This window comes from Diabrotica virgifera, chromosome 6 (assembly GCF_917563875.1).
Source record: "Diabrotica virgifera virgifera chromosome 6, PGI_DIABVI_V3a".
Classification (NCBI taxonomy): domain Eukaryota; kingdom Metazoa; phylum Arthropoda; class Insecta; order Coleoptera; family Chrysomelidae; genus Diabrotica; species Diabrotica virgifera.
In genome coordinates this window covers 201,034,206-201,178,384 of record NC_065448.1, presented here as the reverse complement: position 1 = coordinate 201,178,384, position 144,179 = coordinate 201,034,206, and the positions used below count along the sequence as shown (strand labels likewise).

Here is a 144,179-nt window from a genome sequence, read left to right as displayed (position 1 = left end):
TTAGTTTATTAGTTTTTTATAGTTAGGCATATGACTACTTAATTATGTAATAGCAAATACCCTCTTAGTTTTCTTATAATAAATATATACATAGTTTAACTCCATTTTATATAATAGATTTCATAGTTAAATCCTTCTTTGTTACACCACTGGCTGTTCATAAATATTTTCTTATTGAAAGAGAAAACGCACTCACTTTGACAAGTTTGCTTGGCACATGTATCAGGCTAGAAAGTGTTTCAAGGAACCCTATGTGTCGGCCTTTTATGACTTCCAAGTTTTCTTTACCCCGAAAGGGCGGTACCTGAACCTTGCCAAGGAAAAGGAAGACAAAACTCAACTCAGTACGAAATTCTACGTCGAACGAGACACATTTGCCTAGTTCACCACTAATCACCACCCGGGTGACCGCCCGGGTCCCGTCATGGAGATGCTGCCCACTCCTGGAGATACCGGCCAATTACACCCATTTTAAAGGTAGGTGCGATATTTTCTCTAACATTGATACAATTTATGAACATATAACCAGGTCACCTTCTTCACATTTGCGTACAAACACACACATTTATTCATTTTTGCTATACTGAACGCACATACATATTTTATCTCTACAATTCTAAACAGTCCATTGTCTCTACTACCTAACTAATTAAACCCAGCGACCATTACTCATCAATCAGAAGACATTAGACGCTTCAATAATAATCAAAAAAATTTAGAATATTTAGGTGTAAAATGTGAAGTAGCGTTAAACAAAACTGCCAAGAACATAGAAAAAAGCATCATTTCAAAATCTGTTACACGATGTATGTAGTGAAACTAATAATTCCTGTTACAAAGAAAACCAAATAGCCGTTTTAATTAAAAATAAATGAATAAAACATGACATAACATCTACAAAAGCAGACAAAGGTAACACTACTATTGCTATCGATAAAAGAGACTATAATAACAAAACAAATGAATTTTTAAATAACCAAAATAGTATAACACTAAACAAAGACCCCACAGAAAAATAGCGAAAACAAATTAAACTAGCCATTGAAAATTCAAAATCAATACTAAATCCAACAGAACAGAAATACCTTAATATTATGAACCCACAACCTCCTAAATGATACTCTTTTATTAAACTACACAAACCTGAACACCCAATAAGGCTTGTAGTTTCTTTTTATACAGCTCCGTCATATAAACTTTCAAAAAAACTGTCAGATATTATTACAGAATACACTAAATTTTCGCCTAAATTCACCGTAAAAAATACACTAGAACTAGTAAATAAAACACAACATTTTCAATTGCCCAACAACTCCAGACTAATTTCATTTGACGTAAGTAATCTTTTTCCTAGTGTTCCTCCTACAGAAACTTTTGTTTTAGTTAAAAATCTTTTAGACCATAAAAATACAAATCCGATCATTGCATCTGAAATTTTACACCTTCTTGAAATTTGCATAAATCAAGACTATTTTGAATTCAATAATCAAATATACACAAACAACAGTGCAAGACTTATTATGGGTAATCCTCTAAGCCCATTGCTATCAGATATATTTATGAACCAACTTGAAACAACAATTTCTAAACATCCCGTATTTAAACAGTTCTTATATTGGTGGATGATATACTAGTATGCTTTACAGGAACTAACAGACAACTTGACCAATTTCTATCATACATTAATTCACTTTATAGTAATATTGAGTTTACAATAGAAACAGAACAGAATATTTCCATAAACTTTCTAGATGTAACGATTACCAGACTACACAACAAACATGAGTTCTCCGTATATCATAAACCTACCCATACTGACATAACTATACACAATTCATCATCTCACCCTACACAACACAAATTAGCAGCCTACCATAGCATGATACATAGACTGACAGAAATTCCCATGACAAAAAACAACTTCGAGATAGAACTAAACATCATTAAACAAATAGCAGTAAACAATGTCTACAACGAACAAACAGTTAACAAAATTTTAAACCAAGAACTCCATAAGAAAGCCCTGAAATTAGTATATTCACCAGCACAGAAAGAACCCAGTACCTTCTGCTCTCTCACATATACTGGCAAGATGACAACAAAAACAGCCAGATACATAAAAAAGAAAGGAATAACACCAGCTTTCAGAACTAACAACAACTTAAGCAAATATATTAAGAACAATAAAAGCCGAAATAGAAAGCAACTACAGAGTGGTGAATACAAACTAACTTGTGGTGACTGTCCTAAAAGTTACATCGGTCAAACTGGTAGAACCTTTGAAAAACGGATAGCAGAACACAAAAGGGCTTTCAACAATAGAAAAACAGACACTTCTACTTACGCACTTCACCTTCTAGATCATAATCATTCTTTAAATGAAGAGTTTCAAATTCTGCATATTCAAAATAAAGACCTTAAGCTATCTTTTTTAGAATCTATGGAAATTAATAAATTGAAAAATGCAGATATAATTCTGAATGACCAACTCGAGACAAACAGCTCCCCTCTTCAGTTAAAGACTTAAAAAGGCAAACACATTGTAAACTATATCACTTGAGAAAGGCACTCTGCCGAAACAGCTGTAGTCACATAGTTGTAATAAATTTTGTGGAAGTATAGAAAACAAACGTTTTCAGTGTTTTATTGTTAGATAAAATGAACTTCTATCAAGTAACGGTCGAATCCATCAAGTATTTAAACTTTAAAATCACACTCAATTTTCTCCTTTTTTCACCCCTGTAACTTATTAAAATAAACATCGAAGATTTCAGGGACTTTCGGCCCTCGGTAGTAACGTAATCTTTCATTCTGCTGTAAAATTTTTCAAAAATACTTATTAGTTTTCTGAGGCTTCGAAAGAAAACGAATTCATTTAAATAGCATTGAAGCCGAAAGTTTGCGCCTATCCCCTTAAACAATGTTTGATTGTTTAAATATAAATTTTATTTATTGTTAATAAAAATATAAATTTCTTGTGCAACTATATTTCTGTTAAATAATTAATTCATTTAAAAAAGTTATTACTATTAATAAATCATATTTAGGGGCCCGAAAATTGTGCAGTGCCTCGGGCCTAATTTGAAGTAAATCAGGCTCTAGTTGTAAACAGGTTTTATAAAAAAAAACGTTTTTCTCTTTTCCTGAAAATTTGTGTTTGGCTGACATATTTGTTTTTGCTTGTGCGCTTAGCCATCGCCAATCCAATGGACAAATAAGAAGACTATCAAAGATAACAGATGTAATCCAAAGTTTTCCATGTTAATATGGAACTCAGCAGGACACATAAGAAGAATGAAGACAAACGTTGGAAGCCTTTAGAATAGAATAAAAATAAAATAAAAAGGATAAAAATTAACAAGTTGATTTCAGATTTATTTAAAATTTTATTCTTTTTATTACAGAAAAGTGTCAATATATCTTGGTGACAGTATATCATGAAAAACACCGTTTTTGTGTTTTGTATAATAATAATACACCGTATAATGACATAAACCGAACGGTGTATCAATAAATTGATAATGCTTATTGATATCACAACCTTATACATTATAAATGATGAACAGAAACTAACCATTATACTAATCTGATTTCCAGGTCAGAGACGTTCTGCTACTATTATAGAGTCTCGATGACAATTCCAATCATTACCCTATAAAGGGGTGAATAACATTAGGACTAAATTCTTGAGAAATTAAAATATAGGTCTTATTAATCATTTAAAGAAGTAATAAATGGACTCATTTAATACGATACGAGGGAAATTATAAAAACAATAATTTAATTTTTTCATTTTCTCTTAGTTTTACTCCTATTATCAGTATATGAGGATGTGGGATGAAATCCTAGATTCCCCCTATTCTGCTTGTTGGTTGCAACAATCGAAGTTTGAGATTTTGGGATCTAAGACTTCTTATAATATATTGTGTTAAATAGATGTCCCTACAGTGTCTACAAGCAAATTATTTACTATAATTTTTCTTACTAAGACACTTGGTTTTCGTTTTGATTCAGAGAAGGCCACAGGCCTCTCTGAAGATCGTAATAGGGTGAAACGTAGGTAAGAGGATGGTGGTTCCTCTGAAACAGAATGAATTATTAACTGTTTTTCATTTTTTTCACTGTTTACTGTTTACAAGTATTTAACATATTAACCCAAGAAATTAAAGTCTAAAACTATGGAAAATTATCTCGTAATCTAGCTTTTTTATAGGTGTGTTGATACAGGAACTCTATATAAAATTTCATCTCTCAATTAATATCTGAAAAAATGTACAAACATAAGTAAAAAATAGTATTTTTAAAAATCAATTATTTCTTCTATGTATAGTATTACCTCTTCATGTTGTAGCATGTTTGCTAAGCTCCATAATTTTTAAAAATGTACATAATATGTATAATAAATATTTTTTAACTATTTTTCTCTGTGTATGTACACATCATTGCCAACTGTACAGAATTTTTTCATAAAAAGATATAAATCCTGAAATATAGAGTTAGTTCTCATTAAAATTAGTAGATATTTATTTTTTGTAATATTTATCTCGCTTTTCGTATACTACGCCATATTGTAGCTTAATGGGCATACGAGTTTTGAGATCACTGCTGAAATTTATTAGATAATTTCATTCATAGGAGATTCTGACCAATAGAAAACTACAGAAATCTGAATTAAATCGATAATTTTTGATAATCTCCCGTTGTTAAGTATATTACGTCAGGTGCCCTTCGTTGCTACGAAAAAATACATTCAGTGACATTAATGACAATTAATGTTTTAAAAATTATAAAAGTGATGACTTTCAATCGTCAAATATTTATAAAAATTGTGTGTTTAATGGTACTTACATAAATAAATTACAATAAAATTTTGGTTTTGAACAGTTTTATTCATGAAATAATCGCAACAAATTGCACTCGACCTCTAAAATTAATATGGAATTTTTGCTCTCGTGACACTTTGACATAATTTCACTCGGGAAAAATTCAATAATTTCAGAGCTCTTGTGCAATTACTACTGTTTATTTCATTCATGGGAGATTCTGATCAATAGAAAGCTACAGAAATCTGAATTAAATCGATAATTTTTGATAATCCCCCGTCGTTAAGTATATTACGTCAGATGCCCAAATATTTATAAAAACTGTGTGTTTAATGGTACTTACATAAATAAATTACAATAAAATTTTGGTTTTGAACAGTTTTATTCATGAAATAATCGCAACAAATTGCACTCGACCTCTAAAATTAATATGGAATTTGTGCTCTCGTGACACTTTGATATAATTTCACTCGCCTTCGGCTCGTGAAATTAAAACTGTCAAAAGTGTCACTCGGAAAAAATTCAAAAATTTCAGAGCTCTTGTGCAATTACTACTGATTATTTCATTCATAGGAGATTCTGACCAATAGAAAGCTACAGAAATAAAAATTAAAGTGATTATTTTTTAATGATTTTAACTTCCAATCGTATAGTAAGATATTTGATCACGTGTTTAATTCTGTCCAATCAGATTAAAATTATACTGAGAATTATCTACTGTAGACAATTACCGATAGAATTTTTTTTAAGTAGATTCTTTCTATTTAATGGCAACCAGTTTCCTAGTTTTGACAACTGTCACATTTAAGACAATATCCATAACATACGTATTAAAAAATAATCTTACCAATATCACACGACAGTAAGAAATAATAAGAAAATAATGCTTAATTTTTACTCAAATTTGTTGTCATTGGGCAATAGCCACTCGAGCCCTGCGGGCTCTCGTGTCTATTGCCAGACAACAAATTTTCGAAAAACTGTCGCATTATTTTCAATTTATTCTCACTCTCTTGTGATATTATACCCGATAATTTTTGATAATATCCCGTCGTCAAGCATTACGTCAGATGCCCTTCGTTACTACGCAAAAATAAACATTCAGTGACATTCATGACAATTAATGTTTTACAACTTGTCACCGAAAACACCAAGAAACAGGTTTAGCAGATATTCAGGTGAAGATATCAATAAAATAGTTAAAATTATTTAAAGACAGTTTTATTCATGAAAAAATCTCAGCAAATTACCCACGATCTCTAAAATTATAACCAACTTGTTGCCCTCGTTACACTTTGACATAAAACAAATCGATAATTCTTATCTAACAATAAAACGTTTGTTTTCTATACTTCCACAAAATTTATTATAACTATGTGACTACAGCTCTTTCGGCAGAGTGCCTTTCTCAAATGATTTGATTTATTATGTATTTGCATTTTAAAGTCTTTAACTGAAGAGGTTTGAGGAGTGGGGAGCTGTTTGTCTCGAGTTGGTCATGCAGAATTATATCTGTATTTTTCAAGTTATTAATTTCCATAGATTCTAATAAAGATAGCTTAAGGCCCTTATTTTGAATATGAAGAATTTGAAACTGTTCATTAAAAATAAAAAAATGATTATGGTCTAGAAGGTGAAGTACGTATATAGAATCTGTTTTTCTATTGTTGAAAGCCCTTTTGTGTTCTGCTATCTGTTTGTCAAAGGTTCTACCAGTTTGACCGATGTAAGTTTTCGGACAGTCACCACAAGTTAGTTTGTAAACACCACTCTGTAGTTGCTTTCTCTTTCGGCTCTTATTGTTCTTAATATATTTGCTTAAGTTGTTATTAGTTCTGAAAGCTGGTGTTATTTCTTTCTTTTTTATGTATCTGGCTATTTTTGTTGTTATCTTGCCTGTATATGTGATAGAGCAGAAGTACAGGTTTCTTCCTGTGGTGGTGGATAGACTAATTTAAGGGCTTTCTTATGGAGTTTTTGGTATAAAATTTTGTTTACTGCTATTTGCTGATGTTCAGTTCTATCTCGAAATAAGTTTTTATCACGGGAATTTCTGTAAGTCTATGGCTAACAAATTGCTGCTATGGTAGGCTGCTACACATATGTGCAACTTTTTCGCGTTGCTGCAGATAAAGTGAAGATTGTCATGATGATCGCCAACATTCGTCACGGATAGGCACATCAAGAAGAAGACAAAGTTTCACAAAAAAACGAATATTTCGCGAAATGAACGTCAAATCGAAAAACTAAAAACTACGTGTTCAATATTTTTCAAAAATCTATCGAATGATACCAAACATGACCCCCCACGGAGGTGTGGTGGGGAATTTTTATTGCAGATTTGAATTACTTACGTAAAAATAAGCAACTTTTATTCGAGACATTTTTGGAATTATGGATAGATGGCGCTACAATCGGAAAAAGCCATTTTTGGAAATGGAAAATTAAATTAAAAAATGGAAAGTCCCTCACTTTATGAAAAACTTAACTTATTTTTTTTTTTTGGTTTTAGGACCTACTCTTCACAACCTAGTAGGTCCCCATAACGCTCGAGTAACTGCAAATTTAGCATACTTTCGTCCCTTACTATTGCAAGAATATTGAGAAACATATTAAATTGATATCCGGAAAGAATTCTACATGAATACCCGGCCGGGATAGAATGGACGGATCTACTATAGATCCAATCTTATTCTTAAAGGAGATACAGACAACCACGGGCGCCCATATAAAAAATTTCAGAGGGGGAGGCAGATGTGAAGATGTTGCACATTACAGGGTGTAACAAAAATACAGGTCATAAATTTAATCGCGTATTCTGGGACCAAAATAGTTCGATTGAACCTAACTTACCTTAGTACAAATGTGCACGGAAAAAAAGTTACAGCCCTTTGAATTTACAAAATGAAAATCGATTTTTTCCAATATATCGAAAACTATTAGAGATTTTTTATTAAAAATGGACATGTGGTATTGTTATGGCAGTACTATTTTAAGAAAAAATTATAATGAAATTTGGACACCCCATAAAAATTTTATGGGGGTTTGTTTCCTTTAAACCCCCCGAAACTTTTGTGTACGTTTCAATATAATTATTATTGTAGCGCCATTAGTTAAACACAAGTTTTTAAAAACGTTTTTGTCTCTTAGTACTTTTTCCAAGAGTCAGTTTTTATCGAGATATTTGAATATTTGTCAAATCCACCACATATTTGTACATATATGGTAAAGTACGATTATGGAGACTTGGTAATACATAATATGAAAATTTATTTATGATTTACATTTTTAGGTATATTTTGAACCATATTAAAAAAGAAGCCACATCTCGATAAAAGATGCTTTATCAAAAAAATAAAAAGAGGCAAAAAAGTTTTAAAAACACTGTGTTTAACTAATGGTACCACAGTAATAGTTTAATTGGAACGTATACAAACATTTGGGGGGTTTAAAAGAACAAAACCCTCATAAAATTTTTATGTAAACATAAATAAAATAAAATAACTCTGCCTGTAAAATTGCTTGGCACGGTCACATTTCGGATCACTTTATTTATTAAACACAACAGACCTTTTAGGCCTAGGGCTAAAATGTTTACATGTCTGATTACATAAATAATATAACAAATAACTTAATATAACTTACATAACTTATAAAACACAAATTTTATTTAATTACACTTCAGTCTTTTTATACACTCCTTCACCACCTCCCTCCATTTCCTTCTGTCCAATGCTAGTTCTTTCCATCTCTCAATAATACTTTTCTTCAAGTCTTGATACACACTGTCCTCCCATCTTTTCCTTGGCCTGCCTTTCCTCCTCTTTTGTATTGGTCTTCGTGAGAGTACCATTTTTGGCATTCGTTTACTTCCCATTCTCTCGATGTGCTTCAAGTATCGTATTCTCTGTACTTTGATCGTCGTAGTGATCGTTGACTCTTGATATAGTTCTTCCAATTCTTTATTGCATCTTCTTCTCCACTGACCTTCTATTTTCATACCTCCATATATTGCTCTTTGCATTTTTCTCTCCCATCTTTCTAAAAGGTCTGTTTCTGACTTTCTGAGCACCCATGTTTCGCATGCGTATGTTACGGTAGGTCTGATAACAGTCTTATAAATTCTTATTTTTCTTTTTCTTGATACGTATTTTGATTTCAATAATGTGCACAATGCTCCATATTTTTTATTTCCTTTAGCTATTCTTGCCTTTATCTCCCCTTCTTCATGATCATTTTCATATATATTGGTTCCCAGGTAAATAATTTCTTTGGCTCTTTTGAACGAGTATGTTTTTTCTCCATCTATTTGTACTATGATGTTATTCTCTTTTTCTTTTTGGATCTCTCCCATTATCATATACCTTGTCTATTCTTCATTTATTTTAAGTCCGAATTTTTTGGCTTCTGTTATTATGTTTTTCATTCACTTTTGTAGTTCTTTTTTGCTTATTGCTAATAGCGTCCGATAATCTGCAAATGCTATGGATTGGTGGTCGTTTTTAAATATCGTTTCCTGCATGTTTATTCTGCTTTTCCTGATTATTCCTTCCAATGTTAGATTGAATGTCGTTGTTGATAGTGGGTCTCCTTATCGTAGTCCTTCCTTGGTTTCAAACTTTTTGGATGTATACCCTTTCCAAGCTATTTCGTTTGTTGTGTTTTCCATCGTCATCTTTACCATCCTGACAATTTTACTTGGTATACCCAATTCTTTCATCAGTTCGTACATCTGCTGTCTTTTACTGTGTCGTAAGTCTGCTTAAAGTCTATGAACAAGCATATAGTACTGTTTTATGTTCGTAACAGGTAGTATGTATTTCTTTTAAGGCAAATATTTGGTCAGTCGTTAATCTGCTGTTTCTAAAACCTGCCTGGTATTCTCCCAGTATTTTTTCCGAATATTGACTTAGCCTTTTTTTATACTTTGTACCAAGATTTTGTAAACTCTTTCTAATAGTGCGATGCCTCTGTAGTTTTCGCATAGCATTCTATCTATCTTTCTGTTGCAAAGCCTATTATTCTTTGGCCATTATCGTTCGACACCTCATGCTTACTATATTTCCCTATTATGTGCTCGTATATATTCTCTCTTCCGACTTTGGCGTTGCAGTCTCCCATTATTATTTTGATGTCAAACCCTGGTAATTTATCATATTCTCTTTCCAATTGCTCGTAGAATTCATCTTTTTCTTCTTCTGTGGCATCTTCAATCGGTGCATATACATTTATTATATTTATGTTTCGTTTGTCCTCTTTTAATCTTATTGTGCATAATCTTTCTGATATTGGTAGGAATGCCATTACGCTTTCCTTCCATTTTCGCTGTACTTATAATAAAACCTGTTCCTAACCTTCTGGTTTCTCCCCCGCTTTTAAAAAATACCACGTCTTCTATTTCTACTATTTCTGTCTCCAATTGTTTTGCCTCTGGTAAAGCTATTATTTCTACATTATATCTTTTAATTTCTCTAATTAATTCTTTGAGTTTTCCTGTTTCGTATGTGCCTGTTACATTTCATGTACCCAAGTTGACTTTAGTTTTCTTTTTGATATTTTTGAAGTTATATTTCTTTAGGCGCGATAGAGAGTGAATTTTTATTATTCTGCGCGCATGCGCACAGAGACAGTATGTTGTTCGTTACTAAATCTTTTAAGTTATATGTATCAGTCCAAAAAAGGTGTGGAAAAAATATATTAGTGTTTTTAGTAAATATCTTCTTCTTCTTCTTCTTCAGCCTGTGTTCGTCCACTGCTGGACATAGGCCTCTTCCATTTGCTTCCATCGATTTCTACTCTTGGCAATTCTCATCCACTGTTTGCCCGCGACTTGTTTGATATCATCTTCCCACCAATTAATAGTAAATATATTTATTATAATTTTTGTGTCTTTGGATTTGTCTTCCTCCGGATTAAGGTAATGCGTATTATTAAAACATTTTTATTTAATACTTCACTTCGTCAATTTGTTACCGTGGTTTGTCATAATGTCCGAGAAACCGTCAAAACAATGCCTTCGTAGCCTCGTTGGTACAGCATTCGACTACGAATCGAGAGGCCCCGGGTTCAAATGCGGACAATTGCTGTCTTTTTTTTTTAATTTTTGGATTTTTGGAAAGTGGTAAGTAACTATTAAACTCAGTTTAATATTTAATAAAATAAAAATAAACTGTTAAAAATATTTTATTTCGCTGAAATCATATACCTAATAGAAGTATACCTTCTTACGTGCGTACAAGGTACTCACACATTATTTTTTTTTCTTTTTTATTGCTGTCTTGATTTGTTTTATTTTCATAGTTCGTAATCCTCTTCTTTGCATTTTTCATCGTCCTTTGTTTCCTTTCATTGCTGTTGCTTAGATTTTTGCTTTGGTCTCTACCACCAACGTTTGGTTCTTTCGGCATATATTTTCTTATACCCTACTTCACTTTTCGGATCACTTTACGGTTGCAACAGGCTTGAGACAGAGAGATCCTTTATCTGCTATATACATTATTCAACTTAAGTGTTAGAAACTGTAATCAGAAAATACAGCATGAAGGTGAAATAAACACCATGAATAATGAGCACCTGGCTTGGCATTTGCTGATGATCTAATGATCCTAGTAAGAACCACGAAAGAATTAAGAAGAGTGGTGAAGACAATTATTATTGAGAAAGCACAGAAATTCGGATTAGAGCTAAATGAAACCAAAACCCAATGGGATAGGAGGGAAAGAAGAAAAAAGAAGAACAAGACTTTAGTGTGAGGTCTGTAAGTGGTAAAAGCTATGTTTTTAAAAGGGTGGACAATGTTGAATAAACTGTGGATAATATAGGATGAATATGGAGAAGAGAAGGGGGAGCTCGGTACCAAAGTAGCAAAAAGGAATAAAAAATAGGCAGTTTAAGAGCTCTAATGAATTCAAATTACGTTTCTAGACAAGAAAATCCTTAATATACAGGGTGTCCCGAAAATATTGGTAATAAATTATACCACATATTCTGGGGTCAAAAATAGGTTGATTGAACCTCACTTACCTATATACAATAGTGCACACAAAAAAAGTTACAGCCCTTTGAAGTTACAAAATGAAAATCGATTTTTTTCATATATCGAAAACTCTCAGAGATTTTTTATTGAAAATGGACATGTGGCACTTTTATGGCAGCAACATCTTAAAAAAAAAATTGAAGTATAATTTGTGCAACCCATAAAAATTTTATGGGGGTTTTGTTCCCTTAAACCCCCCAAACTTTTGTGTACGTTCCAATTAAATTATTATTGTGACACTATTAGTTAAACACATTGTTTCTAAAACTTTTTTGCCTCTTAGTACTTTTTCGATAAGCCAGTGTTTATCGAGATATTTTGAATATTTGTCGAATCCACCACATATTTGTATATGGTTAAGTACGATTATAGAGACCTGTTAATAATCTGAAAGTTTATTTATAATTTACATTTTTAGGTATATTTTGAAAAAGAAGCTACATCTCGATAAAAGGTGACTTATGAAAAAAAGACTAAGAGGCAAAAGCTTTAAAAACACTGTGTTTAACTAACGGTACCACAATAATAGTTTAATTGGAACGTACACAAACATTTGGGGGGTTTAAAGGAACAAAACCCCCATAAAATTTTTACGTAAATATATTGAAAAAGAAGCCGCATCTCAATAAAAACTGGCTTATCGAAAAAATACTAAGAGGCAAAAAAAGTTTTAAAAATGTTGTATTTAACTAATGGTACCACAATAATGAATTAATTGGAACGTACACAAAAGTTTGGGGCGGGTTTAAGGGAACAAAATCCCCATAAATTTTTTATGGGGTGGACAAATTTCACTATAATCTGGTATTAAGATGTTCCTGCCATAAGAATGATACATGTCCAGTTTCAATAAAAATCTCTAATAGTTTTCGATATATTGAAAAAAATCGATTTTCATTTTGTAATTTCAAAGAGCTGTAACTTTTTTTATGAGCACATTTGTACTAAGGTAAGTTAGGTTCAATCGAACTATTTTTGACCCCAGAATGTGTGGTATAATTTATGACCAATATTTTCGGGACACCCTGTATAAAACAGTACTTGGACCCACGTTAACAAATGCCTGCGAGGCATGGTCATTAAATAAGCAGGAAGAAGATATTCTGGAAAGATGGGAAAGGAAAATATTGAGACGCGTATTCTGAGAAAAGAAGACAGAAGACAGGTAGAAGAAAAGAACCAACAACGAATGAATGGCTTTATACAAAGGACTTATCAATCATCATCACCAGATTCGTCATGCCACAAAGAATCAGATGGTTGGGACATGCAAAAAGAATGGCAGCGAACAAAATGCCTAAAACAGTTATGACCAGAAGTCTAATCGGTCCTAAAACAAGAGATATACCCAGAACAAAAGTGGATAATTAAAGTGGGGGAAGACTTTATACACGTTAAGGTAAGAAACTGGAAAAGAAAAGCTCAAAGTAGAAGTGGATGGAGAAATATTGCTCATCAAGTCCTTCAGTGTGGTTAAAAAATTTGTGTATCTACATCGATTTGAGTTTTGTTTAAAATAATAATTGTTACTGGTTGATCTTATGACTACATATGTATAAAAATGCCCTAGGTCTTAACGGTCTGTTGTGCGTAAAACTAATATAAATATTAGTAATAACAATTAAAAAAACAAACTTTGGCAGCAATTTTTAAACTAACCTTATAGACCGAGAGATATTAAATAGAAGTTCAGCCACGATTTTATGAGTCCCCTTTGCAATACTGGACGGTTAGAGTAGGTAGAATTTATCTAAAAATCCACAGGTTTCCTGTGACATTTTCCTGTGAAAATTAGATTTTCCATGAAAAAAAATGAGGTGTCAGAATGAATTTCTGAGTCCTGCTATATCCATAGAATGACAGGATACTATCAATTTTATGAAGAAAATTTTTTGGGAAGGACGGTTGCATACGGGCTAAGGGAATACATAGGTATATAATGTACGGGGGGCCAAAGAAAAGCGTCCACCTCGATATTTGGCAGTAGTTATTAGATTTTAAGTAAATGCCGAAACAGGTCGATTTTTGTTCTAAGGGGGACACATTTTTACGATACATACATCTGTCATTTGTCAACCCCCTCCCTTCCATGTCCCCAACACCTTATTTTTAAATAGGAAATAGGGAGTCGTGTGGTAGCTCATTTGAAAAGGTATTCAATTATCTATTCAGTAATATAAACATTATCTTACTTATTTATACAGGGTGTCCAAAACAATTTTTTTAATTAAATTAATTGACAAAAAAAAAGTATGTAATTTATTTTATTTAAAATACATTTTACTGTTGTCGGAAAACATAAATAAATGTTTATTTCACAAATTAACATTGCTTTTAGCTTAAATTAAATGTTCAAACTTCCAAGAGGCAGGTGGATGGCGGGAGCTGGCTTGAACATTGAATTTAAGCGAAAAGCAATGTTTATTTGTGAATAAATAATTAAGATACTGTTTATATTACTGAATAGAGAATTGAATACACTTTCAAATTAGCTGCCACACGACCCCTATTCTCTATTTAAAAATAAGGTGTGGGGACGTGGAAGGAAGGGGGTTGACAAATGACAGCTGTATGTATCGTAAAGATGTGTACCCCTTCGAACAAAAATCGACATGTTTCGGGATTTCTTTAAAATCTAATATTTATTTATTAAGCGCAACAGGCCTTGTAAACCTAGCGCTAAAATGTTTACATTTCTGATTACATAAATAATATAATAAATAACTTAATATAACTTACATAACTTATAAAACTTATAAATTTTATTTAATTACACTTCAGTTTTTTTATACACTCCTTCACCACCTCTCTCCATCTCCTTCTGTCCAATGCTAGTTCTTTCCATCTCTCAATGTTCTTCCCATTCTCTCGATGTGCCCCAAGTATCGTATTCTCTGTGCTTTGATCGTCGTCGTGATCGTTGGCTCTTGATATAGTTCTTCCTATTCTTTATTGGTTCTTCTTCTACACTGACCTTCCATTTTCACACCTCCATATATTGCTCTTTGCATTTTTCTCTCCCATCTTTCTAAAAGGTGTGTTTCTGACTTTTTGAGCACCCATGTTTCGCATGCGTATGTTACTGCAGGTCTGATAACAGTCTTATAAATTCTTATTTTTGTTTTTCTTGATACTTATTTGGATTTCAATAATGTGCATAATTTTCTATATCTTTTATTTCCTTTAGCTATTCTTGCCTTTATCTCCCCTTCTTCATGACCATTTTAATCTATTTTGGCTCCCAGGTAAAGAATTTCTTTGGCTCTTTTGAACGAGTATGTTTTTTCTCCATCTATTTATATTATGATGTTATTCTCTTTTTCTTTTTGGATCTCTCCCATTATCATATACTTTGTCTTTTCTTCATTTATTTTAAGTCCGAATTTTTTGGCTTCTGTTATTATGTTTTTCATTAACTTTTGTAGTTCTTTTTTGCTTGTTGCTAATAGCGTCATATAATCTACAAATGCTATGGATTGGTGGCCGTTTTTAAATATCGTTTCTTGCATGTTTATTCTGCTTTTCCTGATTATTTCTTCCAATGTTAAATTGAATGCCGTTGTTGATATTGGATCTCCTTTTCGTAATTCTTCCTTGGTTTCAAACTTTTTGGATGTATACCCTTTCCAAGCTATGTATTTCGTTTGTTGTGTTTTCCATCGTCATCTTTACCATCCTGACAATTTTACTTGGTATCCCAATTCTTTTATCAGTTCGTATATCTGCTGTCTGTTTACTGTGTCGTAAGCCTGCTTAAAGTCTATGAACAAAGCATATAGTACTGTTTTATGTTCGTAACAAGTAGTCTGTATTTCTTTTAAGGCAAATATTTGGTCAGTCGTTGATCTGTTGTTTCTAAAACCTGCCTGGTATTCTCCCAGTATTTTTTCCGAATACTGACTTAGCCTTTTTCTTATACTTTGTGCCAAGATTTTGTATACTATTTCTAATAGTACGATGCCTCTGTAGTTTTCGCATAGCATTCTATAACCTTTTTTATGTATAGGGCATATCCTTGCTATGGTCCACTCTTCTGGCATTTTTTCTACTTGTTATATTCTTTTTATCGGGTCATATATCTCTTTCTGTAGTCTTTTCCCTCCTGATTTTATCATTCCGGCCAATATTTCTGTTGTTCCTGGGCTTTTGTTATTTTTCAAGCTCTTTATTTCGTTCTTTATTTCTTGTTCTGTGGGTATTTCTATTGCTATCTTATCATCTTCCATTTCATTGTTTGTTTCCTTTTGTACTTCGCTCTTATTTAGCAGTTCTGTGAAATAGTTTTGTCAGTTTCCCATTATTTTTTCCGGCTCATTTAGCAACATCCCTTTATGATCGCTCATATATGGGTTGTTTTTTTGATATCCTCTTTCCATTTTTTTGCTTCCTGGTAGAATGATCTTATTTCTTTTTTTTGAAATTTTTTTTCTATTTCTTTCAGTTTGTTCTCGTTGTATTTTCTCTTTTTGCTTCTACATTTTCTTTTCATGATTTTTCTCAATTATCTGTATTCTTCCTAGTGCTTTCTTCGTCATTTGTGAGATTTTTGAGTCTTAACTTTCTTATTGCTTCTGCTACTTCTTGACATTCTTCATCATACCAATCTTTTGTTTTGTGTTTTTTTTTGGTTTTCGCTAGGATTGCTTTACTTGTGTTCAAGATTGCTTCTTTTATATTTTCCCATTGTTTGTCTGGGTTTGACGTTTCTTTTTCCCTGATTAGTCTGTTGGTTATTCCCTGTTCATACTTCTTCTGTATGTTGTTATCTTTTAGTAGTCATATGTTGAATTGTTTTCCAATTTTTTCTTTTGTTTGATTGTTTTTTCTTGTTCTTTATGTTATGTTCGATTTTATATTCTGCTCTCACCAAGTTTTGGTCCGAGTTACAATCCGCTCCTCTCATGCTCTTTACATTTATTACATTGTTTGCATGTTTTTTCTCTATTAAAATATGGTCTATCTGATTTACTGTCTTTTTATCAGGGGAAATCCACGTTCCTTTATATATATATCTTTCGGCGTAATTGTGTGCTTCTTATCACCACTTGCCTTTCTGTTGCAAAGCCTATTATTCTTTGGCCATTATCGTTCGACAGCTAATGCTTACTATATCTCCTTATTACGTGCTCGTATATATTCTCGCTTCCGACTTTGGCGTTGCAGTCTAACATTATTATTTTGATGTCAAACCCTGGTAATTTATCATATTCTATTTCCAATTGCTCGTAGAATTCATCTTTTTCTTCTTCTGTGGCATCTTCAATCGGTGCGTGTACATTTATCATTTATTATACTTATGTTTCGTTTGTCCCCTTTTAATCTTATTGTGCATAATCTATCTGATATTGGTTGGAATGCCATTACTCTTTGCTTCCATTTTCGCTGTATTATAAACCTGTTCCTAACCTTCTGGTTTCTCCCCCGCTTTTAAAAAATACCACGTCTTCTATTTTTACTATTTCTGTCTCCAATTGTTTTGTCCCTTGTAAAGCTATTATTTCTACATTATATCTTTTAATTTCTCTAATTAATTCTTTGAGTTTTCTTGTTTCGTATGTGCCTCTTACATTCCATGTATCCAAGTTGACTTTAGTTTTCTTTTTGTTATTTTTACTTATTGCCTGCGTCGTTTCCGTCTCATTTATCTCTGTTTCAAACTGTATCTTGTCATTTTTCGTCGTCATTTGTTTCCTTTCATTGCTGTTGCTTAGTTTTTTGCCTTGGTCTCTACCACCAACGTTTGGTTCTTTCCATCCCATCGCCATATTTCATGATCGGCATATATTTTCTTATACCCTACTTTCACTTTTCTCCCTTCCTTTCTTAGTTCTTGCGCTTTTTGTCTGACACGTTTCTGTACAATTCTGTCGTTCTTTGATAGGTCATCGTTGATATAAACTATACCTTCTTCTCGATTTCTCAATTTGGTTTTGTTTCGCATGATTTTTCTTTTATCTTCTTCCTTTTCCAGCTCAACCAAACAAACTTTTTCTTCTAACTTCAGAGCCTTCTCTATTTGTACATCTACTTTTAATTCTGTCTTCATAAAATTTTTAATTGCATGCTTTAGCATATCTGGGCCATTTGTATCTATGTTCAAACCCTGTATAATTATATTTTTTCGCCTTTTTTGATTTTCTAAACTTTCAAGCCATTCTTCTATTTGATAAACTGCCTGTTTTAGTTTCGTGTTTTCTTCTCTTAATGTTATATTCTCCTGTCGTAGCTCTCTTATTTCATCTCTATATTCTTTCTGCCCTCTACGCATCTCGCTAAGTTCTCTTGATTGTTCCTCTGCCAAAATATCCTCTAAAATCTAATAACTACTGCCAAATATCGAGGTGGACTCTTTTCTTTGGCCCACCCTGTATACAGACACGTAATGAAAATAATGAAATTTTCAAATTTTCTACCAACTAAATAAATTAAACATATCTATTTCAAAATTATCAAAGAAAATGTTGGCATGACCTCTCCTAATGTTGAAGTGTACTTGTCCCTTGGAAAATTCCGCGGAAAATTTTCACCCTGATTCCATGATTTTTCATTGACACCACCAGTTCTTTCTGGTATTGTAAATTTTTTACTCACTCAATCTCCTGTTAATTAAATGGAATAACCAATACCACACCTCTAGGTGAGGTGTGCCTGTTCGGTCGGCAGAAGTTATGTTTTTTTATATGTGATAATATTGACCAACCGAAAATACATTTGATACTCAATTAACAGTGATTAGTTTCTGTGTAAAGATCGATGAATGTCAAGAAGTTCGAAATTCTATTCACACGAAAAAACGGACGAACATTAATTCGTCGAATGTTCTCATTTTTGAGGAAAAACAAACCTATACTTAATCAAAACCATCTAAAAAAGCTATTTAAGTAGGCCATGAAATACATTTTAAGTTGTTAGTTTAGTCACTTCCATACATTAACTAAATATATCTCTGCTTCTTCTCGTTCAACCTGTTTGCATTCACTCCTGGAAAAAGGCATCCCCATGAGTTCTCAACTTTTTTCTGTTTTGTGCCATTTGGTGCCAGTTTCCTTCAGAGAAGAGTTCTCCACTCTTCTCTGTGTTGTGCCATTCGGTGCCAGTTTCTCCGCACTTTCGCTTTGATAAAATCTAGTTATCGGTATTGTGGTCTTCCTTTACTATGATTCTGCTCGCATGGTCTGAAATGTACAATGTTTCTCGTCTTTCGCTGTTTTGTCTTGCCACATTTCCTACCCAGTTTCATTTCATTTGCGCAATTCTTCTAATTATATCTTCCACCTTCGTCAGAGAAACTTCTAACATTGTTCGGTCCGCTGTGCAGTTCTTAATCTGTTGGCTGATAACTCTGCAAGTGTCACGGTCTCCACCTCAGATGTTATAACTGGTAGAATACAACTGTTGGATAACCTTTTCTTTAGATTTATGGGTATCTTTTTGTTTTTCGTTGATCATGTGACGTACATAGGTATATTATACGCTTCAACACTTTCGATCTCACTTCCATCTAAGTATATTGTGATATTTTGATTTCTCATCCCTTTCCTTTTATTTTAATTCATTTTAAACCGATTGTATATAGACAATATAATTTATTCTTATCTTAAAGGTATGACATTTTCATCTAAAATCTATGCTCCTTCCACACTATGACTATTTTCTACCAAGAAAAGTGAAAAACCTAGGTACCCATTTTTTCAGTATAGGATGAACACAAATTCGTAACCTCTATCTATCTGGGCATACAGAAATTTATCTGTCATGTGGACCACATATTAGTTCACGAAAGTTATTCAAAAACACGGTTGCCCGGCCGTAGCTCAGTGGCATGATACCTGGCTTTATAAGCCAGAGCGCACGGGTTCGAGCCTCGGCAACAACAATCCATTTTCATTTCTAAAAATGATACCAGCCGTCCACCGTGTCTCGGAGAGTACGTTAAAGCCGTGCGTCGGTCACCCTGGGCTAGTGTACATCGACATTTCTTCTTTTTCTTCTTAAGGTGCCTATCCGTTCCGGATGTTGGCGATGAGCATGGCTATCCTAACTTTGCTTGCTGCTATTCTGAATAGTCCGGTTGTCGATGTATTAAACCACTTTCTCAGGTTTTGAAGCCAAGATATTCTTCTTCTCCCTGGTCCTCTCTTTCCAAATACCTTACCTTGAAGAATGAGTTGCAACAAGCCATATCTCTGTTCATTCCTCATAACATGGCCAAGATATTCTAGTTTGCGCTCTTTGATTGTGTTAATAATCTCGCATTCCTTGCCTATTCTACGTAGAACCTCAACCTACGGCATAGGGTAAACGTCTTGTTTACTAACCACAGTAATTTTGTCTTTGATGTATTCATGCCAAGTCCGTTATTGGAGCATTATGTAGTGACTCGATCTATAAGGAATTGAATATCTTCGATCCTTTCAGCCTTGATCTCTTTGCCATCTGCATATCTGATGTTGTTAATAGTTTTCCCCCCATTTGAATATTAGTTCCGAGTACACGTTAAACAACGTTGGGGACACCACACAACCTTGCCTGACACCTCTTTATCGTCAAGTTTGTACTCTCTTCGGAATTTCCGCTATATAAACAATACCCCAGTTTTCATATGACCATATAGACCTGGATCCCGCGTACTAAAAGTTTATAAATAGCAAGCTGAAAATTTGTTATTATTAACGGTGTCTAGTCGGACAAACTTTGATGTATGGAAATACTGGAACGTGGGGAAATATTAATTGTGGAACGTGATTATAATAAAATTGTGGAACGTGTCGTCTTGACAAGTTTATGATTGTGAAAACTAGCAGGTTGTTTTTAAGTTTATTCAATAGCAAACTTTATATAATATACGAAAAAATATTTGTCCGACAAATATGTTGGGCATTTTAATAAATCGGACACGTAGAACATGTCAAATGACAGAAATTTTGTTGGTGGTAAACAGCAGTCTGATTTTTGCATGATAGTTTAATGAAAGGGTATCAAATCAATGGGAAGTTGTGTCCGACAAAATACATGGGACGTTTTCGTAGTCTGACGTTCGAAACCTGTAACCTGTTCCACAATTAAAACTTCCTCTGTTCCAGTGTTCCCGTACATCAAAGTTTGTCCGACTAGATATCATTAAGCTATTAACAAATTTTCAGCTTGCTATTAACCCTCGCAGGACCAACCTTTTATTAGAAACAGCGAGGACCAAGGAGGGTCAATAAATGTCAACACATAAATTAATCAAAAACGTGCTTCTTTATTTAAATTAATTTAAAAATAACATTTTTATATTATTCCTAGACGTTAATGGAACAGTTAAAAGATACGAATTTATAATTTACCCGGAGTCTTCGGCTTCAGTGGAATCGGCATCATCGTAGGGTACAGAAATATTTTTGACTTCTTGCTGTGTTTACCGCATACATACTTTCATTTTGAACAATCTATGGTTGTCTTTGCCCACTTATTGGCCTTTTTTCTTTTAGATTTTGCTAATTTGACACATGAATGATATCGTCTCTTTCCATTTTGGGATGGTGTTGAAGGTATTCAAGGGGATTTTTTATAGTCCACTGAGAAGTTTTTATAAAAGTATGAGGAAATGAATTAAATTATAGAAATGCTAATTATGTCATCTAATAGGGCAGTTAGTCATGTCGCCAGGGGGGGTACAACGGCCTTCTTAATTCAGATGGGCTTACCCAAGTTTTTTTATGTATTTTGGCCCGTAGAACACGAATTTTTTGGGTAACAGTTAATCCGGATGTCGATAAGATTGTTATAAACAAAGAAGTTGAGGAATTACATAACAACGATTTCTCGCACAACAAAATATTTTTTTGTATTTTTTGGGTCATTCTGACCAAAAAATGTTCCTACAAGTTTTTTCGTAGGATGCATAGTTTTCGAGATAAACGCGGTTGAACTTTCAAAAAATCGAAAAATTGCAATTTTTGAACCCGAATAACCTTTGAATAAAAAATAAAATAGCAATTCTGCTGACCGCCTTTAAAATTTTGAGTCAAATTGTATCTGTTTTGAATATTTGCATTGCTAAAAATTTATTTTTTTATTGTTAAAAAAAGCTATAAACACATAGTGTTTCCCGTGCCTAATATATGCGTTTTAATGCATGCTACGTAGAAATAGCCCCGCTTGCACTTTTACCTCTTCTACCTACTCGTTCGATTTTAAATCATTGAAAACATCACTCAAGCACCAGGTGTTTATAGCTTTTTTTAACAATAAAATAATAAATTTTTAGCAATACAAATAATTAAAACCGATATAATTTGACTTGAACTTTCAAATGCGGTAAGCAGAATTGCTATTTTATTTTTTAATCAAAAGTTATTCGGATTCAAAAATTGCAATTTTTCGATTTTTTGAAAGTTAAACCGCGTTTATCTCGAAAACTATGCAACCTACGACAAAATTTGTAGGAACATTTTTTGGTTAGAATGGCCCAAAAAATACAAAAAAAATGTTTTGTTTTGCGAAAAATCGCTGCTATGTGATTCCTCAACTTCTTGGTTTATAACAATCTTATCGACATCCGGATCAACTGTTACCCAAAAAATTCGTATTCTACAGGTCAAACTACATAAAAAAAACTTGGGTAAGTCCATCTGAATACAGGAGGCCGTTGTACCCCCCCTGGCGACAGGACTAAGTAGTACGCCGACAACTAGGCACGGATCTAGAAATTCATAATAGGGGGTCCAGACTTACTTACTGATCGTTTGAAAATAAGAGTTGGCAGAAAAAAATAATAAATAATAGAAAAATGCTTATAGACTAAATACAATAGGGGGGTCCATAGCCCCGTTGACCCCCCTCTGCATCCGCGCCTGCCGACAACTACTAATTATTTGAGATTTTTAGGAACAAAGGTATTTAGAAAATCGGATGTAATGCAATGTGGTGGACAGAGCTGGGCAATACCCGGATACAAGTACCCGAATTTTGTACTCGAGTACATTTTGGGTACTTAGTACCCGGTACCCGAGTACATTTTCAATAAAGTACTCGGTATTCGTACCCGTAGAAAATGGGTAAAATACCCGGTACCCGCGTTTATTATACGAGTACATTTTCCGTATACTTCTTGCAAGTCTAAACTTGTCGCTGTATGTGGGAGAGCAAATTAATAGCAACACGCAAAAACGCCGTTTTCAGTATCAGTCCATTCGTCAAAAGTTATCCAGTTGTAACAAGATGGAACTCCTATGATGACTCGGTTTCGCAAATTTTAAGTGAAAAAGAAACGCTACCGCCTCTTTTTTAAAGGCTTGATATAAAAAACTTTAAAGAAACCGAGTTGCTGTACTAGAGGAGTACTGAAAGGTCTTGAAACCTCTCGCTACAACCTTCGATGTTCTGCAAGGAGAAGACTGTGTTTATTGTGGATAGCAAAGAAAGAATAATAAATCTTTCAGGGACAATTGAAAAACAAATAAAGATAAATTTAGTGACGTTTTAAACAGAAATAAAGGTTTTTTTATTGCGATCAATAAATAACATAATCAATGGAAGTGTTGACGAAGTTCTTAATATGGATCCTTCGCTATTGTGAAACTTTAGATTTGCGCCGATTACATCCTGTGATGTTGAAAGATCGTTTTCCTCATATAAACACTTATTAACTGGCAGAAGGCATAGCATTAGTCTGAAAAATATTGAACATTTTATGATTATTTATTGTAACAGCAGAAATGAGGACATTTTCTTGTGAATTTTCATTTATATTTTATTATTAAATGTAGTAATAAATAAAAACTCTCAGTTAAAGCTATGCAATAATTTTATTTCTTGCCAAATCTCAAGCATTGGAAATTGCAAAATATTTTTTCTAAAGTGCATAATATAAATGCATATATTGCATATAATAAAAGTATATTTGGTTACTTTTTAAGTGCATATTGCATGCATATTTTAACCATTTTTTAGTGCATATAATCCAGGCTCTAGATGTAATACATGCTTGCCTTCTGCGCCTACAGAACGCCTATTCTCTTATGCTACAATAATTAATAGTTAACTAGTTTTGATGGGAAATAAGCCACAATTTTGGACAAAAATTATTAATATTTTTGTATTTTGACAACGGCATCCGATTTGGACGTCGAAACGTTAATGAAATCATTTTTTTAGTGAAATTGTGGCTTGTGTCCCATCAAAACTAGTTAATTACAAAAATGCCACAAGAAAATAGCTTCAGAACAACAATAATTAAGAGCCCTCGAAGAAATGCTCAACTGATAAAAACTTTGAAGAATGAGTTATCTTAAAAGCCAATAAAATTAATCAGTGAATGTGAGTGGTGTTATACTGATTACTAATCGATGATTAAACTTTAAAATTTTTTATTTTTTATTTCAGTTGTAATTGTACGTTATTTTATGTTTTCATGACTCATAAATATGTTTAGAGATGCAGAGATAATTATTACCTTCTTACCCTTTTTCGGGTTTTATATTCGAATATACTCGAAATAAGTACCCGAGAAAGTCGGGTAATTGTACTTTGAGTATTGTACTCTGAGCACTTTTCTGGAGCAACGTACTCGGTACTCTGTACTCGTTCCTCTAATATGAAAAGTACCCGGTACTCTGTACCCGAGCACAATTTATCAGTTCCCGGCCAGCTCTGGTTGTGGATACTTTTTAACCCTCCTTGGTCCTTCTTCTTCTTCTTCTTTAAGTTCCATCTTCTATCGAAGGTTGGAAATCATCATGGGAATGCGGACCCTGTTGACTGCCGCTCTAAACAGCTCTGTACTACTGCATTCGAACCATTCCCGTAAGTTCTTAACCCTTAAACGCCCAACCTTTTTTAGGTTCCATGTACGCCCAAGGGTGGGTAAAAAATGTCCACCTCGAAAATAGCTAATATATTTATTGAGAGTTGTTGGAAATGGATGAAACCTAAGATTCTTATGCTTAATAAACAGAGCATCTTCTAAAATATTAATATAAACAATTTACAAACCTTACAACAAAATTACAATGTACATCAAAATTAACATATTGTCCTTTTCATGATCATTTTTCAGTGCGTCACAAATGATAGCAAAAAGGGTAAGTCCGTGATAATACACATTTATGACATTTATTCTAACATGACAATTTAGTTAAATCTGACAGTTGTCATATTTTATTTTCAATTTAGAATAAAAACAAATCAAATGTGTTTCTTGCATTTATAAAATGGTATTTTCTTTGATTTGTATAGTCTTATAAATTATACAGATTATATTTGTAATATTATTATCTAATTAAAAAAAATTATTTTTTTTAATTATGGCGCCATATATCGACAACTAGAATAATCACAGAACTAGAAGTAATCACCGACGTGCCTTTTTTTCTGTCACATACAATTTAATGCTTTAGAAAGAAATCGAAAAACTGTGACGCACTGAAAGATGATCATGAGAAAAAGAATACCAGTAAAAGCCAGAAATTCAGATTTGTCGATGTTCTCCACATTCTTCCTTTCAACCTCCTCATTGGCGGATAATTATGTAGATTATGTAATTATACGTCGATAATTATATGGATTATCTTCCTACCAACGAGAAATCATATACAAACCTTTAGTAACAAATTTTACCAAGGGTGTACTTTTAATGCCCACCCATATTTAACTCAAGATGCTACTTCTATTTTCAAAAATATCGGTAGATCCAAATTAACATTCGATAAAGGACTGTCTTTTTAACAATAAATAATTTTTTAAAAATTTTTAAACACGTAATAAATATGTTACAAGGGAATACGCATTAGGTGGACATTTTTTACCCACCCTTGGGCGTTTAAGGGTTAAGCCAGGATGTTCTTCGTCTTCCCACATTTCGCTTTCCTCGGATTTTGCCTTGCACATTAAGTTGTAATAATGAGTATTTTTGCCCTCTCATCACATGTCCTAAGTACTCAAGTTTTCGTCTTTTGATAGTATTATTTCCGGTTGATTTCCTATCCTTCTAGCTACTTCCACGTTCGACATTCTTTGAATCCATGATATTCGCAGGATTCCTCTGTAACACCAAAATTCAAAGGCGGCCAACTTATTCAAATGGACTTGTTTCAATGTCCACGCTTCCAAGCCATAAAGAAAAGTAGAGAACACGTAACATCGAAGCATCCTTAGGCGTAGTTCTAACCTTATATCCCGACAACAAAGAAACTTTTTAAGTTTAATGAATGATGCACGTGTTATTTCAATACGTGTCTTAATTTCTTTGGTTTGGTCTACATTTGATGTTATCCATGTTCCTACGTATTTGTAGTTATTCACACTCTCAATTACAGTATCTTCAATAGTTAGTTGGATATTTGCGTGTGCTGATTTAGCTATGATCATGCATTTAGTTTTCTTTAAATTCATCTTCAGTCCGTACTCATGACAGCGTTCATTAAGGCGTTGCATTACGTTCTGTAAATCATTGTTGTTATCCGTTATTATTACTGTATCGTCTGCAAAACGTAAGTTGTTCAAAACTTCTCCATTGATAGATATACCTTCTATTGCAACTGAGAGCGCTTCTTGAAATACCGCTTCACTGTAGACATTGAAAAGTAGTGGAGACAGCACGCAACCCTGACGGACTCCTCTTTGTATTTTGATATCTTGGGTGTCCTGGTTGTCAACTCTTACCTTGACAGTTTGATTCCAATATAGGTATATTGGACATCTGGTATATCACAACTGTCAATATTTTTGTTTTTTAATATATCTACAAGCTTTTTATGTTGAACTTTATCAAATGCCTTTTCAAAGTCCACAAAATATAAGTACATATTTCTTAATGTTGTTCTGAAGCTATTTTCTTCTGGCATTTTTTACAATTTTAACTATTTATAATGGGAAATAAGCCACAATATTATTAAAAAATGATTTTTATTAATATTTGGGCGTCGAAACGTTAATAAAAATCATTTTTTAATAATATTGTGGCTTATTTCCCATTATAAATAGTTAAAATAAGTACATATCTTGATTCATGTCCATGCATCTCTGGGCCAGCACATTCAAGCCGAACAAATCATATTGTGTGCTAATACCACTTCTAAAGCCAAATTGTGTGTCACTGATTTCATATTCGAGAGTTTTAACAATTCCGCTGCGTATTATTTTCAAAAATGTTTTAAGTGTGCGACTCATTAAAGATATTGTTCTATAATCCGAGCAGGTTGTTGGACTTGGCTTTTTTTTTTAATTGCTACAAAGGTCGATTGCAGCCATTGTCTGGGGATTGTGGCAGTCTGATATATTACATTAAAGAGTTCAACCATTACATCAATACCATATTCATCAATAAGTTTTACTAATTCGATGGGCACATCTTCTGGTCCAGTAGCTTTACCCTCTTTCGTATTTTTAATGGCATAGATGACTTCTTCTCTTAATATTGGTGGTCCGGTATCCTCTGTGATTTCTAATGACAGTTCTCCTCTTTCATCATTAAACAGTAGTTGGATGTAATTGCTTAAGTGACACAATCTCTCCTTCACGTCAGTAATAATATTCTCTTTATCATTTTTAAGGGTATTCGTTCTTGTGCTTTTTCTAGAACCTGTAATTTCTTTGATTTTTTTGTGTAAATTAAAGCTGTCATACTTTTTATCCAGGTCTTCTATTTCTCTGCATCTGTCGGAGAGCCACCTCTCTTTTGCCTCTCGAATTTTCTTTCTGATGTTTCTCTGAATTTCTTTGTCTTTATTCGGGTCTTTTGTTTTATGTTTTCTTCGTTCTTCCATAAGTTCAAGAATTTCTACTGTCATCAATTGGTCCTTCTAGGGTTAATAAACTTTTTTTTTGGTACGCGGGATCCAGGCCTAATATGACATATCGAAGTTCACAACTCTGCATTTATTAACTAAGAGCACCAAATTTAAATTAGACCATAATATAAGATATAAAACAAGAATTCCAACGTTAAAACATATTATCACATACCTCCGCATCATCACTATCTGTGTCGTATAAATTAAGCCTATAATTTATTCAACATCAAGAACTAGTACAAAGCGCTATCATCAACGCATTCATCAAAAGTGTTCATTCATATTTAATTTGCCCAATTTACTCTCGTTCCTTCCCCCATACGGAATTCCTATGACGAGTTAATGCGATCCCACTCCCCGAGCGCTGCTCTGTACCCAACCGGACAACATTCAAGCAAGCAAAGCAGCACATCCATTCTTTTACGGTTAAGTTAAACATCGCGTTTCTCTACAAATATTCCAAAAGTCCCGATATGAGAGTTTAAAATACAGCCAAGTGTGTTAAAGTGCGTGTTGAATGCATTAAAATCATAGTTTGCACGATATACCTGTTGTTTTCGCCGTTTTTGAATCGATACATCCAACAAGTTTGGATAGAAACGCAGTAGCCTTGACGACGATGCACCGAGGTTTTGTTGTTGTTCGCTTCTCTTTTTAATGAGGATGGCGCCCGTTTCCTCACACGTATCGCAGTTGTACAAGGGGTGAGATCTGACAGAGACGGAAATATCTAATGTGAGTATTCATTGTTGGTTTTATTATGAGAGGTGCATGTAGTAAATATGTTCTTTAATCACTTTCACTACCTGCTTTGAAAATCGGTGACAATGTAGGGCATCCGTCACGGTGGTTTGTTTTTGTATTGTGTCGTGAAGACAATAATGCCTTAAGGCAAAATAATAGATAATAATTATTATTTCAGAATATGGTTCTGGTATAATGAAATTTTGAATTTGATTTGCTCAATTGAGAAAGTTAAACAACCAATTATTATAGATTAGTTGTTGTTTTGTGTGTAACGGTTTTGTGTGTTTTGTTGTGTGTGTAAAAATGTCTAGTTGAAAAATACTGTTATGAAAATAATATAAAATTTATTAGTTTATTAAAATAATATAACATATCCCAGTGGCGGATATAGAGAGGGGGAATAGGGAAATTCCCCCACCCACCACCAACAAAGACAAAAATTTAAGAAAAAAATATTTTTGAAACATAAACTTTACTTTAATTTAATTACTTATAGTAGCTGAGATCAAATTTATTTACCATAGACAAACAAATTCAGAGTAGCTGATCCAAGGGGGGTCATGACCCCACCCAGACGAAAATAAAAAATATCATTTCAATAAAATCCTAAGAAAAGAAAAACAGAGCCGTCAAACAAAAAAAAATTAGGCCCATCCAAAAAATAATTGAACACCCACTTATCCTAGGGGTGGTAAGACTAAAGTTGTGCTCACTACGGAGAGCATTGGATTGTATCCTCGCTCCTACCCTTGCTCCCTGGTATTTATATTCGTTATATCCGTGAATTCTCGCATTTAAAATAATGTATTTATTTTACATAGCGATCGATAATATAGTTTCGATCGCTATGTAAAATAAATACATTATTTTAAATGCGAGAATTCACGAATATAAATACCAGGGAGCAAGGGTCGGAGCGAGGATACAATCCATTGCTCTCCGTAGTGAGCACACCCTTAGTGACCTTGTATCAGGGAAAAGTAATTAAATCACCCTCAAGATCCATGACCCCCAAAAAAAAATTTCAGGATCCGCCACTGCAAATTCAACCCAGTAAACCCGTTAGTTAGGAAAATTAAGCCAATAAACCCGCTAGTTAGGAAAATTAAGCGAACTTAATGTACATAAGTTAATTTATGTATTTTTTAAGTCTTTTGGTTGGTGTTTCATTGGAAGTCCCCCCCCCCAAGCAAATGTCTAGGTCCGCCACTGTGATATGCATTGTATAGTATAGGTATGTACGCATAGGTGACGAATTCCGTTCCTCTGAGTGCTCTAACTTGACAACTATCTTAACTATAATAACTATTATATCTATAATATCTATATTTATAGACCTCATGAATTTTCACTAGAGCTATGACCTTGTAAATAACACGTAAACTTGTGTTCTGTTTCGGCATGACTTATAGCTCTTTTCAAAATCCATAACCTTTATAACTTCTACAAAATTATGAGTTTTTTCTTTCAGCAATTCTCATGACCATTATCTTTTCTTGAACAACTACTTTTTACAGTAAGACATTTAAAGAGTTGATCTTACAACAAATGCTCTTCTTACTTTTCTTTTTTTATGACTTCCTGCACTTTTGACAGCAGCCTGTCGAATTTTTCTTCAGTCATAAATTGTTGAGCAATGAAAAACCTTGAACAATATTTCTAATTAGTGTTGCCCAAAATCGGTCTTGGTCTTGCAGTCTTATTCTTGTTCTTGCGTTTTCGCAAGACCAAGACCAAGACTTACCGTGCAAGACTTGAGCAAGAACAAGACTAAGCCTGCGAGACTCTTGCGTCTTGCAATTAGAACTGAGGGTCGTTTTAGGGAGTATATAAGTTCGGCTATATTCTTAGATACCCTATGAGAAACAAAAAAATTGTAAAAATTTTTTTGAAAATTGGATTCATGCGCATTACGAACAATACCATAAACATACATACCGAACCAAAATATCCATTAAAAAAACACTTGACACATTTGACATGTATTCAGAGGTCATTATTATAATGTAAAAATAAAATATTTTGTACATCCTTTCCCAGCAGCCGACTTCTTCGCTCTGAAATTAATTGTCCGGGTTTTGAGAATAGTCGTCTTCTAATAACATAACATTCCTGCGTAGCGACGCCTACAGTAATATCGAATATCGTATACAAACTTTTTAACAATGTGTCATCTTAGCTAGTAGAAAATAATACTTAATAAAAATATAAGTAATTAATTTTTTTCATTATTACTTTTCTAGGAATCCAAACACCAGAAATCTTATCGGTATACATAAAGTAAGACTATTATGTATTGTTTATGCTGACTGTGTTATGAAGTCACTCGGCTAAACAAAATTTGCCGAAACAGCTCGGCTATTATTTAAAAGTATCATAAGATAATGATACGAGACAAAAGTACAGATAATGCCGGATATTGTGTAAACAAAATACCGAAATATTATTTTAACGATATACACTTCTCCAAGAAATTAACGCACTACCTTAAAAACGGGTCATTTTTAATGTCTCAATTTTCCTAAACCTGTTGTCCGATTTAAGTAATTTTTTATAATATGTTGTCTTATTCTTTATAAATATTGCTGTAATAATATTGTTGCTAGACAGGTCAATTATTGTCATTGTATACCGGGTGTACCAATCAAACTGTGTTTTTCCTCACTCTGTGGAATATTCTAGCATTATTCAAGCATGCAATAGCATACTGAAATTAAAACCCAACTATATCCTCATATTTTCCTAGCATTATGATTTTTTATTCATTCACTTATATTGGATAGTAAAAACTTAGGTACTTTTTTAACTAGCCATGTTTTTCATCAATACAGGATGTTTTTAAATAAGTATGGCAAACTTTAATGGGTAATTCTGCACGAAAAAGTAATGACAGTTTGCTTCATAAACGTTTACTTTATAAATGCTTAGTTATAGTTTCCCAAATAGGGGATGTTTTTTTCTGACAAACTGACGATTTATTTATTGCTCTAAAACCGGTTGAGATATGCATATGAAATTTTGTGGGTTTTAAGAGGTAGTTTTAACTTTAGTTAGTTAGAACATAGGCAGGGATCGCTTAGATCGTGGGTTCAAACCCCACCCGGTGTCAGTTGTTTAGATATTTATTAATTCGGCTAGTCTTTACTATGGCTATGATATTCAAGCTTAAAATGTACCTCTCTGTTACGTTGTTCTAAGATATGCAATAGGCTAATGGGCAACTGCGAGACTTGCAAGACCAAGACCTGGAGCGCAGTACCAAGACCAGGTGTACTGGCGCAAGACCAAGATCAAGACTGTCTAAGTCTCGTCTTGGTCTTGCATTTGGGCAACACTCTTTCTAATGCTTCAATATTTTTCTTCTTAAAATCCACTGTTTTTTATCCACACGAAAACATCGTTTTGTATGACTTTTGTTCATATTATTAACAATTCTTGACAGTTCTTAAAAAAACCTAACAATTTGTGGACAATACTTAATTATTAATTCAATTTGCTTAAATTACCTAGGTAATTAAACTTTTCTTGATGAACTAGATACAGTTATTGGACATATGGATCAACTATATCAACTAGAGCCAAGAACTAATAATACCAAGGTATTTGTAGCCAATCAGAGGACTTACAAGTTCTTATGAACAAAATCACGTATTACAATCAATAATATGGACTCAATATATACACAAAGAAGGCATCAAAGCTCATGATAATTAGTCAGTAAAAGATAACAGAAGACCAACTCTACGCCAATCAAACCAGTAGAAAATGTGACGCACTACCATTATCTCGGCATCATAATAAATGAAGAATGAACCAATAACCAGAAGACAAGAACGCGCATCGGAAACCTAGAATCACCTTCAACCTTTGAACAGGCCTTCTTCAACCTTTCTTGGTATTATAGTAAGAATGCTGCGATGCAAAGTCTTATCGGTTCTTTTTTATGTTGAATCTTAAACATTGAACGAAGATATGTGCAGAAGATTGGAAGCATTTGAGATGTGGCTATATCGGAGTATATTAATACGTAAGATCCCGTGGATGAACCGAGCCACAAATGAGGAGATCCTCAGACGAATGAGAAGAACCACTAAGTACATGCATTCATTAGGAGAGCATGAAACATAATTTTTACCTTAAGCATACACTCAACGAAAAAGGTACGTAATATCAATAAAAATGTTAATTCAGACAACAAACGCAATACTTAAAATTTGTCCAATTCTTGGTTTTATTGGAACAACAAAGCGATGTTCATAAATTCATTATGTTCGTTAGTTGAGCCTATGTATTACGTTTATTGAATGGATGAAGATTCATTATGTAGGTATCACTTTATTGATATTACGAACTCTGTTCATTGAGTCAACGAACACTATTAATTGAAACAACAACGTCGTTAATTGACCGACGAAGACTATTCGTTGTGTCAATAACAGTGTTATTTCTCCTAACGTATTTCGTTTATTTCTACAATTATTTCCGTTTATTCTTACAATTAATTCCGTTCATTCCCACAATAAATACGGATATTCTTACAAGCAATTCTATTCATTCTTACAATCAGTTTCGTTCATTCCTACTATGAACGTATTTTATATTAATAATTACTGAATGCATTAGCCCAATCTATAATATTAATTAATAATAATTTTTTAAATCCCCTTTTTTGTCCTAAACCTAATAGACTTTACACTGTGTGATTTCTCATAATATGAGAACTCATGTGATGATTTCACTTATACAGTGCGCTGGAATAAGTGTTACACCCCCCCCCCTCCCCTTATTAACTTATTTATTTTTAGCACATAAGCAAGACAGGTCGATTTTTAAAATAATCAAAGTATATTATAACATCAATGTTTCGAACTTTACACGATCCCTCTTCAGGTGACATGCATAACTTTGATTTTTTTAAATGGGAAAGTACAACATGTGACAGCTCATTTAAAAGCGTTGAAATAGTGATTCCAAAAATGTATATCACTTTAATCCTTTTTGAGAGCGCAGGTGCAAAATTTCGACCGAATTCTTTTTAAACGCATTCATTTTTTTTGGAATTCTGAGAAAACTAATAAGTATTTTTGAAAAATTTAAACGCAGAATAAAAAATTACATTATTCCGAGGGCTGAAAGTCCCTTAGAATAAACAAAAAGTTTCTTTTGAATGGTATATTTGAAATTAAAAATCATACTAAATTTTCTCTTTTTCACCCCTGTGACTTATTAAAATAATCATTATAGCTGTTCTCAGGGACTTCAGATCCTCGATAATACTGTAATATTTTATTCTGCGTTTAAATTTTCAAAAATACTAATTAGTTTTCTCAGGATTCGAAAAAAATTTAAAAAGAATTCGACCGAAATTTCACGATAATAGACACACGAAAACTTCCTTCTACTACGGACTACACTTGGAAACGAAATGAAATTATTATTCGGCACTTTGGCAGAGGTAACAGCATTGTTTAACAAAGAATTCTTTTTTAAACAATGGTAACACAGAGAAACTAGGGGTATCTCGATAAGGAAAAGCCGTTACATTTCAAATGGTCAAGCAAAACATTTATTGTCTCAACAACTACGTTTATTGTCACCATGAACGCATTTATTTTGGTTATTAAACGCAGTAGTAGATTGATTAATGCATTCGTTGTCACAACAATCAGTTTACATCTATACAATAATCATATTATATTAACAACATTTGTACAATGTTTTAATGAAATCTGTACGTTGTTACGATAAACCAAGGTAATTGCTTGTCATCTACGAAATAAAGAAAGTGAGTTGCTGCCAGAATTAACATTATTTATTAAATATACGAAACTAAGTTATTGTCTGAATAAATTGAGTGTTATTGATTAATGTACTCTAGTTATTTTCACAATTATTATTCAATCATTGTGACAATAACCAAATACATTCGTCAATGTCTAAAAGTTTGTTGAAATAAAAAATTAAATTGTTGTTACAAGGAAATACTATTCAATAATCACTGTTAATCAATATTACGAACTAAAGTTTTTTGAGTGTAGCATTACAAAATACACGTTTAAAAAACGAAACAGAAAATATCCCGTAATACAGTTCTATTTTTCGTGAGTTAGGTATACAGTTAATAAGTTCTAAGTATTCTTTTATAATAATTTATAAAAACTTTTCGATCTTTATGACCTTAATGACCCATTCTATATTGGAATTATCCGATCAGAAAATAGGAAAAGTTTCCTTCATTACCCACTGTTCATTAAATTGCCATTACCATTTAGGTATAACTTATTTTTACTTTGGAGAGATTTTTTATCCAAAATAAAGTTTATTGGTTTTCATAAATGTCAAAAAAGCTTTAATAAATAAAATGTTAATCGTTCTTGGCCTATTCCACTAACGATGAGTTGGAAAACTTTTTTTGAATTTCTTATTCGTCTTGTTCCATTTAAATTTGTTTGTCTGATAAAGTAGAATAAAGTGTAACTGAACCAGTTTAAGAGGCCAAGAACAAGGAATTATTTCCTTCTTCGGGTATAGATTTTTATATTCAGAAATAAGTAGCTGTAGCAATAAATTGTCAATAATTCTTCCGTGATTTTCTCGTGTTTATTAGTGTTCATCAGTCAACCCTTAGCAGTGTTCAAATTTACTAATAAAAAAATATGAAAAAAAATTTTTTAAGAAACGCTTTTCTTTAGTTACGAGTGACTAAAATTAAAAATATTATAAAAAAATCAACTAAAAAGCAAAAGATAAAAAAAAAATTAAAAATATAACACATCCGTCAAAGAAAAGCATGGCGCGTGTTCATCGAATAAACGGTTTTCGCCCCACGCTTTTCTTTAACGAATGTGTTAGATTTTTTCAATTTTTTTTCTTTTGCTTTTTAGTTGATTTTTTTATAATATTTTTAATTTTAGTCACTCGTAACTAAAGAAAAGCGTTTCTTAAAAATTTTTTTTCATATTTTTTTTTTTACTTTTTAGTCTTACACTTTTCAAACATTAAAATATATCGTCATGTTTATTAAAAAATGTATAAAACATATTATGATGTACTAACATGAAAAGTAGTCGGAATCGGCAAAAAATTTGAAACTTTATTGTTAATTTATGAAGCATAACGTAAACAATTAACGTAAAAAGTGAAATTATGTATTGTTCATATCATTAGCTATACAATCCGTAAAAGTTTCAAGTTTTTACATTGTAAAAAACAAGAGAATTTAAACGTTTTCCATTAAAATCGTTTTTTTTTTATTTAAACAATTAATAAACATGAAAAAAATTTTTTATTGACTATTCGTGTATTGTTCCCGCGAATGCATATATCTGCAAATTTTCATTCATTTGCATTGAAGAAAAGGCAGTCAAATTAACGTTTAAAGATTTGACGCAAACTATTGAACTAAATAAAAGCGTTTAAAAAACAAGGCCATTTTATTTAATATATTTTGTTTATAAAAAACCTATTTGTTTCAATAATAAGCAATTGATCAGAAATCAGAAATTTTACTGTACAGAAGACATTTTGTAATAGCCTCGAGAGACATTTAAGTATGACTATTGTAATAATTACATCACTATCTTGAGACATCGTATGGACCATACAAACTATGTCCAATCCGAGAGGCAGGATGTGGGACGGTCTACGAGGTTATTCACCTCACCTGCTATCCAATGAACCAGAGGAAACGAAGTACAAACGGTAACAAAAGGGCTTTTGCGCGAAAAGAAGTGCACAGGCAAAGAAAGGACACGTATTTATCTCGATTTAGAAGCTAGGAATGCTACCACTCTTGTCGGAATCGGAATACACCACATCTCAGACAATTAAGTAAGCTACTGCCTCTCAATAGATGTCAACATGCTTAATCAATACAAAATAACTGTATTATTATTGAGGGGAACATTAACACACACAATGTTAAACCGTACATACTAACATATACTGTGATAAATACATACAAATACTGTACAAGCGACAGAAATCTTTTCTAGTAAGTCTCAATATTTGCACATTTCGTGTAGTATAAGGGCAGAAAACGATAATTAATAAATTGTCTTCATTCATAGCCAACGAAGTACATGGCTCCTTTGTATGCTTACCACTTGATTGGAAAACGTCATGAGACGTTTGTTGGCCGTTGGGTTTGAGTTTGTATTCAGTCAGCTGTCAGTACCTTATGAGATCTAATGAGATCGAAATTCATAGTGTGGTTCTGTTGTTGCTAGTATAATCCAAGTTATAAACATATATATGGAGAAACCTATTAGTCTATATATGGAGAAACCTATTAGTATTATCTTTTAGCCAGATTAAGGGAACCGGATATCTTAAAGGCCATTAAACTTCATCTTGCTTATTTACACGACCAACCTGCATCAGTATTTTATGATGGGTATACCAACACAAGTGTTAAATTGTTTCTGGCTTCCGAAGGACTTCCTACAAAGAGTGAAGATCTACGAAAAATTCTTCTAGATTTTAATGATGCTTATGGAATTGGTGCAGATGAGGTAGACGCTGACCTTGCTGCTTTTAAGTCTTTTCTAACTTCGGAAAGAATTATTCATCTGCAAAAATCAAGGGGATGGCACCGAAACTACTATTCCGCTGCCTCTCCAAGACGAAATTTTTAAACATCACGACGTGTTCTGAGGGACTAGAATCCTCAAATTATTTTAGTGATAACAACTTTAGCATGGTTCTGATTAATATTCGTTCTATAAGATATAAAACTGATGAATTATTTCTGTTTCTAGAGGAATTAGGGTTTCCAACGATAGTTGCGGTTACTGAGCACTGGCTTGAAGTCAACGAGCCTTTTTTTGTAGAAAAATATTCCACTATTGCTAGGTATGACCGTCCAAGTTCAGCTCATGGAGGCACCCTAATTCTTTCTACAAATAATGATTCTTCTCTGGTAACAAAATATGACTTTCTATTAAGTGAAGCATTCTTTGAGTTTTCCTTAGTTTACAGTAACAACCTTAATCTTTATATTATTTGCATTTATAGATCACCTGACTCTTCCGTGGAACTATTTTTTCAGAACCTGCTTAATTTGTTAGATGACCTGCCCCATAAAAGCAGAAAAATTTTATGCGGGGACTTCAACATTAATTATGCTGCTGCTTGTGCTACACAAATATCCCTGGTCAACATATTTGAATCATATGGTCTATCAATGCACATTGATTCTCCTACAAGGATTAAAAAAACTTCATGTACCATAATTGATTATATTGTCTCAGATTTCTCACCCCTTGATGTCTGCGCTACAACTGTTAATGCGGGACTATCTGATCATGAAGCGGTTTATACGAAGTTTAACATCTTTAGCAAGTCCTCCTCGAAAACTCGACGTTTAGGCAGGATTTTTTCCGGTCGGAACTTTCGTAAATTCCAAAATTTATGCTTAACCTCTGAGTGGCACTTTCCTTCCATGGATGTCGATTATAATTTCAGTGATTTTTTGAATAAGCTGGTCTGTATCTTCAATAAAGCATTTCCTTTAATCACAATTAAGCAAAAACATCGCAAACCCTGGACTACCAAAGGTGTCCGCATATCAGCCAAAAACATGCGTTCACTACTGTATATCAAGAAATTTACTACCAACGTCTCTGTTACTGAATATATCACCAAGTACAGGGCAATCTATTTAAAATTTATAAAATCGGCTAAAAAATTGTATTATCAAAATCGTCTCAGAAGCTCCAAAAGTGTTGCAAAAGAAACTTGGTCCATAATAAACGATCTTCGAAATAAAACTCACACAGCTCAAACATTTTCCCTTCCAGACCCAGAAAATCTAAATGAATATTTTGTTAATGTGAGTAAAAATATAACATCAACTATTGTGTCACAACAAGATCCCATTTCCTATCTCCCTAATTCAGGAAAGGTTTCGAATTCATTCTTTATAAGACCGGTTGGTAAATCTGAATTGATCCAAACAATCAATAGTATCAAAAGCAAATCTTCCTGTAGTACCGATGGACTATCCATAAAAATTTTCTCAAATCTCCCAGACAATGTGTTGGGAGTCCTCATCTCTCTAATAAATGATTCTTTTGAGAAAGGTAAATTTCCAGAGTGCCTAAAGACGGCCATCATTATTCCTCTTCATAAGGGTGGTGAAAAATCTATTGCCTGCAATTATAGACCTATTGCATTACTACCGGTACTCTCCAAAATTATTGAAAGACTCCTAAAAGCCCGACTTATGTCCTTTCTCGTTGATAACAAGATTTTATCACAAAATCAGTTTGGATTTTTAAATAATAAATGTACCACCGATGCCATGTTTTCTGTACTGCATGAGGTTTATCAAGCATTAAACAATAATCTCCACACTGCCATTGTTTTTTGTGATTATGCCAAAGCTTTTGATTGTGTAAATCACGACATTTTGATAAAAAAACTAGATTTCTATGGAATTCGAGATATTTCTTTGAACTGGTTTCAATCTTACTTGGAAAATAGGAAACAACTGGTTAGAGCAAATGATACAGACTCTAGTCTCAAAAATGTTGTATGTGGGGTACCGCAAGGTTCAGTATTGGGTCCTTTACTTTTCCTTATCTTTATTAATGACATCACTAGTTTAAAAATCGATGGAAAAGTTTTTCTTTTTGCTGACGATACCAGTATCACTTGGAGCAACTCAAATATCACAACTCTTCATGCTACTATAACTTCTGATCTACTCACAATAAAATCCTGGTCAGATTCTAATTTACTCTCTTTTAACGTAGATAAAACAGTAGCATTACCCTATAAAGGAACTCTTCAACCCTTACCTCTTCATAACAGCCAGATAAGTATCGTTGATTCTGTAAAGTTTCTTGGTATTTTTTTAGATAGCAACCTTAAATGGTCCCTTCATATCGATGTGTTAAGCAAGAAACTATCCTCAGCTTGCTTTGCAATAAGATTTGTCTCTAAGGAAATGGATTTAGCCTCCTCCAAAATAACATACTTTTCATTGTTCGAGTCCCATCTTCGATATGGTCTGCCTTTTTGGGGTTTTGGTACAGCTTCCCAATCCGATGTTATTTGTAAATTGCAAAAAAGAGCAATCAGATATCTGTTTGGCCTCAGAAGAACAACACATTGCAGAAGCTACTTCAAAGATCACAGAATTCTAACATTACCTTCTTTATATATTTTAGAAACTGTTTGCTTAATTCGTAAACATCTACATGTTTTTCCAGAAAGACCTAGACATGACTATTCCACCAGAAATTCTACTTTTGACATCTATTTACCGATCCCGTCCAGTGAGTTAGTAAAGAAATCTATATTATATTCTGCAAAAAAACTATACAACCATCTCCCTCTACAACTTAAATCTGCAACATCTTTCCCCAAGTTCCGTAAAATGGCTAAAGCCTATTTATCTGAAAGACCATATTATTCAATAGCAGAGTTTCTTAACCAATAACTAAGAAATTACAGTATTGTTATGTATAAGTAGAATCTTAATCTATATTTGAGTGTCATATGCAGCAGCATAACTTATTAAATTACTTATTAAATTTCTTAAGGTAGATTACGCAATTTGCAATTTTTTTTTAATTTTGCAATAGATTGTTACTGATGTTTATTTGACTTTATTATGTTTTATTTATATTGACGATTTGTATAATTTTAGTAAATTGTATTTGTTATTGTTTTTATTTATGATTCTTGTAAGCTTTGTCTATAAAATTGTTAAATTTTTCATGACAATAAAGCATATTTATATTCTATTCTATTCTATTTAGAAAGTCCTTCTTCACATAGAGCTAATGTCACACAGAATGATGATGTTTGTTATTTTGTGAGAGCTTGTGAAAATTTATGAAATTATATGTTCGCCTTCCTACATGTGTTAGATTAGTATAAAATAATACAGATCGAAGGACCAGCGGCTATGGTTGCAAAAATATATGTTAATCTCGATGTAGGGGACTAGTTTCTAATAGGATAAGTAAGTGATGACTTCCAGTAGCAATATGATTTACATATCAAAGAACAGTATGGGAACAACCAACCACCTTTTTAAATGATCTTAAATTAAACAATACTAATCAATAATTTAACTCCACTTACAACGTTCAAAGCAAGAAAAAACCCATGGTATGATACAATTGATCCACAAGATGGCATAACCCAGACATCCAAAGTGAAAGTTATCCTTCAACACCAAATTGTTCTATATGGTGCACATTTCACATAATGTTCAGAAAAAAGTCACACCATTTCGAGCGTCGAGTTTTGGGGGAGGGGAGAGGGGGGAGAAATCGGTAAATTCGTAGTTTTTTACGTTTTCGTCAATATTTCTAAAACTATGCGGTTTAGCATGAAACCCATTTTATACAAAAATGTTCTACATTAAATTTGATATAAAAAACGTCCTATGCATAGTCCTTCTAAAATGAAAAGTTACGGAGGTAGTATAGTATAATTGGTCCAAAAAAAGGCCTAACCCAGACACCCAAAGTAAAAGTTTTCCCCTCCAACACCAAATTGTTCTATATGGTCCACATATTGTTCAGTAAAAAGTTGTTGCACCATTTTGAGCGCCCGGTTTGGGGGGGGGGGGGTGAGATGGGGGAGAAGTCGGTAAATTAGTAGTCTTTTTACGTTTTTCGTCAATATTTCTAAAACTATTAGTGGAGTCACTGAAGGTGGATGTGAGCTATTACCTCCGATTTCGTTGAACCTCCATCGATTTGCATGAAAATTGGTGAGTGGTTAGAGGATATCTCAAGGAACAAAGGTGACATGGTGCCAACTTGCGCTTATACCCTGGGGGTGGATGCCACCCCTTCTCGGGGGTGAAAATTATTTTATTAAAAATGACCCCATAATTCGATAGAGGGATAAATTTCAAGCAAAATTTGTTATATAAAGTTATTAAAATAAATCAAAACTTTTTAAGTTATTAAAGATCAAAGATTTTAATTTTTCTTGAGAAAAATGCATGTTTTTAACCAATTTTTCATCAATAAGTCAAAAAGTGTAAGTTTTTACAAAAAAGTTATAATTATCAAAATTGAAGCTAATAAAAAATGAAATAAACTTCTTACTAGAAAAATCTTTTAATGTTAACTAAAAGTGAGTTATAGGTAATTGAATGTATTATAGCGTTAAAATTTATGCTAAAAATTTTTTTCAAAATTTAGCTTTTAAAAATTTTTCTAAAAAATGCTAATGTTTTTTTTTAATAACTCCGTTCGTGTTTACGATATCAGGTTCATCTAAATACTCTTTGAAAGTTAGTTCCAAGTGCTATTTAAGCACGTTGAACCTAATCTTTTAAACCCCTTACTTTTTTAAAAATAAAAGGTTAAATGGCCCCGGTTGCATGGTTCCCACAGCAAAATTTAAGATTTAAACGTTTCTCGGTTATTTTTTACCCTATAGAAATAGTAAAACAGGTAAAATATTTGGCACAGAAAAAACTAAAATTTGGTTATATATAATTTTTTACGTATATTGAGTATTTTTGAAGTATTATCAACAGAATATGAGAAATTACAATAATTTTAAAAATTATGATTTTTTAAAATTATATATTTTTTTCAAAAATATGCATTCAAAACCGGTCAAAATTATCAAAAACATTACTTATGCTAATATAAAGAAGTTCTTGTAAGGATTACTATAAATTTTAATTTTTGTGGAAATGGCGTACCTGTGTTTTATTTTTCACTTTTTCCTAAAAAATTCGAAAAGTTTCTTTTATTTTCATTATAACTTACTTAATTTTGTCGCTATTACCTTGTTCTGAAGCTCATTTGATAGGTATTCAGAAGTACTTTGACAAATGTTTAGCAGGAATATTTCATACGTTGCATCGTTTTCCCGTTATTTAAGCTTGAATACTTAGATTTAAGTACTCGTCGAAAAAAATACACATTCAATTGCCAATAACTTACTTTGAACTAACATTAGTTTAGTTCTTTATGTGACGAATGTATTAAATTTTTTATTATCTTCAATTTCAGTAATAACAACTTTTTTGTAAAAGCTTATAGTTTTTGATTTATACGTGAAAAACCGATTTAAAACATGCATTTTTTTACGATAAAAATAAAATCTTTGGTCTTTAATAACTCAAAAAGTGTTGATTTATTTTAATAACTTTATATAACAAATTTTGCTTATAATTTGTCCCTCTATCGACTTATGGTATTATTTTTAATAAAATAATTTTCACCCCCGAGAAGGGGTGGCATCCACCCCCAGGGTAAAAGCGCAAGTTGGCATCATGTTACCTTTGTTCCTTGAGGTATCCTCTAATTACTCACCAATTTTCATGAAAATCGATGGAAAAACGGAAATCGATGGAAATCGGAGGTGAAAACCTTTAGTGACTGCACTATATGGTTTAACGTAAATAACGTTCTATATAAAAATGTTCTCTATAAAATTTAAAACAAAAAAGGTCCTATGCATAATTGATATAAAATCAACCGTTCCAGAGTTACGGAGGGTGAAAGGTGGAGGTTTTCGATACTTTTTATATTTTTTGGGCAATTGATGATGATTTTGGATGGTGAGGTTGACGTTTCTTCAAGGACTTACCACTAACATACCATAGGCCACTCAAATATCAAATTTTATTTACAAAACACAATCCTGTTAAAGAAAATTTCTTTCATCAGCAGTTATAATATTATAAATTGCCCAAAAAATATAAAAAGTATCGAAAACCTCTACTTTTCACCCTCCATAACTCTGGAACCGTTGATTTTATACCGATTATGTATAGGACCTTTTTTGTTTTAAATTTTATGTAGAACATTTTTGTATAGAACATTGTTTACGCTAAAGCATAGTTTTAGAAATATTGACGAAAAACGTAAAGAACTACTTACCGATTTCTCCCCCATCTCCCCCCAAAGGTTCCAAAGTTACCTCCGTATCTTTGTAACCGTTTATTTTAGAAGGATTATGCACAGGACCTTTTTATTTCAAATTTAATGTAGAACAATTTTGTATAGAAGGTTATTCATGCTAAACCGCATAGTTTAAGAAATAATGACGAAAAACGTAAAAAACTACGAATTTACCGATTTCTCCCCCCTCCCAAACCCGACGCTCAAAATGGTGTGACTTTTTTCTGAACATTATGTGGACCATATAGAACAATTTGGTGTTGGTGGAGAACTTTCACTTTGGATGTCTGGGTTTGAGTCTAGTAATAATAATAATATCGTATGGCATTTTTGCCGGGGAGATCCTTTCGGATAGTTCCAGCGCCAATTACATCTTTCCCCCTGTTTCAAGTAACTAGTGTCGATGTACACTAGCCCAGGGGGACCGACGGCTTAACGTACTCTCCGAGGCACGGTGAGACGGCTCGTGTCATTATTGGAAATGAAAATGGTTTGTCTTTGGCAGGGATCGAACCCACGTCTACTGGCGTATGAGGCCAGCGTTTATGCCGTTACCCACGGCCGCTCAAAAAGTGAGTCTAGTTATACCATACTACCAGTAGAACAACAAATTTTAGTCGTAGAACCAGCTACCCTGCAATTTGAGGGAGCTGTTATTTGACATTCAGAAGCACAAAAACTTATCGTAGTTTTCTTTCTCATTAAAATATAACATTTGGGCATTTATAGATACAACTTCTTATTGTTTTCACTCATTTTACAACATTAAAATGTGAAAACCTTGAATTATGTCTGTCTGTCTGTCCGTAAACACAACGGCTCCATTATTGAAACAAAATGACAAATGAGATGTCGAATGAGAGCTTATTAACCAAAATGATATTAAAGGTGAGAAAGTCATTGGACTTCCGGTTACAGAGTTGCAACCGGAAGCACTGTTTTAAAGTCGCCGAAATAGTACAACCGATATATTATTCGACGCGTCTTGTAAGTCGAGAACAAATATTTACTTCCGGTTAAAAAATGTAACCGGAAGTGCGATATTATTGTCGCAGAAATTGTATATGCAATACACAAAATCGAGCTCGAATATTTAGTTCCGGTTTTTATGTCATTTCCTGTAGTTACGACTGGAAGTTTGACAAAAATACATAAAATTAGTGAAATCGTATATCAATTGACGCAAAGTTACACGAAGAGTTCAAATATCGACTTCCCATTCTACTTCCGCTCACGTTCGGTGAAAACCTGCGAAGTCCAGTTGCTTCTATCCAATACATCAATCAACGCGTCTACACCGAGAGAACAATTTTTTTTCTCCTAAAACACCGATTTCTTTGAGCAACATTTCTTAAAAATTAACATATCCTATTAACTTAAACATACCGGTTCACATATAAAGAAACGAGTTTTTTAAACACAACTCAATAATTTCTTACAGATAATTTCTTCAATACTAAGAAATGCATTAATGGTTACATTTAATTTTCTTATCCTAAAGTTTTTATTTCTTAAATTGAAAACTACAATTATTTTGCAGTATAAGAAATATAATGTTAAGTTAATTCATATTTATATTTGTAAACAAGAAATTTTCTTGCACTCAAATAAATATTTTAAACCGCAAGAAATAATTCTTCAGAAATACCCTCTGTAGTAACTGTGGTTATAAAATAAAAACTTTGTCATTAATGCCGAAATATTACTTGCAAAGAGATTTGCTTCCACAAAAGAATTGCGCATATTAACTATTTATGATTTAGTCGTCAGTGTTTGTCAAGATGGCGTGATATGTTAATATTCATATAGATGGATTTTGGATTTATTGGTATGTTCTTTAAAAATTAACGGATATTTTGAAGGTACGTACATATATAGGTATTAAATAAAAGTAAATTGAGTAATTTAAGATGTAATAATAATATTGTTGCGTATCCGAATGGTTATAAAAGAAACATAATAGTATCTTTATATGCTTTTTAGGTATAATGATGGAAAACTCTTAAATAAAGAAGCTTATTATTCTAACTGGGAAATAAGCCACAATTTAAAGCTGGGACAGAATGATATAATATATATCTTCAGAACAATAATAAGAAAGGAGTTATTAACCAACTGCGGGGCCTTCCAGAAATGGTAGAACTTCATACATGTAAGTACCTTTTTAAAAATATGTATACTTTTGTATCAACTATAATAGGTTTCTTGAATGTATCGTCTTCTATAAAAATATACAATACAACGCTATATCAAACATGGCGGATGCAACGCTGAGGATGTTTTCTGTTAATTTATTTGAGATAAAGAAATCAGTTAGTCTAAATGAAATATATGTTTATGGTTAAGAAATGTTATTGCCGAAAACCGTGAATTAGTTAATATGTATTAAATTGCTTAAGATGTAAACTAATAATATTTTCCCGTAATAAAATTTCTTAATGATTAGTATGCTGTCCTGTCTCTTTTAGATTATAACAATAAAGAAAATTACATAATATGTCTGCTTCAATGTTTTATATTGGTTGTATTTTCCCTCTTGTTTTAGCTAAACAATGTTTATTGTGTGACTTAATATTATACAGATAAATAATTAATATTTCATTAACAAAAAGAAAAAAAATAAACAAAGATGTGTAGGTTCAATAATGCCAAGTTTGAACTAAATATGATTGAATATTATTAGTATTAATAGTTCTGTGGGGCCGTGTATTTGTTTTTTTTTGTATTTCCTAAATTTGTCAAAATAAATATCTATATCTTTATAAGAAAATTTTATTAAAGTAAGTTTACTCTTTCTACATACCGATTTTGTTTTAGTGAATTGCTGATATACAAAGTGCTAGTAACAAAAGAAAGAAAATTTGAGGAAGTTGGATTCTCTCCATCCTTTTATTTTTGTGTAGAAGCCAGTGGTTTAAGAGTGGAGAAAATATTTGTATGTAATAATAACATTTTATATATTCTTTTTATTAATAAATAATGATTTTACCTTAACAGAATAATTTATTTCGCCGTATTTAATATCACTTTATTTTCAAGAAATATTAACTTAACTCTAAATACACGTTTATCTCTGCGAAATATATTTCTTAACATTAAATACATTAATTATTAATAGTAAGATAATAATATTCCTTACTAAGAAATATTATTGCTCAAAAAGAATAGTTTTGTAATGTGTAGAAAATATATATTTATGACTAATAAAATTAATTAACATCAAGTGTAATTTCTTTCTGATAAATGGGTTTGAAGTTTGCCAGAAAGTGATAGTTCAATCATGTTTAAGATATATTTCTTTGGCTATAGTAGAATTTATTTGAAATATTTTAGAAAATTATATCTTACATACAAAGATATATTTCTTAGGCAATATGCCAAGTCGATCTTTCTTAAATATTAATAAAGTTTCTTTATGTCAAGAATTTTTTTCTCTCGGTGTATAGAGAGAAAGAGGTTCATTAGATTCGAATGCAAACTGACCGGCGCAGGCGATACAAATTAGCAAGAAGACAGCATCTCCTGCTGACTGTATCAGTCTTCAACTCAATCAGATGGGAAATTCAAATGTTATAATTATCTAGGATTGTTGAAATTGATATCAAAATCCTGAAACTGAGAAACGAGAGGGAACTATGCACATATGAAAATGATTGAAGAACATTTTAACGAAAGCCAAGTCATACAATAACAAACAATCCTTGACAATACAGAAGAAAAATGTGGAATGAGACGCCTTGATGATGATAAATAGTGACTGTAGATACTACAAATTTCTACAGTCACTATAATATATCTACATAAGTATATGTATTTTGAAAATCACATATTTATAAAATTTAACAAAAATTTATGTACAATTTTGTATATAACATCGTAGAGAGCGGAATATATGTAACACAACATTACCAAAATATGCGCATATATATGCATTACTGTTACTACAAATATGCGGGTATTTTTTCTAAATTTGTCTAAATATGCAAATGCATATTAAAAATACTCAAAAATAAAACAATATATTAAATATAAACATTTATGTTTAAAAAATTCAACCTACATTTATGTTTAATACATATTTATTTTTCACATAAAAACAAATGAAATGACACACAAAAACTGATATTATAATTAAATTAAGAATCTAAATTATAGTATGCATTTATAATCAAATATTTTTCAAAATTTTTAACTAGCAACTTTTGCCTTCTATCACTAAAAACGTGTTTGGACACAGAAAAAGTTCGTTCTACATCTACTGATGTTATAGGACAATATTTTAATTTAGGCAGTAAACTAATTTGCCAAGTCGTAAGATCTTCAGAAAAGTTGCCTTCAAAAATACGTACAACTTTCCTCGAAACAATCGAAGCCCTCATTTTTTTCTAAAACATTTTTTAATTTATTTCTAATTGTAATCCCTGTATTTCCGGGAATTTTTTGACAATGAGAAAAAGTGTTAACAAGATTAACCGAATCACTTAATTGTAAATTCCTTTGTTCTAATGACTTTATTAGATCTGGTAAAAAACTAAAATTAACTTTTATGAACATAAGTTCTTTAGCAATTTGTACGTCACTTAAAAGTTCTTGACTTTCAGTTACACACTGCGAGTCATTTTGAATATCTAACACGTCTTTTATGGCATCAAAATGATTTGCGTAGAAAATTGCTGCTTTAATCCATGTTTCCCATCTTGTAATTACGGGCTCTGGAGGCAAGTTTACACCTGGTAATTTTTCTTTATACATTTGCACACGTAAAGGTGCTTTCAAAAATACTTTTTTAACGTTTGAAATTAATTTATTGACTAAATCAAATTCACCTCTAAGAACTTCTGCTACTCTGTTTATGCCATGTAGAAGACAAGTGACGTGTACCATATTTGAGTAAAATATTTTCAAATTTTGTCCTATCTTTACCAAAACAAAAGCGGAATTGTCTACAATTTGATGGATTTTTGTATTTTGATGCTTCTCTCTATGTCCGTCTTTATAGAAGTAAAAGCGAATTTGTCTAATAAAAACACTCTTTCCAGAAAAACTTCTTTTGTGGGACATGATGCTTTTGTTTGTCAGTTCCTCATTTAAAAAATGAAATGTGAAAATAAATGTAACATACGATTTTGGAACAGGCCTTGCAAAATACTTTGTCTCCACTTAGCTTTAACTCGGGAAAACACTTTATCCAAGCACTTTTTTGAATGGTAGACATATTTAAATTTAATATATACCAATCACTTCAAAAACACTAAATACGATACAACGTTTACTTTAAACAAATGTTGGCCGGAAACTGACAAAATAAATATTAGACCCTTAAAAGCAGGTAGGTACCTACGACTTGCTACGCTAATAAAATAATATTTTTCTGGGAACACCCATAATTGTTAAATTCAGGTAGTAATGGGAAAGTCCAGATAGATAATAATGAGCGATAGATAGATAAATAACGAGCTCGTTCATATCGAAGTTATAAAATTCCAACTAAGAGAGGAAAATTTTAAACTTTTATATAATTTATTTTTAAAATATGCAAAATAAATCGTGTTTAGCTTAAATATGCAATGTTGTGTTTGTTGTCTAAAAATATGCAATATATGCATCTACATGCACTTTGCATATATTCCGCTCTCTAAGCATCAGGTATGTCGAATTTACAACATGAAACTTTTTGAATGAGATACTGAACAAACTAAATTAATAATATAAAGTGAGCAGATTAATTGTGATTAAAAGTGAGGTTTTCCATTAGTATTTCATGCATAGCAAAGTTACTTTATTATAAATGTTTTTTAAGCTAAAACCAGTCGATATTTTGTATGCACCATTCAAAGATAAAACATTGTGTAAACCTAATCTTAAACACAGACCTGGTAAGTATATTCGAGAAAATAGTAAAGCTGTCAAGTACAGTTACTCGTACATTGCACGGACAAAAGAAATTGTTATATCAGAATCAGAACTACATCGAATTTCTCCGAACAAGTTGTAATTTCTTTTTTAGGAAATGGGCCCTATTAGGTGATAAATTATATAATATTAATAACTCCCTAAATGGAACTGATGGCTGTTAACATTGTATACAGTTGAGTCCACGAGTCTTTACCCGTGCGTCATTAATACTTTGGCGAGGTAAAACACATATTTGATAACTCAAATTTTAATATGTAATAGAAGCAGTAGGCAGTAGCTACTTACTGTCACTTGCTGTTGCGTTTAGTAAATTTGAATTTCTGACTTATCATCGACTTATTTCGTATGCTTTAAATGATGATGCAGGGGTAAAGACTCGTGGACTCAACTATACGTTGAGGTATAACGAGCATTTACTTAAATGAATTCGTTTTTTAAACTAAACTCAAAAATACGTCGTTAAAATCGATGTTTTGTATATTACGTATTACAAAATTAATAAAAATTGATATTAAGGTGTCTTTTGAAATACTATAAACAAGAATTTTTGTGCATGTTGTGCCTTTACTATTATTTTCTCTACATCTGGTCTACTACCGTCTACCACCTTTTTTCCACGATTGAAGTCAGATATGTAAAGTTATCTACTTCTTTTAATTGTCTTTCATTCCATGTGATTCCAACATCAAGGTAATTTATGACACAAAGTTTTAACACAAAATTTATCGCTGCAAACAGAACTAAGAAACACTCGACAAAAAAGACTCAATACAAACAATTAAAACCTAACGTCTCAATACATTCTGTATCAAAAAAATTGTGAAACGGTTAAGTAGTCTTTTCCCCCATGGCCATTTAGCAGCTAGGAAAGTTTCCCGATGATTGCTTGCTCTTCATATTCATGCCATTACCAAAGAAAAGATCTCTAAAAAAATGCGAAAGCTACAGAACTTTAAGTATGAATTATCTTAAAGATATACATTTATTTCATAAAATGTAATAATTATATTGTAAATGTTCAACATCCGCTAATAACCTTCCATGGTTGATGCGGCTTTATGTAAATAAAAAAAAGTTTGACGAGCCATAATATTGTTCCTTTGTTCCTTTCTATACATTACGAGTATACGCGAATATTACGAGTGTATACAATCTTCAAATAGTAGCTGGACCAATTTCAGTTTGGATTTAGAAATAAACTTGGAACTAGGGAAGCACTATTCAGTGTCCAAGTGTTAATTTAAAGAGCTAATTTAAGGACGTAAGGCATCATATATTTGTCTGCGATCTAGATTACGAAAAAACTTTCGACAGTGTAAACCACAGTAAGCTTATCGATATTCCTAGAAAAGCAGGTGTACAAGATAATAATCTAAGGATCATACAAAGAATTATATATCTAGACAACAACAAGACATTATTAAAGCTGACAATAATTATTCCGTCCCAAACATTTAATATCCAGAGAGCAGTTCGACACGGTTAGGTTATGTCACCTTTATTGTTAATATTTACTCTGAATACTTAATTAAAAAGGCGGTGGCAAATACTGAAGACGAATTCTAAATTTCTTAAGGTAAATTTCTTAAGGTAGATTACGCAATTTGCAATTTTTTTTAATTTTGCAATATATTGTTAATGATTTTTATTTCACTTTATTGTTTTATTTATATTGACGATTTATATAATTTTAGTAAATTGTGTTTAAAACTTAAAAGGGGTAAACCCTGTAAATTGTGTTTGTTATTGTTCTTATTTATGTTTCTTGTAAGCTTTGTCTATAAAATTGTTAAATTTTTCATGACAATAAAGCATATTTCTAATTCTAATTCCTGGTAAATGGGATGTCTATGATACTTTTCGGTTTGCTGACGATACCATTCTTCTTGCTGATAGTTCAGAAGACATTTAAAGGCTAATTATCCGAATCGAAATGACTAGCAGAAATGTCTAAATGAGTCTTAACACCGATAAAACGAAAACGATGATAATCAGCAAAAACCCTAATGTAAACTCCCATTTCTTTATAAAGGATAAACCACTAGGAGTCCAAAACTTCACATATCTTGGGTGTTTACAGGAGGATTGGGATCACTCTAGATAAATTCTTGTTAGAATTGAGAAAGTAAGAAGAATGTTTTATATAATGGAAAGCTGTTCTTTGCAGTCTGGGCCTTAATTTAATGTTTAGAATTTGAGTACCTAACTGTTATGTATTCTCTTTTGTATAGAGTAAAGGAATGGATCTTTATAGAAATAAGCGGTAAGAAAATAACAGCATTCAACATATTTTTCAACATTTTTTTACCATGATGCGTATCTCGTGGACGCATTGAGTTACCATCGAAAATATTTTACAGATAATAGGTCAAGGCCAAAAGCTGATCTGCACAGTAAAACATTGAAATCTCATACTTTAGTAATGTGGTGCGAAACGATAAATACCACATTCGTCAAAGTTATCATATGGGGTAAAGTAAAAGGAAACAGAAGGTCATCTCGGCGACGACGCTGAAAAATTTGTAACAGTGGACGGGTAAAATATCCTTAAAACTGTTTAGAACCGCTGTCAACAAACTCATGTGTGCCAGAATGATCACCAATGTCTAATGAGGATATGGCACGGAAAGAAGAACATGCCACATGCCAATCAGATTTGGGTGACAACAAAGTCTGATCTTATATATGCTGAACCAGCAGTAGAAATTGCTTCACTTAACAATTGGTGGTTGTCGACCTTGGTGTCAGATGCGATTCGTAACATACCGTGAAGAATTGTTTGTTTGGTGTAATACTCTTGACTCCAACCATTAAATCTTTCGGAGATTTATAGTGTTGGCTGAACTCCAGATTTACGCCCCATATAGCCTTATTAGGTTTAAAATACATCTGTTAATAATAAATTTGTTCTCTAGGTTAAGTTGGTGTACAACTGATATACTATACTCGTATGTCTATAGATTAGCGTTTTTCAAAATCTGGATGAACCATTTTAAGTGAATACTGTGGTATTTAAATACATCATTAGCTGGTAATGATAAAGTGTTAAATAGTATCTGTTTAGCTGCCTTCGAAAGTTTAAGTAGATGGTTTTGTAGTTTCCAGGATGCCTAAGTTCCTTAATGTTTGAAGCCATTTATCATCGGGTATTTAATAATAATTCTTTTCTTTGTGGTTAGATCTGCTGAATATTAGGCAGAGACAGTGAGTTCTAACATGCTTCCCTGCGGATTCCCAGAAAAGACTAGAAACATTTTTCCGCTAGCTTTACCTCTTTTCATGTATAGAAAATATACATCCCTGTAAAAAATCCTCGTTTTCAAGCGACTTTATGATAGTATTGACCCCCCTGTGAATACGGCATCATGCTTTTTCTCGAGCTCAAACTGATAATGTGGCAAAAAATTGTTGTCGTGTAAAATTGTGTCAGAAAATGTCGTTCGAATACCTTGTATGTAATGAGAAAAAGCTAATTGAGCGAAACGGTCACACTTCCGGGTGATATTTATTAATAAGTCTTGAAATGAGAATAATTTGGACAAGTTTCTATTACAGGACGAGAAAACTAACCGGTTTTTATTATTAAATTAAATACATAAGTACCTAATTAATTACTCATAAGCCTTCGTTGGATAAATGTTGTAGGATATGTCAATATAAATAAGTAAATTCTATCAGAATGTGGAAAAATTAGAAAAATTAATTGACCTGTTTGAGTGTCTTTCATGAAAGCTAAATAGGTACATATAGTCCTGTCGCCAGGGGGGGTACAACGGCCTCCTTAATTTAGATGGACTTACCCAAGTTGTTTTTATATATTTTGACCCGCAGAATACGAATTTTTTGGGTCACAGTTGATCCGGATGTCGATAAGATTGTTATAGACAAAGAACTTGAGGAATTACATAACAGCGATTTCTCGCAAAACAAAACATCTCTTTGTATTTTTTGGGTCATTTTAAGCAAAAAATATTCCTACAAGTTTTTTCGTAGAATGCATAGTTTTCGAGATAACCGCGGTTGAACTTTCAAAAAATCGAAAAATTGTTATTTTTGAACCCGAATAACTTTTGATTAAAAAATAAAGTAGCAATTCTGCTTACCGCATTTGAAAGTTTAAGTCAAATTATATCGGTTTTGATTATTTTCATTGCTAGAAATTTATTATTTTATTGTTAAACAAAGCTATAAACACCTAGTATGTGAGTGATGTTTTCAATGATTTCTCATTTAAAATCGAACGAGTAGGTAGAGTAGCTACGAGTGCAAGCGAGGCAATTTCTACGTAGCATGCGTTAAAACGCATGTATTAGGCAAGGGAAACACTATGTGTTTATAGATTAGTTTAACAATAAAAAAATTAATTTTTAGCAATGAAAATAATCAAAACCGATATAATTTGACTTAAACTTTCAAATGCGGTAAGCAGAATTGCTACTTTATTTTTTAATCAAAAGTTATTCGGGTTCAAAAATTGCAATTTTTCGATTTTTTGAAAGTTCAACCGCGGTTATCTCGAAAACTATGCATTCTACGAAAAAACTTGTAGGAATATTTTTTGCTTAATTTGACCCAAAAAATACAAAAAGGTGTTATGTTTTGCGAGAAATCGCTGTTATGTAATTCCTCAAGTTCTTTATCTCTAACAATCTTATCGACATCCGGATCAACTGTTACCCAAAAAATTCGTATTATACGGGTCAAAATATATAAATAAAACTTGGGTAAGTCCATCTGAATTAAGGAGGCCGTTGTACCCCCCTGGCGACAGGACTAATACTACCAAATGATTAGGGGTAGTAATATTTTTTGCTATTGACATTATCTTTGACAGACACTATCGCAATTGAATAATAATCCATCGCCATTTTGAAACTTTGCAACAAAATATTACAACAAACTAAGAATCTATTGAATGACAAAACGTGTTACAAAATATACCTATATATTATACAAGGTGTCCCAAAAGTAGTGGAACGGTCGAATATTTCGCGAACTAAACATCGGATCGAAAAACTGAAAAATACGTGTTCAATCATTTTCAAAAATCTATCCAATGACACCAAACACCAACCCCCACTACACCCCCTGGTGGTGGGGTGGGGGGTAACTTTAAAATCTCAAATGGAAACCCCCAGTTTTTCTTGCATATTTTAATTCGTTACGTAGAAGTAAGCAACTATCATTCAAGACATTTTTTCGAACTGTGGATAGATGGCGCTATAATTGGGAAAAACCATTTATCCTGATACCATAGGTAAGTTATAGAAACGGTCTAATATCTCGAGAAATACACTTCCAAATGAGAAACCAAAATAAAAAGTTTTTAATACTTTTCGAAAACCAATCGAATAACACCAAACGTGACCCTCCAACCCACCCCCCAGAGGTGGGGTGGGGGGTAACTTTAAAATCTTAAATATCAACCCCTACCTTTTATTGGAGATTCGGATTCGTCATGAAAAATTAAGCAACATTTATTCGAAACATTTTTTAGAATTGTTGATAGATGGCGCTTTAATTGGAAAAATACGATTTATTAGCGCCATCTATCAGCAATTTTAAAAAATGTTTTGAATAAATGTTGCATAATTTTTCATGACGAATTCGAATTTGCAATAAAAGTGGGGGTTGCTATTTAAGATTTTAAAGTTGCCCCCCACCCCACCTCCAGGGGGTGGGTTGGAGGGTTATGTTTGGTGTTTATCGATAGGTTTTCGAAAAATATTAAAAGCCTGACTTTTGGTTTCTCATTTGGAAGTGTATTTCTCGAGATATTAGACCGTTTCTATAATTTACGTATGGCATCAGAATAAATCGTTTTTCCCAATTATAGCGCCATCTATCCACAGTTTGAAAAAATGTCTTGAATAAAAGTTGCTTACTTTTACGTAACGAATCCAAATCTGCAAGAAAAACTGGGGTTTCCATTTGAGATTTTAAAGTTACCCCTCACCCCACCTCCAGGGGGTGTAGTGGGGGTTGGTGTTTATTGTCATTGGATATAGATTTTTGAAAATTATTGAACACGTATTTTTCAGTTTTTCGATCCGATGTTTAGTTCGGGAAATACTCGACCGTTCCACTACTTTTGGGACACCCTATATATCATTTAATACTTTCGTAGGTACTGTTACGACTTACACATCCTAAGATATATTTGCAAAGTAGGTACTGCATGTTTATAAATTCATTTAAAACGCTTTGGGATGTGTGTTGTATGTATAATCAGTTTTTTCGTGAGTTTACTATTTATTTTTGTCTAGAAGTCTAGAGCAGTACTCAGACTCACGTGTACGTAATAAACTCCACATCGAATTTTATTTTTTTTTATTTAAAAAGACAAAGTCGCATCCACCCGAAGGTTATTAGCGACATTTCTGTAACATTTGTAACAATATTAAATTAAAAATTGGTAAAAACTAATTACAATTTGTAAACGATTCAACCTTTGGAGCAATAATTGGATTCCACGCACTAACACTTGAAACACTATTTTTGAAATGAACTTTCAGATCGCCAGCGACACTCCGACACTCTCCGTTAGGCTACGGCTCCACGGGCGAGAAATTGACGCTAGCAGTAGCAGTAAAATGAACTTAAGGTTCCGCGGAACGGAACAGGAGTAGCCGAACTGTACCGACTACAAGACTTGTGCGTAGTCGGTTCAGTTCGGCTATTCCCATTCCGTTCCGCGGAACCTTAAGTTCATTTTACTGCTACTGCTAGCGTCAATTTCTCGCCCGTGGAGCCGTAGCCTTACGCGCACTAGTATCTGCCTGTTCATATTTCCTTCTATGCCTATGTGGGATGGTATCCACAGGAAGTGGATTCTTCTGAAACTTGCTTGAGCTTCCATTAGTTCGGCCTTGATTCATTTCTCAATGGGGTGTTTATGGTATATATTTTGCACATCTATGACTATGCTAAGAGAGTCAAAAAGGACTAGACAACAAGGGAGGTTTTTAATAATTACACGTGTGATGGCTTTAAACAAACCAAAGAACTGTGCAGTATAGATGCTGGTATTTAGAGAAAGATGTTGGAGCATAGCAAGGCGATGGAAAAATCCATCAATGTTCTTTTGAAGTAGAAACTTGAATCTTAATGTTGACTCAATTGAGATGTGTCACTTTCCCAGTCCGATGCCTCACTACCAAGGTGTTTATAAAGGTTCCTTAAGGACGTGAATTTGCGTTTTATAGATCTTTCCGTTAAATGGGTATAAACTTCAGTGAGCATATCGGTCAAGGCTGGTAGGTCTGTGGTATATTCTTGAATCGTGGCTAGAGGATCTGTTGATCCTGTGATATTCGTTAGGAGCATGTTAAGTTGATCAAAGTTTAGAAGGAAAGGTAGAGGGTGATTTTCTATGAAGTTTTTGGCAGGGTCAAGTAAGAGAGAAAATGAGCGTTCAGAAATGCTTGCTGAACTAATTTTAGCTTTTTTAGATTTTGCTTGGACTTTAGGTGGTGGAAAAATGTTACGTTCTTTTGAAGATGGATCTGCTTCAGGTGAAATAATTTCATCAAAGTTACGTTTTGGTTGATTAATTATATGACTGTCCTTATTTGATGCATCTACTTTGTTCGGTATCTCCGGGACATTAGAAATAGACATTTGTTCACACTGAGAAGGGTTTGTATCATTGGGTTGTTGCAAAGATATATTTGTTGCACTGAATACCCATGCTTCATTGTTTTGGTTGTGGATTTGTTAAGCAAGTGGTTCGGAGCACTGTGATGCAATGTGACCTGGCTTCTTGCAGCTAAAGCAAACTGGACTGTCTTGAGAAATGAATATTCTATATAGCGTGTTGTCAAAAACAAGAGTAAATGACTCTGGTAGTGTTACACTGTAATGACTGATATAGATTTGTCTTCGAAAACTAAGGATGTGATTGTACGCAGGCATAGAATCACTAATTTTGAGGAATGTCATGGAGAAGACAGGAACTATGCCGATTTTTTTAACTCATTTATTAGCAAGTCATGTGGTATTGAAAGACATACGCTGGAGAGCACAAGTCGTTCCGCTGGTGTAACTAACCTTCTTGCTCTGACAATTTCACCTTGTATTTCTATTTGACCATGATTATTCATAAAATCATCCACTATTTGTTTATTAGATAAATACATACATATGCGATTATTAGATAATCTAGAAGAGAAGATTATATTTTTCGGTTGAATTATATTTCCAAGTGAGAGAATGTAGTCTTGAAGTTTGGTGTTTTCTAAGGCACTAAAGATTAAAGGTAATTCCTTGCTGCTTTAATTGAAATTGAATTTTTGACGCTGCCAAAGAATATGACTGTGATGCGTTTATTTGACTTTGATGGTCTTGAATTGTAGAACTGTTGTGTGATTCCATGTTTGAATTAATTTCGATAAACGTTAAGTGAAAAATAAGTCCGACACTGTACACCTGCTAAAACAGGTTCGAATTTTATTGCTAATTTATTACAATAATAATAGATAATTAAAACAACGTAATGTTGTACCTACAGATTTATTTGTCCTTAGGCAGGTTGACACGATTCAAGTGTACTTGGTTAAAGTCTCCTTGGACGCTGCACGCGCAACACTTAAGACGCTACTTTGATCGTATTCGTGTAAGTACACTTGTATCAACAGGTTCTATCCAAGTTAAGTAGGACGCTGGCTAACTTTCTTGGATCCAAGTATGTAGTGTCGAATTATAAATTAAAATGGAGTCGGTGTTGAAAAATCGAAACCGAGAAGTAAACACAAAAAGAAAATGGTCTGAAAGTGAGAGCGTTAGATTCATAGAGTTATACGAAGGACAGGAAGCATTATGATCGAGTAATTAGGGCTCATGTATCAACGTATCATCATCCACTAGAACGCCTTCCACAATCGCTTCCATCTAGTTATCTGACGACTTTTTGCATTGGATTCAGGATGTTGTCAGCAAAAACACTACTACAGAAAAGTGGATGGAGATGCATAATTGCATTTTAAAGTGCATAAAATGCATCCAAAAGTGCCTAAACATGTTAAAATAAACATAATAAGGGGCATATTTTCTTACTCGGGAATTTTTAGAGTCACTGCTACGCCACAAGAACCGACCTCCGGAGCACCTGGTACCGAGGCGAGGGTCACTGCTAAGACACATCATATTTGGGAGTTTGTATGATTTTTGGCATTCATTTGATACAAATAGATTACTCGGGCAATTTTTGAGATAAATGAAAACGTATCCGCAATCAGAACAGATACCCGGAGCACCTGGTGTCTAGGGTCACGTCATCTTCTGGAGTTCCGAAGGTTTTCGACCTCGAATAAATGCAAATAGATTACTAGGCGATTTTTGGGGTTGCTGAATACGAATACGCAATCAGAACGGCCTCCAGACCACCTGGTGCCCAAGGTCACTGCTAAGGCATGTTATTTTCTGGAGTTTGGATGGTTTTTGGGCACCAGGTGCACCGGGGGTCGGTTCTGAGGGGAGCCTATTCTTGTTCAGCGACCCCCAAGAACTCCAAGTAATCTGTTTGCATCAATTTAGTTCCGAAAACCCTCGAAACTTCAGATGACGTGCTTTAGCAGTGAACCTGGACACCAGGGGCATCGGAGGTCGGTTACGATGGCGTATTCGTCTTCAGCGAAACCATCGAGTTACACAATCTAGCCCTTAATACACTTATTTTGACATGTTTAGTTTATGCACTTTTTGTTTGTGCAATGATCCACCCATCAGGGTTGCAAAAAAACATGTTTTTTTAATTTTGAACAAAACAAACGTTTTTTTTTGTACGGTTTTTTTGTTTTAAACATGTTTTTTTTTGTTTTTAAATTGTATGTTTTAAACAATAAAGCTTGTTTAAAACACATGTTTTTTTGTTTTAAACGTTTTTTTTTGCTTTAAAAATGTTTTTGTTTTTAAATTTTATATTTTAAACAAATAAAACTTAGAAGAAAACATTGTTTAAATCATATTTTCCTAAACATAATATTAATTGAAAGTGTTTGATCTATTATTATTATTATTCTACTAAATAATAGATAAGAAAACCAATTGCAAAATTAGGAGCTATTGCCTGGGGAACCCCAGACTATTTACTATTTATAAATCCGCATTACACGTTGGCTATTGCAATAACGTCTATTGTCAGTTATTTTGTGCTGTTTCTGGTGGTGCTTAGTGTTTTTTTTAAACATGCAAATGATTTGGTGGCCCCAGCTCATTTTTTGGCAAATTTGCTTGATCATCGCTTTATTGAAAATAAACTTATCCTCCATCCATTATAAATTATCATTCAGAAGCATTTTAGATTATTATTATTACCAGGCAAAGTGTGTACCCTTTACACCATATGTTTTCCTAACACCTATATTGAGAATGTAAAACCATTGGCATGGTGGCGTTCTAAGAAAAATATAAATAGGTATACTACAGCATTGAAACTTGCTCAACAGCTTCACACAGCTGTTGCATTGTCAGCCAACATAAAAAGACTCTTCTCATCATAAGGTTTACCATTCCAAACTACGTAATCGGCTAGGGAATGTCAAAGCTGCTAAGTTGGTTTCAATTTTTAACGAGCTTAATTCCATCAGTGATGACGTGACTGATTTAAATTACAAGATTACTATGAGTCTGAAACAGTTTTGAGAAATTGATTAACTCTTCTTTGCAAAATATTTTCAGTTTTCCAGTTTTTTTTTGTGTTCAGATTATTAATAAATAAATAATATATATGTTAAAAAGTTTATATAATGTATTTGAGAATTTTTTTGATGTTATATTAATAAAGAAAATGAAAAAAAAGCACTTGTTTAATGTAAGTGTTTTAAACAAAAACTGTTTTAAACATAAGCAAACGTTTAAAACATGTTTAAAACAGTTGATTAAAACAAAATGTTTAAAACAAAACAACCCTGCCACCCATTTTTCTATGGTAGACTTTTTTCCCGACACCATCCTGAACACAACGCAGAAAGTTGCAAGTCCCTAGGTCCTGTATCCTCGGTAGGTCCTCGCAATCTTAAGTTTGTATTTTATTAGTTGTTACATAATCAAGGGGCAACCGGTTTCGAGTCTTACAATTTATGACTCATCTTCAGGCCCAGTACAAAAAGTCTTCACAATACAAACTACAAGCTAAAATCACAAAAAGAGACAAACATGTACAATGTACATATACAATATACATATATAAAAAACATAAAAAACATAATTTTTTTATATATAGGTATGTAGGTATATGTACATCATGCTTGTCTCTTTTTGTGATTTTAGCTTGTAGTTTGTATTGTGTAGACTTTTTGTACTGGGCCTGAAGATGAGTCATAAATTGTAAGACTCAAAACCAGTTGCCCCTTGATTATGTAACAACTAATAAAATACAAACTTGATTGCGAGTATTGACTCAATTCCTATATCCAATTGTATAATGGACTCGCATTGGCAACCTTTTCATCATTTGAATAATAATTGACTTATGCTCCTTCTCAAATATGCCCGGAACATTAATAAAAAAATTAAAGTATTTAAAAATTTCGAAAAACATCGATTTTTTTCTAATTTCTTTGCTTATAACTTTAAAACCATTCATTTTGGTACAAAGTCGTAGGGAACTAAAATAAAGATAATTGAATTTTGTATGATAAACGCCTGGTTAAAAATGTCTTAAATTATTATCCTTTTTGCAAAATAGCAGTAAATACAAAATAAGGGGGCAAAATAAGCCTGTTTTTATTCAATGTTTTTCAACCACTTTGGTTGCACTTAGAACTTTTCTAATTCGATTAATTCTTACAACATATGTACTTAAATCGTTCACCAAATTTCATTAAAATCGACTTGATAGATTTTGCAGAATAATTTTGCAATCTAATTTTTTTTAAGTTCAAATTTTTTAAAAACTTTCTGAAGAAAAAGTAGACCATTTAGAAGTTTGCTAATTTTTTTTTATATATAAAGAAGTTCTCTACCTATCTACTCGTAATACACTTTACGCAATTAAAATCGTATTATTTAAGCGGCCTCAGCACTGTTTTAAAGTTATAAACAATTTTTTGGCTTCTAAACAAATACAGTGAGAACGTTTGAGTTGGCATAAATTCATTTTCTCGAAAATAGGTGTCTCTGGAGATAAATCCCGAAACAGGTCGATTTTTATTTTTAAATTCTAATTTTTTGGTATACATATCATACTACTGACGTCATCCATCTGGGCGTGATGACGTAATCGATGATTTTTTTAAATGAGAATAGGTGCCGTGTGATAGCTCAATCGAAAGGCTATTCAATTTTGTATTCACTAATATAAACATTAACATAACTATTTATACAGGGTTTGAATTAAAATTTTTTTTTGAATTAAATTAGTTCCAGTATTTAGATTACGTCATCACACCCAGATGGACGACGTCACTAGTATGATATTTATGCCAAAAAATTATATTTTAAAAATAAAAATCGATCCATTTCGGGATTTATCTCCAGAGTCTCCCATTCTTAAGAAAATGAATTTATTCCAACTCAAACGTCCTCACTGTATTTGTTTATAAGCCAAAATATTGTTTATAAGACGAAGCAAGTTTTCAATCCTAATAGTAAATTAATAATATTGAAAAATATTAAAAATCACTAAAAGATTTTTAAATTGAAAACTTATTGGTACATTTTCATGGTAACACCTCCAAGACTTCTATAATTTGCAAGTCATATGGATGCTGCAGTGAAGACGAAAGGGAAAGAATTCTACTCCTTGCAATTCACATCCCCCGTCTGCAGCCGGCAAAGTTCCAACTGAAAAATGCACCTGGTTACTCTACGGAGTAATACGAAAAATAAAATAAAAAATGTGTACCATTTTTATTCGGTTGCAATGCGAAGGCAAACCAATCTTACTTTTTAATTAGAATACGGAGTGCAGTCCAGTTCCTTTAACCGCGACTGCTCTAGAGCAGAAAATCGCGGTTAAAGGAACTGGACTGCACTCCGTATTCTAACTAAAAAGTAAGATTGGTTTGCCTTCGCATTGCAACCGAATAAAAATGGTACACATTTTTATTTTATTGTTTATAACTTTAAAATAGTGCTGAGGCCGCTTAATAATCCGATTTTAATTCTGTAAAGTGTATTAGATAGGTAGAGAACCTCTTTATATGTAAAAAATTAGCAAACTTCGAAATGGTCTACTTTATGTTCAGAAAGTTTTTAAAACATTTCAACTTTTTTAAAAAAATTTAGATTGCAAAATTATTATATCTATTAGGTCGATTTTAATGAAATTTGGTGGATGGTTTAAGTATGCTGTAAGAAATTTTTAGATATTTAAATCTTTTTATTAATGTTCCGGGCATATTTAAGAAGGAGCATAAGTCAATTATAATTATTGAAGTTGTCACCTAACTTTATCTGCAAAAATCCGAATGCCACCTCTCACATCCACCTCAAAACAGATCCGTCCTGGTCTACTGGTCTAATAATTGAGATATCCTGAGTTCCAGAAATATGAATATGTACGTAAAACTGCGACGTTGATAATTTTATTATTAGAGCTATTTGTCAAGTTCTGAGTAAAATGTTTCTTACCACTAAAATATAAATATTTTGATATCGTAGTTTAGATCATCAGCCAAAATGAAATTTTACTGAAAAATAAGAATGATAGTTAATAACTGACAATAATATATTGCCAAGATATTTATATCACATTCTTAACCATCTGTACTAGAGAATAGTGAAATATCTTAAGTTCATTTTAATTACTGGGTCTATTACAAACAATTCAATGTTAATGTCACGTATTAACCAGGTAGTAAAAGTGTTTTAATGACTGTTACACATTCCCAAACGTACTTGACTAACACAGTTAGGTACTAATTATTTCTTTTTCTCATAAATTCAGTTTTAATTCTTTAAGTTCGTTCCATTGTTCTTATTTAAACTATTCAAAGTACGTACTATAGTTTCCTAGCTACTTGTTTTAGATATTTAACCAGCAGAGTAGAAAGTTTTCATACAATTAAATCAAATACCAATTTCATTATTATCTCTAGAACGCGGTTCTTCTTCTAACAGCGCTGCTTTATGAGTCTTGGCCTGCTTAACAATGTTCTTCCATTCTGCCCTGTCGGGTATTTTCCTGCGCCACTGCCTGATGTTCATGATTTTAAGATCTTGCTTTTTTGTCGGTTTGTTAAGACCCAAGATTCGCTGCCGAAGGTTAGTACTGGTCTATAAATTATTGATTTGAACACTTTTATTTTTGTTTCTCTTGAAATTTCTTTTCTACGGATAAATTTTTTATTCATTGCATGGTACAGCTTTATTGTTTTGTCTATTCTATTGTTTACTTTAGCATCTTGAGTGCCTGCCTGGTCAATTATTACACCTAGATAAGAGAAAGTTTTCACTTGTTCAATTTGTGTTCCTTCAATTTCTATTCTTAGCTCCTGTCTCTCTTCACCGATCTGTAGTACTTTGGTCTTGGTTTTGTTTATTACCATTCCATTTTCGATGAATACTCTGTTCCATATTTCAATGTTGTGTTGTAAATATTTTTCACTTCTTGCAATTAACACCAAGTCGTCTGCAAACACTCCTTCTGATATTTCTACTCTACGTAGATATCTGTGTCCAACATTTAATTTTCTGCTTTCTATTGTGCATCTTTTAATTATTTGGTCCATAAACAATATAAACAGCGTTGGGCTAAGAGCTCCGCCTTGTCTTAGTCCTCTTGTTACTGTAAAAGTGTTTGATCTATTGTTGTTAATAATCACCGAGTTCACATTCTGACTATATATTTTCTGGATGATTCGTATCATTGTATGTCCTACACCTTTCTCTCTTAGCACTTTCCACACTCTCTGTCTGGGTACTTTGTCGAAGGCCTTTTCTAGGTCTAAGAAGGTTAAGTATATGTTCTTTTTCTCTTGAAGCGCTTTTTCGCTTATTTGTTTTAGCGTGAATATATGATCTTGTAGGCTCCTTCCGCTTCTTAAACCACTTTGTGACTCGTCTAGTGTATCTTCCGCGATTATTCTTATTCGTTTATCTATGATTTTCTCTAATATTTTCATTGATACAATGTCAATCCTCTGTAGTTATTACATTCTCTTTTGTCACCTTTCTTATGTATGGGAACTATCAATGCGGTTTTCCAGTCCTCTGGTAATATTTCATCTTTCCATACTTTATTCATTATTTCTAGTAGTATTTCAGTAGCTTGTTGTCCCATGTTTTTTATTATTTCCACCGTTACTTTGTCAATTCCTGGAGCTTTTCCATATTTTAGATGTTTTATGGCTTCTTGTAGTTCTTCTGATGTTATTGGTTCTTCTACATTTTGTTCAGCTGTTTCTTCTGGTTCAGTATTGGTTTCTGTATGGTTGTCATGGCTCAATAGTTCTTCAAAGTGTTCTTGCCATCTATTCATTATTTGAGTTGGTTCTGCTAATAAATTTCCATTTTTACTCTTAATACTGTGTACTTTTTGTTTGTTATCTGTTCTTAATGTTTTTAGTGTTCCATAGAAGAACTTTTGATTACTTTTACTGTCTTGTTCCATTTTATCACCAAATTTTGTCCATGTTTCCTTTTTAGCTGCCGTTACTAGTAGCTTTACTTTTCTTCTTTCATTTTTGTAAGTGTTGTAGTATTTGTTTGTTTTGTTTTGCAGATATTGTTTCCATGCTTTTTTCTTAGCTTTTACTTGTGTTTTTATTTGTTCCGTCCACCAAGCTGTCTGTTTTTTCGTGGGATTTGTTTTACTTATTCCGCATACTTCTTTAGCTGAGTCTAGTAATAGGTGTTTAAACCAATTCCACGCTTGGTTTATATTCTCTTCGTTCGTTTCTATTGTATTATTGAGTTTTTCGTTTACTTTCTTCTCATATTCTCTTGCTGTTTCTTTATTTTTGAGTTTATAAGTATTATTACCATTTTTTGATTATCTGGGCCTCATCATCCCCTATCTTATCATTCCCTATTTCTGGGCCTCTATGTACTTTAGTATTCATAACTTTTTTCTGTCGTTGCTTTCAAATAGTACATAGTCAATTATGGATTTTTCGTTACGGCTTTTTACTTCTATTGTGTACATATGGATATCTTTGTGCTTAAAGAATGTGTTAGTTATGATCAAGTTATGGATAGTGCAAAATTCAAGCATTCTTCTCCCATTATTATTTCTAGTCTGCTCTCCATACTGTCCTATGCATCTTGTGTATAACTCATCTCTTGTTCCAACTCTACTATTGAAGTCGCCTATTATGTATATCTCTCCTTTAGCGCTTTCTGTTATCAGTGTCAACTCATGCCAAAATTCATCTTTGTTGTATGCTGTGTCGTCTTCGTTTGGGCCATAAACTACGAGTACAGTTCTTATGCGATTATTCTCTCTATTATTAATTTCGATACTCAATATTCTTTCGGACCATGCTTTCCAATCACCTATTTGTTTCTCCATACTTTTATGTACTATACATCCTACTCCTGCAGCTGCTCTTTGATCTTCTCGGACTCCACTATATATCATTGTGTGTTCATTCTCTAATTTTATTTCACCTTTACCTTTTGTCTTAGTCTCAGTTATTGCTAGTATGTCTAATTCTGTTGTTTCAAATTCTTCTTTTAGTTCTATTTCTTTCCGTTATACTTTTAATGTTCCATGTTCCAATTTTCCAATATTTACCTTCATTTCTTCTTTGCTTTTGACCTTCATTTATATATAGACCAAATGTAGCAGCTTCCCGTTTCAGCTTTATAGCTTTTTCGCTTAATACCCTTTTGTTGCGACTTATTATGGCATCATCACCCGCATATGCGCATATTTGCATAGATCTTGTATTAACACAGCCGCTCATATCCAATTTTGTAAAAACAGCTTCCAAAGTTAAATTAAAAAGTGTTGTTGATAAGGCATCACCTTGCTTCCATTATCAAATGCCTCTGCCATATCTTCATTATTCTCACCATGGCTTTGAAACCCTCCAAAGTCATTCGTATAAGTTTAACTAAGTTATTGGGTATCTCTAACATAGATAGTTGCTTTAACATGTTTTGTCTGTCTACCATATCAAACGCCTGCGCCTGAAATCGATATACAAGTTGGAAATTGGTATGTTATATTCAACACATTTTCCATGTATACCTCTTAACATATATTACGTATTTGGTCTATAGTTGACCTCTTGAGTCTGAAACCGCATTGGTATTCACCAATTATTTCTTCCGAAAACGATTCCAGGCGGCTATAGATAATTCCTGATAATATCTTGTAGAAGACATTTAAAACTGTTATGCCTCTGTAATTTTCGCAAAGTCGTTTGTCCCTCCCCTTATACATAGGAAGTATGATTCCTACTTTCCAATCTTTTGGTATGACTTCTAGTGTCCATCTGGGGTAAATTAGTTTATGGATACTCTTCTATAGCACATGCCCACCAGTTTTTATTAGTTCTGAAGTTATTCCATCTGTACCAGGTGCTTTGTTATTTTTTAGATATTTTATGACATTTATAGTTTCTACCAATGTTCGTTGCTCAATAGGTGTTCTGCTGTGTATTGAATTATTTCTTCATCTTGGTTCTGTTTATTTTTCTGGGTTTAAGAGCTCTTGAGTATGCTCCTTCCACCCTTTCATTAGTTCCTATTTGTCGCTGATAATTGCCCCATTTTTGCCCTTGCAAACTTTTGTATTTGTCATGTATGATTGTGTGTATGGCTTGGTATCCTTGTGAAATTGTCTAGTCTCTCGTCCATTTTTATAACCTGTAATTTGTTGTATTTTTCTATTCAACATTTCTCTCTTTTCAACGAAAACTTTTCGTTTATAAATTCGCAAAGTCTGTGTGTTATTGCGTCGCCGCTCCTGTAATACCTAGAGCCGATTTACCGATGGACCCTTATGTAGTTTTGTCTTCTGAATTCAAATCTGAAAACGTCATTTCGAATCTCTAACCATCTTCTAGATAACCGACCTTAAAGTCTAAAATGTGACGTCACAATCCTTTTATTTTCTTCCGACACACTAAACGTCATCTGAAATCGTTGCTATTAGTAAGTAGGCTAGTTTTAATCTGAATTTGTTAAGCAAAGCATAGGATATTTGGTATTTACATTTAAGTTTGACATTTCGTTTTAAGTTTGACATTTCGTGATTAATAAAATATAAATGACATTTTATAGTGAATTCAATTATTATATAAAATAAATAAGATATTTAAAAATACAATCTAAGTATATTTTGAAAGCAATAATGTATTAACAACAAAGGTTTGTACGAGTATACGGCCTCCCCTTTAATGATAAATAGACTGTTCCATTTTTAGGCGAGCGGTAGCAACTCCTAAAATTACTAGGTTTGTTCTAGCATCAGTTTCAAACGGTTTGAAACCATCAGCGAATAGTGGACTAGCGCGAGTAGAGGGGATAGCACTGGTGACTGTATTATGTTTTCTCACTGACCAACTGTTGGCTGACGGTTTTTGACTAGTTTGACTGTTTGCTAGAACAAACCTTATATACCGACCACGAAAATCAACTTTAAGATAAATGACCAATTTTGGTGATTCTTCATATTTTCGATACCGCTGAATCTGAATATGAAGTTTATTTTTATCTAGACTGGGTGGTACATATGTTAAAAAATAAAATTTTATGCAAAAATGCGAAAAATCAATTTTAATGATTTTTCGACTTTACCTCGCTATATCTTTGGTCGCTGTAAATATTTCCTTTTGAAAATTTTACTGTGTCATCTTTGAAGTATTTAAATAACAATATGCTTTATTCAAACTGTACAAATTAAAAGAGGAGTTGGAGTTGTTAATTTTTAAACATTTTGTCAAAGTCAACATCAACAAAAAGTTGAGCGACAAACTTTTTGGTTTATAATTTTCACCAACACAGGAATAAAATATAATTCATGAAGAAGTTTTTTGGAAAATTTCAAGTCAAAGTATGCAATAAGAAAAAAGTTATGTGACTTTATAGACGAGTGGCACTCTTAAAATAACGCTTATTTCTCAAGATACTGACCACGGTGTGGTGAATGGCTAATTTTCATGTTTCATTTATAACTCTTGCATTTTTAATTTGACGAAGAAAAGTTATTCTTCATAAAAAGCTCGTCATGGTCTAAGATATCTGATGCAACCATCACATATAAAATTTTATTAAGTTTATACGAGGTATATAAAAAATATGAATTTTGAGTAAAGTATCTTTATAGTTCACAACATTTAAATTAGAATGATATAATTGCAAATTGAAACATAATTTTTAATTCTAAACAACTTTTCGTAATAGTAATTTTCCATATTATGAATTTAAATACGTATATAAACAAAGTTTTCGTTATGATAATGCTCGCATTTTCAGCTTGTTCCTTCTACATATTCTCTGCATCTTTCCTTAGTTCTTCATATGCCCTTCTATTCAATCGGGAATTCCTTTTTATTCATTTCTGTCTAGCTATGTTTTTGCTATTTATTAGGTACTTGTTGGCAATCTTGGTCAAATTCCTCGCTTCTTTTGCTTGAGGTTTCTCCTAACGTTACCTTTGCTGTATTCGTAATTGTCGTTTGGATAACATTCCAATGTAGTTTTGTTTTCCTCTTTCATTTAAGATTACCTTTATTTTCTGCTGGTACTCATGATTCTTTTTATGATTATTAATAATATATGTGTTTAATTTTCTTTGTGCCTTTGTCTCTTTAAGTTCGGTCCATTGTTCTTGTTAAACTATTCAAAGTACATTTATTTCCTAGCTACTTGTTTTAGATATTTAACCCGCAGAGTAGAAAGTTTCTATATAATTAAATCAAATACCAATATCATTATTATCTGTAGAATGCGGTTCGCGTGATTAAAAATTAAGAAAATATTTTTATTATACCAATTTCATGAATGTTTACACGATTGTAAACGTGCCGTTCATTAGATATTTTAAGAGATACAAACGAAAGAACACATGTTGTAATACCGCCACACATGGGAGTCTTCACGCCAAGAAAAGAAAACAGAGTGAGGCAATATCCAGTTAATTTAAGTATATTAAGGAGCGAGTTCGGCTAACGAGGAAAATATAATAGCCTAATAAAATAAAAAAAGTCAAAATGTAAATTCGTACAGGTTAAAACAAATTTTATATCAAAGTTTAGGTGGGTACAAAAGATATTTTCAAGAAAGTATCCAAATCGTACAAGGGGATCATTGTTTAAATAATTAAAAAGGGGTCATTTTTGCACAAAAATACTTTTTTAACTGCTGAGGTAATCCACTTATCGATGAAGGTCTATGTGAATTTTTTCTGCAAAGTTGAAGAGAAAATATTTCACATGAGACTTACTAAATTAAATTTGACCCCCTATTTATTTAAATAATTGTATATAAAACTTTAAAAACAAATTTGCAAATAAATATTTTTAGCGTTTTAAATAAGCACTATAAAATATATTTTTTTTACAGACTAAGTTGTGCTATGTTACCAGTATTAAGCAAAAAAAAATTGGTCAAAAAATATTGACTATTTGTTGAGATATTGAATTTGTTTATTAAATGTTACTATATTTTCAATTGCAAAAACGCGGTTCTTGCTAAAGAAATATTCACCTGCTTAAGATCTCATTATTTTTATTTTTATGTAAATTTCAATTAAATTCCCCCCTAAAATGGCATTTGAAAATTATTCAAATTTGTTTATAATTTGTTTTTTTAATAACGTCGCGGGGATTAAGTATTTTGAAATGCCGTTTCGATAATTGGGTTCCTGGGAATTTTTTACTAATTAACAAAATTTTTTTGTCGTTTTTTCTTCTTCTTTTTTTTTCTTGTAGTTATATTACTACGGGCCCTTTTAGGGTTAAATTTTATTAAGAATGTCGAATCTCTGAGTTGTAGATTATAGACCTAAAAATATTAAGATTTAACTAAAATCTCTTAAATAAAATGTGGCTACTTACTGAGTTACAGGGTGTTTTATTTAAAAATTTAAAAATTATTTTTACCAAGTACTTTAAAACCATTTGACGTATCCTTATCATACTTGCCAGAAAGTGTACCTATTATACACCCTACTAAATTGTGATTAATAAACGTTTCTAGCTAGTGCCAGAGGCGTACGACAGGGGATAGTGAATGATTGACCCTTCCCAAATTCTACGCCACTGGGTGAATTACTATTTTAGCGAAATTTTTCGATTCTCCAATACTTTGTATGTAAATAACTTTATTGGTATCGATAAAGTGATCAGTTTAAGAGGTATTGGAAGTTTAAAATTAATGAATGAATGAATCAAAATAACTATGCCGTTTCATTTTTAACGTCCAATATCTCGAAAACTAATGACTTAATCGTTACCAGTAAAGAGTATATTATTTACATAGAAAGTATTAGAGAATCGAAAAATTTCGCTAAAATAGTAATTCCCTCAGTGGCGTAAAATTTGGAAAGGGTCAATCATTAACTATCCCCTGTCGTACGCCTCTGGTAGTAGCTAGAAACTTTTGTTTATCACAATTTAGTAGACTGTACAGTACCCACACTTTCTGCCAAGTATGATAAGGATACGTCAAATAGTTTGAAAGAACTTGGTAAAAATAATTTTTAAATTTTTAAATAAAACACCCTGTAACTCAGTAAGTAGCCACATTTTATTTAAGTGATTTTAGACCAATCTTAATATTTTTAGGTCTAGAATCTACAACTTAGAGATTCGACATTCTTAATGAAACTTAACCCTAAAAGGGCCCGTAGTAATATAACTCCAAGAAAAAACAAGAACAGGAAAAAAAGACAAAAAAATTTGTTAATTAGTGAAAAATTCCCAAGAATCCAATTATCGAAACGGTATTTCAAAATGTTTAATCCCCGCGACGTTATTAAAAAAACGAATTATAAACAAATTTGAATAATTTTCAAATGCCATTTTAGGGGGAAGTTTATTTGAAATTTGAATTTATCAATACATTTATCGAAAACATACAAAAAAATAAAAATAACAAGATTTAACACAGGTGAATACTTCTTTGGCAACAACCGCGTTTTTGCAATTGAAAATAGAGTAACATTTAATAATCAAATTCAATATCTCAAAAAATATTAAATATTTTTGTACCAATTTTTTTTTTGGTTAATACTGATAACATAGCGCAACTTCTCCTGTAAAATAAGATATTTTATAGTGCTTATTTAAAATGCTAAAAATAATTTTTTGCAAATTTGTTTTTAAAGTTTTATGTATAATTATTTAAATAAATAGGGGGTCAAATTTAATTTTGTAAGTCTTATGTGAAAAATTTACCCTTCAAGTTTGTAGAAAACAATCCTATACACCTTCATTAGTAATTGAATGACCTCAGCAGTTAAAAAAGTAAGTTTTTTGCAAAAATGACCCCTTTTTAATTATTTAAACAATGATCCCCTTGTATGATTTGGATACTTTCTTGAAAATATCTTTTGTACCCACCTAAACTTTGATATAAAATTTGTTTCAACCTGTACTAATTTACATTTTGATTTACATGTAGTGTAATTTTATTTTACTAGACTATAAGGGTAGTTTATTCATTTTGTGGCTAATAAATTGAATAATTTGATTTAAACATTTTATAATATAATACAGTATGCCGCAAAATAAACAGTGCTGAAATGAATATTGAAATTGTGATTATTTATACAGGGTGTAACAAAAATGCAGGTCATAAATTAAATCACATATTCTAGGACCAAAAATAGTTCGATTGAACTTAACTTATCTTAGTACAAATGTGCAGATAAAAAAGTTATAGCCATTTGAAGTTACAAAATTAAAATTGATTTTTTCCAATATATCGAAAACTGTTGGAGATTTTTTATTGAAAATGGACATGTGAACATCTTTCAAAAAAATTATAGTGAAATTTGTGTACCCCATAAAATTTTTATGGGGGTTTTGTTCCCTTAAACCTCCCCCCCAAACTTTTGTGTACATTCAAATTAAGTTATTTTTGTGGTACCATTAGTTAAACACAATGTTTTTAAAACTTAGTATGCCTTAGTTGCCTCTTAGTATTTTTTCGATAAGCCAATTTCTGTGGTTAAGTACGATTATAGAGACCTGTTAATAATCTGAAAATTTATTTATAGTTTACATTCTTAGGTATACATATTTTGAAACACATTAAAAAAGAAGCCACATCTCGATAAAAGGTCGCTTATCGAAAAAATAATAAGAGGCAAAAAAGTTTTAAAAACACTGTGTTTATTTAATGGTACCACAATATTAGTTTCATTGGAACGTACACAAACATTTGGGGGTTTAAAGGGACAAAACCCCCATAAAATTTTTATGTAAACATATTAAAACAGATACCGCATTTCGATAAACACTGGCTTATCGAAAAAATACTAAGAGACCAAAAAGTTTTAAAAATATTGTGTTTAACTAATGGTACCACAATAATAACCTAATTGGAACGTACACAAAAGTTTGGGGGGGGGGTTTAAGGGAACAAAACCCCCATACAATTTTTATGAGGTGCACAAATTTCACTATAATTTTTATTTAAGATGTTCCTGCAATAAGAATGCCAAAGGTTCATTTTCAATAAAAAATATGTAATAGTTTTCGATATATTGGAAAAAATCGATTTTCATTTTGTAACTTCAAAGGACTAGGTATAACTTTTTTATGTGCACATTTGTACTATTAGGTAAGTTAGGTTCAATCGAACTATTTTTGGTCCCAGAATATGTGATTTAATTTATGACCGGCATTTTTGTTACAGCCTGTATATTTAATATACATTATATACAGGGTGAGTCATAATTATAGGGACATAGACTAAGGACAGGTTATTTGGACCAAAATATGGCTATTGGGCCAAATATGCCTTAATAAAATGTTGCTGAGAAAAAAGATACAGGGTGTTAAAGTTAATTTTTGTTTTTCGTTTTTTGCTAATAGTTTCCCTGTATATTTATAAATTGCTATCAAAATTGGCACAGAGGCATAATCTTAGACAAGAAATAGTATTTTATGTACAATTTTACGTTTTGTCATAGAGGGCGCCACGTGGATCATTCCTGATGATCAAATTGAGTCTAAACTTTTTCTGATGAAACTTTTTAGTAATTTTTATTAGAAAATATGACGTAAACATCATTTTTACGTAAAATTGGTACTCTTGTTTAAACATGATAATTTCAACCGTTTTCGATAAAAACGCAGTCGAACTGCTTAGAGTCTTAAAAAAGGATTTCAAATATTATTTCATTTATGAAAAGTATGCTTTGGACTGTCAGATAATTGTTGTTGGTAAATGTCATTTGTTCAGAGTAAATTATTTTTGATGTGACAGTGTAGTGTAGTGTTGCATTTTTTAAAAGTAATCATTACTTTTTTGATTGAAATGCCTCGTCACAATCATTTCAGTTGCAACTTTGTTTATTAGTTTGGTATTTGATATCCCCTTCTGAGTTCCTGAAATCTTCAATTGCGTTTTTATCGAAAACGGTTGAAATTATCATGTTTAAACAAGAGTACCAATTTTACGTAAAAATGATGTTTACGTCATATTTTCTAATAAAAATTACTAAAAAGTTTCATCAGAAAAAGTTTAGACTCAATTTGATCATCAGAAATGATCCACGTGGCGCCCTCTATGACAAAACCTAAAATTGTAGATAAAATACTATTTTTTGTCTAAGATTATGCCTCTGTGCCAATTTTGATAGCAATTTATAAATATACAGGGAAACTATTAGCAAAAAACGAAAAACAAAAATTAACTTTAACACCCTGTATCTTTTTTCTCAGAAACATTTTATTAAGGCATATTTGGCCCAATAGCCATAGTTTGGTCCAAATAACCTGTCCTTAGTCTATGTCCCTATAGTTATGACTCACCCTGTATATAGCCTTGCAAAAATTATTCACGACGCAACGTTCCCAATAAAACAAATGTTAAAGATGCCCTTTGGCACGAAAAGATCTTTAATTCTATAAAACTCGAGTTGCTTAAAAGATGGAATTCAAGGTCGCGTGTTCACTTAATGCAAGCATCGACGGGTCGTTCGAAGCCAGACCTTCTAAGAACTGTTTACACCGTCACTATTTGTGTTTCGCACTTCCGTTGGTGAATTTCGTTAGGCAGTGCTTAAAATTCGGTTTTGTTTAGCGGTGTAAACGTGGGAAAAGTGGTGACATCGGGAGAGGAACGTTTAAGAGTGCGTGCCGTTCACGTGATCAGTCCATCTTTTCAGCGGCTGGACTGTAGTCCGCAATGCGGAATGTCAGACGGTTGATCAGTCTGCCTCCTTCAGCATTCCCCATATGTACCCATTAGGTGGCGTTAGATCTGGTGAGTGGCGCTCACCCAAAATGATCAAGCAGTATTTGAAGAGATTCCGTGGCCGTGTGACAGGTTCCTCGTCCTGCTGAAACCGTTGTTAATTTGAACTTAAACCGTCTTGCGACCTTTTCCGTATGACCGAAAATAGTACTCCACGATACAAATTTTTTCTGCAAAACTGAGAACCATATCTACTGAAGCACCTAATATTAGCACAATATTCACATACATTATAATAGACTAGGAGCCGATATAGGTGAAATTTACTAATCATTTTAGGCACAATAAGATCCTATAACTTAAATAGTAGAATCTAATAGAAAACGTATGAACACTGTGCCGTCACTTTTTAGTGGCACATGCGCCGACAGTGGCGCATCAAACTTTCCACTTATGGACGGGATAAATAAATTAAAAGGTACCCTCCTAGTCCAGAGAAATAAGAGTTTTCTCGTGACACATCCCCCTCCAGGCCGAAACCAAATTTTTTGAGTAGTATGGACATCTATATTATTAATCTATATGTTTCCTGCAGCCGATTTTGATGATATACATAGTTATAAACAAATGAAGATCTAAAAACGGTAAATTATCGCTTTGTTCGTCTATTACCAAAAAGTTAAGCACTTTAAACAAATTTGAGAGTAAGAAACTCATAAATCGTATAAAAAACTTCAATATGGCATTCGCTGAATATGTCCATCCTTATTGGTTGCTTAGAAAATTGCAAAATAAATCATAAATTTTGAGTTTTTATAAATATTCATAACTTAGGTAAAAATTAACTTAGAATCTTCTTATTAAACGGAATGCCGAGACTTCTTGTACTTAAATTATATTTTAAATTTCAGAGCAATTGGTCAAATAGTTTAAAAGTTATTTAATTTGTTTATCCCAAATTTATTTTTTTTGCAACACTATAAGTCAGAAAATTACAAGGTTACAATAATACTTCAGACAGTTTATGAAAGAAGAACATTTATACTATTACCTTAATTAAAAATAAATGACAAAAAATAATTTTAAACAGTGTAAAATTATTTTGCAAAAACATGTCGATTTTTTGCTTACTTATAAACAATTTGAATAACTTTTTAACCGTTACCCGTAGAAAAATTATTTTTTCACATTTAGAAAGACTGAATTTTTATACACATTTAGAAAGAAAAACAACTGTTCTAGGACGTTTAGGGACAAAGTTAGCCCCCCCATTTTTTTAATTCACATGTTTTTGCAAAATTATTTTGCAATATTTATAATTATTTTTTGTCATTTTTTTTAAATTAATTAAATACTGTAAATTTTCTTCTTTCATAAACTAAACAAAATATTACTGTAACTTCATCATTTTCTGACTTACAGTGTTGCAAAAAAAATTAATTTTGGATAAACAAATTAAATAACTTTTAAACTATTTGACCAATTGTTTTTAAATTTAGGTTATGATTTAAGCACTATAAGTCTCAGCATTCCGTGTAATAAGAAGGTTCTAGGTTAATTTTTACATAAGTTATGAATATTTATAAAAACTCAAAATTTATGATTTATTTGGCAATTTTCTAAGCAACCAATAAGGATAGACATATTTAGCGAACGCCATATTGAAGTTTTTTATACAGTTTATAAGTGAATTACTCTCAAATTTGTTTAAAGTGCCCAATTTTTTAGTAATAGACGAAAAAAGCGAAAATTTACCGTTTTTTGACCTTCATTTGTTTATAACTATGTATATCATCAAAATCGGCTGCAGGAAACATATAGGTTATTATTGTAGATGACCATATTACTCGAGAAATTTGGTTTCGTCCTGGATGGGGTTGTGTCACCAGCACGATATTTTTTCCCTTATTTCTCTGAACTATCCCTCACTCCCAGAATTACATTTTTTCATTTTTTAAAGTTCTGTGTGATTAAAAAATAAGACTCAGCGTAGTTTTAACCCACCACCCTCTTCCCCCTTCCTCCATCATCAAAACCTTAATTTTTCGTTTTTATTTTTTTTTAGGTGGGATGCAATCAGTTTTAAAATTTCAAAAAATTTGAGGCTTTTACAAAACATGCCTATTTTTATAAATCTGTAGGTTGAGTGTATATAACCTCAAAAAATATTTTTATTTATTTTTTTGGAAAAAAGCGTATAACTTTTTTTTGGAGATGGTTGGAGGTCTAGTTTTTTTGTATCTTATCAAACACTATGTTTTTAATTTTTTTCAGATTTTTCCATAAGGTTCGCCACGGGCGAACCTTTTTTATGGGGCCTTTGGGAGTGTGAATGTGTTTCTTTCATTTTTAAATGTTCTAAAGGACTCAGTTACTTCAATTTGCATATAGCCTATAAAAACAACATTGATTTGATCTATTTTGAAGTCTATAAACTAGAGAAAATCCCCAAAAACCAAAAAAAAACAGTTTTTTAATTTTACCCCAAAAACAGTTAACCACCAATATCCGGAACGAATAGGCATCGTAAAAAGAAAACGATTTAATAAATTTTAACATGTTCATACGTAAAAAAATGAACTTACCAATAATGAAAGCAGTACTTACCTGCAACAAAATAAAGATAATCAAATTCAGTGTTTAAAAATACTGTACAATTTTAAACTCAGAAAAATTACCATTATTATCTTTTTCTTTTTATTAGAATGTATTTATGTATGTATAGAAGAGGTAATAAGAGCTAATAAAGACAAAAAAAAATATTTTTGTAAATTAAAGAGATATAATATTTTTTACTCACAATCGGTTAGTAATTTATGGATTTCTAACCTTTGAAGAAATCAGGAAGCGACTTATTACTTACTTTACTTTCCCAGCTAGCCGGGAAAGTACTTTCCCGGTTAGCATCTGTCACTTTTCTACCTGCAAATGTCAATGTCATTTTTGATTAAAAGTTGGTTTAGAAAGAATAGAATCCACTCAACATTTATTTAATTAAGAAACAACAACAACAATAACAAAAAGAAAACTATTTGGAATTATAAATATTAATAGTTACATTGGAATTATGATTACTATTAACGGTTAAAGTAAGACCGTGTAATTAATGGCGTCGTGTATCGCCTAAATGTCAGATTCAACAAACTTGTTTTGTTACCTAGCAACGATCACACAGGTTACTTAAAATAATTCGTCTTATCACATAATGAAAATGGATACAGAAATTTGAAACGAAGTTATTATTGGTAGATTGTGAGTATTAGAAATCCATAAACTACTAACCGATTGTGAGTAAAATAGTATACAAACCTCGCGGGAACTCATTCTAGCCTCGCGTCTGTAGTTTACCTCGGTGCTTCGCACCTCGGTAAACTACCTTGCCGCTCGGCTGAAATAGGGTACTTTCCCGCTAGGTATGTAATATACTATTATCGCCAACCGTCATCAAAGTCTTTCATTATTGTACTCATTTGCCCTCATTTGCGGCAGTAAAATAACACTTTATTGTACTGAAAGAAGAATTTTACTTTACCTGCCGCGATTATTAACCAAATTAACCGAGATTTAATGTAAGTGGTCGATGGCAGTAATCGATTATTTATTTGAGTAAACTTAATTTTTTTTACTTTAACTAAATGTTATACAAAATTTACGTTATTAAATTCATGTCAAAAGTGAAATTCTGTAGTAATTTGCAATTATATTCATACAAAATAAATCAAAACTTTACAGATTTAGTAATTAGGTATTCAATATTGATAACAACTATCGATTAAACATCGAAACCGACATTCATGTAAAATCATTCTTTCATTACTCTCATACGAAATTTTTATTTCGTCTAAAATTAAAAAAATTGTTAAATCTTTTAAGTTAGGTATTAATGCAAATAAAGTGTGAAATGGTTTTTTTGTTAATTCGATTATATATAGGACGGTGATAGATATTTACTGATAATTTGTTAGTAAATATATTTATTTATATTTTCTACGATCATGATTCATCAAGGGAAAAGTAACTGCGGGGAGGCAACAGTTTATAAAAGATGACGTGACTATTAACGTTATTAGTTTAATATTTAAATAAAAAATACAATTAAACTGTTTAAAATATATTTATTTCGTCGAAATCATATTAATAGAAGTATAACTTCTACGTACTAAAACTAATCTACGTACAGAGTACACACGCTCTTTTTTCATTAGAAGGATGTAATAAAGTAAGTGTTAATGTTTTTTATGATTGACGATAAAAATTTTTATTCACCACGTCAGTAAAAACTCTTTATCGAACTCGTCTGTTACTTGCCTCGCTCGCTTCGCTCCCTCTGCTCGTAATATTAGACTCGTTCGATAAAGATTCACTTTACTGACTTGGTACATAAATAACTATTGTTCCACGATACAATGCTAGTAGGCAATGCTGCACTAGCCATAGTTGCGCGATTTATCTCTGGTATGTTCATTCTTTGTACTTTCAACCCCGTATTAAGTATTCTCCTTCTTTTGTTTCGTCTTCTAACCAAGGTTGGCGATCACTTCAATAAACGCTTTCCGATCGTTTGCAACGTGAAATATCTGTTCAACACTGATGTTAATTCAATCTCTGATATTCCTCAGCCAAGATTTCTTCTTCTTTTCAAGCCTTTTCTTTCGTCTACTATTCCTTACATGATGACGGGTAGCTGAGAGTATTTATCGTTTCGATGTATGTGACCCAGTGACCCAGATACGATGTTTTTCTTATTTTAATTGTGTTTATAAGTTTTCTGCCATGTCAAATTCGTCTTAACACTTCTTCGTTTGAGACTTTTGCAGGCCAAGAAATTTTCAGAATACGCCCTTATAGACACATTTCGAATGCCTCACAATTTTTTACGGATTGGGATTTCAGAGTCCAAGCTTCTACCCTATATAGCAGTTGCGAACATAACATTCGACGAACCTCAATCTGATAGCCATACTCAATTTCGTATTTGTAAACAATTACTTGTATTTTATAAATCTTTTTCGAGCTATTTCTATTCTGACCTTTATCCCCTCATCTTGATCTAACTGTGAGTTGGTAATTGCACCGCGGTATTTACACTTGTCTACCCTCTCTTAACGGTTTACCCTCGAATATCAGATGTATGTTGTTAACAGGGATTTTCGAGATCACCATGTATTTGGTTTTATCTATATTCATTGTGAGTCCCATCTTTTTGCTTTCTCTGTTATTGATTTCTAGAAGAATTTGTAAATCGTCTATATTCTCTACCATGATTGCAGTATCGTCTGCAAATATTATGTTATTAATAATGCTGCCTCCAATCCTTACACCTTCAGTTCTTTCCCATAGTGCCTTCTGAAATATTAGTTGGAAGTCATCACCACCATCATCAGCTATTACATCCATCGTCGGATGTCGGTAGGTGTGCCCATTAGGGATTTCAATCCAGCAGCATTTTCAATCCAGCTGGATTTTTGCAAGATTGGCCTGAATCCACCTGGATTCAGCGCGGTTCCAGCAAAATGTGTAGTCACAATAAAAACACGATTTTAATGTTTTTTTGTCTGTATTCTAAATTTTTAAATTTTTTAAATTTCTAAATTTTTAAACATAAATTATTTAGTTTCTTGGAAGTGAGACTTTAAAAACATGTGCCTAACCTACTTCGCCTGTTGCGAAGAAAGCCCTTCCGGCCTCTATGCTGGTTTTAAGGTCATCAAATAGTCATAGACCATTGACAATTGATCGCCTTCCACACCTTTGGTCTCATAAACCGCAATTTCCTTTTCCAAAATCTTTTCGTAATCTTTTTGAGAACCAAATTTTTTTTGGTTATAAAAGTTTTCTTTTTGTCGTTTCAATTCAATCTCAAGTTCTTGTTCCAAAGTAAAATTCACGGACTCCGGACTAGTTGGCAAATCTTCTTTCATTATGTCCTCTTACACTGCTTCCACAGTTATTTGTTTATTTATACGAATCAACAAATTTTTCATCTCCTGTCGCATTGCATTATTTTTCGGCATGGGAAAATAACCAGGATTGTTTAGTATTCGTCATACTTTTTTGATTTTGTAAGTACACTAATGTACCTGTAATTTCAGAGAGATACTGTTGCGCGGTTATGTTGCGTAGTGCTTCCAATAGTGCTTCCGATAGTGCTTCCGAATGCTAGAGTACTGGCTGTTTAGTTTGTCAAAGGGAAATGTCATGGTTGTGTCGGCCGTTATCAAAGTGGACTTTCTTCTGCAAAGAGCTTCTACGGCCAATTTTACCTGTTAGGGAGTGGCCATCAACTCATTGATTACACAGGCCTACAGAAAAAAAAAATTTGTTTTGGTGCTGTGAATCTTTAAGCTGATTTTTACTATATTAGTAGAGATAAATGGAAATATGGATTCCGTTTTTTTTGTATCAGCTCTAGTTTTATGGATATGTCACATTCCGAAATTAGTAGTTTTAATATTAGAGATAATGAAGAATATGCTATTCAAAGGAATATACATTGTTAATTAAACTTCTTCCTCGGTATATTTGTTGTTCTCACTGTATTCTGCCTTATTTATGCAAGAAATGATACTTTAATGTCGTTACATTACTATTTTATAAGGAAATAAAACAGCTTGAAAAGTAGTTTTAAACTTTTAAAACTCCTCCGTATTAAGCTAGGCCTAATGAAGCAATTCGTTAAGGCACTTGATTCTAATGCTTTGCCTACATAGGAAGGAAGCTGCCCCAGATAAGTACGGAAAAACTCAAAGCTGGAATCTTTGATATACCACAGATCTGACTTCTTACAAAGGATCTGGCTTTTGTGGGGTCAATTAATGCGGTAGAGAAAAAAGCTTGGCTTTCATTTGTGGGCATTATGAAAAATTTTCTGGGAAATCTCAAAAGTAAAACTATGCTAAGCTGGTAAACCGTTTGCTGAATAACTTCCAATCTCTTGGATGTAATATGAGCATCAAAGTCCAATATCTTCACAGCCACCTGGACCGTTTCCCTGAAAACTTAAGTGACACAAGTGAGGAACAAGATGATATTTCACCAAGACATAAAAACCATAGAGGACCGCTACCAAGGAAGATGTGACACCCATAGGATGGCAGATTTTTGAAGAGAGACTGTTTAAAAGTTCATTCCAGGAAATCACGCAAGCGAAGCTTTCGTTACGTCAAGTTTTTTTTCTATTTTGTTAGTTTTTTCTCAAAACTAATTGTATATCTGTTTCATTGTACAAAGAGTTTTATTGTATCTAGTTAAATGGCTTAAAATATACGTATGTATTTTCTAATTGTGTAATTTTTATTTCAATTTAGTATATGCATATCAGCATATTCGTATTTTATTGCATAAGAGCTGGCATGGCCTACGTTATCTTGAAAACTAGAGCTGATTTGGCAAAACTAAAGCCATTTTCGGAATCAGCACCCCAAATATACCTAAAATCAGCTCTAAACACTTTGGCACCAAAAACACTGTAGGCCTGTGTTATTGACCACTCGCCAGCAGAGAGTTTTATCGCAGAATCAATGTCTATCAATGCTTTATCGATGCAAACTTTTAGGCTGTAGAAACTTTCCTACTGAGCTACTCCTAGCGCGATAGAATGGCAAGTTGCCGACACACGGCTTTGAATACAGAGGATAATGACGAAGACATTCAGTAACTTATTTCAAATTTGACCCGCTTGCGGATCCGCGCTGCTAGATCCAGCACAGTTTGCTGGATCCAGCATGTAAAAAAAGCGCTGGATCCAGCTGGATTGCTGGATGCTGGATCCAACAATTGCAATCTCTAGTGCCCATTCATATCTGTTTGCTGTTTTTTTTTGCATCCATTCGTGGCCAGCCATTCGCTTGATGTCACCAGTCCATCTTTTTTGAGGTCTGCCTCTACTTCTTTTGCTTGCTCTTGGTCGCCACTCGAGAATTCGCTTCGTCCAACGGTTGACTTCCATTCTTCCTATGTGTCCTGCCCAGTGCTAGGGAGTAGTTGGGAGTACCTACACCGAGAGAAAAAAATTCTTGACATAAAGAAACTTTATTAATATTTAAGAAAGATCGACTTGGCATGTTGCCTAAGAAATATATCTTTGTATGTAAGATATAATTTTGTAAAATATTTCAAATAAATTTTAATTAACCGAAAGAAATATATCTTAGACATGATTGAACTATCACTTTCTTGCAAACTGCAAACCCATTTGTCAGAAAGAAATTATACTTGTCATAAGAATATATTTTCTTGGCATTTCAAAACTCTTCTTTCTGAGAAATAATATTTCTTAGTAAGGAATATTGTTATCTTACCATTATTAATTAATGTATTTAATGTTAAGAAATATATTTCGCAGAAATAATTGTATATTTAGAATTAAGTTACATTTCTTAAAAATAAAGTTATATTACATACGGCGAAATAAATCATTCTGTTAAAGTAAAATTATTCTTTATTAGATAATAAAAACAGGATATAAAACGTTAGATATTAATATATACAAATAATTTCTCCACTCTTAAACCACTGGTTTCTATACAATAATAAAAGGATGGAGAGGCAAATCCAACTTCCTTAATTTTTCCTTATTTTTGTTAATAGCACTTTGTATAACAGCAATTACCTAAAACAAAACCGTTATGTAGAAAGAGTAAACTTATTTTAAAAAAAAATTTTATAAGGATATAAGTACATACTTCTTTTGACAAAAGGAAATACAAAAAAAGAACAACTACACGGGCCCACATAAAAACTTAATTTTTTGGTATAAGAACGGTAGGTATCAGTAAACAGTCTACAATCCAAAAACATTTCTTGGCATTTCAACAAATAATAATCAATCATATTTAGTTTAAACATGGCTTTATTTATCCTACCATCTTTGTTAATTTTTTTCTTTTTGTATATGAAATATTAATTATTTATCTGTATAATATTAAGTCACACAATAGACATTGTTTAGCTAAAACAAGAAGAAACATACAACCAATGTAAAATATTGAAGCAGACATACATTGTAATTTTATTTATTTATATAATCCAAAGGATACAGCAAACCTAATCATTAAGAAATTTTATTACGGGAAAGTATTATTAGGTTACATCTTAAGTCATTTAATACATATTAACTAATTCACGGTTTTCGGCAATAAAAGTTCTTAACCGTTAAGGTGTTTCTTTTAGACTAACTAGTATTTCTTTATGACAAATATAGCACACGCCATGTTTGATATAACCTTGAATTGTAGGATTGTATATAGAAGACGATACATTCAAGAAACATATTATAGTTTATACATAAGTATACACATTTTTATAAAGAAACTTACCTGTATACAGTTTTATCATTTATGGAAGCCCCTAGTTGGTTAATAGCTCCTTTCAATATTGTTCTGAAGCTCTTTATATTATAGATATTCTATTATTCTCTCCGAGGTGGAAGTCGAAACGTCAACGAAAGCCATTTTTTAAGTTAAATTGTGACTTATTTCCCAGTTAGAATAAGATCCTTTCTTTCAGAGTTGTCTATCATTATAGATATCTAAAATGCATATAAAGATACTATTATGTTTCTTTTAGAACTACATATTCGGATATGCAACAATATTATTATTACATCTTAAATTAGGTAATCAATTTACTTTTATATACCTATGTACGTACCTTCAAACTATCCCTTAGATTTTAAAGAAAACCAACAAATAACAAATCCAAAATTCATCTATGAAAATGGACTAATGCCATATGCACGCCATCTTATCTTGCCAAACACTGAGATTAAATCACAAATATAGTGAATAATGGTTACTGCGCAATTCTTTTGTGGAAGAAAATCTCTTTGCAAGTAGCATTTCGGCATTAATGATAAAGTTTTTATTTAATAACCACATTTACTACAGAGGGTATTTCTGAAGAATTATTTCTTGTGGTCTAAAATATTTATTTGATTGCAAGAAAATTTCTTGTTCACAAATATACATATGGATTAACTTAACATATATTTCTTATACTGCAAAATATGTGTAGTTTTGAATTTAATAAACAAAAACTTTGGGATAAGAAAATTAAAATGTAACCATTAATGCATTTCTTAGTATTGAAGAAATTATCTGTAAGAAATTATTGAGTTGTGTTTAAAAAACTAGTTTCTTTATATGTGAAGCGGTATGTTTAAGTTAATGGTAACTTTACCATTAAGTTTATGGTTTATGGTAACTTTTAAGAAAGATAGCTCAAAGAAATCAGTGTTTTAGGAGAAAAGAAATTGTTCTCTCGGTGTACATATTAAATAATTGTGGCGACAGCACGCATCCCTGTTTCACTCGTCTTTGGATTTCTACTTGGTTTGTCTCACTATCTGCCACCCGTACGACCGCTGTTTGATTGTAGTATAGATTTTTGATTAAATTTTTGATACCTAGTAGATTAGAGAGTTGTTTTTCACTTACCATTATCAAACGCCGGTTTATCGTTAGCAGAGTTGTTATTTATAATGATTGTTTAACATATTTATATTTAAACAAAAATAACAAATTGTAAACAGCTGTTTAATTAGTGCAATATTGGTCAATTATTTCCTAGTTTAATTAATGTTTATCCTCTTTTTGTTTTCTATTAAACTCAAATACGCGATAAATTATCCGCATTCCGTTCAATTTTAGTTAAAGCCCGTCAAACTGGAAATGGTTCTGTCAGTAACTGATTTTGGATTCGTGGTTTTGTGAATGTATAAATCTATCATGTGTGCTTAAAAACAGAAAATTTATCGACAGCACAGATTTTTAGAAAAATGTTAAATTTAAAGGCCCGAACCAATGGAGTGTGTTGAGGCGCGCTTCACCAGATTACCAATTTCAACGTCGGCAAAGAGGGGTAGAAAATACATAATAGTGAAAAGAAAGAGGACACGGTTCGCGCCCCCTGTTAGGCCTTGTTCATATAAGAGCGGTTTGCCAACGTCGACGCCGCGATTTACCTGTTTCCCCCCTATTTTACTTCTCTTGTAGTGCCTATCCGTTTCGGATGTTGGCGACCATCACGGCAATCTGTACTTTGCACACTGCTGCTCTGAAAATATTTGTAGTGGTTGTGTTGAAACACGTACGTAGATTTTTCAGCCACGAAATCCTTCGCCTTCCTGGTCCTCGCTTTCCCTCTACTTTTCCCTGTAAGATCAGTTGCAGCAGTCCATATCTTTCAGTGTTCCTCATGATGTGACCGAGGTATTCGATTTTGGCTGTTTTTATTTTGATTAATAGTTCTTTTTGCATTCTCAGCAAAACACCCTCATTAGTAATGTGGTCGGTATAAGATATCTTCAGGATTCGACGATAAAGCCACATCTCAAAAGCCTCAATTTTCTTGCAGGTGGCGTCTGTGAGAGTCCACGACTCAACTCCGTACAACAGTTTACTTGATCTCACCCTAATGCCGCCTTTGAAATCACTAGAAAAACAGGGGGAAAACAGGTAAACCGCGACGTAGCCATTGGCAAACCGCCCTATATGAACAAGCCCTTACCACACAATTAATAAATATTTATCCACTTTTTGATAAAATCGGTCGGACCCAGAGTATGGACGGTGGTACACCACCAGTGTGGGCGGTAGAAATTTTAATAAGTTGGTTAATTCATACAATGATAAAAATCTTAACACAACGTGGTTAGATCACTATATGTGTAGTAAAATTACCACGACACTGATCGTATTAGTCTCCAGCCGAGTTGAAGAAGTCTGATCGGCAACTGAGTTCCTTTGAACCGTGTTATTTTACCGAAAATTGACGAGAAATAACGCGCCGCTCCACAGGGGCCATAAATAGAGGGTCCGGTATTAGCTTGAGGATCTTAAATCACAAATTTTGAGAGAAATTTCGCTATTTCACGTTGCGTTAATTACCGTCTTTAGTCTTTATCTTTTTCTATTACATTTTTCTATTTAGCAAAGCGTGCTTCAATACGTACCGTTGGAATCCTTCGTGAGATACATAACTTTGCCTTTTATTTGTTTCTTTGTAAAGGTTATTACTATGATAGTTTTATGAAATGGTGATGTAGGGCATACGAGTATTTGTAGGATCCTCTAACAATGCAATGTTTTTTTTGCTCCATTTACAATACATTCAACATGCAAAGGAATTATTTTTATTTACTTAGTATTTTGGGTGACCTGTGAGTAGTGATGTGCCGTGGGTATTTACCCGATGGGTAAATATATAAATACCGGATATTTATCGGGTAAATACCCAAAAATATATTTACCCACCCAAATTTGGGTTTTTTCCTCTTTTTAACCTTAACTTTGTTTTTAAGATTTTAAAAGCTTGCAAGCAGGCAACCCGCATTTCGTCACACGGTTTGCGCTGGCTGTAGGCCTGCCGGAGTCGGAGTAACAAAGCATGCAAGAATAATAAAATCAAACCTAACCTCATTTTTTTCGCGTTTTTCTTATATTTATTTCGTAAGTTAAGAAATTTCGTAAGTTAACGTTCATTTCGTTAAGTAAGAAATTAGAACTGTTAGAAGTTTATTTTCATTAAAAATTCTTCCATTTGCACCCCTTGTACTTCGTTATAAACATGCCACGTAAAAAGCATGGCGTTTGGAAAATGTGGAACATTAACGAGAATAAATCTGTTAGTTGTAAATACTGTTCGAAGTGTTACAAGTTTGCGAACGTGAATAAAATGACTGGCCATATAAATAAGTGCCTCAAGTTCCCAAGGAAGCAAAGAAAATGATCAACCTAAAATCAGCTTCAACTTTCGAGTCAGCCAAGGTTGAGCACAGAGATAGAGAAACTGAGCAGGTAGGTTTAAAATTGAACTAAAACTAAAAATGACAATTTTTTGAGCGTATAAACTTTTACATATGATTATATGATAGTCCAATTAGTCAATGGCTAATCAAGGTTTAAGGCCTCCGCCTAACTAGCCTTGGCTCATTTTCACGCTCATTGTGTTTAAGTGAAAAATCAAATAATTGAATTGTTTAATTAAAAGGTAAAGGGTAAAGGCGTAAAGGTAAAGGTGACATATATTTTTTCAGCTCGATCTAGATGAAGATGTAATAACTGATTCACCACAATGTTTGAATCCAAGCACGCCTGCGAGAGAAAACCGTCCAAGTTCAAGCTCATCATGTCTATCTTCTTCATCCATGTCAGAAATGTCAGGATGTGCTTCAAAGTCTTCTATTCCATTTAGAAGTACACACATTCCAGAAACTCCAATGAAATCAATGCGAAACAGGACTTACAGGACTAGCACCCCTAGCTCTATATCTTGTTTACCTCATGCCTCTGCGGTTCCCTCTGCCTCTGGACGACAAATTGATTTGAAAGGGTTTTTGGACACGATTAGTGCTCAAGAAAATGTAAGTTTATTTTAAAACCTTTTGTATGAATTTGCCGTGTTTCCTTTTGTAGTGTAAAGTGTAATATTTTCCTTTTTGTTTTCAGAGCAATCTAAATCAATCTTTGACCAAAGCGATTTTCATAAGTGGATAACCATTATCTTTAGTAGAACACCCCTTATGGATTGATTTTTTCAAGAAACTAAGACCTTCATATAAACTTCCTACCAGGAAATGTCTATCCACTACTTTATTAGATAAAGAATATAACCAAATAAAAGCTGATCTTAGCTCCGATTTGGCTATTGCCAAAAATTTACATCTTCAGTGTGATGGCTGGAGCAATATACGGAAGGAAAGTATTGTAAACTTTGTAATATCAAAGCCTGAGCCGATATTTGTTGAGTTTCTTGCTACTGAAGAAAATAAACACACGGGAGACTATTTGTGTAGAAAAGTGTCAGAAATCATTGAGAAATACAACTCTGAGAAGTTCCTTGTCGTCATTGGGGATAATGCAGCCAATATGAAACGAGCATTTACTTTATTGACTGAAAAGTATGACCATCTTGTACCCTTGGGATGCCTTTGTCATACCTTACAGTTACTCTGTAATGACATAGTTAACTGTAAATCAGCACAAACATTCTTCAACAGTTGCACAGATAGTGAAATGCCAAAAGAATGTTCACAATTAAATGCCCTGTTTACTAAGATTACAAGGAGAAAAATATAACAGTCAGTCTAAAATTGCCAGTGAAAACCCGCTGGGGTAGTTTTCTTGATACTCTACAAAGCCGTCTTGCTTGCAAGAGCACACTGCAAACATTAGCAGTAAATGAACAGGCCACAGACTGTTTACCAAGAGAACTAAAGTCTCGAATTTTAGATGACAATGTTTTTTGGATTCGAGTTGAGAAATAAATATTAATTTTACAACCAATTGTAATTTTAACAAAACAATTTGAATCAAATGCATGTTTAATCCATAAAGTGCATTAGGCTTTGAATGATTTGCAGAAAAATCTTGTCCTTTTATTACCACAATCCCTACTTACAAAAGCCGAGGAGAATACTATTTTACAAAAAATTGAAGAGAGGAAGCATATGGCTCTAGAGCCAATTCATTTGGCTGCAGCACTATTAGATCCCTCGAGTCAGGGTTGCCATTTAACGTCAGTCGAGCATGTGGACGGAATGGAATTCATTCACAAAGTTGCTGACAAAATGAATATTCCCACTTCGGCTTCCAGTGACTTGGCCAATTATATTGCAAAGGATGGGCTGTGGGGAAAAGAATTTGTGTGGATTTCTGCAGCATCAGTATCGCCATTGGTATGGTGGAAAGGGATCTGCAAAGGTAGTCGTCTTTCGGAAGTTGCTGTTCGCATATTATCAGCTCCAGTTAGCTCTGCAGCAACTGAAAGATCGTTCAGTACGTTCAGTTGGATCCACAATAAAAAACGTAATCGTTTGACAAACACTAGGGCTGGGAAAATTACATATTTGGCTCACAACTGGAAATTACTACACGAAAAAGGGAAACATGAAATTGATGAATTGACAACAGGCCAAGCTGAAGAGATACCAAATCCAAATAATGACTATATTGACCTCAGCCATGATACTAGCGATGATGAGGGTGAAAATGAAAGTGAGATCAGTGAGGTGGATATCCCGTATAGAGATGATAGCTCAACAGCTAGTGAGAATGAGAATCTCAGTGATTTAGATTTTAGTATGTAATATGTGTTAATGTTTCAATTTCTTGAAAAAAAAATTTTTATTAACAACTAATTTTTTAATAAAAAACCCATATAAATACCCAAATCGGGTAAAAACCCGTTAAAAACCCTGGGTATTTACCCAAAATATATTTACCGGGTATTTACCCATCACTACCTGTGAGCAATTTGGTATGTAAATAAACATTAAAAAATCAAAGTTATGTAAATTAGAAAAAACCAAAACGTACCTCCACCAAATAACTGGGCTCATTTTAGAACAGATTTAAGTACCTGGGATGTTGGATCGATAGGCTGGCTGGATAGGTTGGATGTTAGGCTGCCTAAATCCTAAACTAGAAATAAGATCGAGAATAGAACAGGCCAGAAAATCTTTCGAAAAAATCAAAAACTGCTTTGTGATTTTCGAATAAAACTCGAAATTCGACTACGTTTATCAAAATGTTACGTCTGATCGACTTTTTTTTACGCAGTTGAGACATGGAAAACATCAATCGTAAATAAATTGGAGGCCTTTGAGGTGTGGATCTACCGAAGAATCCTCAAAATTTCATGGACATCGCATAACTCAAACGAAGAGGTGCTGCATAGAATAGGCAAGGAAAGAGAACTTTTAAACACAGTGGAAGTTAGAAAAACATTATACCTAGGCCACATACTGAAAAATAAGAAGTACCAATATGCTCAACTTATAGTAACTATACTAACAGAGCTATTTAATAAATGTCTCCGTAACAGCAAGATCCCTAAAGACTGGAGCGAAAGTCTAGTAATACTTTTACACAAACAAGGGGACAAATGTGACCTACAGAATTATAGACCTATGTATATCGTTGCTCAGTCAAGTATACAAACTATTTATGAGAATTATTAACAGCCTGTTGACCTAAAAAATGGACAGTTACCAACCAGTGGAACAGGCTGGCTTCCGCAAAGGATATATTACATCAGACCATAATCTGCTGACAATGAGAACATTGATAGAGAAGGCAAATGAATACCAACTACCCGTATTTCTTGCCTTCGTAGACTATGAAAAGGCGTTTGATAGTATCGAGATGTGGGCCATAGAACAAGCTATTAATAATTGTAGAATAGATTCGAGATATAGATAGCTAATACATAATATATATGAAATGCAACTATGATAGTACAACTAGACGAAAATACAAATCCCATCCCCATTAAGAGAGGCGTGAGACAAGGAGACGTAATATTGCCAAAGCTTTTCAACCTAGCCCTAGAAGACGTCTTCAAAACGATAAATTGGTCAACCTATGGCATTAACGTTAATGGCAAGAAACTAAACCACCTCAGATTCGCTGACGACATTGTGATTATAGCGAGCTCATTCGAGGAACTGCAAATTATGATGGAGGAACTCGCAGGCAGCTCCCAATACGTCGGCCCGAAAATGAACATGAGAAAAATAAAAATAATGACAAACACAGATGACCCCAGACTTATAACTATAAATGGCAGTGAGATAGAAAAAGTCCAGGAATATATCTACCTAGGCCAAATCCTGAAACTTGTCAAAGACAACCAAAGTGCGGAAATTACTAGGAGAGCAAGACTAGCATGGGCAGGATTTGGAAAACTTGGTTGAATACTTAAGAACCGCAAAATATCCTAATACTTGAGGAGCAAAGTGTTCAACCAGTGCATCCTTCCTATCATGACATATGGATGTCAAACCTGGACCATAACCAAGGCAAATATGAATAAACTAGCCACAACAGAAAGAGCAATGGAAAGAGCAATGTTAGGTATACGACTGTCACATAAAGCGAGAAACAACTGGGTAAGATCAAAAACAAAATTCGAGGACATAACAACAAAAGTTGCCAAACTTAAATGGAGCTTCGCGGGCCACACTGCTAGACAAAAAGACCAACGTTGGAATGTAACAGTACAACATTGGAGACCTTACCAAGGTAAACGACCGAGAGGGAGACCACAGATGAGGTGGATTGGTGGTATTAAAAGAGCAGCCGGAACAAATTGGAAATATGTTGCTCAGGATAGAGACCAATGGAAGGAGTTGGGAGAGGACTATGTCCAAACGTGGACGATAGAAGGCTAAGAAGAAGAAGAAGAAGAAGAAGATAGTGACAGGAAAGATCGAGGGAAAGAGCGGACTAGGAAGGAAAATACTATTGTAGCTCAGAAACACCCGACAATGGACAAGGCTAAATTTTGAACAGCTAATAAGAACAGCTGAGGACAGAGAAGAGTTTGCAATTGTAGTAGCCTACTAAGAAGAGAGCACTTTAGGAAAGAGTGTTTTGGGTATTGATGGAATAACTAAACAGCGAACTGTTTTCCTCTTCTTATGTCATGCAAGACGCATTCTCTTCTCTGGTACTTGGGCGTGAAACCTACCAAACCGTGTATTTGAATTCTCTACCAAGAAGTTCTGTGACGAGAAGAGCTCCAGGCTGGTATACGCAAGAAGACTTCGGTCTTGGGAATACCAGAAAGTAGTGTTTATGAAGAGATGAGATCCTAGATTCAAGTACAAAATAGCTTTCACCGGGAAAATGTATACCGATTGAACAAGTGACAAAATGTATATTGGCTGAATACTATTACTGTACTGAGTACTAATAGTCGAAATAGTGCCGAAATAGAGAGGAATTAGCTCAGAATCATAATAGGACGTGTGCCACTCAAGTGACATCTCCTCATGATGAAGCTGTGGCTAGTACCCTACCCACTTTTTACTTCAAACCACTTTTTAAAATTTATTTTCTGGTAAATTGGATTTTTTTAACTTAAAGCTATAAACACAATTAAAATTATTTTGAAGCAACAAGTGTTTACAACAATTTTAAATCAGTAAGGTTTACAATAAAACATACTATCTGTCTGTATTTAAATGCTACACCAACTATTAATTAAATGTACTGTTATTGCTGACATTTTATTTGTCATTTATGTAAAAAATACGCTGCATACTGCGTCATATTTGAATTTAATTAGCATTACATTACTTCTAGTTTTATTTTTTTTAATAGAATTCTGTTATAAACAAATTTTTAACTTTTTAGGCTTGAAGGCAAAGTAATTCGTGTATTTGTATCTGTATTTGTATGTATAACTATCAATTATCTGTATTTGTAACTATCAATTGTTTCTAAAATGTCGACAATAGTATTTAGAAAGTGTACATTCTATTTCATTACTTTAGTTAAATTATATTATTTATATGCGTACAGTCATGTATTTCTATGGTGTTTATTTGAATACATTGTATTGTTTGTTAAATGAGACTTGGTCCATGAAATGTTCTTTAACTTTCACTAAGTAACCGCAGCGAATATATAATTATGGAATTGAAAATTTTTAAATATTAGCTGCATCAACAGAAAAACAATGTTTTAAAATGAAATAAGTCGAAAATACTTATCAAGAACTGATAAGGTTTAAACTTGAATTTAGGAACTTCGTAATTTCATAAATGTTATTTTTTACTTATATTTTTGAGCCTTGGAAATCGTCATCTTTCCTTCATTTTTCAGTTTTAAATTGTGTATAACTCCAAAACGATTACCTTCTTATTAAATTAAGAATCTAGTCGGTCTCTCATTTTTGTTTACCTATAACTCATTTTTATCAAATATTTTTAAATTCTTTATATTATTAAATATTCCTAAAATATTTCTTTCGTTACATTTTGAATGTGGCTTTTTTGTCTTAATTCAAGGATAAACGTGCGCTATTTAAATTGGATTGAACCATTTCGATTGCGAAGGTTTTGTTTTTGCAATGTAATCTTGGAATCGACGTACGTAATTGATCTCTATAAATAGGTACGTGTGAGTAATTGATACAGCTTGTTGTAGGTAGCGATCGTTTACGAACTTAATAGTCCAGTCTGTAGCGTCGCCTTCGTTAGGTAAATTATTCCGATTCGATTTTTTTGCACAAAATTATTCAAAAAGAGGTCCTTATAACAAATCCACAGGGTACAGGGTACCAGGCAGTAACGTGGTTGAAAAATTGTTTAAACAATTTTTTTTTCAGCAAATTCACAAAAATAATTTTTAGTGGAGTCACTGAAGGTGGATATGAGCTATTACATACCTCCGATTTCGTTGAACCTCCATCGATTTGAATGAAAATTGGTGAGTGGTTAGTGGATATCTCAAGGAACAAAGGTGTCATGGTACCAACTTGCGCTTTTACCCTGGGGGTGGATGCCACCCCTTCTCGCGGGTGAAAATTATGTTATTAAAAATAACCCCATAATTCGATAGAGGGACAAATTTCAAGCAAAATTTGTTTTATAAAGTTATTAAAATAAATTAAAACTTTTTGAGTTATTAAAGATCAAAGATTTTAATTTTTCTTAAAAAAAATGCATGTTTTTAACAAATTTTTTATCAATAACTCAAAAAGTGTAAGTTTTTACAAAACAGTTATTATTATCAAAATTGAAGCTAACAAAAAATGAAATAAACCCCTTACTAGAAATACCTTTTAGTGTTAAGTAAGAGTGAGTTATAGGTAATTGAATGTATATTTTTTCCGGCGAATATAAAACTCTTAAGTATTCAAGCTGAAATAACGGGAAATTCATGCATTTTATAACATAAACTTATAAAACATTTGTCAAAGTACTTAAAAATATCTATCAAATGAGCCCCTGAACATGTTGATAGCGTTAAAATTTATGCTCCAAATTTTTTTCAAAATTTATCTTTTAAAAATGTTTCCAAAAAATGTTATTGTTTTTTTTTAATAACTCCGTTCATGTTTACGATATCAGGTTCATCCAAAAACTGTTTGAAAGTTAATTCCAAGTGCTATTTAAGCACGTTAAAACTAATCTTTAAACCTCTTACGTTTTTAAAAAATAAAAGGTTAAATGACCCCGGTTGCATGGTTCCCACAGAAAAATTTGATTTAAACGTTTTTATCTCGGTTATTTTTTACCCTATAGAAATAGTAAAACAGGTAAAATATTTGACACAGAAAAACTAAAATTTGGTTAAATATAATTTTTTACGTATATTGAGTATTTTTGGAGTTATTATCAAAAGAATATGAAAATTACAATAATTTTAAAAATTATGATTTTTTTTAAATTAAATCATTTTTTCAAAAATATGCATTCTAAACCGGTCAAAATTATCGAAAACATTACGTATGCTAATATAAAGAAAATCTTGTAAGGCTTACTATAAATTTTAATTTTTGTGGAAATGGCGTATGTTTTATTTTTCACTTTTTCCTAAAAAATTCGAAACGGCTCTTTTATTTTTCTTATAACTTGCTTAATTTTGACGCTATTACCTTGTTCTGAAGCTCATTTGATACGTATTCCAAAATACTTTGACAAATGTTTAGCAGAAATATTTTATACATTGCATCGTTTTCCCGTTATTTAAGCTAGAATGCTTAGATTTGATTAGGTACTCTTCGAAAAAAAAATACACATTCAATTGCCAATAGCTCACTTTGACCTAACATTAGTTTAGTTTTTTATGTGAGGAGTGTATTCAATTTGTTATTATCTTCAAAATTTCAGTAATAAAAATTTTTTTGTAAAAGCTAATAGTTTTTGATTTATACGTGAAAAACCGATTTAAAAAATGCATTTTTTTACGTAAAAATAAAATCTTCGGTCTTTAATAACTCAAAAAGTGTTTATTTATTTTAATAACTTTATATAACAAATTTTGCTTATAATTTGTACCTCTATCGACTTATGGTATTATTTTTAATAAAATAATTTTCACCCCCCGAGAAGGGGTGGCATTCACCCCCAGAATAAAAGCGCAAGTTGGCATCATGTCACCTTTATTCCTTGAGGTATCCTCTAATTACTCACCAATTTTCATGAAAATCGATGGAGGTTCAACGAAATCGGAGGTGAAAACCTTCAGTGACTGCACTATTTGTCAAATTTTTTTTTTGATCATTTGGATCATTTTGAGCAAAAAAGGTCTCTCAAGGTTCTGAGCAAAAAAGGTCTTTTAAAGTCAACTACTTTAAAATGCATAATATATTATGTCTGAATTGTGAATATGAATGAATCGGATAAAATTAAATTGTTAGAAGAATTCTTTACTAAGTAACAAAAACAAAATTTGTTTAATTTACATATATTAATTTTTGCTATTTTGGGAACGATTTCCGAAAGAAGCTTCTGAATGAAGTCTAAAAAACGTTTATAATCTTTTTTTAGCTAAAACCTAAGGGCGTAGGCACAACATTCCGGTTCCAATAGTTTTTAAATGCATACATTTTTTTCGAATCCTGAGAAAACTAATAAATATTTTTAAAAATTTTACAGGCAGAATGAAAGATCAAATTATTGCCGAGGGCTGAAAGTCCTTTAGAATAAACAAAAAGTTTTTTTTTGAATGAAATATTTGAAATTAAAAATCACACTAAATTTTCTTCTTTTTCTACCCCTATAAGCCATTAAAATAAACATTATTGAAGTTTTCAGGGACTTTCGGTCCTCGGTAATAACGTAATCTTTCATTCTGCGTGTAAATTTTTCAAGAATACTTTTTGGTTTTCTCAGGATTCGAAAAAAAAATGAATGCATTTAAAAATCATCGGAGCCGAAATTTTGCGACTATCCCCTTAAGAAGATATGTGTGATACGTTACACATTTCGAGATGTCGAATTACCTACATTTTTACGGTTCGACTACAAAATCGTAACTGTCATCAGCACTAATAAGTTTACGCTCAACTTTGATACGAGAATTATAAAAAAATAGTTATTTATGAAATAGGTCTGCATCCCCCGTATGAAAAAAAAGTTGATTAATAGCAAGCTGAAAATTTGTTAATAGCTTAAGGGTGTCTAGTCGGACAAACTTTGATATATGGGAACACTGGAACAGGGGAAGTTTTATTTGTGGAACAGGTTAAAAATTTGGAACGTTCAGACCACGAAAACGGCACATGTATTTTGTCCGACAGAACAGACTTACACTCTCCGAACAGAGATTAAACCCTCTTGCAAAAATCAGACTGCTATTTATCACCAAATGGGCGTTTCAAGGAGTGGAACATTTAGAATATGTCAAATGACAGGAATTATGACATGTGATAAATAGCAGTCTGATTTTTGCATAAGAGTTTAATCTCTGTTCAAAGAGTTTAAGTCTATTCTGTCGGACAAAATAAATGTGCCGTTTTCGTGGTCTGACCGTTCCAAAGTTTTAACCTGTACCACAATGAAAACTGCCCCTGTTCCAGTGTTCCCATATATCAAGGTTTATCCGACTAGACACCCTTAAGCTATTAACAAATTTTCAGCTTGCTATTAATCAACTTTTTTTTCATACGCGGGATCCACACCTAAAACAGTTTCGTGAAAAAATAGTTATTTATGAAACGTGAAGTATGCTTTTTGCGAACGCACGCGATTTTTAGAGCACGAGCGACAATGGAGCGAGTGCTATACATCGCGTAAGTTCGCAAAAAGTACTTCACGCACAGTTTCATACAATATTTTATCTACGATAAACAAATAAAAAAACTGTAACTCTTCGTCACTGGAATTCATTTCTGTTCCACAATTTTTAGAACTTTGACATTTAAAAATCCTAACTACTTTCAAACCACAAAACTGTCAAAAATTTTGTTGTAAGTCATTGCTCATATTGTCATCACCATGACAACGCGAAAGTTACGGATATTTGATTATATGAAAGTTTGCCAAAAAATCCATTGAAAGTGTGCGAAAAGTAAATACCATTTAAAATACATTGTTACTTCACGCACACTTTAAACCCTTCACGCACTGCTATCTATAATGACAGTTTTCACAAACTATAAACTTATACATAATATGACAGAGTAGATAAAATATTATTATACAGGGTGTTTCATTAATAATTGTCCATATAGTAACTGGAGAAACCTTAGCACAAAATACGAAGATTTAACCTAAAACACTTAAATAAAATGTGGTTCCTTACTGAGTTACAGGGTGTTTTATCTAAAAATTTAAAAACTATTTTTGCTCAGAATTTTAAAACTATTCAACGTATCCTTTTCGTACTTGGCAGGAAGTATAGGTACTGTACAAACTACTAATTTATGTTAAACAAATGTTTCTGTCTATTACCAGAGGCGTACGACGGGGGAAAGTGAATGGTTGACCCTTTCCAAATTCTACGCCACTGGCGGAATTGCTATTTTAGTTAAATTTTTGTATTCTCCAATACTTTCTATGAAAATAATATACTCTTCATTCGTAACGATAAAGTCATTAGTTTTCGAGATATTTGAAGTTAAAAATGAAACGACACGGTTATTTTGATTAATGTATTGTGTCGCTTCATTTTTAATTTCAAATATCTCGAAAACTAATCATTTTATCGTTACTAATGAAAAGTATATTATTTACATAAAAAGTATTGAAAAATAAAAAAATACACTAAAATAGCAATTTCGTCAGTGGCGTAGAATTTGGGAAGGGTCAACCTGCCACTATCCCCTGCCGTAAGCCTCTGGTAGTAGCTAGAAACGTTTATTTATCTTAATTTAGTAGGGTGTAAAGTACCTATACTTTCTGCCAAGTATGATAAGGATACGCCAAATAGTTTTAAAGTACTGGGTACAAATAATTTTTAAATTTTAATCATATGAATCATACCATAAATTATTAATCAAAATAACTGTGCCGTTTCATATTTAACTTCAAATATCTCGAAAACTGATGACTTTATCGTTACGAATGAGGAGTGTATTATTTACGTAGAAAGTATTGGAGAATCTAAAAATGGCACTAAAATAGTAATTACACCAGTGGCGTAGAATTTGAGAAGGGTTAACCATTCACTATCCCCTGTCGTACGCCTCTGGTAGTAGCTAGAAACGTATGTTTATCATAATTTAGTAGGTTGTATAGTAGTCGCACTTTTTGCCAAGTATGAAAAGGATACGTCAAATAGTTTTAAAATTCTGAGCAAAAATAGTTTTTAAATTTTTAGATAAAACACCCTGTAACTCAGTAAGGAACCACATTTTATTTAAGTGTTTTAGGTTAAATCTTCGTATTTCGTGCTAAGGTTTCTCCAGTTACTATATGGACAATTATTAATGAAACACCTTGTATTTATAAAAAATATATGCATTGAAATCCAGATTCCGTAATTTTTTGAGCATTATACAGTGAGTAGAAAGACATACATATTTTTTTTTTGTAATTCTACCTTCAATTTGCCGTGCACTTCTCGTAGACTATTTATAACCGATAAGATAGAGTTGTCGCTATTTTGGGGCGCGCCCCAAATTTACTACTCATTATTATTTTTGTCAGTGCTGATTTTCATTACAAAGACGTTTTTTATTATTTCGCTTAGCTGGTCTTCCAGGGAAATAATATTATTGGCAAATAATTTCAAAATTAGAATAATTTTCCGAGATGCTTTATTTGCGCTTGGAAATGAAAAAAGTTTCCATTATTAATTTCCAAACCAATTCTTTGCTTCGTTAATGGAACTTTTAATTAATTTCTGTTGAGTGTTCTTTTGTATTTGTTTTCCTAGTTCTGATAGGGCAATTTTTGGTAACTGAAGACAGTGTAGCAGGGATTTATTCAGTTTACCGTTAAACCTTACACGACGTAGGCGTAGGTGTAATTAACCTACAACCTAGAAATACATAGGGGTATACAGGGTGAGGCAGATACACGGCCTATTAGAAATATCACGAGAACTAAAGGCAACGGAATCATAAAAATTGGAATGAAGGGGTCTTGAAGAGTGATCTATTTATTGAAAATATTTTCATCTATAAAGGGACTTTAAAGCCAACTTTTTAATAGTGCACAATTTCAAAATAACTTTTCCAAGGACATTATACAGGTGTTTGGTGAAGAATGGGCCATAGCTTAAACTTAGATTCCTGAGCTTAAAATAGGTCGATTTAAGCTAACTTACCTTAGTACGAAAGTTGATAATAACCGAAATACAGGGTGTCAAAGTTAAACTATTATTTTATTTATTCTTGAATATTTCCTGACAGGCATGGGATAACAACACAAAATTTGGCAGGCCGAAGTTTTTTGGGATGAGAAATCTAAATTTGCCACCATAAATGATGTATTACCCAGAGGGCGCCACATACGCCCAGAGGCGGCTCTAGCCCATGCAGCGCCCGTGTGCAGTAGATGCCCTGGCGCCCTTTGGTAGACGCGCAGTCAAAATGTAATAGTCGAATAGGTGCCTGTCTGGTACTAGTACATAGGGTATTAGGTACGCTTATAATGTAAACAAAAATCCAGATGCAACTAGTGCAATATTAAATGATGTCGGGAGCCAATAGGTATTCACGGTGTCAGAACAACCTACCCAAATCTGTTAAAAATATTTAATTAAAAATGAACTTTTTTATCTATGAGGTATGGTTGAAAATTGGTTGAGGAAATTTGACAGGTTTCAGTACACGAGTAAATAGTATTTTTAGGAAGGAATTGGTTAGATGAATAAAAAAGAACAACAACAAAAAAATAATAGTTTATTAACGAATTATTACAGGACGCACATACTACAACATATAATTATAAAAAAGATACTTTTCGTGTTTTTACATTAGCAAAATCTTGAATACTAGCACTGTTTAGTAATAGTAATAAAATTCACACAATTTATTTTCTATATTAGAACAATATGTTATATGCTCTTTTTGTATCTAACTCTAAATTCCTCCAGTGTTTTAATTTTTGAAGGAACGAAAAAGTCATTATTTTGCTTTAAAAGTTCGAAGCGTTCGTCAAACTTAGTAATTTCGGTATCTAATAGGTAATAGTAAAAGTTTACTTTAACATGTATTTTCGCGTCAGTTACTGGTTCATCTTCCACGTCATAATTAAAAATTTTTTTACGAGCACGAGTGAGGCAGGTGTGAACAATTCTGCTATTGCCTCGACTTCTTCTGCTACAGTTTTCGCAGTATTAATGAACACCTCAAAAGCTCATTGCGTAATTCAGACAAACTTATTTTTGCATGATTAATCATTTTTACGGCTTCTGACTTTTGAAGAGCCTTGCTAACTATATTTATCTTGCTTAAAATTTCAAACCAAATAAGCAAAGAGCAGATGAATTTAAATGACTTAATTTTTGCCAATATTGAATTTGCCATATTGGTTGACCCTGCATCTTTAGTGTTATCGCGATATATGCTAAACAAGGCATCATACACTTTTCCCAGATTAAAACGGAGAGCTTTTACTGCTTCAACCCTGCTCTCCCGTCGAGTATTTGAGAGTGGTGTTAGACTTAAAGTTGGCACTTCTTTAGCAAGTATTTGTCAGCGTGCTGTTGACGCAGAAAAAAAACATACATTTCTTGTACAATTGAAAAGAAATTGACAATTTCTAATAAAGATTTAGCAGCGTCATTCACTACCAAGTTTAGGCTGCACAAGGTAGGTACATAAAATGCACGCAGGTTTAAGTCTAAAATTCGTTTTTGTAAACCTATGTTCCTCCCCTTCATATTTGACCCATTATCGTAACCTTGACCAAGCATATCTTGTATGTCAATTTCGTTTGAGATTAAATACTTGAACAAAAATTGAATTAAGCCCTGACCGGTGGTATCTCTATAGGAAAAAACCTAGAAAATGATCTTTTATTTCAGCCTTATTGCTGCTTGCACTTAAAAGAACGTACCGTACGACAACCGATATTTGTTTTTCGTGTGCAATATCTGGAGTGCAATCTAAAATAATGGAAAAATATTTTGGTTTTTTTTTAATTCAAAAATAATATGTAGTTCTTTTTATTCTTTCTCCCAATAAATTTATTATTTCATTCTGAATATTGCCGGGCGGGCGGCAATGTATAAAACGCGCTTAAGTGCCAATGTAATTTTTCATTAATCATTTTAAAGCATATTTTATGTTGAAACAAAGTAAAGGACCCGCTCTTTGGCGCTCGGCGCCCCCAACAACCCGACGCCTGTGTGCACCGCACACCCTGCACAATAGGTAAAGCCGCCTCTGCATACGCCTTTCAGCGCTCATTTAATACGTTCAATTTTTTTATCCCCCACTCTACATACTTTTTGAATCAAGATTTTTATTCTCTTAATATTTTTACTTAAAAAAGGTATACTACATTCATCTCGCTAAACTCAACAACTGTTTTCGAGATAAACGCCTTTTAAATCTGCGATACAACATAATTCTTTGCGTAATATCATTGTAGACCCGAAAAATAAACTTAAAACCATATAATTGTGCCAGTTCTCCTATTTATGTCATTGCATCGCAAATTTATTTGAAGAAATTTGCGATACATTTTTGTAAATTTTTATGGTTTTAAGTTATTTTTCGGGTGTAACTACAATGATATCATGCAAAAAAATACGTTGCCTCGCAGATTTAAAATGCGTTTATTTAGAAAACGGTTGAGTTTAGCGAGATGAATGTAGTATACCTTTTTTAAGTAAAAATATTGTGATAGGGGAGCCCAAGCGGGGATATTTGCAGTTACTCGACCGCGTTAGATTATCATATGGGGAGAAACGTAGATGTACCCTGCAGATGTACCTCTGTCCTCTACCATATATTGACTCTTAATACAGGAACGTTCGTTCAGGGGGGCCCGAAAAAAAATCTATCCTTAAAAATACTCGAAATTGTCAGATTAAGGTAAGGTAAGTTAAGTACATGCAAAAGAGTGTATATTTCAAAAATCTGACGATTTGAGCGGGGCGTACGGAAATGGGTGAGTCAAAAAGTTTCACAGAAAAAAAAAACGAATATTTCGCGAAATGAACGTCAGACCGAAAAACTAAAAACTACATTTTCAATATTTTTCAAAAATCTATCGAAAGATACCAAACATGACCCCCACGGAGAGGGGTGGGGGTCATGCAAAATACACTTATTCAATATTTTTGAAAAATCTATCGAATGGTACCAAACACGAACCCCTACGGAGGTGGGGTGGGAGGTTACTTTAAAATCTTAAATGACCCCCATTTTTTATTGCAGATTTGGATTTTTTGCATAAAAATAAGTTGATGCATAAAAATAAGATGAAATAAATTCGAAACATTTTTTTGAATTATGAATAGATGACGCTATAATCGGAAAAAACGATTGTTGGAAATGGAAAATTAAATTAAAAAATGGAAAGCGCCCACTAAAATGGAAAATTTTACTTAACTTTTTTTTGGTTTTAGGACGTAATAATCATTTGGGGACCCAATAGGTCCCCAAAGCGCTCGAGTGACTGCACATTTAGCATACTTTGCTCCCCTGCCGTTAAGAGAATAAAAGTTTTGATTTAAAAAGTATGTAGAGTGGGCGATAAAAAAAATTGAACCTATTAAATGAGCGCTGAAAGGCGTATGTGGCGCCCTCTGGATAATACTTCATTTTTGGTGGCGAATTTAGATTTCTCGTCCTAAAAAACCTCCGTTTACCAAGTTTGGTGTTATTATCCCATGCCTGTTAGGAGATATTCAAGAATAATAAAAAAAAAGTTTACTTCTGACACCCTGTATTTCGGTTATTATTAACTTTCGTACTACGGTACGTTAGCTTAAATCGACCTATTTTAACCTCAGGAATCTCAGGTTAAACTATGGCCCATTCTTTACCAAACAGCCCGTATATCTAGGAGTAATTTTTGATAAAAAACTGACATGGAACAGTCATACTGTTCCACATCTAATGTGGAAACAATCTACAATAATGATCTAATCTCAACAAACAATTTATTTTGTAATTGTCACTAAAACCAGCTGTGGCTAATCACATATAAACCTACATATTTAACTTTGACATGACACAAAAAACAGTTTCAGAACTTTAATAAAACTTCATTTCTAAGAAATCGTGTCACATGATTTCCAAGATAACTTTACAAAAGTAAATAATAATCATTAGACTGATTTCTATAACCTCGTTACATACAACTTATATTTAAGACTTATTAATTTTAATAAAAAAAATTAACAAATATCCACTTGTTAGATTACATCGCTCGGGCAACATACATTTAGATAATTATCATTTCCTGTTGCACGAGATATTTATTTCACTTGCAAGTAATGCAGAGTTACGTAAAACTAAAATATACGAGTAATACATCATGAAGTAGTAGTTATACTGTTTGATGTAATATTTAAATTAGTTCAAGCAAACATAGCCTAAACTGACCTTGACTTTCAGATAAATATCACTTTATAAATTAATTATAAGATTAATTTTTCGACAACTATATATACAGTATGACCCAAATAAAGGGTGATTCATTATTGTGATAAAGCTCAGTAGATTCGCTATAATAATAGATAGGAATAAAAGTTAATAACAAAAATTGTAGCCAACTTTGAGGTTCACATTACAAAATTAGTTAGAATGTTACAGGGTGTTAGATAACATAGTGGCAGACCAAACTTATATATTTTTAAATAGCACACCCTGTATTTTATTTTATATTCTAAATCTTCACTTCCCCATCACAATATAAAGGCTTGTTATGTTATACACCTCGTCCAATTTACTTACCGTTGCACGTCATCCGCGCCATAGCCTGTGACACGATACCAACACGAAATATCTAGGCGGTAGGTGTGTTCCCCTTTAGAATCATTTTGATTCTAAAAAAGAACACACCCACCGCCTAAATATTTCGTGTTGGTATCGTGTCACAGGCTATGGCGCGGATGACGTGCAACGGTAAGTAAATTGGACGAGGTATACATAATATTATGTTAAACTCATATCCACCATTTCATCAACAGTAAAATTCTGAGCTAATATTTAATAACACAATACACAACCAAATATGGTGAGCTGTCAGTTTACATCCACAAAATACTTGGATCACAGAATATATCCTGATGTATTCTCTGCTTGGATCTTCCATAAATAATAAATAACTTTATTAAGTGGTCGGTACTCACCGGAGGAACCGCAGACGTTCGGATACAATTAGCGTCTCTTTGCAAAGACAATTACGTCGACTTTGCAAAGTAACAAGACACTTACTCAACACACACACTACGCATTACACCTGAGTTAGTGATAAGTTATACAATTACGTGGCTAAAGGTTCTAGTTCTAAACCAAGGACAGAGAGAAAAAAAACTTTATTAAGTTCACGTCTAATCAATTATTTATCAAATACACTATCTATATTATTGAATCAACAACTCTAAATATTCCCGATGCCATGTCAAATATTTAAAACTGTCACTGTCTTGTCATCATATTCTATTTGACTCAATGCGTTGTATGACAAAGATAGCAAATGTTCGATTTGGAAAATATCACGCGGTCATGGTGTCCATTTTTTTCGAATCCTGAAAAAACTAATAAATATTTTTAAAAAATTTTAAACGCAGAATGAAAGACTAAATTATTATCGAGGGCCGAAAGTCCATTAGAATAAATGAAAAGTTTCTTTTGAATGAGATATTTGAAATTAAAAATCACACTACATTTTCTCTTAGTTTTTCACCCCTGTAATTTATTAAAATAAATATTATAGAAGTTTTCAGGGACTTTCGGCCCTCGGTAAGAATGTAATTCTGCGATTAAATTTTTCAAAAATACTTATTAGTTTTCTCAGGATTCGAAAAATATGAATCCCCATTTGAATAGGATTGCAGCCGGAAATACGTACCCATCCCCTTAAATAAAAACGAATGGTTATACATAATTGCATGATATTACGTAATTGTTCACGATATTACGTACTTGTAAAAAGAAACATTCCTCATAAAATAATTTCCATTATAAAGTCACTGTACACTGAGGCGACGTGCAGCGTGACACACAATGGGGTCAACAGTGACGAATTTGACGTACTTACTGGAGTCAGACAGGGATGTGTGCTTTCTCCGTTTCTGTTTAACATAGCTCTGGACTATGTTCTCTCCAAACTAGACTTCGACACAAAAGGGATACAATGGACGTTAACCACACGCCTAAGTGATCTGGAATACGCCGACGATATCTGCCTGTTAGGACAAAGGTTCCAGGATGTGGCCGACCAATTGGAAACACTATCCACTGAGGCCAATAAAATAGGTTTAAAAATCAATATCGGTAAAACCAAGTCGATGAGAATAAATGCAAGGAGCAACACGCTATTTAATATCGACAACAAGCAGATTGAAAATGTGGAGAACTTCACGTACCTTGGAAGTGTCATAACAGAAAGCGGAGGTACAGAAGACGATATTCGTATGAGGATACGAAAAGCTCAACAAGCTTTCAGCATGCTTAACCCTGTTTGGAGGTCTGGAGAATATACTACAAGGACAAAGATCCGAATATTCCAGTCAAATGTTATGTCTGTTCTAGTCTATGGATGTGAAACCTGGAAAGTGACAAAATACCTTACAGACAAATTGCAGGTCTTTGTTAACAAATGTCTACGAAGAATTGTTCGTATTTTCTGGCCAAACACCATCAGAAACGAAGATCTGCTACACCTGACCCAACAAAAGAGGGTAGAAAATGAAATAAAATACAGAAAGTGGGGGTGGATAGGTCACACACTCCGAAAAGACAGTTCCAGTATTGCAAAAAATGCCCTAGAGTGGAATCCCCAAGGAAAGAGAAAAAGAGGTCGCCCAGCACAAACTTGGAGAAGATCCATCATGGACGAGATAAGAAGTCAAGGAAAGTCTTGGAATGAGGTGAAGGCCCTAGCGCAAAATAGAACCCGATGGCGCGTTTTCACTGAAGCTCTATGCTCCACTTAGGAGTTCAAGAACATTATATATATATATATATATATATATATATATATATACGTAATTGTTCAAGTGAAAGGTAATAAAAATATAAGTGTTTCCACGATAATAATAATTTTAAATAAAATTGGAAGTGAATACTTCTTGTAGGTATAAAAACGAAAGTCTTGTATAAAAAAGAAAAAATAGTTAAATAATGATACACTGTAAAAAATGATTTAAGGTATATTCTCTGCAAATCTTTCGGTCTTGATAGTTCCGCTTTCTGTACTCGAATAATTACATGTAAATGTAGTATATAATTTTATCAAATTACTTGCAGCAAAATTTTTAATTGTAAATTTTACTAAACTGAAAGAATATGAAATTCATATGGGAAGATTTAGAGATATAAATCAGAAATAATAAGGGAAAAGAACAGAGCCAAAAAGAGAACCAGAAAAACAAGAAACCAGGTAGATAAAAATATGGCAAACCGACTGAATCGACGAGTCCAACAGGCACTAATAGAACATACACTGCGGTGCAAAAAAACCGATCAACTAAAAATTTGGTAATTTTTGATGTTTCGAATTTCCTAAACCTGTTGTTCGATTTAAGCGATTTTTTACCACGTGCTGGCCTTATTCATTGACAATATCACCGTAATAATATTGTTGCTAGACAGTCAAACTGTCATTGTATACCGGGTGTACGAATCAAACTGTGCTTTTTTCTCAAAGTTCGCATTACCCCGTGGATTATTCTATCATTTATAAAATACTCAAATTAAAACCCAACTGTAGCCTCAGGTTTTCTTAACATTTTGTCTTTCGATTCATTCGCTTATGTTGGATAATAAAAAAGTTAGGTACTTTAACAGCTGGCCCTGTTCGTCATAAGTACAGGGTGTTTTCTAAATAAGTGCGACAAACTTTAAGGGGTAATTTTACATGAGAAAATAATGACAATTTGCTTTATAATCATATGTCCGCAAACGCTTCGTTTCCGAGATACGGGATGTTCAATTTTTTTTTCACAAACTGACGATTTATTTATTGCTTTAAAACCAATTAAGATATGCAAATGAAATTTGGTGGGTTTTAAGACGTAGTTATTGCACATTTTTTAACATACAATTAAAAATTGTATATTCACCATTGGCGTAGGTACGTGTAATATTATCGGTCATAATACCCGTTTGCGCGCCAATGGTGAATATTAAATTCTTAATTGTATGACAAAAAATGTGCAATAACTACGACTTAAAACCCTCCAAATTCGATTTGCATATCTCAACTGGTTTTAAAGCAATAAATAAATCGTCAGTTTGTAAAAAAAAATTGAACATTCCGTATCTCGGAAACGAAGCGTTTGCGGACATATGATTATAAAGCAAATTGACATTATTTTCTCATGTAAAATTACCCCTTAAAGTTTGTCGCACTTATTTAGAAACACCCTGTAGGTACTAATGACGAAAATGGCCAGTTGTTAAAGTACCTAACTTTTTTATTATCCAACATAAGCGAATTAGTCGAAAAACAAAATGTTAAGAAAACCTGAGGCTATAGTTGGGTTTTAATTTCAGTATTTTATAAATGCTAGAATAATCCACAGGGTGATGCGAACTTTGGGAAAAAAACACAGTTTGATTCGTACACCCGGTATACAATGACAGTTTGACTGTCTAGCAACAATATTATTACAGCGATATTGTCAATGAATAAGGCTATAACGTGGTAAAAAATCACTTAAATCGGACAGCAGGTTTAGGAAATTCAAAACATCAAAAATGACCAAATTTTTAGTGGATCGATTTTTTTGCACCGCAGTGTAGAAGCCGAACGTGGAACAATTACGTAAAAGAAATGGAGGAAGGGAGCAAAAGAGCTCCAAATGACTTTAAGAAACGATAGAAAACCCATTCCCTCACCACACGGAGAAAACGAAATCGTCTACGTCTATACAGAAAAAGAGAAAGCCGAGGTGATGAGAAGAACCCTTAAAAGATAGTGCACACTAAATCATCACCAAGACGAGTGATCCGAAAAACTGATCCGAAAAAGTTCACCAACGAAAGCACCTGGTCCAGACGAAAATAAGAGTACTAGATATGATGGAGGAAAAAGCCAGAACAAAATTTGCCGAGCTAAAAGACCACCAAAATACTTTCTGTACGAAAATACGCTCTCCTTTCTGATACCAACACTTTTTTTATTACTCCATTTTATTTAACAATCTGTTCCGTTAGGAACAATCAGTTAAACTTATGACTTTCTTACGCTATGACATGTAGGTAAGAATTCTAATGAAAACTTTCCTTTCTAAAAATCTATTTGGTAAGTCAGTTGGTTTATAACGCTTCAGTCTGCGAACTTCACCCTCCGTGTTTAATAATTCACTCGCGAAATCATTTGGATGAGCACTAAGTCTTTCTTCATACTTTTCACTGTATTTGCTGATTTCTTCTTTGATGCTGGGAACTTTCAGGTCTCTATCTTCGCGTCAAAAAAAACTGGTACAACTCTTATAACCGAAAATCGTGTTTTTCAAGTTGTGTAAGTTGATCTTGTCAAAAGTGTCATTCTAATTTCTAGGGCAACGTTGCCAGTTCAACGAAAATATTATATCAAACTAGGTAAAAACGGGGCTGTGCGACAGACCGCATTTTTTAATATATTAAAAACTAAAACAATTGTAATTTTCCGTCATCTCAATTAAGTATCCATACATTGATTCGTGTTTTATTATAATTTATGAAAATATTTCAATTCAAAAATAATGATAGACAATAAATCTTGACATGACTTTAAATTATTATGTTTAATGTCAAATCGAGAGGTGTGATTGGTTTCTCGTAAATTGTAGGACAAAACTGCATCAAGTTGTGTAGAATAAATAAAACACACTGGAAAAATTAAAAATTAAATTTGAAATTAATACAAAATGAATAACTTTTACAGTGAACAAGTGTGTAATTTAAATATATGTATTACAATTCGAAATATAGATTTTAAACGTTATTTTTTTGTATTTAGATTTAGTGCAATTCCGTTATCTGTGATGGCAACAACGAAGTGATTCACGAACAATAATTGTCAGTCTGAAGACAGGTTTACATTGGGAAAAAAAGTGTACCAGTTTTATATGACACGAAGTGTACCATGGAACGTTTACTATGGTTCTTAATGCCTTATTTTGAAAACGAATGATTTCCAAGTTGGAGTTGCTGGCTGAGCCCCATAGCTGTATGCCTTAGGTCCATATGGGTTTAAGTATGGCTTTGTATACCACTAATTTTTTTTTTATTTGACAGTCTTGAATGTCTGCCCAGAATCCAGTACATTTGTTGAAGTTTGAGTCCAAGTTGCTTTCTTTTGGTGAAGATGTGTTTTCTCCATGTTAGCCTTTTATCTAGATGTATGCCTAGGTATTTGGTTGTATCTACTTGTACTAATTTTTTGTTGTTTATTTATACTGGTGGACAGCTCTCTCTTCGCTTGGTAAATGTCATGTGGGTCGATTTTGCTTCATTAGCTTTTAGTTTTCATTTTTTTTAACCATTTTTCTATTTTATTTAAGTGGACTTGTAAGTTATGCGAAGCTCTTTGGGGGTCTGTGTGAGATGCGATAATATCTGTGTCATCTGCGAATGTTCCGACTGTTGTCAATTTAGTTGTAGGTAGTTCAGCAGTAAAGAACAGGTATAGTAAGCGACCGAGTACACTACCTTGTGGGACACCGGATTTTATTTTAAATAGTTCTGAGCAAGCATCTTGTTGTTTTACTAATGAAAAGCGATTTGTCAGATACGATTTTATAATTAAATAATACCGATACGGAAGATTTTTCTTCAATTTATGGAGGGGTCCTGTATGCCACACTTTGTCGAATGCTTGGCTGATATCTAGAAAAGCTGCACTACAGTACCTCTTGTTTTCTAGATCATTGCTGATTTGTTTGACTATACGATGTGTTTGCTCTATTGTTCCATGTTTGCTACGAAAACCAAATTCGTATTTTGGAAGTAATCTTGTTTCTTTTATTATTGGTTCTAATCGACGTAGAAACATTTTTTCAAATAGCTTAGATAATATAGGTAAGAGACTAATGGATCTATATGAGTTTAGTTCTTTGGGGTCTTTTCCTGGTTTTTGTAACATTATGATCTCTGTTACTTTCCACTAATTGGGAAAATGTGCATACGTATTGCATTAAATATATGTGTTATTGCCATGATTGTCTTGTTAGTTACGTTTTGCAGCCTTTTTTGGATTGATTTCATTCATAATTACCATTCGGATTTCTTTAGGTTTAAATTTTTTGATTGGGAGATCCATTTGAAAGGGTATATCATGAAAATTTAAGATTTCATTATTATCTTCGTCGTTTTGGTCCATGTTGTAAGGTTTAAAGACGTTGCTTAGGTGTTCAGCAAAGGCCTTTGCCTTTTCATTATTACTTCTGGCCCATGTTCCCACAGAGCCTCTAAGCGGAGATATTTGTTGTATTGGTCTTTTCATTTTCCGTGTAGCACGCCATAGAGAACAATCTGTTGCTTCCGTAGGTGTTAGTTTTTCGAGGTACTCTTGTACGTTCTGATTCCTTATGTGTAGTAGTCTTTTTGAACAACACCAACACTAATGACAATAAAGAATAGTTAGCCCTGGTACAATCCGACTACAAATAAAATTTAAAAATCTCTCTCACACCTATGCTAATACTATTCCTGAATCCATCACACAACCCAAATCTCGCACTATCTTTACATACTCACTCCTGTCTTAAGTGGCTATCATAGAACCTCTCGAGGAAATTCGATTTCTCAATTAGTATTAATGAATACCATATGTTTTTTTTATTTTTTTCCTATACTTCAGATCATTCCTATATTTTTGGCCTGCATTACATAAACCATAAACATGAATTTTCAGTAGGTATGTATTTTATTCTAAAATAATTTTTAGGATAGATAAGTGAATTCATCGTAAAAATAATTTGTTTCATCGTAAAATAATGCCGGAAGCTCAACCACAAAAACGTAATTTATGAATACTCTGTTAATAATTGAATCGATGCCCTGATTATTTGGATAGAAATCGATGGTACACTCCTTTTATTAGAAATTGATCCAAGACGGGTCATTACAGTGTTATTCAACTTGTATAAGTCATGTAAATATGCTTCCTTTATATTGGTCAATTGTTTTATTACCGTCTATTATTACCAAATCAAAATTACTCTAATTTCCTATGTAGCTGGCCTTTAATTGTAGGGAATAAATTTAATGAAAAGGATGTGCATTCTCTTTAATATTAAGAGGACAAAAATACTCACTACAAGTATATAAACATTTAATATTCAAATCAAAGGTCAGTTGTATTTATGACATACAGTGGAACCCCGATAAGTCGGCCCAAGATAACCCGGAAGTCCGGCCAACCCGGACCGATGTTCATCAGAAAACAGTTCAACAATTCAAAATAAAAATGTATGTATGTAATATAAAATTTGATAGATAATGTGTATTTGTGTAAATTGAACTATACGATAATAAAAATGACTCATGGCACACGGCGGCATAGCAGAGCGACGTTCATTGTCTTGAATTACCTGAGGTACCTGTAGTAGTATTTCTTTATTTATTTCAATCAAACTGTCTTAGCATTGTTTAAAAAAGACTAAAAGACTATGGTCTTATGCTGGCCACTCACGGATATCGAAGAGGCCGAGCGACTGACAGGCGGTTAATTGAAGCCGAAATCACCACATACACGCAGTTCTCGTAAAGGCGTTGGCACGCTCGATCACAAAACTGCATGTGTGTGGCATCTCAACTGCAGTTCATTAACTTAACTACTTAAATAACGGCCTTCAGTCCTGGCCTGCATGCCATGGCCTCTTCGATATCCGTAAGTGAGTGGCCAGCATTAGTCTTCACTGTTCTAAAATAACATAACATCGTTCCAATTGTGACTCTATTGTGTGTAGTACAGTCTTGTATTGTTCGCTCCCATTTGCTTAGGTAGGTAATAAAACCAAAAAAAGTTAAGTAAAGTTTTCCATTTTAGTGGGAACTTGTCCATTTTTAATTTAATTTTCCATTTCCAACAATCGTTTTTTTTAGATTATAGCGCCATCTATCCACAATTCGAAAAAATATCTTGCATAAACGTTACTGATTTTTACGTAAGGAGGCTCCCATTTAAGATTTTAAAGTAACCCCCACCCCACTTTCGTGGGGGGTCGTGTTTGGTGCCATTCGGTAGATTTCTCAAAAATATTGAATAAGTGTATTTTTCAGTTTTTCGATCTGATGTTAATTTTGCGAAATATCGCGTGATTCGAATTTAAAATATTAAATTTATCCCCCACCCCTCTCCGCAGGAAGTCGTGTGTTTGGTATCATTCGATAGATTTTTGAAAAATATTGAGTACGTATTTTTTAGTTTTTCGATCTGTCATTCATTTCGCGAAATATTCGCTTTTTTCTTGTGAAACTTTGGGACTAGCCAATTTCCTTACGGCTCAAATAGTCAGATTTTTGAAATATCTACTGTTTTGCATGTACTTAACTTACCTTATCTTAATCTGACGATTTCGAGTTTTTCTAAGGATAGATTTTTTCGGCCCCCACTTAACGAACTCCCATACATTAAGAGCCAATATATGGTAGAGGTACATTTTCAGGGTACAAGGTTTCTCCCCATGTAATAATCTGACGCGCTCGAGTAACTGCAAAAATCCCCGCTTGGGCTCCCCTACCATTATAAAATGAAGTGTTTAATGATTTTTTCTCTTTTAAAATACATAATAATTAGTACCCGTACTTATTAGTAAGTAATTAATTTTTCAATTTGAATACTGTATAATATGATTTGGTATTGCATTTGAAAAGGAAACAATAAATATTCAAAATGTAGTGGTCGGGATTTTTGCTTATGCGAGGATTCTTGCATGTGGGGATTTTGGCCTGTCGGGATTCTGGCGTGTCGGGATTCTCGCGTGTCGATGTTTTAGCCGTCAGGATTTTGGCTGTCGGGATTTTGGCTGTCGGGATTTTGGGCGCCACCGATAGCATACTACCCTGCTACACTCCCAAAGCCGCGTTAACAGTATAAGGCCCGGCGCAAATTGGACCTAAGCGAGACACACCCTGCGCCGGCGGGACGGGTGACCGGTGTATTTATTTTTCTAGCGCACCGCATATTGAACACAAGCCAACCCAACCGTTGGCCATCGACGTGGCGAATAGAGACGGGCAAAATCAGTGCGGACATGTAACGGTTACTTTTGATACCGGTTCTAAGTGGTACTGAGTACAAATACTGATTACAAAATACTGATGTATCTGATCCTTGTACTGAATTGAGTAGGCAACTTAAAATCGGTATTTCCGTACTTGTAGCTAGTAACGTTTTAAAAATATCTTACACGTCCCTAGTAATCGTAGCGATATGACTTTCGAAAACATCGAATTTGATCATAAGCGGGTGCATAAAAAGATATCTTACACTGAGTATTTTATTTTTGCACATAATACCTACATATTTAAAATAATCTCTCCCTACTGCTTGGTCATAACTCATATTCCTCAATTTACTGCTCGGATCACAATCATTTACAATTACTGCAGGATCGCAATCATTTACAATTACTGCAGGTCATAATTCATAATCCCTCCGCTACTCATCGGTCATAAAAAATAACACTATCTGCACATTTCGTTTTTAATTTTTAAGCATAAACAAAAATGATGTAATAAACAAAAATGTATTATGCCGACAAGTTGAATTTGAGGGTAATACGATATTTTTATTAATCACGGTTTTAAGTAACACCTTTGTTCACCTTATTTTTTTAAAAACGTGATTTTGTAAAGGCACAACTTTGATTATTAATTTCGTATCGCCGCTTATTTAGTCTACTAAAAGTTATGAGAATTTAATGACAAAGACAAGGCAGTTTTCACTCGGGGTGTTGACTATGCTAATACTTTTATTTATCATAATAAATTTTACTTATACGGTACCATCCGTATTCACTTCAGATACTTCCATCTCGCAAACAAAAACACGTAAAAATAAACATCTGGTGGTGAGTCACGCGTCCCACGGCCCCAGAAAACTGTACGCCGATGACAAACGGTCCCAAGCGAGACCTGCGAACGCATGAACTGATAGTAGGATGCGCAATACTGTCTACGCAGTTCGCCGACGCAGGTTGTGTCTCACTTAGGTTCAATTTGCGCCGGGCCTTATTGAAACCACATGTCGACCATATCTATATCACCCAATTTAAGGAGAAAGAACGCTGTTCTCATGTTGCAATATCGAGCAACAGCTACTACTTAACTAGCCTCAGTTTCAAAGAAGTATGATCCAATGATGCCTTCAGTACAAAATCCACACCAAACAGTAACACGTTGTGGATGCATTTTTTTTACAGTCACATATGGAATTTTGTAGAACCCCAAATGCGGCAATTTTGACGATTAACAAGCCATCAAACTGAAAATGTTCTTCATCCTTTAGGATGATTTTGCTAAAAAAATCAGCACCTACTTGTTGATGTTCAATAAGTAATCGTGTCAATCAAACTTTGTAAGTATGGAGATGATATCTGCGGTAAGTGCACGCTCTAGAGAGCTTTTTGAAATTTGCCATCCTTGTTCACTAGGCTGAATTGATGTTCCTGGACTTTTACTCTTACGCACTGCTTCGATATTGAAATTTGAGTGTCTTATTGTGAGCATCAAGCATCACTAATTAATCCAATCTTCCTGAATTTTTTAATTATTCCCTTTACGGATGATGAAGTTAAATCAATATTCTGACCATATTTTGTACGTGAATTTTGGGACGTCCATTGTTTACTTTTCTACCTTTTTTTAGAAAACTTATCTCTATTATGTAACTTAAATAGGGGAGTGCATATAGATCTTTACTTTGGAAAAAATCAAACAAGATAGAACTTCTTGTAATTGCATTAAGAAATGTTTAATAAACAAACATATCAAAAAGTTCTACTTTTGTACATTTTTAAATGAACTGCGAAATTAGATGTTTTTTTTAATAACTCCGAAAATATAAACTTTAGAAAAAACTGACTTGACTATTAAAAAATTCAGAAAATTTTACAAAAAAAACCTTATATAAAGATTTTTCTAAAATTAAATCTGTAGCTTCTATATTTTTTTATTTATAACGCTAAAGTCACCCTCCTCACAAACATTGGCGCACTGTAAACTAGCGTTCGGAGAAGTGCACGTTTGAGTTATTTTCATGTTATTCTTTAACTAATGGATCAAATGAAATTTTACAAATTGGACATGAAAGGAGAATAATTAAGCTATCTTATGGTCATAATAAAAAGAAATAAAATGTATGTTCATAAGTACGGTGTGGGCGGAAAGTGAGACATACATGAATTTTGTTTAAAAATGATTTAAAAATGTGTCTAATACAATTTTTCTTATAAAACTCTCAATTTCGCACAACTTACCTTTCAAACACCTTACTTAACGATGTTTCATTCAAAAAAAAAAAATCTCAAAAATTTAATTCAAATGATACGACGCGACGTCTCAAAAAATGTAATTTTTGAAAACTTCGTAGTTTTACAGAATTACCACCACTTTAAGACGATATTATTCAAGTCTATACAAATTTATTACAATTTTATAGGTGCTTTTTTAAAGCTTAGTATGCAGTCTTTAAAATGCTCTAAATTGTTTTACTTTAGAAATAAAATAGACTAATTCTTTTTGAGAAAATTAAGAAAGATAACAAAAATGTAATACAAAAACCGAAAATTACCAGCTAAAAAATGTTTATACAAAGTGATCAAAACTTTTTTCTGTAAAACTTACCTAAAATACATTTATACTCCAGGCTGTGGGTGAAAAATAGGTCGATTTCAGGATATAATTCAGGAATTTTTAAAACCAATCAGGTGTTGTAAAGGACGATGCCAGGAATAACTTCTACTAAAATGTGACCAAAAATATTGTGAGCTTTTTTTGTTATTGCGATTTTCATTTGTTAAATTTGCAATTTTTAATGATTTTTAATTTTGCAGCTTAGGATATTGATTCTTGGGAAAAACTTTTTAATAGAAATTTTTAGTAAATTAAAAAACCTACAATTTGAGCTATGGTAACTTTAATTTCGTTTATTGATTATTGCAAAACAGCCTGCGAAAGGTCAAAAATGGCCGTTTTTTACAATTGCGTTATTTATTGTACAAAAAATTTTTATTTTTTATTTTTTAAAGCTTTAAAATGAAGATCTTTCAATTCCAAACATAAAACAAAATTGTAAGGCCGGATTAACGAGTTTGTTGCTTAGATATTATAAATTGTTTATCCCAAGAGGTGAAATGTCGAAGGCTATAACTTTTTGAAAAAAAAAATCGTAGAGACTTTGTGAAACATCCAATCTCCTTCTAAAGAGTTATATTTTCATATTCTGATGTAAATAAATCGGTAAAACATTTTTAAACTTCTAATTTTTGGTTTTGAAAATAAGGGGGCAAATTTCATTTTAAATATTTACAGCTGAAGCGGCCCTGCACATCCTATGAGTTTTTAACTCACAGATTATTGTTGCTAAAGACGAAACGAAGATTTATAAAAAAATTAAAAATTTCTAAGACCAACTGAAGCCGAGCTAAATGTTGGGCTTGAAAATAAGGGGGCACATTTTGTTATAAACATTTAGAGCTGAAGCGGCCCTGTACATCCTATGAGTTTCTAACTTACAGCATATTGTTGCTGAAGACGAAACGAAGATTTATAAAAAAATAAAAATTTTCTACAACCAACTGAAGCCGAGATAATTGTTTCTTTTTTCTTAAATTGTAGTGCCTTTATTTATAACAATTAAGAAATTATTTTACGGTCATTGACTAAAGAAAGACTTATATTATCTTACATTAAAAATTATTATAAAATATAGTTACATTTAATTATTAAAAATTATTTTTTAAATCTTAGCTTTTGCGAGCGTCCGAATTTTGCAAATCGCCCGGCTCGCTTCAAATCCGCGCGCTCAGAAAATTTTTACGTAACTTGTATTAAATTTTGACCGAAAACAATTTAATAATATTACCATTGTAATATACAGTCTATTTACCACTGTATTTGTTTTTCTTGATAAACTTTTATATGTGAAATCTCATTTCTGAAGAAATAATATTACAAAAATGATACATATATGAAATATATAACTATATTTTTAATTTTTTTATTGTTATATAAATATAATATTAATAGCGTTACTTCTTATTATACAATATAAATCTTTTTCTTCTTGTAGTGACTATCCGTTTTGGATGTTGGCGACCATCATGGCAATCTGTACTTGCACACTAAATCGGTACTGCTGCTCTAAAAAGATTTGTAGTTGTTGTGTTGAACGACGTACGTAAATTTTCTAGCAAGGTAATCTTTCGCCTTCCTGGTTCTCAGTTTCCAAATGGGGTTTGCCAAATTGTCATGATGGTCGCCAACATCCAAAACGGATAGTCACTACAAGAAGAAAAAGTTTTATATTGTATAATAAAAAGTAACATTATTATTATTATATTTATATAACAATGAAAAAATGAAAAATATAGTTATATATTTCATATATATGTATCATTTTTGTAATATTATTTCTTCAGAAATGAGATTTCACATATAAAAGTTTATCAAGAAAAACAAATACAGTGGTAAATATACTGTATATTATAATGGCAATATTATTAAATTGTTTTCGGTCAAAATTTAATACAAGTTAAGTAAAAATTTTCCGAGCGCGCGGATTTGAAGCGAGCCGAGCGATTTGCAAAATTCGGCCGCACGCAAAAGCACTGATTTTAAAAATAATTTTTAATAATTAAATGTAATTTAAGTTATAATAATTTTTATTTTAAGGTAATATAAGTCTTACTTTAGTCAATGACTGTAAAATAATTTCTTAATTGTTATAAATAAAGGCACTACGATTAAAAAAAAATAAACAATTATCTCGGCTTCAGTTGGTTGTAAACTTTTTTTATTTTTTTATAAATCTTCGCTTCGTATTCAGCAACAATAATCTGTAAGTGAGAAACTCATAGGATGTACAGGGCCGCTTCAGCTCTAAATGTTTATAACGAAATTTGCCCCCTTATTTTCAAACCCAACATTTAGCTCGGCTTCAGTTGGTCGTAGAAATTTTTTATTTTTTTATAAATCTTCGTTTCGTCTTCAGCAACAATAATCTGTAAGTTAAAAACTTATAGGATCTACTGGGCCGCTTCAGCTCTAAATGTTCATAACGAAATTTGCCCCCTTATTTTCAAACCCAAAAATTAGAGGTTTAAAAATGTTTTACGCATTTATTTACATCAGAATATGAAAATATGACTCTTTAGAAGGAGATTGAATGTTTCACCAACTCTCTACGATTTTTTTTCAAAAAGTTATAGCCTTCGACATTTGACCTCATGGGATAAACAATTTATAATATCTAAGCAACAAATTCGTTAATCCGGCCTTACAATTTTTTTTATGTTTGGAATTGAAAGATCTTCATTTTAAAGCTTTAAAAAAATAAAAAAAATTATTTGTACAATAAATAACGCAATTGTAAAAAACGGCCATTTTGGAAATTTCGCAAGCTGTTTTGCAATAACCCATAAACGAAATTAAACTTACCATAGCTCAAATTGTAGGTTTTTTAATTTACTACAACTTTCTATCAAAAAGTTTTTCTCTAAAATTAATATCCTAAGCTGCAAAATTAAAAATCTTTAAAAATTGCAAATTTAACAAATGAAAATCGCAATTAAAAAAAAGCTCACAATATTTTTGGTCACATTTTAGTAGGTATAAGTTATTCCTGGCATTGTCCTTTACAACACCTGATAGGTTTCAAAAATTCCTGAATTATATCACGTTTTTTCACCCACAGCCTGGGGTATTAATAATAAGCTTCAAAAATAATAAATGTTCAACAAAAAAAAATTTTTTAGCTCTTATAGGTACAGTATCTACGTAACTTGGAACCTATTGATAACTTTTTTATTATCAGTTTAAAAAAAGAATGTGTGTGTACTTTGTACGCACGTAAGAAGTTATACTTCTATTATATGATTATATGATTATAAACGAATTATTTATATTTTATTTAAATATTAAATTAATTTATACTTACTACTTCTCAAACATTTTTATTAAAACAGTGCCAAAAAACACATTAAAAATGCCACAAATGATTTCTGAACATTAATTGTCGGAAAAATTTTTAACTAAATACGTATTTTCTGAAAATAAAATTATATAATAAATATACTTACAATCATAAAATGTATAAAAAAAATAAAAAAATAAAAGTTTCTATTGGGATTCGAACCAACTTACCACGCGGCTGGTATTTGCGTTGTATTGGGATTCACCCGCATTAAAACTTCGCCACAGAGACAGCTTGTTATTATGTGCGAAGATCGTCTAACTAAACAGATTAACCTTTTGACATTTTTAACTTATGTAAATCAAATTATTTTGATTTTGAATTGAAATGATTTAGAATTGAAAAAATACAACAAAACATAGAGTAAGAAGACAATATATTAGGTGAATATTGATAGAAATTTTGATGGTAATCAAATTATTAAATAAAAGTATTACATACTACTTATGTATTTTGGTAGGTTCAAGGTAGGTATCGGAGCCCGTATAACGACTAATAAATTTCGCAATCACTTGCGTCGTGCAAAGTGGCTATGTTCAAATATCATAACAAAATTTGATCAACTATTTATAAAACACTTACCAGTGAAAGATTCTTTAGCTTTGAATAAGCGAGATCTGCGGCACTCATACTAGGCACAGTTTGATGAGCTTTCACATTGGCATGCAACAATCATCTCTTCTATGTAAATAAGTCCAAAAATATAATATGAAAACTATTTAAAAAGGCAGTATAACCATTAACTAACTTTTTGTTTGTTGTTTCTCTTCCTACAAATTTTAAAACGCAACAAGCATACATTATAACCAAACCATGCACAGTCCCACAGCTGTGCCACAGCTGCCATATTGGATAATTTTTGTCATGTCATTTGAACATCCAATCAGAACAAAGTTATAATGCGCATGCGCCCGGTCGCTAGGTTTTCCCATATAAAATTTCACTCTGCATCATAAACAATCTAGGATGCAACCATCAAATATCAAATTTTATTAATTTTATACGAGGTATGTCAAAAAATAAGAATTTCACTCAGAGTAAAGTAACTTTATATTTCACAATATCAAAAATTGTTATTAAGAAAAGTTGTTTCTAATTAAAAAATATGTTTCAGTGTTCAATTACATCCTTCTTATTAAAATATTGTGAATAATAAATGCACTTAACTTTAAAAAAATTCATATTTTTTACACACCTCGTATAAAATTGAAAAAGTTTGATATCTGATGGTTGTATCTTAGATTTTAGACCAGGTAGAGGAACCTCCATTTTATAAATAATAACTTTTTTTCGTAAAATTGATAATAAAATATTTATCATACCTAATTGTAATAAAAATCCACAAGGAAAAAAGTTTTCCTGTAGTTGGCTGTATACCATGTGATACAAAAACAATAAATGCTGTATAAAAGGTATATTTATGTTTTAAATATACCTTTTATACAGCATTTATTGTAATTGTAATAAAATTATAATGGGTATCCGTAATTTGAGAAAAAAATGATTTTTTTTTTTTAGATTAGAATGATGTAATTATATATTAAAACATAGTTTTTAATTTGAAACAACTTTTCCTGATAGAATTTTTCGATATTCTGGAATATAAAGGTACTTTTCTCTTTATCGGAATTCATATATTTGACATAACTCGTATACTATTGATAACATTTTGATATCTGATCGTTGAGTTTTAGATTTTTGACTATGCAGAACATTTTATGAAGAATAACTTTTTTTCGTAAAATTGATAATAAAAAAGTTTTTTATGTGGTTCCTAGCTACGCAGACATACTGTATAAGAGCTTCTGTCTAAGAATTTTCAAATTGTAATGCCATATTCGGAATCAGCATAATCAAAAACAAAATAGAAACATATTTGATCAAAGTAAAATGATGAATTCAACTATATTTTGAAAATTATTTATACAAAACAATTGTTATTGTTTAAACAATTAACAAACAATGAGCGGCCAAATCTGCGAGTAGAACTTTTTACTTTAACATGTATATAAACTAACAAAAAAAGTTTTAGAAAAATATAAGCTTGTTTGAATTTTTCCGAAACATTGCATGTTTTCGTTCTAATTGCACTCCCCTAAAAGATTTAATTACACATCAACATGAGTTATACACCAGTCATGTTTATTTATTTCATTTTTAGAAAACTATCGATTTTTGTTCTCATAAAAGATGTTTATTATGTAAATATTCTAGGACTATATGCCCGTATTAACTTACTCATTAAACAACGTTTTGTTAGCATATCATATGCAAAGCTTTACATGCTTTACATGTTACTAGATCCTTTATGAGCCCAAATAGCTAGCGCCGGCGTCTTCTTTACGTGTGCTATTATTTGATGGAGAATTTTCCGAAATACTCATTATAGTGCTTAGCTTTTGGTTTCTGTGAAATAATTCTGAACGTGGAGATGAATAATGCTTGTAGTATTATAACTGCTCTATAAATTGGCAGGAGTATACAGTGTGTAGCAAAAAGGCAGGTCATAAATTAAATCACATATTCTGGGACCGAAAATAGTTCTGATTTAACCTAACTTACCGTAGTACAAATGTACACAGGCGCAGATAGAGATGGGGGTCAACGGGGCCATGGACCCCCCTATTGTATTTAGTCTATAAGTACTTTTTTTATTATTTATTATTTTTTTCTGTCAAGTCTAACTTCAAGCGATCAGTGGAACACTAAATATACATGACTACCGCTTCCAAAGAATTGAAAGAAGCCATAACATCTGACAAATAAACTGCAGGCGCATTTGTTTGGGTATCGATGGAACCATAGACAACGGATCTATTTTTCTCAATTCAAAGAATAACAAAAATGACATTTTAAAACGCAAATACATTAAATTGGGTATAAAGCTTATCTCATGAAAAGTCACGTCTCAAATCGATACAATAAAGATATAAAAAATTGAATTTTACTAGAGCGTACCCATTGGCAGTAGAACACCTACAATTCTTAATTCTTAACAATACAGATCTTAACACCTACCAGTTGGTAAGAAGCGGTCACTGAGATTATGCCCGATTTCACCAACGATACCTAAATATTTAAGAATTGCCTAAGTGGGCTTAGGTACTTCCTAACTCTAAAATGGATTTCACCCTACGATAAGAATAGGGAACTTGCATAAATTTTTAAATTCGAAAAAAATGTTATAAATCACAACACAACATAATTTAAAACATGTATCAAAGATAAAAAAGTTTTGTTTGTCTTTCGTTTGGCCCCTAAAGACGATTAAAAATTCAAATTAAAACAGGTTGTCCAAAACGCTTCGTGACGTCACTTGGTTTTACATTTACATTTTTCCAGTAAAGTAAAAATTTTAAATTAGACGTTATAAACGTCAGTAGAAAATACATTTATGTGACGTTACAAGTGTTTTTGATCATTTGAACTATTCATAGAAAAATTCGTACTTTTACAAAATGGTTTTATTTTCAATAGTAAACCTTCGTTCCTTTCCTTCAAAAACAGTATAAAACTACAATTTTAACAAACTGGTATATATTATTACAATGACATACGATAAATATCATTAGAATATAAATATTTTTGACTTATTCCACGACGATGAGCTTGCCAAATACCCAAGTAGGTGGAGGCCAATAAACTAAAGAAGGAGAAGAAGAATATACCTAAATATAAGGTTGTGTCTAGGTATACGTTACCGTGTACGCAAATAAAAAAGTTAGAGTGTCAGTGATTTCTTATTTTTTATTTGTTTAGTGTTTGTTTTTAAATTAACTACGGAGTGTGGACAATTATTTAGTTCTTTTAATGAGTTTAAGAACATTTTAAAACAGTACGAAAAAGATAAGAGACTATAAATTAATATTTTTTTTTAGTTATAAATGAAATAGTATGTATTACCGTAAAAGATTAAAATAAAAAGAAGACCTAAAGCTTTCACAATAATAATTAACTTGTTCTGAAGCTATTATCCTTGTGGCATTTTTGTAATCAACTATTCTAAATGGGAACTAAGCCACAATTTAACCAAAAAATGATTTTATTAACGTTTCGACGTCTAAATCGGACGTCGTTGTCAAAATACAAAATATTATTAAATTAAACAAAAATGGTGTTGCTTAGTAAAAAAATTTTCTAATAATTTATTTAATCTGACTAATTTTTGTATTTTGACAATGACATCCGATTTGGACGTCGAAACGTTAAAAAAATCATTTTTTTAGTTAAATTGTGGCTTATTTCCCATTTAGAATAGTTGATTATAATAATTAACTTACGTAGGTATAAAAATTATTTTAGCAATATTTTGTACGTGTCATATCAACTAAATACATATATTTATTTTGCTAACCTAAATATATACTTTTATATATACATTGATTTATTACAATTAAGTTTGAAACATCTAAATAGTTCTGCTTCCCTTCCCTTAACAAGTATTTTTCTATCAAACAAACACTAAACATATCAAAATAGCATGTACCAAAATATACAGTCACTGCTCACGTTAAATAATGAAGTCACTGGCTTGATCAAGTTTAATTCGCGTGTACCTAACTTTTTTTGTTTGCGTACACGTTAGAGTGTACCTAGACACAGCGAAATAATAATAACTAATGTAAAACTATGTGACGTCACGGGTCGTATGAACTATTTTATACCGCAGAAGACTTTAAATATGTACTTCTAAGTTATTACGAGTTTTTGAAGCGTGAAATTTTGGAAATCTCATTTTTAAACAAAACTGAACATTATTATGTAACAAAAAAAAATGTGCAAGTTCCCTATTGCCTAAACCGCTTAAGCATTACCTTACGTTAGGATACGGTTTTCGATCTCCCTAAACTGTAGGTATTACTTATCGTTGACAGTCAGGTTATGACGTTTGTCAATAATTTGCTTCTTACCTTAATTTTTCGGTTATTCTGTAATAATAGGTATGTTAGTTGTAATTTTGTATTATCTTTTATATTAATAATATAATATGTGTTGGAAAATATAGAAAACCATTTGGAGTTCTTTACAGGTCTATTGACAAAATTATGTTGTAGTCTACCTACTACCTAACAAACTAGTGTTGTGTTTCAAAAACCCATTCATATCACTAAAAGTGTGTCATTAAAAATTAATAATAAAAAGCAATTTTCAACATATTATCTATTTTAAAATTATTTCATTTATGACAATTCAACTAACTTTAATTTTTCGTCATAAATATATGAAATTTAAAACTCTTTTCTTTTCCTCCATTTCACTGTACATAGACAAATAACATACAAGACTATGATTATATTATACAAACTTAATTCACAACTAACTACATAACTACTAAATAAAATATCTAAAACAGTACAAAACTGAATAAAACCAAATTGGCAAACAAACAATAATGACATATAATCGAAAAAGTAAGGAAATGTCATTTTATTCTTCTTTTTATTTATCAAAAATAGTTCAAACGTACCCAAATTAATACTTAGGAAAGAATTTCCTAGATAAGCAGTTCTTTTAGTTATGAAACGCTGTTGTTTTTAAGTATTGACTTAGGAAGTTCCTATCGATAAGAATTACTTAATAAGGCAACTGTTTAGGTATCGTTGGTGAAATCGGGCTATAGTCGTGAATGGCGTTTGCTAGCGGTGAATAATAGTGAATATGTCGTATAAAACGAAAAATTAAAAAAAATAATGCAGTTCATAAAAAAGCCATGTTCTCAAGATCTTGGTCTACTAATGTTGCCGATGGTAATAATAGGCCTATTTTAACGTCAGATGTCGGAGACCGCAGTATTGGTATAAATGTATTTTCACCAGAATTAGTTACGTTTGATACAGGTTCGGCAGACCCTAATTATAACGATATCTTATCAGAGTTAAAAACGTCTGTGTGTTTAGTGACGTGTGAGTTACGAATGTTTTTTAGCCAGGATATTTGTCGTCTACTAGGACCCCTTTTCCTTCGATTTTACCCTTAATAATCAGCTGTAACAACTCGTACTTATCATTTCTAAGTATGTGCCCTAAATAGCCGTGCAAGGTTCGGGTCCGTAATCCAGCACCAACGACAGTGGCGGAGCTGAAAACTGCATTAGACAAACAGTGGGAAGCGATTCTTCAGCAATCAGTCAAAACCTTAATAAGGTCCTTAAGAGGTCTCTCCAAATGTGCTGTTTTTCTCCTTTTAATGGTGGTCAAAACTTATCTGTCTCTTCCGGTTCTATGCAACACCATTTCGTTCAATATTCGTGAATTTCATGAATTTTCCCCTTAGAGGGAGAGAGCCGTATGGCTACATCAGGGTAACAATAACAAAAACAATAATAATAAAGTCATCCCAAACATCCTTTTAGAGAACATAAAACCTAGGTCTTAATGAACATCTCAGTCAACGCAGAAAGCGATACTTATCCAGATAAGTAAGAAATTTTGGACATATTGGAAATTAAAGCACCCTAAAATATGTCTGTGTAGATATTGGCATTGGATCCGACTCGGTCCGACCGTCACATGTAACACCGTTGCCGTATCTCCTATTTTTTCATACTATCACGTTACAATTTTTTGTGATATTATATTTGTGTGTGAAATGTATCATGTTTGTGTATTTTAGGTATGTTCTAATATGTTATGTATATATGTATAGGTTTTTACTTGATTATTTTAAATCATTGTGACGTTTAACTTGCTAGAAACCTTGTAATATTGTGTAACGTGTTAAAAGTAAGTAGTTTTGAAACACCAATTAAGTAAAGTTTATTATGTTGTTGTTTTCACCAATTTTGAAAAAATGTGAAAACATTGAATTGTCCACGTCCGTCCGTCCGTCCGTCCGTCTTGTCTGTCTGTTTGCAAACTCAACTCCTCCGTCATTATACCAGGTAGAATGACAAATGAGGTGTCAAATGAAAGCTTATCCAAGGATGGTACTAAAGGTGAGAAATTTAACCTAGGCTGCCTGTCCGTCTGTCTGTCCAACTGCGTATATGATTCCTTCGTCACTATACCAGGTAGAACAACAAATGAGGTGTCAAATGAAAGCTTATAATCCAAGGATGGTACTAAAGGTGAGAAGTTTGACATAAGCTGTCTGTCCTGCTGTCCGTCCGACCGCGAATATAACTCCTCCGTCACTATAACAGGTAGAATGACAAATGGGGTGTCAAATGAAAGCTTATAATCCAAAGATGGTACTAAAGGTGAGAAATTTCTTTACGATCCTTGTATTATAAGCTTTCATTTGACACCTCATTTGTCATTCTACCTGTTATAGTGACGGAGGAGTTATATTCGCGGTCAGACAGACGGACAGACAACCTAGATCTAATTTCCCACCTTTAGTACTATCCTTGGATTATAAGCTTTAATTTGACACCTCATTTGTCATTATAACTAGTATAATGACGGAGAAGTAAATGTTATTATTCTATTATTCTTGTAGGTACATTTAACATTGATTGAAATTATGAAAGAAATATATAGAAAACAGCATGGCAACACTGTACATAAAAATTCAGCCACATTCAGCTGTGCCGGCTGTGCGTTACATAGGGTGCTTTAATATCCAAGATGTCCGAAATTTTTTGGGATATTCTCCGACGTACAAGTCGCCTAGGGCTCGATAATAAGGAAAGAGTTCCACCAGAGCCCAATCCTTTTGATACCGAAGGTATCTGAGATTAATGAACTTTCCCCTTTGAGGGAATGTGAGCCGTATCGCTAAATCTGGAATAATAAAGCTGTGCTACTCTCAATATTCAAATGCGTAAGAAATTTTTTGGTAGATACTCCGACGCCGACGTAGCAAGTCACCTACGGCTTGTTAACATGGAAAGAGTCCCACCAGAGTTCAATCCTTTTGATACCGTAGGTATCTGGGATGAGTGAATTTATCCTTAGAGTAAGTGTGAGTCGTATGGCTAAATCTGGATAATATAATATTTGAGGTAAGTCTTCCCCCCCTTCATTATTAATTTCTAGATCCGCGCCGGAATATACACGTAAAAAAAGTTACAGCCCTGTGAAGTTACAAAATAAAAATAGATTTTTTTCAATATTATCGAAAACTATTAGAGATTATTTTTTATTGAAAATGGACATAATATGGCATTCTTATAGCAGTATCATCTTTAAAAGTGAAATTACTAACAGTGAAATTTTATCCTCATAAAAAATTGATGGCGGTTTTATTCCCTTAAACCCCCCAATGCTTGTGTACGTTTAAATTAAATTATGATCGTGGTACCGTTATTTAAACACAATGCTCTTAAAATTTTTTTCGTAGTACTTTTTCGATAAGCCAGCTTTTGTTAGCTACAAACGACAACCAGCTTCGGGTCGGCGACTTGTAATGACAGAGAGGGATGATCGATTCATTGTCCTGAATGCTTTGCGGAATCGGCACGCGACAGGAGTTGAGCTTCAACAATCCTTGAGGAATGTTCGAGGTGTTATCGTAGCTCAGTGGATAGTTAGGAGCAGACTTAAGGCTGCCACTTTGACTCCCAGACAAGCTAACACAGGGCCCAAATTGAACGCACGTCAGAAACAAGCTCGACTTCGGTTTGTCCGAGAATACGTCAATTGGGTCCTTGGCCAATGGAGCAGAGTTTTATTCTCTGATGAGAGTCGAATGTGCTTGTAAAGCAATGACAGAAGAGTGTTAAAACAGTGAGCTATGGTGAACTATATGGAGCGATGTGGTGAGATGGTTCGTGTATGGTTTAGGTGGTATATCTTTATAAGGAAAAACAGAGTTTGTGTTCGTGCCCGCTGGTAGTCGTGGAGGGGGTTTGACAGCGAATCGTTACATTACGAGTATTCTCAAAGACCATGTTGTTCCTTACGTCGGCTACATAGGCGACGGATTCATGCTAATGCATGTTAACTCTCGATGTCACACAGCGCGGATTACGACCGATTATCTGGCTAACACCAATATAACAATAATGGACTCACCATTGAGTTCGGACATGAATCCCATCGAACACATATGGGATGAGCTCAAACGCAAGGTTAAGCACCAACGACAGTGGCGGAGCTGAAAACTGCATTAGACAAACAGTGGGAAGCGATTCTTCAGCAATCAGTCAAAAACTTAGTAAGGTCCTTAAGATCTCGCATGAAAACTGTAACACAATGCAGAGGAGGAAATACTCTGTATTAATTTTGATTTTTATGTTAATTTACGTTTATGTTCATTACATGTATTTTCTGTTCTTTTGTATGGTGTGGAGACATGGACTCTCAATAAACAATGCCTCAATAGATTGGAAGCATTTGAGATGTGGACGTATCGAAGAATGCTGAGAATCTCCTGGACAGATAGAATAACCAATGAAGAAGTACTAAGGAGAATACAGAACAGCAGGGAAATACTGGATTCCATCAAAATAAGAAAACTTCAATACTTGGGTCATATAACACGTGGTGACAGATCTGATCTCCTAAAATTAATTATGCAGGGAAAGATTCAAGGAAGGTGCAGCTTAGGTAGGAGAAAAATATCCTGGCTGAGAAATCTCAGAGAATGGTTTGGATGCAGCTCAACTGAACTCTTTCGGGCTGTAGTGTCAAAAGTGAGAATAGCAATGATGATTGCCAACCTTCGTCGCGGAGATGGCACGTAAAGAAGAAGAAGAAGAAGAAGTTCTTTACATAATGACTTTCATTCATACCTTCTTTTCTCACATGTTATTTAGTTACTAACTTTATAAATATTGGTGTCATTGCAATAAAAATTACTTCTGTTCAAAATATTTTACTTCTAATTTTACCTATATGTGAATAGACACTTGCCAAACAGCGTAGTCAAAAAATTATATCTTATTTTATTTTTGAGTGGATTTTTTTTGCTTATAAGTGTAGAATGCCACTTTCTTTAAATGAAATGCTGATTTTTGAATGAATGTTTTAGTACCAAACACGCTAACATAATTGTAGAGGGGAAAAACTAAATACAGTACAATTAAGTTCTGATTATTTTAATAACTAAAATGATTTTAAAGCAAAAACTATAAAACGCAATAATAAAATAAATATTTTGCGTTCCTAGCGATCTAGGTAAATAACGTAAAAAATTCGTCCTTAAATTGTCTATATTAGTCCAGAGAAATAAGGTTTTTGTCGGGAAACTTGACCAGCAAATAGGATCAGATGAGAATTTTAGTTATTAACACACGAATAAGGGTCAAAAATGGCAGTTTTTTCGTTTAAATCGCTACAAGTAAAAATAGGGTAATTCATGATATTATTTAGAATACCTATTCAATATATTATTTTTTGCAATGTTATTGTTCAGGAAATAATAATGATACACCAATTAAGTGGAAACCACATGAAAAAAAATACCTAGTTTTTCAACGTATTTAAAAAAGTCAACAAAAGGTCATTTTTACCATTTTGAAAACCTCCATTTTACCATTCCGAAAAAGGGGAGTTCCCCCCTAACATTTTGTAATGTAAGGTGGGGGATATGTGAACATAACGTACTGTAGAGGACTACAAGTAATATACAAATTAAAAAATAATGATCAAAATTCATCAACAAGCTCCAGAGATATCAATCGCAGCATATGTTTGAAGAATCAATTTCAATTTTTGAGTGTACGGATTTTAATAATTCCCTCCACCGACCCCAATTTCGTTACGACGTCATTTTTAAAGCTTTATTAACCACTCTGTTGAAGTTCAAAGTTTACTTAAACCTTTACACATAAACTATATATCTTGAACTTCAAGATGGCGCTGGTTAAGTTGCCTAATTGTTTTAAGCAAAGTAGCAGTGATTAAATAAAAAAGTGGCTAACTTTGACCTTAATTTGTCTAGGCTAATTTTTTTTGTGATAATTTGTGTAAAAATATCAGCTTTAAAAATAACAATATGGATTTAGTCTACAGTTAATATTAACAAAGTTATTCAAATTATTTATAAGCCAAAAATGACTTTACTTTATTAAAATATGTTTGCAATAATATACCTAATAAATTACTTTTCTTGATTTTTTTATTAAAAATAATAAAAATATTGATCTTCTTCTTTCATGTGGTATTTATACCCCCAAAATCGCTGTTTCATTATTATTTTCTGAACAATAACATTGCAAAAAAATACTTTTTGGCATAAATAAGTTGAATAACATTTAAACTAACTGACGAATCGTCTTGAAATCTTTTGTGTGTCATATATTATTATATACAGTGCGTTGGAATAAGTGTTACCTAGCCTCCTTATTAACTTATTTATTTTTAGCACACAAGCAAAACGCTCGGACAGGTCGATTTTTAAAATAATCATAGTATATTATAGCAACAATGTTTCGAACTTTACGCGATACCTCTTCAGACGACATGCATAACTTTGATTTTTTTTAATGGGAAAGTACATCATGTGATACCTCATTTAAAAACTTTTGAAATACTGATTACAAAAATGAATAATACTTTTTGAGAGCGTTGGCACAAAATTTTGGTCGAATTCTTTTCAAACCCATTCATTTTGTTCGAATCCTGAGAAAACTAATAGGTATTTTTGAAAAATTTAAACGCTGAATAAAAGACTACATTATTACCGACGACTGAAAGTCCCTTAGAATAAAGAAAAAGTTTATTTTGAATGATATATTTGAAATTAAAATTCAGACTAAATTTTCTCTTTTTTTTTCACTCCTGTGACTTATTAAAATAAAAATTATAGAAGTTCTCAGGGACTTTGGACCCTCAATAATAGTGTTATATTTCATTCTGTGTTTAAATTTTTCAAAAATACTTATTAGTTTTCTCAGGATTAAAAAAAAATGAATGCATTTAAAAATAATTCGATCAAAATTTTGCGCCTACGCTCTCAAAAATGATTAAGATATTATACATTTTTGTAATCAGTATTTCAAAAGCTTTTATATGAGGTGTCGCATGATGTATTTTCCCATTTAAAAAAATCAAAGTTATGCATGTCGCCTGAAGAGGGATCGCGTAAAGTTCGAAACATTGATGCTATAATATACTATGATTTTTTAAAAATAGACCTGTTTGAGCGTTTTGCTTATGTGCTAAAAATAAATAAGTTAATGAGGGGGAGTAACACTTATTCCCGCGCACTGTATGAACTATTTGACTCTACTTTTCATGCAATATCAAAGTTTTAAATTCATTTTCGCAAAAGTTATAGCAAACTTTTTAATTTACAAATTTTAGTCTTATTTTGCAATTTTCGAAACAACAAATGAGCATCTGACCTTAATTTAAAAACTGCCATTTGAAACCTTTGCTCATCTACTAAAAGATGAATACTCTAAATAAGATATATAATTACCCTATTTTTACCTGTAGCGATTTAAACAAAAAAAAAACTGCCATTTTTGACACTTATTTGTTAATAACTAAACTCGTCCGAAATGTGACGGGTATTTTTGTATGTATAATGTATTAGGTATATAGTACCCAAAAAACCCATTTGCAACCTGGCTGGTCAAGTGTCCCGAACTTGGTATATTTTTGCCTCATTTCCCTGGAGTATATGACTATTGTTTCTTTTTAAATATTTATGGAATATTAAACTAAAACGTGCATTTTTTATGTTGCAGGTGTTCGAGTCCAAACAATAGTACAACATGACAACGATATAATTCTAACGAAAGGATACCAGGAAACAGAAGTTTAAAATGTTTACGTGCTGTATAAAATATTTACTATGTGCCTTCAACTTTATAATATTCCTCTCAGGGACAGCCATATTAGGCGTTGGTCTATGGCTAAAAATAGACAAAAACTCCTTTATAGGACTACTAAAAATAGTTCCTTATGATCAAGTCCAAGACTTCACAAAACCCGGCGTAATAGAGCACCTGTCGTACCTTCTGATGGGCATTGGGGGTATAATGTTTATCGTATCCTTTTTAGGATATTGCGGAGCCATGAGAGAGTCCCAATGTATGTTAACCACTTACGGGTTGCTTCTTCTCGTCATTTTAATTTTAGAGATAACAGCTGGATGCTTAGCTATCATATACAAAGGCACAGCCGAGACTGAAGTTAAAAACGTCCTGAAAACATCTTTATCGAAATACTACTCAAATTCTGAAAACGGCAGTGCAGCCAACCTCGCCTGGGACGGGTTACAAATTTCATTGAAGTGTTGCGGTGTAGACGATTACGCAGACTACCAGAAGAACGAGAACTGGGCCAAAGGGGATAAAGTTATTCCCGAATCGTGCTGTGTGTTAAACGAAAACAAAAAACCCAAAGTGTCTACTTGTACCTCCTCCCCGAACGAAGCTAATTCGTATTTGGCGAAGGGTTGCTACAAGGAAGTTATAAACTGGATAATGACTAATCTCAACATGGTTATTATAGTTTTAGTTGTGTTCGGAGTTGTGGAAATTTTAGGGGTGTTACTGTCGTTTTGTTTGGTTAATTTTATAAACAAAAGCAATCGATTCAATTACTAAGCACGTAACGACCGAACAAGTGAAAGTTTAGAAGGAAATAACACTTTATATTGTAATTTTGACTGCTTGTAATTTTAATAGCAACCAAAGAATGTTATTTCGTGTTAACAAATTACAAAGACTTTATATTGTAAAGAATTTTATTTAAATATTTGTTTATACAAAATTATACTATAGGATGTTCAATATGTTTAGTGACTAGTATATAAATGTTTTTAACGTGAAAAGCGGAATACATTGTTCATTAAAAGTTAGAAATATTACTATAAAGTATTCTGAAACTGAGAACATTTGGATTTTTTTATTTATGTGGAGACCCAATATCATCATCAAATCATATTCATCATTTAAACAAACTCTAACATGAAGTAAAACCACTTCTATGTAATAGGTATAATTTACTAAAACCTTAAAAAAATCAGAATGGATTGAATAAAATATTTTCAAAACCGTTTCGGACCTATCAGTCCATCCTCGGTGAATCTAAAATGGAATAAGTAATCCCACTGTTAGAATTAAAAAGATGGTTGAAATTTTGAAAGTTAAAAAATTGTCTCATATACTTGCTAACTAGCCCCACAACCAAACAATGGTTGTAATTATAATTCAATCTACATTATAATGTTGTAAAATTGAAAAGGCTAAACGCCGATGTTAATAGAAACCTCTGGGAACATGGTGAAACCCTAAACGAGAACTTTAATCAACCATCTTGGGCCAACAATGTGTGCCAAGTGTCAAAAATTTCTAAGGAACTACTTGAAGTGACAGTGACAGTAAAGGAAAAAGGTAGTCGATTTTCAAAAGTTGTAACAAATGGTCATGATCAAAACAATGATATGATAAAGATTTTAAAATCTGAAAATGTCTATCATTTAAATCTATTGTTTTTAAAAAGAAAAGACAAATGTGTTTTACAAAATTTATAATTTAAAATTATTTTTATTTATCTGTAGACTACAAATTGACTATAAAATTAAACTGATCAAATTAATTAAGAAAGAAGAATGTGAGCTGATTAGTAATAATGATAAACAAAGATAAATCAGATGATGATGAGAGAAAAGAAATAAAGTTAAATTATGAATTGGTATACTATTATACAGAGAAGTTAAAATATAGGCAAACTTTATGTGATCATTGTATTGTTGGTTGTATATATTGAAGGGAAATTTTATTAAAATGTGAATAACAATTGTTAAAATAATAAACTGGAGTAAAGATATAGTCAATCTTATAGAGGCAAATGTGTATGATTGAAAGGATTACAATTATTATTATCAAAATGAGTATGTAAAATTAAAGATAAAGAAATGTAAGATAATAGGTGAGCCCAGTTGATACAAGAATAAAATTAAATTAATGTTGGAAACAAGTGTAATTTATAAAATAAAATTAATAAAAACAAAATCAATAGAAAGGATATTGATATAATTTAATTGTAATAATGACTGAGTTTAAATGTGAGAACTGAAATTAAGTGATGAAATGCTAAGTGAAGAGTAAAAAATATATACGGAAATAGTCAAATACAAAAAGTAAAAATACTGTAAGGATTCGAAACTGGTTTCTTAACTAGTAAACAGTGTTTCCGATTAGCTCTTAGTTTTTATCAAAATTAAGGTGGTTTTACTTGTTAGAAAATTATCAAAGTTGGTATAATAGTGTATTATATAGTGCTTAATCCGATTTTGGGATCAAACTGTAAGTTAGATCATCTTTATTACTATTTTTTAATCAACAAACAGTAAACAACGGATATAAATACCAGTAACGAGGTAATTAAGTAGCTTAATTACTAATGAACCTGTCCAAGCACAAGGGCCGTAATCAGGCAACATAGGCCCAATATGCAGGAAATTTCAGAGGAGAGATATTCTGAACTTCAAAATTCTCAAGATGTCATTAATCCATCCAATCAATCAAAATTATATTCAACCGCTCTGACTCAACCTAACAAAAAATTCGCAAGCAAAAACCAAGCCATTTTATTCAATTCACTTCCAAATACAAAAATTGAAGATTATTTAAATGCCATAGCAACTAAAGTCGATCCCAATAAAATTCTCGCCATTTCCAGGATTGTAAATGATCGTATTTGCGTATATTTTACTACTGAAGAAACAGTCACCGAATTTTTAAGAACAGATAATGGAACAATAGTAATCAATCAGGAACGTATCCAAGCCAGGAAGTTAGTCACACCAAGCGAAAAACTGATAATTTCTAATGTCCCCCCATCAATACCTCACAGTATTATAGAGACTCAACTACAAAATTTTGCAATTCATCAAATAACTCCATTGGATTTTCTAAGAATAGGTACAACTAACTCTTTATTTAAGCATATCTTGAGTTTCCGACGCTATACTTACATTTCTCCTAAAAATCTGGAAAATATTCCTGAGTCTATATTAATTAACTATGAACAAATCAATTATCGAATTTATTTTTCACTTGAAAAACAGTCTTGTTACATTTGTAAAGAACAAGGTCATCTAGCCTCTCAGTGCAAAAAAAATACAAACACTCAAACATCTATCGAAAATTCATCACCTACTGCTCAACCAAATTATATCCAAAATTGCCACCCTATCATAACAGATGCTCAGCCAACTATCCATCCTTCACAATCTTCGCAACAATCCACCAGTCCACAATCAAAAGAAACAACCAATACTTCTCTATTTGATTCAAATCCCATTCAAACACCTATCCAGCCAGATAATGTTGAAATGAATAATCACAGCCAAAATCAACCTCCTACACCCTCTGACACTCAATCGTCTAAACGAGCGGTGTCAGAAATAACGTCTCCTTCAACATCAGTAGACCAGAACCCATTTAAAGAACCTCTGCGTAAATCTAAGAAAGCAAAAACTATTCCTGAAGATAATAAGACTTTAGCAGAAGATCTTATTAAATGCACTAGTTCTTTTTTCCAAGATAATTCTGACAACGGATATTTAACCCAGGAAGAACTAATTGATTTCTTTGAAAATGCATACGGCTCTGCAGATCCTCTCAGCATTGCAAAAACGTATACAGAAGATATCGAAGGACTACTCAATTTTTTAACTAAAATCCATCCAGCATTAACTCCCAAGTATCTGAAAAGTCGCTGTACAAGATTAAAAACTAAGATTAATAAACAGCTATTATTATCCGCTTTCTCTACTGATCACAGTGAATACAGCAGCGACGCCTCTGCTGAAATTTAATACAACATTCAACTGTATACTGCAATGGAACCTAAATGGGTATTACACCCATTTAGAAGAACTTAAATTAATTATAGCTAAGTTTAAACCATCTGTAATATGCCTACAAGAAACCCACTTCAAAGAAGATAACTGTCATAATTTAAGAAACTATACTCCGTATTATAAGAACAGAATAACTGCTAGCCATGCTAGTGGGGGAGTAGTAATATATGTCCATAACTCATTTAATACCGAAGTAATACGTTTAAGAACTGAGTTGGAGGCAACAGCAGTATCTATAAAAGGCCCCCACAAAGTCAATATATCTAATATTTATTTTCCTCCGAACTTAGACCCGTCCATAAAAGAAATAACTGAACTCTTCAATCAAATTCCAGAACCGCGTATTATATTAGGCGATTTTAATGCCCACAATATACTTTGGGGAGGTAAAAAAACAGATTCCTTGGGACGTAAAATCGAACAAATTGTTACAGATTCTAATATGAATATCCTTAACGATGGAAGAATCACAAGGTTCAATATTACCACCGGCAATGGATCCCCAATAGATTTATCCCTCTGTGACCCTGTCTTACAACCAACTCTGTCGTGGGATGTGACATCCCATTTGCATGGAAGCGATCATTTTCCTATCCTAATTACGAACAATAACCATATCTCCTCATCAATTCCATCCAATAAATGGTGTCTGAAAAATGCAGATTGGTCTCTATATTCCTCTTTAATTTCACAAAAAATTTCTCAGTTGGTTCAGCCCTTTGATACAGACATTGATATTAACTCCAAAGTACTCCATCTCGTACAGTTTTTAACGTCAATAGCTCACGAGTCCATAGGTTATTCAAAATTTCCAAAAAAACGTGCTCCAGTCCCGTGGTGGAATTCCCACTGCGAAGCAGCAATTAAAGAGTCAAAAAAGGCGTTTTATAAATTAAGAAGGCACCCAACTTTAAATAACCAGCTAGAATTCAAAAGATTAAGGGCGTATTGTAGATACACCTTAAAGAAGAGTAAGAGAGAAGCCTGGAAAAATTATGTATCATCTTTAAATTCATCTACCCCGACTTCTGAGGTTTGGCAAATGATAAGCAGAATGTACGGGAAAAAATCATTTAACACCATTCATTACCTAGATCATCATAACCATATTTATTCAACTAAGCAAGAAATAGCCTCCGTACTAGCAAACGTATACCAACAACATAGCAGTGACGAAAATCTATCTACAAGTTTCCTAGCCCATAAAAATAAATTTAATAATGCATGTATAAATCTTGATGACCACAATAATTTACCTCTAAATGCCATATTTACGATGGATGAACTGTTAGAAACTTTAAACAAAGTTAAAGACACTAGCCCAGGGCCTGACAACATCCCTACGACATTTTTAAAAGCTATGCCAACGGAAGGAAAACAATATCTTTTGGATCTTTATAATTTCATTTGGACAAATAATGTTTTCCCCATTGATTGGTACGATTCCATTATTGTACCAGTTCTTAAACAGGGCAAGAATAAATCGGACCCAGAGTCTTACCGACCAATCTCCCTAACATCTAATATGTGCAAAGTACTTGAAAAAATGGCAAGCAACCGACTAATGTGGTACCTAGAAGATCGACAGCTACTTAGCCCTATACAAAGTGGATTTAGAAAGTCCAGATCTACATTAGACAACATAGTGGATATTGAATCTGTAATTCATGAGTCATTTGGATGTGGTCAAGAATGTCTGGCTGTATTTTTTGATATAACGCGTGCATATGATACAATCTGGAGATCAGATATCATAAGAATCCTGTCAAGTTGGTCGATTAAAGGAAATATTATCAAGTTTATTAATAATTTTTTATATAGGCGAAACTTCAAAGTTCGAATAGACAACTTTCTTTCAGACTCTAAAATCCAATTAAACGGTATTCCTCAAGGGTCTACTCTTAGTGTTGCACTTTTCCTTATTGCCATCAATGACATCGCTAAGTCACTTAGCCCATTAGTCAAAGCCCGTCTATTTGCTGATGATCTTGTTATATTCTGTCGTGGTAAAAATATATCAACAATGACGACCCATATACAGCAAGCCATTTACAAACTAGAGAATTGGTCGAATACTACTGGCCTAGAATTTTCACCCACTAAAACGAAAGCAATGATCTTCAGTAAAACTCCAAAGAAACAAGTAAATCCACCGAAACTCTTCCTAAAAAATTTACCAATAAAGTATTCAGAATCGATCAACTTCTTGGGAGTAAAACTGGATAGCCGACTATCTTGGCAAGACCACATCCACTCTCTCCGTCTGTCAGTTCAAAACGGCCTTAACTTAATGAAAAGTATCTCTCATAAACAATGGGGTGCCGATTTCCAAACTCTTATGACTGTATACAAAACCCTAATTCGTTCAAAACTAGATTATGCTGCTGTTGCCTACAACTCAGCCAAAGGTTCACTATTGAAAGTGCTAGACACAGTTCATAATTCAGCAATTAGAATTGCACTGGGAGCACACTACACAAGCTCAGTTGAGTGTATGTATGTTGAATCAGGCGAACCATCCCTTCAACTCAGGAGAGAATACCTTAGCCTCATGTATGCCTTAAGAGTATCAACTAACCCACATGTACCTGTTTATAAAAACACATTTACAGATAGATTTCCATCGACATTTAATTGTGGGAAAAGATTGGATCCTCCGTTTTATCATCGAGTGAGAGCAACGTTACAGAGCTTAGACACAATAATTCCACACACTTACAATACTTTTAAAGTCAGCCAACACATATTACCATGGACAATTGCTCTTCCTGCTTGTAATACAAACCTATCTGCATTCAAGAAAGGTGACACACCAGCAAAAATCTTCAATCAGAGATTATTAGAGATATTAAATGGTTTTAATGATCACATCCATATTTATACCGATGCATCCAGATCTGCAAATGGAGTAGGAGCGGCTTTCACAACAGATAACTATAACAGTTCCTACCAGCTCCCTCCCCAAACCTCCATATTCTCAGCTGAACTCTTTGCTATCCTCCAGTCATTAAAGTTTGTTAACACACATGACATCAAATTCTCAATAATCATTAGCGATTCCCTAAGTGCATTAACGGCCTTGAGGCGGGTATACCCCAAACATCCTATCCTCCTCTTAATTAAGGCGGAACTCTTGATATGCCAACAAAATCAAAGATTAGTTCAGTTCCTCTGGGTACCATCACATTGCGAGATAAGTGGAAATGATAAAGCTGACACATTAGCAAAAAATGCGAGTGAGAATCCCTTAACAGACATCATAACTACTTGCGTTCATACTGATCTAAAGCAATATTTTAAAAACAAGATCATGACAAAATGGCAAACAAACTGGAACGAATCAAACTCTACATTAAGAACAATCAAACAAAGTATATCACCGTCGAAACATCCTACAAAGAGAAGAGACCAAGTGCTCATGTCCAGATTGCGACTTGGTCATACGAAGATCACCCACGACTTTTTATTAAAGAAGGAAGCCCCTCCGATGTGTTATGTGTGTGATAGTGAACTAACAGTGCAACATATAATAATAGACTGTCCCCTCTACGTTATAGAACGGCAACATCAACAGTTACCAACTACAATTAAAGATTGTTTAAGTGAAAGTAATTCATGTAAGACTCTTAATTTTTTACGTACTATAGGACTCATTAACCAAATTTAATATACCTAAATTTTGTAATTTGATGTAAATACAGTTCATTGCTAATAACCCTTGTGGTTGAAGCAAATTGTAAATAAAAAAAAAAAAAAAAAATACTGTAAGGTAGAGTTAAAGGACAGGTGTAATAAGGGAAAGAGATGGGTTGAGAGAAAAGTGAGGGTGTGAGGGTTGAGCTGAACGAAGTAATGGAATGAAAGAAAAGTGAGAAAATGGTAGGGTGAATTAATTGGGTTTTGATTAATAGGGGTTCGTGTGGTTAGTAATGATTAGTGTGTGTAAAGCAGTTTGGAACCAGTGAGGGAACGAAGAAGATAGTTGAAAAGGGTGAATAGGTTACAGAAGAGTGCGGATAGGATAGAAGAAGAGAAAAGTTATATAACAAAGTAATAGGAATTATGAGAATAATTGACGGTGAATGGAGACAAAATTGTGGTTAAGGCTGATTCACATAATAGCTCAGGTTAGGCTCCGCTCACGCTCAGCTCAGGCCACGATCAAACTATTCTCTCGGAGAAACCCCGCGGTCAAAAAAAAAGGGACGGAACTTGACCGTGCTGTTTAGTGCGGATAGCATGATTAAGATGCGTGTAAGAATAGTTGACCGAACCTTCAGCTGAGCTTGTGCGGACGGTGACCTGAGCTATGTTTGAGCGGACGGTGACCTGAGCTATAATGTGAATCGGCCTATAATGAATCGGAGCTATAATGTGAATCGGTGAAGAGATGCTTGTCTATTGACACAGTTAAGACTTTTCTTCAGGTCTTTGACAATTTCCAAATCCTCGTATAAGTCTAAACGTAGTGTATTTTTTTGTTGTTGAATATTGTGGTTTATTGACTTTTAAATGGCGTGAAAAGGACGAAGTGGTATCTCTCTCACTGTGTTCCACCAATAAAAGGGATCTGTAAGTTCTACCAATGTAGGTAGCATACTTACCATACTTAGGACTTACCACTTTTTAATTTAATTTTCCATTTTCAACAATCGTTTTTTCCGATTATAGCGCCATCTATCCATAATTCGAAAAAATGTCTCGAATAAAAGTTGCTTATTTTTACGCAAATAATCCAAATCTGCAATAAAAATTGGGGGCTCTTATTTAAGATTTTGAAGTAATCCCCCACCCCACCTGCGTGGGGGGTCGTGTTTGATGCCATTCGATAGATGTTTCAAAAATATTGAATTGGTACGTGTATTTTGCAGTTTTTCGATCTGAAGTTCATTTCGCGAAATATCGCGGAGTTCGTATTTAAAATTTTAAATTTACCCCCACCCCTCTACTTGGGGGTCGTTTTTAGTATCATTCGATAGATTTTTGAAAATTATTGAACACGTATTTTTTAGTTTTTCGATATGACGTTCGTTTTGCGAAATATTAAAAATCTAACGCTAATATTTGCGAAAAATCTAACGATTTGAGCGGGGAGTAAGGAAATGGGTGAGTCACAAAGTTTCACAAAAAAAGCAGATTTTTTAAATATACACTCTTTTGCACGTACTTAACTTACCTTATCTTAATCTGACAATTTTGAGTTTTTCTGAGGATAGATTTTTTTTTTCGGACCCCCTTTATTAAGAACCAATATTATGGTAGAGGTACATTTACAGGGTACAAGGTTTCTCCCCATGTGATAATCTGACGCGCTCGAGTAACTGCAAAAATCCCCGCTTAGGTTCCCCTACCATAACAATTTTTATTAAAATAAAATAATTTATAATGGATCTTGGGAATTTTATGCCATTTAGTATATTTAATTAAAGGATTTTAAATAATTATTTTTGGACGTTATTTTTCAACTTTCTTCCAAGGACGATTATTTAAACTATACGAGAGATGCTCATAACCAAAACAAATGAAACAAAACTTAAAATCAGCATAAATAAACGTTTTTCAATAAAATAAATATTATTTGAAAACAAATTTAAAATTAAAACATTTTATCAATAAAACAGTAAATTACAGATTAAATATTTTAGTATTTATTGCTTTATTATTGCAACGTTGTGAAAGCATAACAAAAGATGACAAAAAATCTGAATAATTCTCTTGTAAGAAGTGAGGATAATTTCGTCCAAGCCATCCATGCTAATATTGAGTAACTTCGACAAATACTTTGAATTTAGGTACATGAAGAACTTTACAGTATGGCGGAAAACCCACCATGCTGTAGCTGTAACAAATATGCTGACGATTTACCCTCTCATTATCTTGGCTATACCTCATGGTTTTAATATTAAATATTATATTTAATCTTTACAAAGTAGTTCCCAGCATCTTGTTAGTATCCGAATATTAAGTGACACTCTTTGCTTTCTTGGTAGTTTCAACTTAAATCTTTGAAAACATATTTTCTGGCATTTATACAGGCTGTAATAAAAAGGCAGGTCATAAACTAAATTGCATATTCTAGGAATAGTACATTCTTTCAGGTTTTTGCTGTAAATTTTAAAGAACCGCTTGGATTGACATGCAATTTGGCATACGCATAGCTAACATGCCAAAGAAAAAAAGTGATATGGTCCCGATGTGTGCTTTTGCCGTGGGGGTGACTTTCACCCCATCTCGGGGGTGAAAAAATATATGTCCAAGATAAGTCCCGAAATGGATCACTGACTAATTCTAAGCAACTTTTATTCTATAGAGTTTTTTCACCAAATCAATACTTTTCGAGTTATTTGCAAGTGAATATGTTCATTTTTCAACAAATTAACCACGTTTTTAGACGGTTTTTCGGATATAACTCAAAACGTAAGCATTTTGTCGAAAAAAATATTCTTAGTAAAACTATAGCCTATAAAAAATTGAAAAAAACGGTACCTATATATATTAGGTCTCTATACCTAGCAAAAGCAGAGTTATAGCTAATGAAAAATAGGTTCATATTCGAAAAATTCCAAATAGAATAATTCAATGTGAAATATCCAAATAATGAAGCATTTTTGGGGAAACCACATTACAACTTTTTTAAAGTGGTTAAAAAAGCTTTATTTCTGTTTTTATAAAAAAAATCAAGCATCAAATGTAAGCAAGTTATGCTCAAAATAAAGTTGGTCCCTTTTGTTTTGGCAAAAAAAAATCAGGATGATCAACCCCCAATTAGCAACTTAAATGAAATTAATCGTTACCGCTTCACAAGTTATTTTACTTGTGTTGTGTTTATATCATCTGTAATTTTCATCGATTCAAAGTGCTTATTTTTTAATAAATTTGGTTTTAAAGTAAAATTTTTAAAAATTTTAATTTTGAAAAAAATGCTTTTTTTCAAAATAACTTAAAAATGATTAGAGATACCAAAAATCTTAAACAACAAAAAAAGTCGGCTTTACTTTTCTGAATATTTTGTATTTTTCTGTAAGACAAAAATTGGTTAAGATTCGCTGTTTCTAAATTTGCATACACTCGTGATAAGTGACTGGTTCAAGCCCTTTTAACTACAGCTCTTTCAAAAATAAGAACTTTGAACCGATGAAACTTACAGATCATATGTTCAATATGTATATACGCGAGTAAAAAACTTGTGAAGTGGTAACAATTAAGTTAATTACCTAATTACACCCTAATTAGGGGGTGATTTTCCCGATTTCTTACCAAAAAAAGAGACCAACTTTATTTTGAGCGTAACTTGTTTACTTTTGGTGCTATTTTTTTTAACAAAAATAAGCATTTTTTAAACACTTTAAAAAAGTTAAAATGAGTTCTCCAAAAAAGTGCTTCGTTTTTTTGTTAAGGCACGTTAAAATATTCGATTTGGAATTTGGCGAATATGAACCTATTTTTCATTGGCTAAAACTCTGCTTCTACTAGGTATAGTCACCTAATATATACACCATGTTTTTCAGTTTTTTACGTGCTATATTTTTAATAGGATTTTTTTTCGACCAAATACTTACTTTTGAGTTATTTGCGAAAAACCGTCGGAAACGTGGTTATTTTGTAGAAAAATTAACATATTCAATCGCAAATAACTCGAAAAGTATTAACTTGGTGAAAAAACTTTATAGAACCAAAGTTGCTTAGAATTAGTCATTTTATCCATTTCCGGACTTATTTCGAACATATATTTTTCACCCCCAAAAGAGGGTGAAAGTCACCCCTAGCGCAAAAGCACACATCGGCACAATATCACTTTTTTTCTTTGACTTGTTAGCTATGTGTTTGCCAAATTTAATGGCATTCCAAGCGGTTCTTTAAAATTTAGAGATTTTGCAATATTTTACCTTTAAAGAACGTACTAGAACAAAAATGTGTCGATTGAACATAACTTACCTTAGTGCAAACGTGCACATAAGAAATATGCAGACAGCCCTTTGAAGTTAAAAAAATGAAAATGGATTTTTTCCGATATATCGAAAA

The 144,179-nt window shown here is 32.6% G+C and overlaps 1 protein-coding gene across 1 annotated transcript; it reads left to right on the top strand.

Moving 5' to 3' along the window:
• Positions 1 to 28,002: 28,002 nt before the first annotated feature.
• Positions 28,003 to 133,179, top strand: LOC126886646 (tetraspanin-9-like). Its single transcript, XM_050653639.1, has 2 exons — positions 28,003 to 28,370; positions 132,028 to 133,179. The coding sequence occupies exon 2, from the start codon at positions 132,106 to 132,108 to the stop codon at positions 132,889 to 132,891; it is 786 nt and encodes a 261-aa protein (XP_050509596.1). The 5' UTR covers positions 28,003 to 28,370; positions 132,028 to 132,105; the 3' UTR covers positions 132,892 to 133,179.
• Positions 133,180 to 144,179: the final 11,000 nt, after the last annotated feature.

Excerpts from the sequence above, each read along its gene's own strand:
- LOC126886646 (XM_050653639.1), top strand. The coding sequence starts at position 132,106 with ATGTTTACGTGCTGTATAAAATATTTACTATGTGCCTTCAACTTTATA.